This window comes from Solanum verrucosum, unplaced genomic scaffold (genome assembly GCF_900185275.1).
Source record: "Solanum verrucosum unplaced genomic scaffold, falcon-dt-bn FXZP01000244.1, whole genome shotgun sequence".
NCBI lineage: Eukaryota > Viridiplantae > Streptophyta > Magnoliopsida > Solanales > Solanaceae > Solanum > Solanum verrucosum.
In genome coordinates, this window is record NW_026019999.1 from 890,657 (window position 1) to 1,034,835 (window position 144,179).

General features: G+C 33.4%; 2 protein-coding genes and 1 pseudogene across 2 annotated transcripts; 1 reads left to right on the forward strand and 2 right to left on the reverse strand.

The window, feature by feature from the left end:
• Nucleotides 1-2,908: 2,908 nt before the first annotated feature.
• LOC125819394 (uncharacterized) lies at nt 2,909-28,492 on the reverse strand (annotated as a pseudogene).
• Nucleotides 28,493-63,659: 35,167 nt separating this feature from the next.
• Nucleotides 63,660-64,360, reverse strand: LOC125819400 (dirigent protein 22-like). Its single transcript, XM_049498832.1, has one exon. The coding sequence runs from the start codon at nt 64,325-64,327 to the stop codon at nt 63,752-63,754; it is 576 nt and encodes a 191-aa protein (XP_049354789.1). The 5' UTR covers nt 64,328-64,360; the 3' UTR covers nt 63,660-63,751.
• A 35,959-nt stretch (nt 64,361-100,319) lies between these two features.
• Nucleotides 100,320-100,871, forward strand: LOC125819395 (uncharacterized). Its single transcript, XM_049498829.1, has one exon. It carries the CDS (start codon nt 100,320-100,322, stop codon nt 100,869-100,871), a length of 552 nt encoding a protein of 183 aa, XP_049354786.1.
• The last annotated feature ends 43,308 nt before the right edge of the window (nt 100,872-144,179 follow it).

Sequence of the window (144,179 nt, forward strand, 5' to 3'; positions counted from 1 at the left end):
TTAACTGCCTATCTGTTAACCCGTCTAGATTCCATTCATAAATCTCACTTCCACTGTAAGAAGTGTTAGTTTGATTCCAATCTCTTTCTTCTATAAGAACATCTTGCGGTGTGGGCCTAGGGTAGTAGTAGGTTTGCATACTAGGTTTTCTAGCATAACCACTATTCTTTTTAGGATACCCACGAAGTTTATTAACTTCCATCTCCACTTGTCCTTTAAAATCGAAAGTGGTTTCCATTTCATCTGCAAAATCTTCAGCAATACTTATAGGTTTTGCACTTGCACCAAATTCTGAAAACTTCTTATCAAGAAGGCTTTCAAGATCATGAAGAGGTCTAAGAATGAAATCCTGTATCTCAGGATGCCTCTGAATAGGAACGTCATGCTGTTTTGACGTAGATGCTATATCAGCAACTGGTTTCTCAGCTTTCAATTTATCATCAATTTGAGTTATCAAAGTAATAAGTTTATCTAACTTATTATCAAGAGAACAAATATGTTCTCCAATGACTTTAAGATAAAGACCCAAATAATTATTTTGAGAAATAATTAGATTAATCTCATTGATACTTACTGCAGCAACCTCGTTTTCAATAAAGCTTTGAAATGCAGTAAAGGTTATACCTGTATTATTTGGTAAAATGAACGGAGCTTGAGGAGGATAAATAGATTTAAATTTGGACATATAGCTGCAAATTGTAAACTAGAAAAGCTTAAAGCTTTGGAGCTAGATGAAGATATTCCAGAAAAGGTTTATAGTTTCCTTTATACTTCTGTTTCCGAGTCAGACAACGAAGAGTCTGAAGCAAGTTATTCAACGAAAGATGATCAACCCGAGTCCTCTAACAAAGAACGACAGGACTCAAATGATTCTTGTAAATGTCATGGTGATATCTGTAATTGTGAACATGGCGAGTTTTATAAACTACAATCTCAGTTCGAAGATATGAACTTATTCACCATAACTGCTGACAATGTTATAGAACTTCTTAAAGAAGTTATTGATAACACTCTTCGTGAAAAGATCATTCAGTTAGCAGCTAGTAAAACTAGCTCTTCAGCATACAGCATTCTTGATGATAAAAAGGTTAAAGATGATTTTGTTTATTCTGCTCCCTATTCTTTGTCTGAAGTTCATAATAGACTTTCATCTAAACAAACTATGGTAGTTCGTGATTCTTCTTTTGATGACTTAAAAGGAGAAATTGAACATTTAAAAGAAGAAATTAAATTTCTTAAACAAAATCATATTATTTGTGATCACCATCTTACTCAAATTGAGTCTGCTAATAGCAAAGGAAAAACTAAGGTTGATGATGATCCAGCTGAAGAAAATACTCTTGCTAAACCAATAAATATTGACCCTAAACAAAATATGTTTTTGGAATGATGCAAGTTGTTACAACTCATAAATGGTATGTTAAATGTACTATTTTAATTGATAATTCTTTTTCTATATCTAATATTGCCATGATTGATAGTGGAGCTGATGTAAGTTGCATTCAGGAAGGACTAGTGCCTACTAAATATTTTGAGAAAAACTACTCCTATGGTAAAATCCGCATTTGGGCATGCTTTAGATATAAAGTATAAATTATCTAACACTCGTATTTGCCAAAATAAAGTTTGTATTTCTCACTTCTTTTTCTTGGTAAAAAATCGGTTATATCCTCCTATCATTTTAGGAACTCCTTTTATAAATGCTATTTATCCCTTAACCAATATAAATGCTAAAGGATTTTCAGCCACTTATAAAGATAGTAATATTAGTTATACTTTTATCACTGAACCTGTTTCTCGTGATATTAATGCTTTGATTGAAATCAAACAAAAGCATATTAATTATCTACAGCTTGAGATTTTTAGTATGAATATATTTGATACTTTGAAAGCTACTAAAGTACAGGAGAAGATTAAAATAATCTCTGAACAAATGTCCATTGATATTTGTGCCGATCATCCTAGTGCTTTTTGGAATCGAAAAAAGCACACTGTGACTCTTCCATATGAAGATGATTTCTCTGAGGAAGATATTCCTACGAAATCTCGTCTTTGCCAAATGAATTCCGAATTAGTTGAATTCTGCAAAAAGGATATTGAAAATTTGTTACAAAAAGGTTTGATAAAACCTTCCAAGTCACCTTGGTCTTGTACTGCCTTTTATGTTAATAATGCAGCAGAGAAAGAACGTGGTGTCCCCAAGTTAGTTATAAATTACAAACCTTTAAAAAAATATTTAAAATGGATTAGATATTCTATTCCGAATAAAAGAGATTTATTATCAAGATTATATGACGCCAATATATTTTCAAAATTTGATTTAAAATCAGGATATTGGCAGATTCAAATATTTAAAGAACATTCGTATTAAACTGCTTTTAATGTCCCGTTTGGGCAATACGAATGGAATGTAATGCCATTTGGTTTGAAAAACGCCCCTTCTGAATTTCAAAAGATCATGAATGATATTTTTAATCCCTATTTGGATTTTATTATAGTTTATATTGATGATATTTTAGTTTATTCAAAGACTCTTGAAATGCATATCAAGCATTTGGATATTTTTAAGAAAATAGTTATTCAAAATGGTTTGGTAATATCTAAACCTAAGATGAGTCTTTTACAAACTGAAGTAAGGTTCTTGGGTCATCTAATTTGCCAGGGAAAGATTACTCCCATTCAGCGATCTATTGAATTCACATCAAATTTTCCTGATATAATTACTGATAGGACGCAGTTACAGTGTTTTTTGGGAAGTTTAAATTATATTTCTCCCTTTTACAAGAACTTGTCTCGCGATCTAGCTCCGTTATACGACAGGCTGAAAAAAGAGCATAAAAAACCTTGGACTGATAGTCTTACAAATCTTGTTAAAGCAATCAAAGAAAGAGTTAAGTCTTTACCTTGCTTAACCCTTGCTAATCCTGCTTGGCCTAAGATAGTAGAGATTGATGCGTCCAATATGGGTTATGGTGGAATTCTAAAACAAATTAACCCACATGATAAGCATGAATACCTTATTCGATTTCATTCAGGAAAATGGAGCGATGCTCAACGAAAATATGCAACGGTAGCTCATGAAATGCTAACTATCGTAAAATGTGTTTTAAAATTTCAGGATGATCTATACAACCAGAAATTCATGATAAAAACAGATGCTCAATCAGTAAAGTATAGGTTTGACAAAGACTTTAAACATGATGCGTCAAAATTAATGTTTGCAAGGTGGCAAGCACAATTAACACCTTTTGATTTTGAGACTCTATATAAGAAAGGAAGTGATAACTCTCTCCCAGACTTCTTATCAAGAGAATACATTCAAAATGAGTGAATATAGTAGTTTTTCAGAAAGAGATAATGATATTCCTATCTCTATGTTTTTTACTGAAAAAAGATTGATTACTATTTTAAAGGTTCTTCCTCTTAATCGAGATGTAAAAGAAATCATTTGCTGGAAAATTATAGATGGAATGATGATAGACCTATTCCAATCAATAGAAGAAGCGAACACTTATTATGATGCGAATTGGGTTTAAAACTTATTGTTTCATTTGCAGAATGGAACACCCTTGGATGACTAAGGGTAGAGGCAGAGGCAGATGAAGATCATCCTCAGTCTCATCAAGATCGTCATATGGATCTTCGTCATCATCAAGCACTCCTATTATACAAAGAGGAGGAATGAGTTTAGTTAAACTAAATTCAATGATACAAGAGAAAACCTCTTCATCAATACATCTGGAAGATATTCCAGAAAATAATCTGTTATATGCTCAATTACAAGAATATATAACCCAAAAGCAAAGTAATACTTTTGCTTCAATAGCCAAAGAAGATACTATTGATGATATGAAAACCTATGAAAAGGTAGAAAAAAGAGAAATGATATTTCTCTTAGAAAATTCTAATATACAGAGGAGAGAAGAACTTTGGAAGATATTCTAAAGGTACTTACTTAATGGGCTATACTTCCTAGGAGAGTCATACAAAACTTGAAAGTATTATGAAACTTTGTTGATAAGCACTGGTGTTGAATTCCAACACTTCGCAGGATACAATACAGGTGAGAATGTTTATAACTTCTCTAAAATGATTATTAAACAGATTATCCACATTGAAGATTGGGGTATTTCCTCAATGACAGAAGATAAGTTAGTCTTAACAATGTGAAGATGAGTTTCACATATTGGGATTATATCCAGGTTTTAGATAAAGTCCTCTGTTACAACAATGAAAGACATAAACATACATGGTTTATAAAGGTATGTGCAAAGATATTTGCTATTCCTATACCTAATTGGTTTTTGAACTGGTGGTCATACCACGGGCCGACGATAAAAATATTGCCCGAACAATTTCTTAAGTTATACAAAGAATGGGTGAAGATTTCCCCAGATCTTAACAGATTATATCATCAAGAGCATATTTCTTATTTGCAACAAATTGAACAAATATGTTTCTTTATAGAATTTTCTATTCCATGGATCCACAAATGGGTTCCAGAGGTGGATTTTACTGAAGAACAAATCCCCTGTTTATATCGCACTTATTATAATAACTTTTGGGATAAACTAATGAAGAAAGATCCGCAAACAAAGTCAATATATGGACAAGAACTGTTGGATCAAATTACAACAACTATTAAAGAATATAAATCGATTCCTAATAAAGAAATTGTAACTGATGACTCAACTTCGATGAAGCATATGGCTCGAAGGATTTCTAATCATGAAGAAGAAGAGCAAAATCAAATGATCTTGGATTACCTAGAAGAGGTAAAAAATACTCTTTTTTTTGAATTTAAATCATTATGCAAAATCAGACTCCTCAATGCGTAGTGAGACTAGTGAAGATATGCACGAAGCTCAACAAATTGAAGAAGAAGAACCAACAGAGGCGCTGAAAAAGGTTGAAAAACTTTTGGCCAAGCTAAAAGATAAAGTTTAGTGGACAAAAGCACTATCTACAGTGAAGATAAGCACTACCAACAGTAGAAATACTGTTTACAGTGGATGTACTGTTTGGCCCCACATAAGGAACCCTTTTTACTATTCCTAGATGCCTTTATCTTTCTATAAATAAGGGCCTTTATTTTGTAAAGAGGCAGGTTTTAGAAACCAACTCTTCTCTCTATTCTCTCTCTCTCTCCTTTGTAAAGTTTGAAGTATTTGGGAGTTTGCCAGACTTTGGCCGGAGAATAAAAGTTGTGTGCTGTTTGTTCCTAAGGTAATCTCTCTTAATTATCTTTCTTATTTCTTTAATAAATCTCCTATTTAAGCCGTGACTATGTCCGGCTAAAGACTTATATCTATGCCGGATAACTAACTTCAATTCTATATTTACCATGAAAGATCTAGACTTTATCTAAATATGCATAAATTCATATATAATTCTTTGACTTGGTTCCGAGATGGTGGTACAGTCAGATTCAATACAACAAGTTAATGGCTTTGTCTTAGTGACTCCGTTTAGTCAGCCGTGGTCTAAGCCCGTAAAAAGAGTTAAAAAGGGCGTATCTTTCCCGGTAAGAACTGCTAGACACATGGGCTCATTGACAATACGTATTTGAATCTGGACAGACCCCTTACTTGCGTAAAAGGATTAGATCCTTCCATACAATCATCTAATTATATAAGAATTTGTATGTATTTCGATTTGGATTATTCTTCTTTAAATTCGGATGTTAACAAGCTAGATTGAAGATGACCGTGCAGACTACCGCCCGTCTTCTGAGATCCTGTTTCGTGGTATCAGAGCCTAGGACTTTCATGGTAAATATTTAAATAGATGTGAAGTATTTCGGCATAGATATATTTCTCTTTTGATCATGGATCTAGGAGACACTAGTACTAAAAGTACTCGTTTGGAAGAGGTAGATATACCTCAAAATCTCGATTTGTTAAACAAATGGACTATTCCGAAAGTTAATATTAGAACTATTTATGATTATGGTTGGTTTGATAAAATCTCAAATAAACAGTTAATTAAAACAACTGAGCAATCTTTTGCGTTAAACTCGTCTGAACAGACTATTCGTTTATTAAATAAACGTGATATTGATTTATATAGATCTCAATATAAATTTTTGCATATTGGCATGGTACAAATTTCTTTCAAACCATTAACCCTTAAAGGGTTACCCGAGACTTTCTTAGCAGCTTTACGAGATGCAAGAAATTTGAATTTTAGACAATCTTTAATGGGTTCGATAGAATCCACAGTGGCGTATGGTCCTGTTTATTTTAATGCTCAACCAAATCTGCAATTATCATTAACAGATTCTAATATATTAGATGCTTTGACTTTAAATGTTAAAACGCATGGTTATAATTATGCAGTTGGTTCTGAGTTAATTTGCTTATCTTATAGGATCTATTTTAAATTACTCGCTACTTTGAATCCTAGATGTAAATTATATGATACATCTGATCAAACTATTTTGGTAGAAACTAATTTCGCCAAATCTAAGGTCACTACTAGAAGACCTATAAAGTGGGAAGAAATTAACTTTCCTACTACTTGGGTTTTAGATTCCGTTATACCCCCCGAACAATTGGCAAAAGCCGTCACTAATTCTGAATATTCTCATATTAGTCAAAATTCAGATGGAAAAATCTGTATGCAGTTTGATGATAAAAGTATTCCTTATAATAGACATTATTTTGCTTCCGATAAACAATTGGCTATCCAACATATTTCTCCTATAGAACCTTGTTATGGTACAGCTAGAAATCGCGCTGCTTCTTTACATACTCTATCGACAGTTATATCTGTAGAAAAACAAAATATTAAAATTGATCCTCGTTTAAATATTGTTCAAACAAATGATAAATCAACTGATGTTTCTGATAAGGATATTCCTTCTGTTTCCGAAATGGAATTTAATCCTAATGATAGTTGATGATGACTGAACACCAAATTGATTTTAGTCCAGGTTCACTGGTAAGAAAATATATTCAAAACGAATTTTCAGATAAAAAATGGGACAGGTTTAAAACTTGGTTTTTCCACACTTATAGTGAAGATGATTTAAATAATATTTCTCAAGAGTTTTATGAAACTTGTGCTCTGCATAATCATATTATGTTTACCCTGGTTTATAACCACTTACTTACCTTTATTCATCAATGTTCTTGAACGATCGTAAAAAGATGAAACAGGTAATATTATTAAATCTATTTATCCTCCTCAAGCTCCGTTCATTTTACCAAATAATACATGTATAACCTTTACTACATTTCAAAGCTTTATTGAAAACGAGGTTGCTGCAGTAAGTATCAATGAGATTAATCGACTTATTTCTCAAAATAATTATTTGGGTCTTTATCTTAAAGTCATTGGCGAACATATTTGTTCTCTTGATAATAAGTTAGATAAACTTATTACTTTGATAACTCAAATTGATGATAAATTGAAAGCTGAGAAACCAGTTGCTGATATAGCATCTACGTCAAAACAGCATCACGTTCCTATTCAGAGGCATCCTGAGATACAGGATTTCATTCTTAGACCTCTTCATGATCTTGAAAGTCTTCTTGATAAGAAGTTTTCAGAATTTGGTGCAAGTGCAAAACCTATAAGTATTGCTAAAGATTTTGCAGATGAAATGGAAACCACTTTCGATTTTAAAGGACAAGTGGAGATGGAAGTTAATAAACTTCGTGGGTATCCTAAAAAGAATAGTAGTTATGCTAGAAAACCTAGTATGCAAACCTACTACTACCCTAGGCCCACACTGCAAGATGTTCTTATAGAAGAAAGAGATTGGAATCAAACTAACACTTCTTACAGTGGAAGTGAGATTTATGAATGGAATCTAGACGGGTTAACAGATAGGCAGTTAACAATTTTGGTTCACAAAATGCTCATGTATGATACTATATGCAAAAGTGTTAATAACACTAATAGGACTATTTGCAAGATGATTATTGCAGGTTTTACTGGTCAACTAAGAGACTGGTGGGACAACTATATGACTATGGAGGCAAAAGCAGCGGTTATAAATGCTAAAGCTGCCAATGAAGGAGTTGATAACCTAGGACTTTCCTTAGTAAAAAATAGAGAAGACGTTGTATATACCTTAGTCTTAACCATCCTAGAACATTTTAGTGGTAGATTTACCAATCAGTATGAAACCGTCAGATCTCTACTTAATGGCTTAAGATGTAGACATTTAAGTGAGTTTAGATGGTATAAAGATACTTATTTAAGTCGGGTAATGGAACTTCCCGAAAAATGGATTAGAATTTTGGAAAGCCAAATTCATAGATGGCTTACCACCTTTATTTGCTGAAAGAGTTAAGAAAACTCTGAGAGACTCTCAAGGGATTATTCCTTATAACAATTATACTTATGGAAAGCTTATTGGAGCTTGTACTCAAGAAGGCATAAATTTGTGCAATGAGTTGAAACTCTCTAGACATCTTAAAATGGACAAGCTGAGAGAAAAATCTCAATTGGGAGATTTTTGTACACAGTTTGGTTTATCAGATGCTTCTAAAGGTACCAAACATGAGACCTCTAAGTCTGAACACCATAGATCTCATCGAAGAAAAAGAAGATCTAGGAGAAGATCTAGAGAAGAAAGAGAAGAGCGTAACGCTCATCGTAAATCTAATAGATTTACTAAGAATAGGTCAAAAAGAGATCTTGATAAGATCAAGTGCTACAAGTGTGGAAAATTTGGACATATAGCTCCAAATTGTAAACTAGAAAAGCTTAAAGCTTTGGAGCTAGATGAAGATATTCAAGAAAAGGTTTATAGTTTCCTTTATACTTCTGGTTCCGAGTCAGACTACGAAGAGTCTGAAGCAAGTTATTCAACAGAAGATGATCAACCCGAGTCCTCTAACAAAGAACGACAGGACTCAAATGATTCTTGTAAATGTCATGGTGATATCTGTAATTGTGAACATGGGGAGTTTTATAAACTACAATCTCAGTTCGAAGATATGAACTTATTCACCATAACTGCTGACAATGTTATAGAACTTCTTAAGAAGTTACTGATAACACTCTTCGTGAAAAGATCATTCAGTTAGCAGCTAGTAAAACTAGCTCTTCAGCACACAGCATTCCTGATCATAAAAACGTTAAAGATGATTTTGTTTATTCTTCTCCCTATTCTTTGTCTGAAGTTCATAATAGACTTTCATCTAAATAAACTATGGTAGTTCGTGATTCTTCTTTTGACGACTTAAAAGGAGAAATTGAAGATTTAAAAGAAGAAATTAAATTTCTTAAATAAAATCATATTATTTGTGATCACTGTCTTACTCAAATTGAGTCTGCTAATAGCAAAGGAAAAACTAAGGTTGATGATGATCCAGCTGAAGAAAATACTCTTGCTAAACCAATAAATATTGACCCTAAACAAAATATGTTTTTAGGAATGATGCAAGTTGTTACATCTCATAAACGGTATGTTAAATGTACTACTTTAATTGATAATTCTTTTTCTATATCTAATATTGCCATGATTGATAGTGGAGCTGATGTAAGTTATATTCAGGAAGGACTAGTGCCTACTAAATATTTTGAGAAAACTACTCATATGGTAAAATCCGCATCTGGGCATGCTTTAGATATAAAGTATAAATTATCTAACACTCGTATTTGCCAAAATAAATTTTGTATTCCTCACTTCTTTTTCTTGGTAAAAAACCAGTTATATCCTCCTATCATTTTAGGAACTCCTTTTATAAATGCTATTTATCCCTTTACCAATATAAATGCTTAAGGATTTTCAGCCACTTATAAAGATCGTAATATTAGTTATACTTTTATCACTGAACCTGTTTCTCGTGATATTAATGCTTTGATTGAAATGAAACAAAAGCATATTAATTATCTACAGCTTGAGTTTTTTAGTAACAACAACAACAACAACAATTATTATTATTATTATTATCCATGAAAGATCTAGACTTTATCTAAATATGCATAAATTTATATATGGTTTCTTGACTTGGTTCCGAGATGGTGGTACAGTCAGATTCAATACAACAAGTTAGTGGCTATATCCACGAAGTTTATTAATTTCCATATCAACTTGATTTTTAGTATCAAAAGTGGTTTCCATCTCATCTGCAAATTCTTCAGATAAACTAATGGGTTTCACACCAAATTCTGAAAACTCTTTATTAAGAAGATTTTCAAGATGAAAAAAGGTTTTAACAATAAAATCCTGAATTTCAGGAGGTCTTTGAATATTAACCTCTGGCTGTTTTAATGTAGAAGTTTGTTTCGAAGATTGTTCAGAAGATTTTAAATCACTTTTAATCTGAATAATTAAAGTCTTCAAATCATCTAATTTTTTATTAAGAGAACTAATATGTTCACCTAAAACTTTCACATAAAGTCCTAAATAATCTTCAAATCATCTCCTAAATTCTTTTTTCTGTGAAAGCAAAGAGGTGGAAAGTTTTGTCAGAAATTATGCCTTATTCCATGAGATCTAGAAGCACTTCTGCAACTTTCTCTCTTCCCTAGCGCCCTTTTTTTATTACTTTTTTCAATGGACAAACGAAACCAGGATCTCAGAAGATGACCGGTAGTCCGCGCGTTCATCTTCAATCTAGCTTGTTAACATCCGAATTTAAGGAAGAAAATCGGAATCGAAATGTATACAAATTTTTATATAGTTTAATGACTATATGGAAAGATCTAATCCTTTTACCCAAGCAAAGGGTCTGCCGAGATTCAAATACGTATTGTTAGTGAGCCCATGTGTCTAGCACTTTTAAGCGGGTATAAGGCGCTCTTTTACTCCTTATCAGGCTGAGACCACGGCTGGCTAGACGGAGTCACTAAGACAAAACCACTAACTTGTTGTATTGAATCTGACTGTACCACCATCTCGGAACCAAGTCAAGAAACCATATATAAATTTATGCATATTTAGATAAAGTCTAGATCTTTCATGGTAAATATAAAAGTGAAGTTAGTTATCCGACATAGATATATTTTTTTAGCCGGACATAGTCTCGGCGTAGATCGGAGAAAGTAATAAAAGAAATAAGAGAAAAGAATAAGAAATACCTTGTCGTTACACAAACAACACTCTTTATTGATGACTCCGGCCAAAGTCCAGCAAGCAAACACAAACTTTTACAAAAGAAGAAACTTAGAGAGAGAAACTAAAAGAAAGAAGGTGGTTCTCAAAAACCTGCCTCTTACAAAATTAAACAAGCTTATTTATAGAAAATAAAAAGCATCCATCAAGGAATAGTAGTAGGGGGTCCCCTATGTGGGTCCTAGGAACAGTATATCTACTGTTGCAACATTGTTTCTACTGTTGATAATGCTTATCCGCTAAACTTATTTTTTAATCTTTGAAAGGAAATCTTCTGCTTTCTTTAGTGTGTCTTCTAAAACCGACCTTTCTGATTCATATGGCTGAGCCTCGTGAGTATCATCACTTGTTTCACTGTGCATAGATGAGTCTGATTTTGTGTAGTGTGTTATATTAAGAAGAAGATTTTTCTTGACTTCTTCCAAATAATTATTAATCATTTCATTTTGATCATCTTCTTCTTGGTTAGAAATTTTTCTAGCCATATGTCTAACTGAAGTGTCAGCAATTATTCCTTTATGAGGAATTGATTTATAATCCTGAATTGTCTTGGAAATTAAGTCCAATAGTTCTTGTCCATATAAGGACTTGGTTTGAGGGTCCCTTTTCATTAATTTGTCCAAAAAATAGTTGAAATAGGCTCGATATAATAATGGGATTTGTTCTTCAGTGAAATCCACTTCTGGAGACCATTTATGAATCCAGGGAACAGAAAATTCTATAAAGAAATCAGTTTGGAATAGAGTTAGCAAATATCTTTGTACATACTTTAATGAACCAAGTATGTTTGTGTCTCTCATTATTTTAATAGAGAACTTTATTAAAAACCTAAATATAGTCCCAATATGTAAATTTCATAGATACTTTGTTAAGGCTAAATTGTCTTTTTGTCATTGAGGAAATACCTCAATCTTCAATAGAAATGATCTGTTTTATAACCATTTTGGAGAAGTTATAAACATTCTCACTGGTTTTATATCCTGAAAAGTGTTGAAATTCAACACCTGTGCTTATCAGCAGAGTTTCATAATATGACCGAATTTTGTATGACTCACCCGAGAAATAAAGTCCATTGAGTAAATACCATTGAAATAACTTCCATGGTTCTTCTTTTCTTTGTATCTCAGAGTTTATTATTATTATTATTATTATTATTATTATTATTATTATTATTATTATTATTATTATTATTATTATTACTATTATTATTATTATTATTACTATTACTATTATTACTATTACTATTACTATTACTATTACTATTACTATTACTATTACTATTATTATTACTATTACTATTATTATTACTATTATTAATATTGTTATTATTATTATTATTATTATTTCGGCATAGATATACTCTCTTAATCATGGATTTAGGAGATACTAGTACTAAAAGTACTCGATTGGAAGAGGTAGATATACCTCAAAACCTTGATTTGTTAAACAAATGGACTATTTTGAAAGTTGATATAAAAACCATTTATGATTATGGTTGATTTGATAAGATCTCTAATAAACAGTTGATAAAAACTACTGAGCAATCCTTGGCGTTGAATGAAACATTTTTAACTGCTCTTTCTGATGCTCGAAATTTAAATTTTCAACAATCTTTGATGGGTTCGATTGAATCTACGGTAGCTTATGGCCCAGTATATTTCAGTACTCAACCTAACTTGCAATTATGTTTGACTGATTCTATTATTCTTGATGCTTTGACTTAAAATGTTAAAACACATGGTTATAAATATGCGCCTGGATCTGAATTGATTTGTTTATCTTATAGAATCTATTTTAAACTACTTGCTACGTAAAACCTAAGCTGTAAGTTATATGATACATCTAATCAAACAATAATAGTTGAAACTAATTTTGCTAAATCCAAGGTCACTACTAGAAGACCTATAAAATGGGAAGAGATTAATTTTCCTACTACTTGAACTTTAGACTTTGTTATACCTCTAGAACAGATGACTGATGTTGTCACTAATTCTGAATATTGTCATATTACTCAAAATGCTGATGGTAAGATTTGTATTTAGTTTGATGAAAAAAGTGTTCCTTATAACAGACATTCATTTTGTTCTGATTAAAGATTACTTGCCATCCAACACATCTCGCCAATTGACCCTGGTGATGGTCCAGCTCGAAATCGTGTTGCTTCTTTGCATACATTATCTTCTATCATATCTGCTGATAAAAATAAAATTAAAATTAATCCTCGATTAAATATTGTCCAAACATATGATAAATCATCTGATATTTCTCATAAGGATATTCCTTCTGCATCCAAAATGGATTTTAATATTAAAGATACTTAATGATGAATGGACATCAAATTGATTTTAGTCCGGGTTCACTGGCAAGAAAATATATTCAAAATGAATTCTCAGACCAACCCCTCAAGATGTTTTGATAGAGGAACGTAATTGGAACCAAACTAATACTTCTTATAGTGGAAGAGAGATATATGAATGGAATCTCGACGGTTTAACTGATAGGCAATTAACTATACTTGTTCATAGAATGCTTATGTATGCTACTATTTGTAAGAGTGTTAATAACACCAATAGAACTATTTGCGAGATGATAATTGCAGGTTTTATTGGTCAACTTAGAGTTGGTGGGATAATTATATGAGCCTTGAGGCAAAAGTCGTTGTACTTAATGTTAAGGTTGTTAATGAGGGTGTTGATAACTTAGGTTTTGCCTTAGTAAAAAATAGAGAAGACGCAGTTTATACCCTAGTCTTGACTATTCTCGAACATTTTAATGGTAGATTTACCAATCAATACGAAAATGTTCATTCTTTGTTAAATGGTCTTCGATGTAGACATTTAGGCAAATTCCGATGGTATAAAGATACCTATCTAAGTCGGGTTATGGAACTGCCGGAAAATGCTCTTGAGCATTGGAAAGCCAAGTTTATAGATGGCTTACCTCCATTATTTGTAGAAAGAGTTAAGAAAACTCTACAAAATTCGCAAGGTGCTATTCCTTATGGCGCTTATAATTTTGGTAATCTTATAGGAGCCTTCACTCAAGAAGGTATTAATTTGTGCAATGAATTAAAGCTCTCTACGCAGCTTAAGATTGATAAGCTTAGAGAAAGATCTCATCTAGGAGACTTTTGTACCCAGTTTGGATTACCTAATACTACCGCAAAAGGTACCAAACATAGAGATTCTAATAAATCTGATCCAGATAGATCTCATCGGAAAAAAAGATCTAGACGAAGGCCTAGGGAAGAACGAGAAGATCGAAAAGCTCATTGTAAATCTAATAGATTTACGAAGAATAGGTCTAGGCAAGATCTCGCAAAGATTAAGTGCTACAAGTGTGGAAAATTTGGGCATAAAGCACCAAATTGTAGGCTTGAAAAGCTTAAAACTCTAGAGTTAGAGGAAGATATGCACGATAAGATCTATAGTTTCTTGTACACCTCTGGTTCTGAGTCCTATTATGATGATGACGATTATTCTGAATTAGGTTCTGAAACTGATAAACCTGAAACATCTGGTAATACTCAGTCAGCAACTATAGATGCTTGTAAATGTAGAGGTGATATTTGCTCTTGTGAAAATGATGAATTTTATAAATTACAATCTCAATTTGAAGATATGAATATTAATAATATTACTTCCGATAATGTGATAGAGATTTTAACAGAAGTTACTGATAACACGTTGCGTGAAAAGATTATTCAGCTTGCTGCAATTAATAAGGCTAGCTCATCTAATGTTGTTGAAAAATCAAAAAATGAGTTTGAATATTCTGCTCCTTATTCTTTATCTGAATTCAATAATAGACTTTCTAAACAACATGTGGTTATTCGTGATACTTCTTTTGATGACCTAAAAGGAAAAATTGAACAGTTTAAACAAGAGATCAAATCTCTTAAACAAAATCAGATTATTTGTGATCACCGCCTTACTCAGATTGAGTCTGCTAATAACAAGGGTAAAAATATTGTTGAAGAAAATACTCTTATAAAATCTATTAATATTGATCCTAAACAAAATATGTTTTTAGGAATGATGCAGATTGTTACAGCTCATAAATGGTATGTTAAATGTACTATATTAATTGATAATACTTTTTCTATAACTGATATTGTTATGATAGATAGTGGAGCTGATGTTAGTTGTATTCAAGAAGGTCTTGTACCTACCAAATATTTTGAAAAAATTACTCATATGGTCAAATCTTCTTCTGGACATGCTTAAGCTATAAAGTATAAATTTCCTAATACGCGTAGTTGCCAAAATAAAGTCTGCATTCCGCATTTCTTCTTTTTGGTTAAAAATCAGTTATACCCTCCGATTATACTTGGAATTCCATTTATAAATGCTATTTATCCTTTCACTAGCATCACAACTAAGGGTTTTTCTGCTACTTATAAAGATAGAGATATTAGTTATACTTTTATCACTGATCCTATTTCTCGTGATATTAATGCTTTGATTAATATGAAACAAATGCATGTTGATTCTTTACAACTTGAAATATTTAGTATGAATATATTCGACACTTTAAAATCTACTAAAGTGAAGGAAAAAATTAAAATAATTTCCGAACAAATGGCCATTGATATTTGTGTTGATCATCCTAGTGCTTTCTGGAATCGAAAAAACATATTGTTACTCTTCCATATGAAGATAATTTCTCTGAGGATGATATTCCTACTAAATCACGACCTTGCGAGATGAACGCCGAATTGGTTGAATTCTGCAAGAAAGAAATTGATAATTTATTACAAAAGGGTTTGATAAAACCTTCTAAATCTCCTTGGTCTTGTACTGCATTTTATGTCAATAATGTAGCTGAAAAAGAACGCGGTGTTCCCAGGTTAGTTATAAATTATAAACTTTGAACAAATATTTGAAATGGATTAGGTATCCTATCCCAAATAAAAAGGGTTTATTGTCAAGATTATATGACGCCAATATATTTTCTAAATTTGATTTAAAATCAGGTTATTGGCAGATCCAAATATTTAAAGAGCACTCTTACAGAACAGCTTCTAATGTCCCATTTGGACAATATGAATGGAATGTTATGCCATTTGGTTTGAAAAATGCTCCTTCTGAATTCCAAAAAATTATGAATGATATTTTTAACCCATATTTGAATTTTATCATTGTTTATATTGATGATATTTTGGTGTATTCAACAACTCTTGAAATGCATATTAAACATTTATACATCTTCAAGAAAATAGTTATACAAAATGGTTTGGTAATTTCTAAACCAAAAATGAGTTTATTTCAAACTGAAGTCAGATTTTTACGACATCTTATTTGTCAAGGGAAGGTTACCCCTATTGAACGATTGATTGATTTTGCGTCAAAGTTTCCTAATGTTATTACAGATAGTACGAAATTACAAAGATTCTAGGGAAGTTTAAATTATAATACCCCCTTTTACAAAAATTTATCTCGTGATGTAGCCCGTTATACGAAATGCTAAAAAAGGATCATAAAACACCTTGGACTGATAGTCTCACCAATTTGGTAAAAAATATTAAACTTCGTGTTAAATCTTTACCTTGTTTCACACTAGCTAACCTAGCCTGGCAGAAGATTGTAGAGACAGATGCATCTAACATTGGCTATGGAGGAATATGAAAACAGATCAATCCTCATGATAAAACTGAATATCTAATTCAATTTCATTCTGGAAAATGGAGCGGTGCTCAGAAGAAATATGCTACGGTGGCATGAAATGTTAACCATTGTTAAATGTGTTTTAAAATTTCAAGATGATCTATATAATCAAAAGTTTTTAATAAAAACTTATGCTCAATCTGTAAAGTATATGTTTAATAAAGATTTTAAACATGATGCGTCAAAATTGATTTTTGCTAAATGGCAAGCACAGCTAGCACCTTTTAATTTTGAAATCCATTATAAAAAGAAAAGTGATAACTCTCTTCCAGATTTCTTACTAGAGAATATTTATCATCATAATGAGCTTCCTTTCTCCCTACAGAAAAAACCTTAATTACTATATTAAAGGTAATCCCTCTCAATAGAGATGTACAAGAATTGATTATTTGGAAAATCATAGAGAATATTTATCATCATAATGAGCTTCCTTTCTCCCTACAGAAAAAACCTTAATTACTATATTAAAGGTAATCCCTCTCAATAGAGATGTACAAGAATTGATTATTTGGAAAATCATAGATGGGATGTTAATAGACATCATCTCTGATATTCTTAGTTGCGAAGAGATCATCGAATTTGACGACGAAATTTATTATTACCATAATTATTACTATGATATATTCAAATAAAACTAAGTGTTTTGTTTGCAGAATGGACCCTCCTTGGTTAACCAAGGCTAGAGGAAAGGGAAGTTATACTCGCGAAAGGGGAAGATCATACTCAAAATTATTCGGATCGTCATACGGATCCTCGTCTAGCTCTCCAATTATACAAAGGGGAGGAATGAGCTTGGTGAAACTAACAAAAGAAGCTGCTTCTTGGATACAGCTGGACGATATTCCAGAAAATAATCAATTATACGCACAACTGCAAGAGTATTTATCCCAAAAGCAAAGTGATACTTTTGCATCGGTAGCTAAAGAAGAGGGTGATGATATCAAATCTTACGAAAAGGTATCAAAGAAAGAAATGATATTTCTTTTAGAAAATTCTGATATTCAGAGAAAAGAAGAGCCCTGGAAGAAATTCCAGAGATATCTGGTTAACAGATTATATTTTCTGGGAGATTCATACAAAACCCGATCTTATTATGAGACTATTTTAATGAGCACAAGTAGCGTTGAATTTCAGCACTTTCAGGCTACAACGGCAGTGAGAATGTTTATAACTTCTCCAAAATGATAATTAAACAAATTATATCGGTTGAAGATTGGGGTATCTCCACAATGAAAAAAAGACAGATAAGTCTAAATAAAGTCTCGATGAATTTCACATATTGGGACTATATTCATGCTTTTGATAAGGTCCTCATCTACAATAATGAGAGACACAAGCATACATGGTTCATAAAGGTTTGTGCAAAAATATTTGCATAACCAATTCCTTATTGGTTCCTAAATTGATGGTCGTACCACTGCCCAACAACTAAGATTTTACCAGATCCATTTCTTAAGTTATACAATGAATGGGTAAAAATCTCACCAAATTTGAATGAATTATGTCATACAGATCATATTTGTTATATTGAAAGGATCGAACAAATCTATTTCTTTATTGAATTTTCGATCCCATGGATTCACAAATGGACTCTGGAGGTGGGATTCACCGACGAACAAATTCCATGTCCATACAGGACATTTTATAATAATTTATGGGATAAATTAATGAAACGAGATACCAAGACAAAATTGTTATACGGACAAGAATTATTGGATCTTATTAAACGAAGAATTCAAGAATATTGTCCTGTTCCTCAAAAGGGAATTATACATGATAGCTCCGTCCGACATATTGCTTGAAAGATCTCTATTCAGGATGGAAATAAAGAAGAGATGATTAATAATTATCTCGACGAAGTAAGAAAAAGCATACTTCTCAATATTACTATTACTATTACTATTACTATTAGTATTACTATTAGTATTATTATTATTAGTAGTAGTACTATTATTAGTATTATTATTATTAGTGTTATTATTATTAGTGTTATTATTATTATTATTATTATTATTATTATTATTATTATTACTATTACTATTACTATTACTATTACTATTACTATTACTATTACTATTACTATTACTATTAGCATTAGTATTACTATTAGTACTCTTATTATTATTACTATTACTATTACTATTACTATTACTATTACTATTACAATTATTACTATTACTATTAGTATTAGTATTACTATTAGTATTATTAGTAATAATAATAATAATAATAATAATAATAATAATAATAATAATAGTAATAGTAATAGTAATAGTAATAGTAGTAATAGTAATAGTAATAGTAATAGTAGTAATAGTAATAGTAATAGTAATAATAATAATAATAATAATAATAACATTAATAATAATAATAATAATAAGGTGGTACAGTCAGATTCAATACAATAAGTTAGTGGCTTTGTCTTAGTGACTCCGTCTAGCTAGTTGTGGTCTCAGCCCGATAAGGAGTTAAAGGGGCACCTTATACTCGGTTAAAATTGCTACACACATGGGCTCACTAACAATACGTATTTGAATCTCGACAGAACCTTTGCTTGGGTAAAAGGATCAGATCCTTTCATACAGTCATTAAACTATATAAAATTTTGTATATATTTTTATTCAGATTTATTCCTTGAATTCGGATGTTAACAAGCTAGATTGAAGATGACCGTGCGGACTACTGCTCGTCTTCTAAGATCATGTATGTTGATATCTATGCTGAAATACTTCACATCAATCTCATATTTACCATGAAAGTTCTCAGGCTCTGATACCAACATACAGGATCTTAGAAGACGGACGGTAGTCCGCGCGATCATCTTCCATCTAGCTTGTTAACATCCGAATTCAAGGAATAAATCTGAATCAAAATATGAATAAATTTATATATGGTTTCTTGACTTGGTTTCGAGATGGTGGTACAATCAGATTCAATACAATAAGTTAGTGGCTTTGTCTTAGTAACTCCATCTAGCCAGCCGTGATCTCAGCCCGATAAGGAGTTAAAGGGGCGCCTTATACCCGGTTAGAACTGCTAGACACATTGGATGACTAACAATACGTATTTGAATCTCAACATACCCTTTACTTGGGTAAAATGATCAGATCCTTCCATACTGTCATTAAACTATATAAAAATTTGTATATATTTTTATTCGGATTTATTCCTTGAATTGGGATGTTAACAAGCTAGAATGAAGATGACCGCGCGGACCATCGCCCGTCTTCTAAGATCCATAATAATAATACTAATAATAATAATAATAATACTTATAATAATAATACTAATAATAATAACAATACTAATAGTAATACTAATACTAATAGTAATAGTAATAATAATAATAGTAATAGTAATAGTAATAGTAATAGTAATAGTAATAATAATAATAACAATAATACTAATAGTAATACTAATAGCAATAGTAATAGTAATAATAATAATAATACTAATAGTAATAGTAATAGTAATTGTAATAGTAATAATAAAACTAATAGTAATAATAATACTAATATTAATAGTAATACTTCACATCAATCTCATATTTACCACGAAAGTTCCCAGGCTCTGATACCAACATACAGGATCTTAGAAGACGAGCAGTAGTCCGCGCGGTCATCTTCAATCTAGCTTGTTAACATCCGAATTCAAGGAATAAATCTGAATCGAAATATATACAAATTTTTATATTGTTTAATGATTGTATGGAAGGATCTGATCCTCTTACCCAAACAAAGGGTCTGTTGAGATTCAAATACGTATTGCTAGTGAGCCCATGTGTCTAGAAGTTCTTACTGGGTATAAAGCGCCCCTTTAACTCCTTATTGGGCTGAGACCACGACTGGCTAGACGGAGTCACTAAGACAAATCTACTAACTTATTGTATTGAATATGACTGTACCACCTTATTATTATTATTATTATTATTATTATTATTATTATTATTATTATTATTATTATTATTATTACTATTACTATTACTATTGCTATTACTATTACTGTTACTGTTACTGTTACTGTTACTGTTACTGTTACTATTACTATTATTATTATTATTATTATTACTAATAATAATAATAGTAACAGTAATAGTAATAGTAACAGTAATAGTAATAGTAATAGTAATAGTAATAGTAATAATAATACTAATAGTAATAATAATAGTAATACTAATAGTAATAGTAATAGTAATAGTAATAGTAATAGTAATAGTAGTACTAATAGTAATACTGATACTAATAGTAATAGTAATAATAATATTAATAACAGTAATAGTAATAGTAATAATATTAGTAATAGTAATAATAATAATAATAGTAATAATAATAATAATAATACTAATAATAATACTAATAATAGTAATAATAATAATAATAATAATAATAATACTAATACTAATAGTAATAGTAATAGTAGTAATAGTAATAGTAATAATAATAATAATAGTAATAATAATAATAATAATAATAATAATAATAGTAATTATCCCAAGAAGAATAGTGGTAATACTAAATATGCTCATCAACCTAGTATGCAAACTTATTATTATCCCAGACCAAAGTTACATGATCTCTGACCTGGCGGTAGTCCGCCCAGTCATAGCTCAAGCAATTCAATATCCTTAGAGGTAGTCCAACTACATAGGAATCGAAATACACAAGAATTTTAACATAGTTTCTCAAACTGCATGGTTTAATTATTTTACCTAAGCAAAGGGCCTGTCAAGAAGCTAATACATACTTTTATTGAGCCCATGTGTCTGATAGTTCTAACCGGGTATGAGATGCCCTACTTATCAAACTCTTTTTTTTGGGCTAAAAATCACGGCTCATCAGACCGAGTCACAAAGACAGAGACAATAAAAGTAGTACTAGATCCGACTGTACCTAAATCTCAGAACCAAGTCGAGAAGCCATACTAAAATTCATACCAAAGTTACAGGATCTCTGACCTGACAATAGTCCGCCCAGTCATAGATCAAGCAATTCAATATCCTTAGAGGTAGTCCAACTACATAAGAATCGAAATACACAAGAATTTTAACATAGTTTCTCAAACTGCATGGTTTAATTATTTTACCCAAGGAAAGTGCCTGTCGAAGAAGCTAATACATACTTTTATTGAGCCCATGTGTCTGATAGTTCTAACCGGGTATGAGACGCCCTACTTATCAAACTCTTTTTTTTCAGGCTAAAAACCACGGCTCATCAGACGGAGTCACAAAGACAAAGCCAATAAAAGTAGTACTAGATCCGACTGTACCTCAATCTCAAAACCAAGTCGAGAAGCCATACTAAAAATCTTCTATATTTAAATAAAGCTTAGATCCGTTCATGGTCTATAAAAGAGAGAAGTTAGTTATCCGGCATAGATATAAGTCTTTAGCCGGACATAGTCACGGCTCAGATCGGAGAAGATAAGAAAGTAAGATAAAGGAAGAATTAAAGAAAGTACCTTGTGGCCAAAAACCTGGGCCTATGGAAATACTTTATATTATTCAAACTCCGTTACTTTGGCAAACTTACAACTTACAATATATTACAAGAAAGCAAGAGGGGGAGAACAAACAAAAGAGAGAGGGTTTCTCCAAAAACTGCTCTCTGAAAATGAAAAATCTACTTACTTATAGAAGGAAAATAAAACACAAAGCATTTATGTACAGTAGTTTTGGGTCCCAACTGTCCCCTAAACAGTGTATCTACTGTTGATCAACAATATATCTCCTGTAGATAATGCCTTCTTTATCTTTTATTCAGCCACCTACTCTGTCTTTTCCTTTAAGCCAAATAGGCAATCTTCTGTTTGTTGTAGTGTATCTCCACAAAGCTGAGTTGTATCTTCTTGCACATCATCACTAGTTTCACTTCGCATAGAACTGTCAGATTTCTCTTAGTGATTGATATTACTGAGAAGATTCTTCCTGACTTCATTTAAGTAAGCATTTATCATCTCCTCTTTGTTTCCATCTTGAATGGAAATTCTTCTAGCAATATGCTTGACGGAGCTATCAACAAGTCCATTTTTTTTAGGATTAGTACTATAGTCTTGAATTGTTTGGGTAATAGAATCCAATAATTCTTGGTTGTCTGACTTCATTTAAGTATCTATGTACAGTAGTCTTGGGTCACATTTGTCCCCTAAACAGTGTATCTACTGTTGATCAACAGTATATCTCCTGTTGATAACGCCTTCTTTTTCTTTTACTAAGCCACCTACTTTGTCTTTTCCTTTAAGCCAAATAGGCAATCTTCCATTTGCTGTAGTGTATCTCCACAAAGTTGAGTTGTATCTTCTTGCACATCATCACTAGTTTCAAACTGTCAGATTTCTCGTAGTGATTGATATTACTGAGAAGATTCTTCCTGACTTCATTTAAGTACGCATTTATCATCTCTTCTTTGTTTCCATCTTGAATGGAAATTCTTCTAGCAATATGCTTGACGGAGCTATCAACAAGTCCACTTTTCTGAGGATTAGTACTATAGTCTTGAATTGTTTGGACAATAGAATCCAATAATTCTTGGCCGTATAATGCCTTGGTCTTGGGATCCTTTTTCATTAATTTATCCTAGAAATTGTTATAATAGGTTCCATATAAACACGAAATTTCTTCTTTTGTAAAACCTACTTATGGGGTCCATTTATGGATCCATGGAATAGAGAATTCTATGAAAAAATATATTTGTTCTATTTGATCCATGTAGCAAATGTGATCAGTTTGGTATAATTTGTTAAGGTTGGGTGAATCCTTAACCCATTCTTTGTATAATTTTTGAAAAGGTTCTGGTAAAATCTTTGCAATTGGATCGTGGTATGACCACCAATTTAAAAACCAATTAGGGATAGTTTCAGCAAATATTTTTGTGCATACCTTAACGAACCATGTATGCTTATGCCTCTCGTTATTATAGTAGAGGACTTTGCTAAAAGCATTAATATAATCCCAATAGGTGAAGCTAGTGGGAATCTTGTTAAGGCTCATCTGCCTTTCTTTCATTGAAGATATACCCCAATCTTCTATAGAAATAACTTGCTTAATAATCATTTTGGAGAAGTTATAAATGTTCTCGCTTGTGTTGTACCCTGAGAAGTGCTGGAATTCAGCGCTACCAGTGCTTGTTAGAATAGTCTCGTAGTACGAGCGGGTTTTATATGATTCACCCGGGAAATATAATCCATTTATTAAATATCGCTGAAATATCTTCCATGGTTCATCTTTTCTCTGAATCTCAGAGTTTTCTAAAAGAAATATTATTTCTTTCTTTACTATCTTCTCATATGATTTGATATCATCAATATCGTCTCTAGCAATGGAGGCAAAGGTATCACCTTTCTCTTTTAGGGACAAATACACCTGCAATTCTGCATATAAAGGATTGTCTTCTAGAATATCTTCTAGATGTATTGACGACGAAGAAGAGGCTTCCTTTTGAGAAGTCTCCAGTTTAACTAAGCTCATTCCTCCTCTTTGTATAATTCGGAAGTTAGAAGAGGATCCATATGATGATCCAGATGCAGATGATCCCGGAGATGATCTTCCCCTTCTATGGGAGTTATTTCCCTTTCCTCGACCCTTGGTCACCCAATGAGGGTCCATCCTACAAACAAAATATTTTGTTTTAGTCATCAAGAAGGTTATAGCATTCATAATAATCATAGCTATCATAGAGTGCTTTTTCTATCATGTAATTTTTGACGATATCCATCATCATTCCATCTATAATTCTCCATAAAATTCGTTCATGTATATCTCTATTAAGAGGAACTGCCTTTAAAATAGTAACTAAAGTTTTATTGTTAAAGAAAGGAAGAAAGCTATTGATGAAAGATATTCTCTGGCTAAGAAATCAGGAAGAGAGTTATGACTCCCTTTTTTATAATGTATTTCGAAATCAAAGGAGGCAAGTTGTGCCTGCCACCTGGCGAATATCAACTTTGAAGCATCATGTTTAAAGTCTTTATCAAACATATAGTTAACAGATTGTGCATCTGTTTTTATCAAAAATCTTTGATTATACAAATCATCATGAAACTTTAATACGCATTTAACGATGGTCAACATTTCATGCGATACCGTAGCATATTTTTTCTGAGCATCGCTCCATTTTCCAGAATGAAATCGAATCAGATATTCAGTTTTATCATGAGGATTGATTTGGAAGCGGGAAATATAATTTAAACTTCCCAAGAATCGCTATAATTGCATCATGTCTGTAATAACATCAGGAAATTTCAAAGAAAAATCAATCAATCTTTGAATAGGGGTAACCTTCCCCTGACAAATAAGATGTCCTAAAAATTTGACTTCAGTTTGAAATAGACTCATTTTTGGTTTAGAAATCACCAAACCATTTTGTATAACTATTTTCTTGAAAATGTCTAAATGTTTAATATGCATTTCAAGAGTCTTTGAATAAACCAAAATATCATCAATATAAACAATGATGAAGTCCAAATATGGGTTGAAAATATCATTCATAATTTTCTGAAATTCAGAAGGAGCATTTTTCAAACCAAATGGCATAACATTCCATTCAAATTGTCCAAACAGGGCATTATAAGCAGTTCCATAAGAATGCTCTTTAAATATTTGAATCTGCCAATAACCTGATTTTAAATCAAATTTAGAAAATATATTGGCGTCATATAATCTTGACAATAAATCATTTTTATTTGGAATAAGATACCTAATCCATTTCAAATATTTGTTCAAAGGTTTATAATTTATAACTAACCTGGAAACACCGCATTCTTTTTCAGCTGCATTATTAACATAAAATGCAGTACAAGACCAAGGGCATTTAGAAGGTTTTATCAAACCCTTTTGTAACAAACTATCAATTTCCTTTTTGCAGAATTCAACCAATTCGGCATTCATCTGGCAAGGACGAGATTTTGTTGGGATATCATCCTCAGAGAAATGATCTTCATATGGAAGAGTCACAATATGCTTTTATCGATTCCAGAAAGCACTAGGGTGATCAACACAAATATCAATGGCCATTTGTTCAGAAATTAATTTAATTTTTTCCTGCACTTAAGTAGATTTTAAAGTTTTGAATATATTTATACTAAATATTTCAAGTTGTAAAGAATCAACATGTTTTCATTTCATATTAATCAAAGCATTAATATCACGAGAAATAGGATCAGTGATAAAAGTATAACTAATATCTTGATTTTTGTAAGTAGCAGAAAATCCTTTAGCAGTTATATTAGTAAAAGGATAAATCACATTTATAAAAGGAGTTACAAGTATAATAGGAGGGTATAATTGATTTTTTAACAAGAAAAAGAAATGAAGAATGCAAACTTTATTTTGGCATATACGAGTATTAGGTAGTTTATACTTTATATCTAAAGCATGTCCTGAAGCAGATCTGACCGTATTAGTTGTTTTCTCAAAATATTTGGTAGGCACAAGACCTTCCTGAATACAGCTTACCTCAACTCCACTATCTATCATAGCAACATCAGTTATAGAGAAAGTATTATCAATTAATATGGTACATTTAATATACCATTTATGCGTTGTAACAACCTGCATCATTCCTAAAACCATATTTTGTTTAGGATCAATATTAATAGGTTTTTCAAGAGTATTTTCTTCAGCAATATTTTTACCTTTATTGTTACCAGACTCAATCTGAGTAAGGCAGTGATCACAAATAATTTGATTTTGTTTAAGAGATTTAATCTCTTATTTCAATTGTTCAATTTCTCCTTTTAAGTCATCAAAAGAAGTATCACGAATAACAACATATTGATTAGAAAGTCTATTATTGACTTCAGACAGAGAATAAGGAGCAGAATATTCAAATTCATTATTTGATTTTTCACCAATATTAGACGAGCTAGCCTTATTATTAGCAGCAAGCTGAATAATCTTTTCACGTAACGTGTTATCAGTAACTTCTTTTAACAGCTCTATCACATTATCTGAGTAATAGTATTCATATTCAAATCTTCAAATTGAGATTGTAATTTATAAAATTCATCATGTTCACAAGAGCAAATATCACCTCTACATTAACAAGCATCTATAGTTGCTGACTGAGTATTACCAGAGGTTTCAGGTTTATCAATTTCAAAACCTGATTCAGAGTAATCGGCATCATAATCGGACTCAGAACCAGAGGTGTATAAGAAACTATAGACCTAATCGTGCAAATCTTCCTCTAACTCTAGAGTTTTAAGGTTTTCAAGCCTACAATTTGGTGCTATATGCTCGAATTTTCCACATTTGTAGCACTTAATCTTTGCGAGATCTCGCCTAGATATATTCTTGGTAAATCTATTAGATTTACGATGAGTCCTTCACTCTTCTCGTTCTTCCCTAGATCTTCGCCTAGATCTTCTTTTCCTATGAGGTTTATAAGGATTAGAGTCTCTAGAATCTCTAGGTTTGGTCTATTTTCCTGAATCTGGTAAACCAAACTGAACGCAAAAATCTCCTAACTAAGATCTTTCTCTAAGCTTATCTATATTAAGTTGTCTAGAGAGTTTCAATTCATTGCACAAATTAATACCTCCTTGGGTGCAATCTCCTATTAATTTTCCATAAGTAAAAGTGTCGTAAGGAATAGCTCATTGCGAATTCCTCAGAGTTTTTTTAACTGTCTCGGCAAATAACGGAGGTAAGCCATCTATGAACTTAGCTTTCCAGTGTTCAAAATGGTTTTCGGGTAGTTCCATTACCCGGCTTAGATAGGTGTCCTTATACCACCTGAATTCTCCTAAATGACTACATCGAAAACCATTTAGTAAAGAAGAACACTCTCATATTGATTGGTAAATCTACCATTGAAATTTTTGAGAATAGTTAAGACTAAGGTATAAACAGCGTCTTCTCTATTTTTTATCAAGGCGAATCCTAGTTTATCAATTCCTTCGTTAGCCGCCTTGGCATTAATTACGGCGGCTTTTGCCTCCGTGCTCATATAATTATCCCACCAGCCTCTAAGTTGGCCAGTAAAGCCTGCAATTATCATTTTGCAAATAGTTCTATCGGTGTTATTAACACTCTTGCAAATAGTAGCATACATAAGCATTCTATGAACAAGTATAGTCAGTTGCCTATCAGTCAAACCGTCAAGATTCCATTCATAAATTTCACTTCCACTATAAGAAGTATTCATTTGGTTCCAATCACGTTCCTCTATCAAAACATCTTGAGGGGTTGGTCTGGGATAATAATAAGTTTGCATACTAGGTTGATGAGCATATTTAGTATTACCACTATTCTTCTTGGGATAACCACGAAGTTAATTAATTTCTAAATCAACTTGATTCTTAAAATCAAAGTGGTTTCCATTTCATCTGCAAAATCTTCAGATAAACTAGTGAATTTTTCCCTAAATTGTGAAAACTTTTTATCAAGAAGATTTTCAAGATCAAAGAGTGGTTTAAAGACAAAATCCTGAATCTCAGGAGGTCTCTGAATAGGTACATCAGGTTGTTTTGACGAAGAAGCCTGTTCAGAAGGTTTTAAATCATTTTTAATTTGACCAATTAAAATTATCAGATCATCCAATTTATTATCAAGAGAACTAATATGTTCTCCTAAACCTTTCACATAAAGATCTAAATAGATATTTTGAGAAATGAGATTATTAATCTCGTTAATACTTATTGTAGCCACATCATTTTCAATGAATTTTTGGAAAGCAGTGAAAGTAATCCCTGTATTATTAGGAAGTATAAAAGGTGCCTAAGGCGGATAAATCCTTAATAATATTACCTGATTCATCTTTATAAGATCATTCAAGGACTTTGATGAATAAAGGTAAATAAGTGGTTATAAACCCAGGAACGAAGAACATAATATGATTATGCAAAGCACAAGTTTCATAAAATTCTTGTGAAATATTATGCAGATCTTCAGTGCTGTAAATGTCAAAAAACCAAGTTTTAAACTGGCTCCATTTCTCACTTGCAAATTCATTTTGAATATACTTTCTTGCCAGTGTACCTGGACTAAAATCGATTTGGTGTACATTCATCATTAAGTATCATTAAGATTGAAATCCATTTCAGATGCAGAAGGAATATCCTTATCAAAAATATCAGATGATTTATCATTTGCTTGAACAATATTTAATCGAGGATCAATTTTAATTTTATTTTTATTAGCAGATATGACTGAATATAAAGTATGCAAAGAAGCAGCACAATTTCAAGCTGGACCATAACTAGGGTCAATCGGCGAGATATGTTGGATGGCAAGTAATCTTCTATCAAAAGAGAAAGAATGTCTATTATAAGGAACACTTTTTTCATCAAACTGAATACAAATATTTTCATCAGCATTTTGAGTAATATGAGAATATTCAAAATTAGTGACAGCAACAGTCATTAGTTCTGGAGGTATAACAGAGTCTAAAGTCCAAGTAGTAGGAAAATTAATTTCTTCCCATTTTATAGGTCTTCTAGTAAAGACCTTAGACTTAGCGAAATTTGTTTCCACTAAAATAGTTTGATCAGATGTATCATACAATTTACATCTAGGATTCAAAGTAGCAAGCAATTTGAAATAGATTCTATAAGATAGACAAATTAATTCAGATCGAGGTGCATAATTATAACCATGCGTTTTAACATTCAAAGTTAAAGCATCTAAAATATTAGAATCAGTCAAAGATAACTACAAATTTGGCTGAGTATTAAAATAAACTAGACCATAGGCCACCGTGGATTTGATCAAACCCATCAAAGATTGTCTAAAATTCAAATTTCTCACATCGCGAAGAGCAGCTAAGAATGTATCAGTTAACCCTTTAAGAGTTAGGGGTTTAAAAACAATTTGAACCATGCCAATATGTAAGAACTTGTATTGATTTTTATAAACATCAATATCGCGTTTATTTCAGAAGTTTTAATTAGTTGTTTATTAGATATCTTATCAAACCAACCATAATCATAAATGGTTTTTATGTCAACTTTTGGAATAGTCCATTTGTTTAACAAATCAAGGTTTTGAGGTATATCTACCTCTTCCAAACGGGTACTTTTAGTACTAGTATCTCCTAAATCCATGATTAAGAGAATATATCTATACCGAAATACTTCAAATCAATCTCATATTTACCATGAAAGTTCCTAGGCTTTGATACCAATAGTAATAGTAATAGTAATAATAATAATAATAATAATGTCGTTATTGAGGTAAGACTCGATGCTATTCAAAGTCTCCAGGATTTGGGTAATGCCTCTGATTCCTCATCTTCTCTTGTATTATGATATTGCTACTTCAGAACCACAGGTGATAGAGGATCTGAGTCCATTTAAGAAGATCACAAGAAAACTTCAAATGAAGAAAGGTCTGATTTCGAAATCGGAAGCCATAGCTTTGTATATGGAAGAAGTGAAAAAAGATATAATGAGAAATCTTGATATTGAAATCAAGGATGACATCTCTATGGCATCAGCCAGCCATACAAATGATGATGATGATAACTACATAGTTGGAGAGGGACAAGATGTTGATGAAGAGATCGATATTGAGGCTCTTTTACAAAAATATCAATAGCAGATAGAAGAATCTTCTAGCACCAACACAACTGTCAAAAGGACAAATAAAGAATAAGAGCCCCACAGATAGCGTATTGGAATACTCTAATAGAGTTGTCGGCCACATGTAATAAGGCCAAAATACTTTTATAAAGTAATACTAGTGGAAGCTGAAAGAAATGTCGGCTAGTAAAATAATGCAAGGCCATATGGGTGTGTCGGCCTTATCGTTTTATTATGGCCATTGAAAAAGTGTGGGCCAGTACCATTTTTGTAATTTTTAACTTTTAAAGATTCCTCTCATATCTATATAAGGAGAGGAAATGTGTGTAGTTAGAGGCAGGTTTTAGAACGCCATCTCTCTCTGGTACTCTAAATAAAATTTCTTTGTAAAATTTTCTATGTTTTGAATAAAAGTTTGCAATTTGGTTGATCTGCTGGGAGTTCGTCTTAAGGTACTTTTCTTATTTTATTTATTTCTTTTTATGTATTAGACCCAAATGATGGGCTAAATTGTTTGTGTTGAGCTGTAGCATACTAAGTTACTATAATAACTGGTGTATGTTGCTATCATGAAGATAGTTTAAACAGTCAGATTAAGGTCATATATAGATTACCCAGGCATAGTTATGAAAGATCGCTGAATTGATCCGTTAGATTTACCCATGTGGAGGGCGAATCGGGGCGGACCCAAATAGTAAGGATTTTCATATACTTTTGCCAGGATTAATCTATGTTCGTAAAGGTTCCTTATAGTCTGATTGTGCTATCCGTTTTTACTTTGGTATCAAAGCCATGGACTTATAGTAATTATAGGTGTTATAGTTTAACACAATTTGTTTTTATGAATATCATAAAAAAGTAATGTATTGTTAAGAAGAGTATGATATACCTCATCACTTAGATCTACTTAATAAGTGGACTATTCCTAGAATATCACCTAGAATCATATATTAGATGGGTACTTTCGAGAAGCTTGGTCTCAAAGAGGTGGTTAAAACCACGGAAGAAACTATCACTATTGATAGTGATAATCAGACTTTTGAGATTATTATCTGAAAATGATTTAGACCCTTATAGGGATATTTACCGTTTTATGCATATTGGTTTAGTACAGGTGGCCTTTAAGCCCCTTACTTTATGTGGTCTTCCTGAAAGCTTTATAGCAGCTTTATGTGATGGTAGAAATTATAATTGGAAGAAATCTCTTATAGGAACTATACAAACTAGTCTTGCTTTTGGACCAATTTATTTTAATGTTTATCCTAATTTGCAGATTTCCTTGCAGGATGAGAACTCATTAAGTTCGCTCATGTTAAATGTTAAACTTCATGGTTATGATTATATACCTGGAACTGAAGTTGTTTGTATTTGTTATAGAATTTATTATAAACTTGTGCATACTTAAATCCTATATGCAAAATGATTGATTTCAAAAATGAGCCTATTTTGATAGAAACTAATTTTGATAAATCTAAAGTAGTCACTAGAAGACCTATCAAATGGGAAGAAATTGATTTTCCACAAGAATAGGTTATTGAAAGTTCTACTCAACCCAAAAATAATTTTAATTCTGAGATTTCTGAAATTGAACATTAGAATGATGGAACTGTTAAAATTAGATTTTTTGATCTTTCTGATGTGCATAATAGAATTGAGAATCGTAGCATATCTTCTAGAATGACTAGATCTAATTCCTCTTACATATCTCCTATTGATTATATTGTACAAGCTCCGTCTTGTGCTTCTACTTCTCAAATTAGAGAAAGTTAGAATATAAAAATTGATAAGGATAACATTGCTCAACCTATTCCCAGGGCTAGCTAAAATTTAGATATAACTGAATCTGAAATGAATTTTCCAGATGGATTGACTACATGAAATTTATTTTATGATGTCTGACAAACAAATTGATTTTAGTTCGGGTTCACCGGCAAGAGCAAGAATCGCTAAAGATTTTCAACGAAAGAGATGAAAACTTTTCAGAAAATGGTTCTTCAAAAATTTTAATAAAGAAGAACAATATGATTTTCAAGAAGAATTTTATAAAGATATTATGGACTCAGGAATAAATCGATTAGTTTCTTTTGTTCATTGGTTTATGTGCAAGCATGTTCATAACTATATTTCTATGTTAGAGAAAGTTTTTACTCTAAGCAATGGAGAAATTACTAAATCAATTTTTCTTCCGCAGCAGTCTTTTCATATTAATAGAAATGATAAGGTTGTTAACTTCAATGCCTTTTCAAAATTGTTTGAAAATGATACTGCTTTAGTTACTACTAGTCATGTCAATGCCATGATTAAGCAGAATAACTATGCAAACATTTATATGAGCATATTGGATGAACATATTGTTTCTTTGCATGATAAAGTTGATAAACTAATCTCTTTGTTACCTACCAAGATGAAAGGTAAGGAAAAGATGGCTCATAGTAGTCTTCAACCCCCACCTGATATTGATAATTTCAAGATTAAAGATTATTCAGATCTTGAGGATTTCTTGGCAAAGAAATTCAAAGGTGGTAGTCTCCAGCCTATTAATGCTAGAGACCTCTTTGAAGGAGAAACTAGTCATAAGAAGGAATTTTCTAATGGTATTAATAAGATCTCAGAAAACTATGCTAGGAAACCAGTCCAAAGGATGTACTACTATCCTAGACCTACTCCTCAAGATGTTTTGTTGGATGAACATAAACATATTATAACTAATAGTTATAATGGAAAGGAAATCTATGAATGGAACATAGACGGGTATACAGATAGGAAAATCTATACAACTGTTCATTGAATGTTGTTGTATAATACTATCTGTAAGACTAATAAAAATAGTGATAAGACTATTGCAGATATGATCACTGCAGGGTTTACAGGTCAATTGAAATGATGGTGGGATAACTATCTCAATCAGGATCAAAGGGACAAGATTCTCCAAGAAATTAAACAAAAAAGAGAACAGTATACTCAGAACGCAGTTTATACACTAGTCCTGAATATTATAGAACACTTCTGTGGAAGATGGTCAAATAATAGTGAGACTATTAGGACCATGTTACAAAACCTTAGGTGTAAGACCCTTACATCATTTAGGTACTACAAGGATGTTTTCTTATGTAGAGTAATGGAGCTACCTGAGTGTAATAGCACTCATTGGAAATCAAAATTTATAGATCGGTTACCTACTCTTTTTGCTGAAAGAGTAAGAAAGTCTTTAAGAGGAGACAATACAAGTATAAATTATGAGGATTATACTTATGGAAAACTTATAAATGCCTGCGTACAGGAAGGACTTTCCTTATGCAATGAGATAAAGTTAAACCAACAGACTAAGCAACATTGCTTAAATGAAATATAGCAATTAGGAGAATTTTGTGAACAATTCGCATTTGATATTCCTAAACAAAAGTCTAAGGACAAGGAATATACTCCGAAGAAAATAAAAATCTTCCAAAAAGGATTATGAAAAATGGAAGAAAAAGAGAATTGAAAAGAAGCTTAGAAGAGCTGAAGAAGTTAAAGGAGACTCTTCTAAGAGAAAGAAAAAGTATCGCCATAATTATAAGAAGTCGGATACTTGCCACAAATGTAGAAGATTTGGTCATTATGCAAAAGATTGCAGAGTCAAGGAAAAGATTAAAAGCCTTGATGTAAGTGACAACATGAAAGATTCTCTTTATAAGGTTATGCTTAATTCTGATTCAGGAAGATCAAAATCAAAAGATAGTAGCAGTGAGGAGTCCTCAACAAATGAAGATCTTAAGGCCCTTCAACAAGAAGATTATATAACTTCAGAAGATGAATGTTCACCTTGTCAACAAGGTTTACAATGTGAAAAGGATGAAGAAGAGGATGACCTTTACAAGATCTATGCTCAATTTAAGGAATCAAGTTTGAATGTCATTGATAATGACAAAGTACTAGAGCTTTTACAAAGCATTAATGATTCAGAGATAAGAGCTCTGATTATTGATAAAATTAGTAATAATACTCCAGTTAAGGATCATACCCCTAAGGAAATCCTAACCAAAGAAGGCTCTTATACCATGGCAGAGGTTAAAAAACTTCTACTAGAAAGGAGAAAGATTATAAGTTCTCCTACTACTATCAGTGATTTGAAGGATGAGATTAATAATCTCAAAGAAGACATTGTTCGTCTTAAAAAAAATAATGTCGTTATTGAGGTAAGACTCGATGCTATTCAAAGTCTCCAGGATTTGGGTAATGCCTCTAATTCGTCATCTTCTCTTGAAGGAGGAAACAATAGTCTTGATTTTATGAAAAACATTTATATTAAAAATAATAAAACAGATTTTTTGCATAGTCTTAAAGCTTTTACTTCTCAGAAGTTTTATACAAAAATCACTTTGCTTATAGACTATAATTATAAAAAAGAATTTATAGCTCTTATTGACAATGCTGCTGATTTAAACAGTATTCAAGAAGGACTTATACCTTCAAGATATTTTCATAAAACTACTCATAGTCGTCGTTCTGCTAATGGTAACAAAATGAATATTGAATTAAATTACCAAAAGCATTTATTTGTAAAGGAAAGAGTTGTGTTCCTCAAAGCTTTGTTTTAGTAAAAAATGACACAAACCAAATTATTTTGGGTGTCCCTTTTATAAATGATATTTTCCCTCTTACTCATTGGGATAATAATAAAATTATTGGAACTTGGAATAACAAACCTTTCATACTTGAGTTTGTTACAAAAGTAAAATGATAAATGATCTGACTGCAAAATTGATTTTAAAAAATAATCAAGTTAGTTATATGAAACAAGGGATCAATAGTATAGAAGTTGATCATATTTTACAAAATCCTAAATTATAGGAAAAAATTAATATTTTAAATAATCAATTCTCTCTTGATATTTGTGGAGATCATCCTAATGCTTTCTGGAACAGAAAGAAGCATGTAGTTAGTCTTCCATATGAAGATAACTTTGATGAGATTAATATTCCTACTAAGGCTAGGCCATGTCAAATGAACTCAGAATATTTAGAGTTGTGCAAAAAGGAAATCAGTTTGTTGCTTCAGAAAGGACTTATAAGGCAGTCCAAGTCATCATGGTCTTGTACGACATTCTATGTTAATAAACATGCTGAGCAAGAAAGAGGAGCGCCAAGATTGGTAATAAATTACAAACCGCTTAATAAAGCTTTACGATGGATCAGGTATCCAATTCCTAATAAGAAAGACTTATTGGATAGAGTTTATGATGCTATTATATTCTCTAAGTTTGATCTGAAATCAAGTTATTGGCAGATTCAGATAGGTTTAAAACTGCTTTCAATGTGCCAATGGAACAATTTGAATGGAACGTTATGCCTTTTGGTTTAAAAAATGCTCCATCAGAATTCCAAAAAATTATGAATGATATGTTTATACCTTATAGCAATTTTATAATTGTTTATATAGATAATATCTTAGTATTTTCCAAAAATGTGGAAACTCATTTTAAACATCTTGATTTATTTAAAAAGATTATTACTCAAAATGGTTTAGTTTATCTCAACCTAAGATTGCATTGTTTAAGCTTGATGAAGAAGCGAAAAAAGCCTATCTATTCTATTTCACAAATGTTAGATTCCTTGGTCATAATATTGAAAGAAGAAATATTAGTCCTATTAATAGAAGTATTGAATTTGCTTCTAAATTTCCTGATATTATTACTAACAAGACTCAATTACAGAGGTTTCTTGGAAGTCTTAATTATGTTGCTCCTTTTATAAAGGATTTAGCAAAGGACTCAGTTGTTCTTTATGACAAGTTGAAAAATAATCCTAAGGCTTGGTCAAATGACCATAGCGAAGCAGTTAAAAGGATTAAAGAGAAGGTTAAAAACCTTCCTTGTCTCACTTTGGCCAATCCAAATTGGGAAAAGACGGTAGAAATTGATGCTTCAGATATAGGATATAGTGGTATCCTAACACAATATTGTCCTGATAATAAACGGCATTATATTGTACAATTTTATTCTGGCAAATGAAACATGGCCCAGAAGAATTAGGCCACTATAGCTAAAGAAATACTGGCTATAGTGAAATATGTTCTTAAATTTCAAGGCGATCTTTATAGCCAAAAATTCTTAATAAAGACTAATTGCCAAGAAGCTAAGTTTATGTTTAACAAAGACTGTAAGCATGATGTTTCTAAACAAATGTTTGCTAGATGGCAAGCTTTGTTGGCTCCTTTTGATTTTGAAATACAGTATAAAAAAGGGGAAGATAGTCTTCTAGATTTTCTCACTCGAGAATATTTGGATTAATTTAAATTGTTTTTCTTTGACAAGATGAGCTTAAGACCATCATGGGCCCCTCCAGGGAGAAGAGGAGGAAGGGGAAGATGTAATTTAGGAAGAGGTCATATCCTCATCCAACATGGAAATAAGCAGTTGATAGCAGCTAATAGCAGCAGTTCAACAAGTGGTGTTGATATAAACCACCCAATGTACAAAGAATTCATGGATTTTATGAAATCCAACAAGGAATCGGATAATAATCCACTAACATATTCCACCATCCTCATGGATGATGAAAACATAGAAGTATTTGATTTGAATGACAAAAGATAAGTTATACTTCTACTTGAAAACAGTGACCTAAGATAGAAAAATGAACCATGGTAGGTAATGTCCAGATATCTGGATACAGTATGTTATACTACTACTGTGTATAAATATAGAATGCATTATGAGATAATACTCTCAGCCACAGGGTCATGTCAATTTTAACACTTCTACCCAGCAAACACAAAAAAGGTTTATAACTTTTCTAAGATGATTATTAAAAAGATCTTAGCACCTGAAGAATGGGGTATGAGCCCTTTGAAGGAAATGGATTATATCCATTCTGAACAAAAAGTCACAGTAAAATATAACTACTGGATTACATTGATGGCTTTAATAAATACATGTTATATGAAAATGCTAATAACAAGCATTCATGGTTTATCAAGATATGTGGTACTATATTTGGAATACATATTCCAAATTGGTTCTGCAAATGGTGGATATTATACGGCCCTTCAGTGAAAATATTACCCGAGTCATATAAAAAATTATATTCAGAATGGGTAGATATCTCCCTAAAAATTATAAGTTTATAGGATGATAATATATTCTTTGAAGGAATGTCAATAATGTATTTCTTTATTGAATTTTATATTCCATGGATCATGAAATGGTCGATGGAAGTTAATACCACTTCCGATGGATTCTCATGTTTACAAAGGACATTTTATACAAAGTTCTGGAGTAAACTATTACAGAATGACCAGGAAGGAAAGGTTCATGGTCAAGAAAATGAACATATTATAACTAATAGTTATAATGGAAAGGAAATCTATGAATGGAACATAGACGGGTATACAGATAGGCAAATCTATACAATTGTTCATCGAATGTTGATGTACAACACTATCTGTAAGACTAATAAAAACAGTGATAAGACTATTGCAGATATGATCACTGCAGGGTTTACAGGTCAATTGACAGGATGGTGGGATAACTATCTCAATCAGGATCAAAGGGACAGGATTCTCCAAGCAATTAAACAAGAAGGAGAACAGTATATTCAGGACTAGTATATAAACTAATAATAATAATAATAATAATAATAATAATAATAATAATAATAATAACAATAATATGAATAAGAATAAGAATAATAATAATAATAATAATAATAATAACAATAATAATAATAATAATAACAAGAATATTAATAAAAATAATAATAATAATAATAATCTTCTAGCACCAACACAGTTGTCAAAGGGAAAAATAAAGAATGAAGACCCCACAGATAGCGTAATGGAATACTTTAATAAAGTCTTCAAGATTTGGGTAATGCCTCTAAATCATCATCTTCTCTTGAAGGAGAAAATAATAGTCTTGATTTTATGAAAAATCTTAGATTACCCAGGCATAGTTATGAATGACCGTTGAATTCATCCGTTGGATTACCCGTGTGGAGGGCGGACCCAGATAGTAAGGATTTTCATATACTTTTTCCAGGATTAGTCTATCTTAGTAAAGGCTACTCATAGTCTAATTGTGCGATCCGTTTTCACTTTGTATCAGAGCTATGGACTTATAGTAGCAATAGGTGTTATAGTTCAACACAGTTTGTTTTTATGAATATCATAAAAAAGAAATGCACTGTTAAAAATAGTAGGAAAGAAGACTATGATATACCTCAGCATCTAGATCTACTAAATTAGTGGACTATTCCGAAAATATCACCTAGAATCATATATCAAATAGGTACTTTTGAGAAACTTGGTCTCAAACAGGTGGTTAAAACCACAGAAGAAACTATTACTATTGATAGCGATAATCAAACTTTTAGATTATTATATGAAAATGATTTTGCCCCTTATAGGGATATATATCGTTTTATGCATATTGGTTTAGTATAGGTGGCATTCAAGCCCCTTACTTTACATGGTCTACCCGAAAGCTTTATAGCAGCTTTACGTGATGGTAGAAATTATAACTGGAAGAAATCTTTAATATGAACTATTCAAACTAGTCTAGCTTATGGACCAGTTTATTTTAATGTGTATCCTAACTTACAGATTTCCTTGCAAGATGAGAACTCATTAAGTTCTCTAATGTTAAATGTTAAACTTCATGGTTATGATTATATACCTGGCACTGAAGTTGTGTGTATTTGCTATAGAATTTATTATAAGCTTTTGCATACTTTAAATCCTATGTGCAAAATTTTTTATTTTAAAAATGAAACTAATTTTGACAAATCAAAAGTAGTCATTAGAAGACCTATCAAGTGGGAAGAAATTGATTTTCCACAAGAATGGGTTATTGAGAGTGCTATCCAACCCAGAAATAACATTAATACTGAGATTTCTGAAAGTTGAACAGTTGAATGATGGAACTGTTAAAATTAGATTTTCTGATCCTATGAACATGCCTGATAGTATTGGTAATTGTAGCATATCATCTAGATTAACTAGATCTAATTCTTCTTATATATCTCCTATCGATTATATTGTGCAAGTTCCTTCTCATGCATCTACTTCTCAAATTAAAGAAACTTATAGATGTGACAATATAAAAATTGATAAGGATAATATTGCTCGACCTATCCCCAGGCCTAGCTCAGATTTAGACATAACTGAATCTGAAATGAATTTTCCAGATGGATTAACTACATGATATTTGTTTTATGATGTCTAAAAAACAAATTGATTTTAGTCCGTGTTCACCGGCAAGGGCCAAAATTGTAAAGATTTTCAGCGAAAGAAATGGAAACTTTTTAGAAGATGGTTCTTCAAGAATTTTAATAAAGAAGAACAGTTTGATTTTCAAGAAGAATTTTATAAAGATCTTATTGACTCAGGAATAAATCGTTTAGTTGCTTTTGTTCCTTGGTTTATGTGTAAACATGTTCATAAATATATCTCTATGCTAGAGAAAGATTTTACTTTAAGTAATGGACAAATTACTAAATCAGTTTTCCCCCCACAACAGTCTTTTCAAATTAAAAAAAAATGACACAATTGTTAACTTTAATGCTTTTTTAAAATTATTTGAAAATGATGCTGCTTTAGTTACTACTCTTCATGTCAATGCCATGATTAAGCAGAATAATTATGCAAATATTTATATGAGCATACTGGGTGAGCATATTGTCTCTCTGCATGATAAAGCTGATAAACTAATCTCTTTGTTGCCCACTAAGTTAAAAGGAAAAGAGAAAGTTGCTCATAGCTGCTTGCAGCCTCCGCCAGATATTGATAATTTCAAAATTAAGGATTATTCAGATCTTGATGATTTCTTGGCTAAGAAATCCAGAGGTGGTGGTCTTCAGCCTTTAAATGTTAGAAAATTCTCAGAAGGAGAACCTAGTCATAAGAATGAATTTTCTGATGGTATTAATAAGATCTCAGAAAATTATGCTACGAAACCAGTTCAAAGGATGTACTACCATCCTAGACCTACTCCTCAAGATGTCTTATTGGAGAAACATGAACATATTATAACTAATAGTTATAATGGAAAGGAAATCAATGAATGGAACATAGATGGATATACAGAGAGACAAATCTATGCAACTGTTCATCGAATGTTGATGTACAACACTATCTGCAAGACTGATAAAAATAGTGATAAGACTATTGCAGATATGATCACTGCAGGATTTACTAGCTAATTAAAAGGTTGGTGGGATAATTATCTCAATCAAAATCAAAGGGATAAGATTCTCCAAGCAATAAAACAAGAAGGAGAACAATATACCTAGAATGCAGCTTATACATTAGTTCTAATAATTATAGAACACTTCTTAGGAAGATGGTCAAATAATAGTGAGACCATCAGGACTTTGTTGCAGAACCTAAGATGTAAAACTCTTACATCATTTAGGTATTACAAGGATGTTTTCTTGTGCAGGGTCATGGAGTTACCAGAGTGTAATAGCACTCATTGGAAATCTGAATTCATAAATGGCTTACCTATGCTCTTTGCTGAAAGAGTAAGAAAGTCTTTAAGAGGAGACAATACAAGTATTAATTATGAGGAATATACTTATGAAAAACTTATAAGTGTCTGCGTATAGGAAGGACTTTCCTTATGCAACGAAATAAAGTTGAATCAACAGATTAAGCGACATCGCTTAAATGAAAGACAACAATTAGGGGAATTTTGTGAACAATTCGCATTCGATATTCCTAAACAAAAGTCTAAGGACAAGGAATACACTCCTAAGAAGAAGAAATCTTCCAAAAGAGATTATGATAAATGGAAGAAAAAGAGAATTGAAAAGAAGCTTAGAAGAGGTGAAGAAGGAAAAGGAGACTCTTCTAAAAGAAGGAAAAAGTATCGACATAATTATAAGAGGTCTAATACTTGTCACAAATGTGGAAGGTTTGGTCACTATGCAAAAGATTGTAGAGTCAAGGAAAAGATTAAAAGCCTTGATGTAGATGATATTATTAAAGATTCACTTTATAATATTATACTCAATTTTGATTCAAGAAGATCAGAATCAAATGATAATAGTAGTGAGGAGTCCTCTACAAGTGAAGATCTCAAAGCTCTCCAACAAGAAGATTATATGACTTCTGAAGATGAGTGTTCACCTTGTCAACAAGGATTGTAATGTGAAAAAGAAGAAGAAGATGATCTTTATAAGATCTATTCTCAATTTAAGGAATTAAGCCTTAATGTCATTAATAATGACGATGTTTTGGATCTGCTGAAATATAATAAGGATCCAGAAGTAAGAACTCAGATTATTGATAGAATCAGTAATCCAACTATTGAGAAAAAGAAGGATTATTTTCCTGAAGAAATTCCTACCAAAGATGGTTCATGTATCATGGCAGAGGTTAAAAATCTCTTACTTGAAAGGAGAAAAATAATAAGTTCTCCTACAACTATCAATGACTTGAAAGAAGAGATTAATAATCTCAAGGAAGATATTGTTTGCCTAAAAGAAAAGAATGTTGTGATATGGGTAAGACTCGATGCTATTCAAAGTCATCAAGATTTGGGTAATGCCTCTGAATCGTCATCTTCTCTTGAAGGAGAAAATAATAGTCTTGATTTTATGAAAAATCTTAATTTACAAAATAATAAAACGGATTTTTTATGTAGCCTTAAAGCTTTTACTTCACAAAAGTTTTATACTAAAATTACTCTTTTGATTGATTATAATTATAAAAAATAATTTATAGCTCTTATTGACAGCGTTGCTGATTTAAATTGTATCCAAGAAGGTCTAATAACTTCAAGGTATTTTCATAAAACTACTCATAGTCTTCGTTCTGCTAATGGTAGCAAAATGAATATTGAGTTTAAATTACCCAAAGCTTTTATTTGCAAAGGAAAGAGTGGTGTTCCTCAAAGTTTTGTGTTAGTAAAAAATATCACCAATCGAATTATTTTGGGTGTCCCTTTTATAAATGATATTTTTCCATTGACTCGTTGGGATAATGATAAAGTTGTTGGCACTTAGAATAACAAACCGTTTATACTTGAGTTTGTTACAAAACCATTTACTAGAATGATAAATGATTTGACTGCAAAATTGATTTCAAAAAATAATTAAGTTACTTTTATAAAACAAGAGATCAATAGTATAGAGGTTGATCATATTTTACAAAATCCTAAATTACAAGAAAAGATAGCAATTTTGTCTAACCGATTCTCCATTGATATTTGTGGAGATCATCCTAAAGCTTTTTGGAACAGGAAAAAGCATGTAGTTAGTCTTCCATATGAAGATAACTTTGATGAGATCAATATTACTACTAAGGCAAGACCATGCCAAATGAACTCAGAATATCTGGAGTTGTGCAAGAAGGAAATCAGTTCCTTGCTTCAGAAAGGACTCATAAGACAGTCCAAGTCACCATGGTCTTGTACAACGTTCTATGTTAATAAACATGCTGAACAAGAAAGAGGAGCGCCTAGATTGGTAATCAATTATAAACCGCTTAATAAAGCTTTAAGATGGATCAGGTATCCTATTCCTAATAAGAAGGATTTATTAGATAGAGTTTATGATGCTATTATATTCTCTAAGTTTGATCTAAAATCAGGTTATTGGCAGATTTAGATTGTTGAGTCAGACAGGTTTAGAACAGCCTTCAATGTGCCGATGGGACAATTTGAATGGAACGTTACGCCCTTTGGTTTAAAAAATGCTCCTTCATAATTTCAAAAAATTATGAATGACATTTTTATGCCATATAGCAATTTTATAATTGTTTATATAGATGATATCTTAGTATTTTCCAAAAATGTGGAAACTCATTTTAAACACTTAGAATTGTTTAAAAAGATTATTACTCAGAATGGGTTAGTTCTATCTCAACCTAAAATGGCTTTGTTTAAAACAAATATCAGGTTTCTTGGTCACAATAATGAAAGAGTAAATATTAGTCCTATCAATAGAAGTATTGAATTTGCTTCTAAATTTGCTGATATCATTACTAATAAGACTCAATTGCAGAGATTTCTGGGGAGTCTTAATTATGTTGCTCCTTTCATAAAGGATTTAGCAAAAGATATTGTTGTTTTATATGACAGATTAAAAAGTAATCATAAGGCTTGGTCTAATGATCATACTGAAGCAGTCAAGAGAATTAAAGAAAAGGTTAAAAACCTTCCTTGTCTCACTTTGGCTAATCCAAATTGGGATAAGACGGTGGAAACAGATGCTTCAGATATTGGATATGGTGGCGTCCTGACACAATATGTACTGATAATAAGGGTCATTATATTGTTCAATTTTATTTTGGTAAATGGAATACATCCCAGAAAAATTATGCCACTATAGCTAAAGAAATCCTGGCTATAGTGAAATGTGTGCTTAAATTTCAAGGCTATCTTTATAATCAAAAGTTTTTAATAAAGACTGATTGCCAGGCAGCTAAGTTTATGTTCAATAAAGATTGTAAGCATGATGTTTCTAAACAAATGTTTGCAAGATGGCAAGCACTTTTAGCGCCTTTTGATTTTGAAATACAGTATAAAAAGGGTAAAGATAATAGTCTTCCAGACTTTCTCACTAGAGAATACTTAGATTAATAATCTTATTTTGTTTTTCTTTTCAGGATTAGCTTAAGACCATCATGGCCCCCTCCTTCAAAAAGGGGAAGAGGATGAAGAACCAATTCAGGAAGAGGAGGTTATATCCTCGCTCAACACGGAAACAAGCAGTTGATAACAGCTAATAGCAGCAGTTCAACAAGTAGTACAAGTGGTATTAATATAGACCACCCAATGTACAAAGAATTTATGGATTTTATGAAATCCAAAAAGGAATCGGATAATAATCCACCAACATATTCTACTATCCTTATGGATGAAGAAAACATAGAAGTGTTTGCTCTAAATGACAAAAGAGAAGTTATACTTCTACTTGAATATAGTGACCTTAAATGGAAAAATGAACCATGATAGGTAATGTCCAGATATCTGGATACGGTATCTTATACCACCACGGTTTATAAATACAGGATGCATTATGAGAAAATACTCTCAGTCACAGGGTCATATGAGTTCCAACACTTTTACCCTGCTAATACAAAGAAAGTTTATAACTTTTCTAAGATGATTATAAAAAAGATATTAGCACCAGAACAGAAAGTTGCAGTAAAATACAATTATTGGGATTACATTGACGGCTTTAATAAAGCTGTGTTATATGAGAATGCTAATAAGAAGCATTTGTGGTTTATTAAAATATGTTCTAATGTATGGGGTATGAGCATGTTAAAGGAACTGGATTATATCCATCCTGAACAGAAAGTTGCAGTAAAATACAATTACTGGGATTACATTGACGACTTTAATAAAGCTCTGTTATATGAGAATGTTAATAAGAAGTATTTGTGGTTTATTAAAATATGTTCTAATGTATTTGAAAGGCATATACCAAATTGATTTTGCAGGTGGTGAACTTTATATGGTCCTTCGGTAAATTTTTTATCGAAAACATATAAAAAATTATATTCATAATGGGTAGATATCTCCCCAAAGATTATAAATTTGTAGGATAATAATATTTTCTTTGAAGGAATGTCAATAATGTACTTCTTCATTGAATTCTCTATCCCATGGATCATGAAATGGTCAGTGGAAGTTAATACTACTCCTGAGGGTTTTCCATGTTTGCAAATAACATTTTATACAATGTTCTGGAGCAAATTTTTACAAAAGGATCAGGAAGGAAAGGTTCATGGTCAAGAAATTCTTGACTCGATAAATGATAAAATTAGCAGATATTATGATATTGCTACATCAGAACCACAGGTGGTAGATGATCTGAGTCCATTCAAGAAGATCACAAGAAAGCTTCAAATGAAGAAAGGGCTGATTTCTAAATCAGAAGCCATAGCGTTGTATATAGAAGAAGTGAAGAAAGATTTAATGAGAAATCTTGATATTGAAATTAAAGATGATATTTCCATGCCTAGCCATACTAATGATGATGATAATAATGCTTGCATAGTTGGTGAAGGACAAGATGTTGATAGCAATGAAGAGATCGATATCGAGGCTCTTTTACGAAATTATCAACAATAGATAGAAGAATCTTTTAGCACCAACACAGCTGTCAAAGGGAAAAATAAAGAATGAAGACCCACAGATAGCGTATTGGAATACTTTAATAAAGTTGTCGGCCACATGTAATAAGGCCAAAATACATTTATAAAGAAATATCAGTAAAAGTCATGTCGGCTAGTAAAAATAATGCAAGGCCATGTGAATGTGTCGGCCTTATCATTTTATTAGTGGTCATTATAAAAGTGTGGGCCAATATAAATTTCCCCTTAGAGTTATAAAAGGGGACGAAGTGTGTTTAGTTAGAGGCAGGTTTTAGAACCCCCTCTCTCTTGTACTCTAAATATTTTCTTTGTAATATTTTCTAAGTTTTGGAATAAAAGTTTGCAATTTGGTTGATCTTCTGGGAGTTCGTCTTAAGGTACTTTTCTTACTTGTTTCTTTTTATGTATTAAAGCCCAAATGATGGGCTAAACTGTTTGTGTTGAACTGTAACATACTAAGTTACTATAATAATTGGTGCATGTTACTATCATGAAGATAGTTTGAACAACCAGATTAAAGTGAGACGTAGATTACCTAGGCATAGTTATGAAAGATCGTTGAATTCATCCGTTGGATTACCCGTGTGGAGGGTGGATCCGGATAGTAAGGATTTTCATATACTTTTGCCAGGATTAGTCTATGTTAGTAAAGGCTCTTCATAGTCTGATTGTGCGATCCGTTTTCACTAGTAATAATAATAATAATAATAATAATAATAATAATAATAATAATATCTATTTTATGAAATTTTTGTAGTAATACGAAAAAGGTTTTTAAGGATTGATTTGATTTTTCTAAGTAAAGATAATTTCTATTATTGTGATAAATATTTTTCGACATTTTTAAGTTAGGAAAGCTTGATTAATTAATAAGTTACTAATTTATATTAATTTTATTTTCAAAACAACTAATTTTATCAAATAAGCTAGTCTTGCAAAATAATTATTTTTAATTCAATAAATTATGGCTATTTAATAAACAAAATGTTATAATTTAAATGGACCTAATTTGAGTAAAAATTTGACAATTCAAGTCTTTTTAATTCAGCCAATCTGTGTGTGCCACACAGAAAACACATGGATTGTGTTTTTTAGCTTAAATCTTGACCATCCAATTTAATCCAACGACTTTAATTAATTCATATTTTTTATTAATATATATATAAAAAAATATATATATATTTTTTATTTTATTTTAATTTTATTTTTATTTTTAAAACCTTTTATTTTATTAACTGTCCGATCAAACGATCGGACGGCCGAGATCAAACCAAAGACTTTTCCTTCCCAAAATAAACTCTACGCTGCCCTATACTCTTCCTTTCCCAAGATATCATGTTCTTCTTCCCCATCACGCCGCCCACCTTCTTCCTCACACTACCTACGCTACTAGCTTTCTCCATAGACGCCTAGGCTCCTCTCTCATCACCTTTTCCTCAAACGTCTTCTCCACAGACGTCTATGGCCGCCCCAGTCTCCTCTCCCATCGCCGCTCATGGCCGCTCCCCACATGCTCCCCCACCCCTTTTGTCAGAAACGGCTCCAGGCCACCGGAAAATGGCCCATCAGTCAATCTAACCTCTCAAATCGACCTAAAAAGGTCGATATTTTAGAGATTTTTCTTCTCCTTCATGATTTATTTGCTTTTACCACTGGGATCTGCGTTTTCGAGAATTCAAAATTTGAATTCTTGGAGCCCAAATCGACTATAAAAGGAGGTCTTCGGTTCTCAACGAAATCATCCAAGAATTGACGATAACATCCGAGAATCAACTAAAAGATCCAGGAACGAGCAAGAAAATCCAATAATCATCTGAGAATCACAAAATAGCTCGGCTTAGTTTTCTTTTACTTCTCTATTTTTTGTTTGGCTTCGAGTTTAAGTTGAGGTTGGAATCTTAACAACAAGTTCTAGTTTACTGCCCTATACAAGGTCAGTAGTCGTCATTATCTTTTTATATATTTTTATTTTTGGTTTCTTAAACTTTGTGGCCGTTTGAATATCCTCACTTCATATAATCTTGTATTTCAAAATGTTTCCCAAAATGTGCCTCATGTAGCTTTGATTAAAAACATCCTGTAAGTAGTTTGTATAAAGTTATGTTGTTCGTATCTTGTTAGAATTGTGAATTCGAGAATTACTAATTGTCTGTCTTTCACTCCATTAACGATTAGTACACAAAGGAGTTAACATGAAACTATTCCCTTTTGAGAACACTATGTGATGCGTTAAATTGAAACCAAACAGACTTGGGTTTAGCTGTCCTAAAGTCAAGTGTTAATATCGTAATAAAATTTATCTTTAGATGATATTTGTAGGAAAATTAGTACGTCTTTATGCTTGTAAGGTATTGTTCCCGAGTTTGTTCCGAGCTAAGAACAGAGTGGGCATGAAAACTTATTTTATTAAAATGATTGTTCTTTGAATTTGAATGTGTCTAAATCACTGTAAGGTTGGTTTGGGGAACATAATCTTTTTGTTTTGCAGTCATCTCAACTTACTGTTTTGGCTTATGTATGACTTAAAATGTCGTTTATGGACTTCTCCAATTTGTGGTTGTTTTTTTACTTAATTACATTATAGGAATAGTCATTATGTTCTAAAGTCAGTGATGATAGTGTAGGAAGTGTTAGGTTAGTAATTGTTGCCCATCGTTTATTTTTGTAACTGAATGCTAAAACGGTCATTTTGAATATCTGCTTCTCTGGACATTTGTATGAGTTTTCCTGATTTCCACAAGTTAGTAACTTCTGTATGAATCATGTGTTTCTGAATCGTTTATTTGTTGTAAACATGCTTCAAGACTAAGTTGAGTTTAAGATAAAAGTTACTATCTGATGGGGCTAGTAAGACTTTATAAAAGGATCCATTCCAACTTATTTTCTCGTTGTTTGTTAAGCATATTGCATATATATCTTCAAACTAAGTTACTCTGGATTAGTTATTCACTAAAATAATCAGATTCAAGAGTCTTACATTGGTTTTCTAGTTCTTCTCTTTGATTTCCTGAAGACTTCCTCCATTTTTCTAAATAAAATTTGGGTTAGTTTCTCTCTTTGTTCTCCTATCTCGACTAATTAAGTGATTAGAAGAATTCTAGGATAGCTTCGTATATGAAAGATTAGGCTGTTGCATTCTTTTTCCTCTTTTCTCAGAAGTGTTGGCATATAATCTGCACATGTTCACGTAAAGCCAAGGACGCTAAATAAACATTCACTCATTAACTTGAGGCAGACCGAATTAACCAGAGTATAATAAAACATGGTCTATACATCTTCTCTGGTAATAATTTTCTTGTACTTTGCTTTATAATGTTGTTAATAAGGTCATTACTCACATTCTTTATCTTGTTTCGATTCATAAAACGAAGGTAAGAATGTTTGAATATCCATAACTCCTCTTAATTCTTGTTATATGTCTATTTTGGGATGATTAACTTGGTTGAAAATACACCTCATTCTTTTCATCATGATATGTGTGATTATCGAATTGTAGTGTGTAGAATGGTCGACACGAACCAGAATACATATTCATGTCAAGCAAATTTTGTGTGTGTGTATTTACATGACATATCCAGGTGGGAAAACATCTAAATTGTATAATACACATTTAATTGGATACTCCTCTTTATTTCTCTAGTTTGGCAGTGTGTATGCTAGTTTTCCTCTTTATTGTGTAGAACTTTTAAGTATCATCCATGAAGCTGCCCTCCTACGCTATTATTATTCCATTGGCTATTCTTTAAGCGTTTTACCAACCTGCTTTGATGAATGTGTTGTTACGAACAATGTGTTCCGCCTCTAGTTCATATTACTCCTTTTAAATTGATAAGTTTGAAATTCGTTGTAGTACCCCTCCCTTCTTGTGCAAAATTTTCTTTGCTACTACCTTGTTTAATCAAAAAATTGGTGTTTTGTAATAATTGGAAGCATTTATTTTTAGCATCAAGTTATAATGTATTATCTCTGTTTTCTTTCAAAAGTATGCTCAAAATCCCCCGCGACTCAATCTTGCATTCCCTTAACACCAGTTATACAGATTATTTCTTGAAGATTTTTAGTCCTATATAAATGAATCTATTTGGCTTTGGACTTGCTTGTTAAGATCTGGTAATGCTGAAATTTGTGTCAAGCTGAATATGTTCATTGTGTTGATAAACCGTGGTTCGTCTAAGTCTCCGTAACAGCATACATATTTTCGTTTGATAGTTGTTTCTTTTAAAATCCTAACCCATCTTGATTTTGTCTACATGGATAAATTTAGAAACTTTTAAATATTTTTCATCTTTCCGTTGTGACTAGAAGAGTTCTCTGTTAATGCATAATACTTTGAATCTGATGTAGTCGAATTTAGCTCCCTCTATTGATAGTCTAAGTTATTTGTCGCTTTGGCATCGTGCAACATTTAATGAACTTAGGCTCTTGTCCAGTGAATTTATCCTGATTGTGCTCTAAGTATTTGACCCCACCTTGTATTTTTACTTGGCTCTATTTAATTCTGTGTCGTCAACTTCATGCTCTGTTTCAGCTTTTATAAAAAAAAACTTTTCCCTTCAAATTTTGATCAGTATGCATACAATTTCTTGTGTTTCATGAATGGTTGTTCTGTGTGTTTAATGGATTGAAATATTCTCCTGTTACTAGCTAGTAGAGTACTGCCAATATGACACAACGGTAGTTGTTAATTTTCAATTTCATCTATCATTCCCACTATATGAAATTGTGTTTCTTGGATACCACGGAATTTTTTCCATAAATTAGAAGATCTATAATGGAATGAGAACCAATTAATATGTTAGTTACAGTCTTCTTTTGGACAAGTGTTTTTTTTTTTTAACTTTTGTTAGCAAACTAATTACTATCGTGGTGATAGGATTAAAGATCTAAAAATATTGACTATCCCTTTCTTACGAAACCATATGTGCTAATATTGTTTGCTAATTCTTTTTTTTATCTTATTCTTATGTACATGTACACTCGGGAGTGCATTTGGAGTTGTGATACGACTCCATTCATCTGTCCCGAATCAGATTTGTGTTCATCGATACATTATCAGCCTGTGTCTAGCAGCCTTTATCGCGTCAAGAGTGTCCAACGCTTCCTTCTTGCTTCAAAGCTTCATGTGCTTCATATACATATATGTGTTGCTATTTTTGACTAACATTTTCCATATTAATGTTTTTTTCTTATTTATATCTATGCTTGCTTTATTTTTGTTTGGGTTTATAGAAACCAATTGAGAACGATAGTAAGACGTAGTCATTCATCTCATATCCCTCTAGATATTGGGTTTTAGTATGACCATTTTGCTTAAGACGACGCTTTCTAACGAAGTGTTCATTTATTACTTAACATATTTTTTGGTCGTGAAAGCTTAACCTTTCAGAAAGAGTGAACTTGAGAATACCCCTTTTTAAAAAATAAAAATAAAAATTAGAATGTATTCATTTCGGAATTTTTAATAAGAGTTAAAAAAATAATTTTCTTTAGCAACATAATGAATGCAGATTTTTAAGGTTCAAAAGTAGATTTTTTACTTGAAAATTGTTGGTTTTGTAAGTTAAAACACTGCACCTCTTAACAGCCTTTATAGAGCAGATTTTTAGTGCAAAAAATGTGTGCATTTTGGAACAAGAAAAAACGGTTTGTTATGAGAGTTTTCATGAGGCAGTATTTTGGGTTCCAAATGATGCATTTTAGCTCTAAAATGGTGCGGATTTTTTAAATTAAAACATCACGCTTTAGGGGCATCAAAGTATAGCAAGTCATGTATTAAAAATCACTACCTTGAAGACAAGAATACATATTTTTTTTAGAACTTATAAAATAAGAATGTAAGTTGTTAGATAAGTCACAATAGTTAGGCCTACTTTATATTCTTTTGACATCACCCCTTTATGAAGAAATTATATTTACTATTATTACTATCTCTATTTAATAAATCACATATTGCTAAAATATTTTAATCTCTTAACATGCTATTTCCAAGATTTTAGATATGTCAACAGGTTCAAAATACAAGGTACATACATATATATGTCATTCACATAAAGGTATGAATTTTATAAAAAAAAATTACATAACCTATTATTTTTATCTACTATTCCTTTTACAAATGTTATTTATTTATTTTTTATAAATCCCTACACTTTAATATACACATTATTTTACTACATATTTGCACCTGACAACTATCTCATTTTATTTTATTGCACGTCTTAATTCTATATATAAATAAAACAATCAATTTTCATATCCTTTAAACTCAAAACATTTATTGTGGATACATTTATACAAGACACATCTATATATTTTTTAACATAAAATTGTCATACACTTTTAGCGCATTTATTTATTTATTTATTCTTACCGTATGATAAACATACTACTATAATTTTATCTAATAGACATATATATGTCGTACCTTGTATTTTACTCTTTTTCTTAAACTAATAAAATTTTGCTTACCATTGATTTTAAAGCAAATAAATAAATAAGTTTTCCTAATTATATTTTTCCTAAATTGAATTTAAGGACTATCTTCGGATAGGCTCTGAGGGATGCTTAATACCTTACCCTCGAGTAACCAAAACCCTTACTCATAATCTCACTGGTTTCACAAATCAAAACAAAGTTTACATTTACATATTTTTAAAAATGGTTTTCCTGATATATTTTCCTTAAAATTTAGGTGGCGACTCTAACACAAAAGCAATTTTTTTCGGGTAAGACCGAGTTTAAGGGTGTTATGCAGTGGTCACAAAAGTTACTCTTGTCTGTGCCCGGATGGCTATTATTTTATTTTATTCGGGTTCTACTTATTCGTATGTGTCAGTTCAATTGCCTTGGGATTTGATGTGGTTTATGATATACTTGATGCCCTTATCCATGTTTCTACCCCAGTTGAAGAGTTAGTCATAGTCACCCATGTATATCATGTTGTCCTGTTGTGTTTATGGATTTTCAGATTTGGGTTAATTTGGTTATGCTGGATATGACTGACTGATATAATCTTAGGCATGACTTGGTTGTCCCCCTATTATACCGAGCTTAATTATAATACTAAGTCGGTAACTCTAGAGATCCCCGGTAGGGAAAGATTAGAGTGGGAAGGGGTGTACAAGCCTAAGCTAGCTAAGATCATATCTTCCATTCGGGCTAGGAAATTGGTAGGGCAGAGTTGTTTGGCTTATTTGGCTCATGTTTGGGATGTTGAGGTTAAGTCTCCCTCTATTGAGTATGTTCCTGTGGTGTCTGAGTTTAAAGAAGTGTTTCCTATGGATTTGTCTGGTATGCCTCCAGATAGAGATATAGATTTCTGTATTGACTTGAAAACTGGCACTCGCTCCATTTCCATCCCTCTGTATCGTATGGCTCTAGCAGAATTAAGAGAGCTTCAGGCTCAAAACCAAGAGCTTCATGATAAAGGTTTCATCCGTCCTAGTGCTTCCCCGTGGGGTGCTCCTGTCTTGTTTGCTAAGAATAAAGAGGGTGGTATGAGGACTGGTGAATTTATCTTAAGCCATAAATGAGTGGACTGATACCGGAATGACCAGTTTATATGGATAAAGAAAGTCCCATTAAGTATACCTGGGTGAAGGAAATTGAAGTATTTAGCAAGAAGGTGCATATAAAATGGGGTTAGTCCTTTGAATTTGATGAGTTTACCTGAGTTTGAGGTGCCGTGTTAATGAAATGTTGGCTTCGTAGTGATAGTCAAGGTTGACTAAGCGTAATGGTAATAAGAGTTCGTGATGGATTGTGACGGGATACAACTATAAAATAAAATTGTTGGTTAAGCGAATTTTTGTATAGTAATTACGACTTGCGAGTATCTAAGGTTGTGGTTTTCTAATATTTGGTGAGTAACGTGGTTGTATGCAAAGTTTTAAGAGATGGAGAGACACCATTCGAATAGAAATTAAAGAGCTAGAGTCATAATGAAGAAAAATAGTGGGATGTAGTACAACCTTTAGAGAGAGGCGAGAGCAAGAATATTTTATTTGATTGCAAATGCTAAAGAGATATCTTCAGAGGGGTAGATAATTGGGTTCAGAGACTCGTGATTTCATTCGTTTTGTTGTGGCTACGATAATAGCGTAACAAGTCCGTCAGATTTAGTTAAAAACTATTGTAAATGGCTTGAGAAAGGAGTGTACAGACATTATCTTGAGTGTAATGATAAGTGTTTTGGTTTTATTTTTGAGTTTAGTAATGAGTACGATGGAATTTTAGCAAAGGATATTGTAAGATCGATGGAGATGCGATCAATGATAAGCAAAGATCCATGAATTCATAAAATCTTCAAGGTACAAGCTAATGTTGATAGATAAGAGGGTTGTGTTATACGGTTGAATTTACAATTCATGTTTTTCATTGTATGTCTACATTTGCGGTGAGATATGTTGTCAATGTATGAATTGGAAAGGTGAGAAATGATTAATAGTACCCGGTATTGAACATTTCAAAGGACTTACACCTGGGTTGAGTCGTAAAGTCTATTACTATGGATTGTTAAGTACCTAAGAAAGGTTTCATTTAAAAAGTGTTGGGTTATGATAAGGTAAATGGTTGGAGTGTTATGGTGGTTGTTAGTATTGTGAGTATGATTCACTAGCTATGCCCTCGTGTGTTTTCACTTTTGTGGGTGGATCCCTAGTGGTGGATCAAGGGTACCAAATCCTATAATGTTCTCTTGGTTGGGTGGGAAGATCGGGAAGATTTGGTTATTTCGAATGACATAATTAGTGTTGTCTTGGTGTTGTTAAAGTATTTTAGTGGTTCGACATGTACCACTTGCTTATGAGAGTTCATAGAAGAGCTACCATGTGTAATTATGGTTGTCCGATAATCTTAACATTCATCTAGTCGTCGAGGTCATGTATTGATTGTGTGTGGTTGAATGTAGGGATCATTGGGTCCAATTCTACTGTTATCTACAATTGCTAAATCCAGCATTCCATAGTGTGGTTAGAGGGCTTGTATGCTTGGACATATCCCTCGATGAGAATCTAATGTTTAAAGATCAAATGTTTATAACTTAAGCTCATGGGAAATTGGGTTGTGAGATAGAGATATTCATAAGAACTATGATTGGTTGGGTATTATGATTGTGTGTTGGTTGGTTCAGGTTCACCTCTAATTGTGGCGAGTTTTGATTTAGGATTTTGTCATGGTTATGTGAGAAATGATTCGTCCTGATATTTGTGTCAAAGTCCTTGATAACATGTTGTAGACATTTGTACGATCAGCTTTGGTGGTTATTGGGAATAGCTTTGTGGTTAGCTAAGTGTACATATAACAATAATTATCACTCGAGTATTGTGATGACTTCATTAAGGCATTGTATGGGAGGATGTATAGGTATTCAATTTGTTGGCTGAGAACGAGGATTGTATCATAAAGTGAGACTCAATATTGTTAAACAAGACCTTCAGTGTGAGGAAGAACCGGTTGAAATTCTTGATCACGATGTCCGGAAGTTAAGGACATGCGAGACAAGTATAACCATTAATTCGATGTTTCAGATACTACTCTACCCTTACTATAGCCAGTCTTCCCTAGTTGATCACTCGGGAACGAGTGATGGGTAAATTGGTATCTATTGTAGCGACCTGATTCCGTCGTTAGGGAAAAGCCAATGGAGAAAGAATTGAGATCAGAAAACTTTTGGTAGTAACTTGGAATTTCCTAACCTAGTCCAGATTTGGACGAAATCGGAGTCAGTAAAATCTAGGAAAATTAGGTAACAATTGGGTGATTTAATTATGGTTTTGATTACATGACTAGATAGCTAAGACGTTAAGGAACCCGTACGACTTTACGGAATTGAATTCAGGCGAATATAACTCCCGAAAATGATCTTAGCGTGAACGGGTGGTTTTTGAATGTCAAGGGTTGAAGCTGTGTTGTGAAATGGGGGCTTGGAAATCAAATTCTAGCATTCTGTCTCCATGCATGCCGTCGTAGTGGAATGGTTGCCGCTGTAGTGGGATGGGTCCCGCCGTAGCGGGACAAACGCGACTTAAGTCGGATATAAAAGGCCAAAAACATTTTATTATGCACTTTTTGACTTTGAGAGCTAAGGAACGACCCCATGGGTTTTCTTAATAGTTTTCCACCATTCTTGAGGCTAAAGGTAAGGTTTTCACTCCCCGGATCCATTTTTCGATCCGTTGAATGTAAATTTGTAGGTAATTATTGTGGGGGGAGGGTTTTGATATGAAACTAATGGTGAAAAAAGCCGTAAATTGGGTATTAGGATCTTTGGTATTTTCTAGGGTTATTGGGTTTGTTATAATCCGGATAATTAGACCTTTGATTGTTGATCGTTGCGTTAATTGTATATTTTTAGACCACGAACAAGTGAGAAGAATCCGGAAAGGAAGAGTCAAGTGCCTTAGGGGATTCAACCTTGGATTCGAGGTAGGTGATGGTTGTGATTTCGTGATTGTGTGATATATGTTTGTTCTTGCTTCATTATAATACGGGTATGTGGGCGAATGTTGCACTGATCACACTAGTTGTGGATGAGGATAGATGAATGATGAATGCCATGAATCATGAATTGATTGTATGATTTTTAGAATATACTTGTGATTGTGATTGTGGATTGTTGAATGGATCGGGTGTTACGTTCCGACACACTAACTCGGATTGATTGCCACGTTCCGGCATAAACATTAGATCGGTTGCCACGTTCCGGCATAAACATGGGATCGGTTGCCACGTTTCGACATAAACATTGGATCGGGTACCACGTTCCGGTACGCTAACAGTTTGGGTGTGGGTTCCATCAGAGGACCATTGATTTGACATAACTGTATATCTTGATAAATGTGAAATTGTTCGTTGTTCGTAAATGATATCAATATTGTGTATATTCGGTGTATGCATGTTATTATACTGTTGTAATGACTTATGTACGTTGCACTTAATGGGATGGTCACGTGATCCTACCAGTACATTGTGGTTGTGTACTGATACTGCACTTGTTCTTTCTTTATTGAGTACAGGGCATCTTCAGGTGTCTATTGACAGACCTCAGCTAGGTGAGCGTGACCGGATTCAAGGGTGAGCCAGTTCTTTCAGGCTGCCATGGATCTTTCTTGTTTAAGTCCACTCTTTTTGGACTCCGACTTTTGTTTTAAGGTGTTGTTTAGTTTCGGTGTTGTACCCCTTGTTCTTAGACTTGTCATTAGTAGAGTTTTGGTACAATGACTTTCAGGTTCTAGGGGTTGTTCTTCCGCATTAGTTTGGCTAGTTGTTTGTTAAAACTTTGGAGTTTATGGGGACTCCATTTTTATTGTCATTTAAACCTGCTTCCGTAACTTTAAATGCCTTAGTTTTCATGATTCTTCCATCGGAGGATTTGTCTGGGGTGCCAATCACAACGGTCTGGGTCGTGTCAATTTCATTGGCTGATTGTCTTGGCGTCTCACAAGGGTTGCAATCTACTCGAGTTTGAGCCTTAGCAAGCACAACATGTCTTGTGATTTTTGTGCTTTTTCGATTGGCTCTCATGCCCCGTGAAAAATTATGTTTTAAAGGAGTTTCAAACCTTCAATCTACAGTTAAATTTGAGCCTCAACAAACACAATATGTTTTGTGATTTTTGGGCTTTTTTGGTTAGCTCTTGTCCCACACTAAAAGTTAATATTGTTAGGGTGTTTGAATCTCCATTTCTAGTTAAATTAGGATAAAATAAATCAGTCTAACTTAGTTTACATTAACAATAAACATTCACATATACAAAAAGTTTTCAAAATCATACCATTTTCATGTCAACACAGAAATCACTATTAATACATAAGTATACCAAATTTGTACCAAATTCAACATTAAATTCATCTTCGACAAAAACATACTCTTTCTAAGTATAAGATAAACTTTTAAATTTTTTGGCATGATATAAGGTTTCTTTGTGAATAAAAAAAAATGAATTCGTGATAATGTTGATCAGAATATCGGTGATTTTTGTTTGAATGAAGACGAAGAACAATGGAGAAAGAGAAAGAGAAATGTTGAAAGAGAAACATGGGTATATGGGGGTGTGGGTGGGGGTGGCATGTTCTAAGAAATTGAAAGGTTCTTGAGAACAAGTTAAAAAATATTTTTTAAAAGTACATATTTGTTTAATAAAAAAATATAAAAATATCATTATGACCATTAAATTAATGAGATGGATATGATGTGACTTCTTGTTTTTACATGGATATGATGTGTCATCCATGTTAGACCGAGTGAGGAATACCGACTGACAAAAGAGTTTAAAAATTCTATTTTGTTTGAGTTTAAATGTCTAGTTGAAACATTGTGAAGTAAAAGAGTCCAATTTACAACTTGAGACAAGTATAATGGTCCACCAAATCATTTCGCCATTACGATAATCAAGTGATTTTCTTAATAACTTAAAAGAAAGTCCATTAACCGCCCCATTTGAGCTTACAATTTTCCATTTGAGTTTACAATTTCATCAAAACTGATATTAATATCGAAGAAAGCACTAAAACCCTACTATTCCTAATCCTAAACTTGACACCAAAAACATTAAAATTGAAAGAAGAAGCCGAACTTGAAAGAAGCAAAGATCAAGAAATAGTAAAATATTCAAAGTTGTATCTATAATTTAAAAAAGGAGATGAAAATTTGTTCTTTGTTTTTTAAAAGTTTTTCTTTTGAAAAAATAAAAAGAAATAATTAGTAGTAGCAATAATCCTTCTTCACATATACAAACCCATTTCGATCTAATCTTTCAATTTTGAGAAGTTTTTTTTTCTTTCGTTTCCAATTATTTTTGTTGTTGGGTTTTTGATGAATGTGCAGTTTTCATTTGAAAAATGAGGAAAAGTGAGGTTACAAGAAAAAATAATTAATAATGGAGAGGATAGTGATACAGCAGATGGGAGATCTGCTATTTTTCAGAAAGGGTGGGTGGGTTTTTTCATCCTTTTTTTTTTCTTTTGTCTTTTATATTGGTTGATTTTTTTTTACTTTTATTTAATTTTAGTAGCTTTTCAAATCAATTTACGCTCTTATTTCGCGTATGTAACACGCATTTTTCCAGTTTAGCTATATTAAAGCAACATAAGGCCGGACAATGGTCAAAGGGGCCTATGATTTCTATTTTGTTTGAATTTTAGTGTTTGGTTGAAACTTTGTGGGATAGAATGGTCTAGTTCATAATCTGAGTCAAGTATAAGGGTCTACCAGACCATTTCGCCTATTGTTATTGATAATTACCAACTACACACTTGATTCTCCGTCATTAATTGAAGATTGTTTCTCTCGCCTATTAATTATAATAATGTAGTACTTAATAAACTATAATTAATTAATTTATAAATTTATACTCCCGCTATCTAGCAATAGTTGTCCACTATTGACTTTACACACTTCTTACGAAACTATAAATAGAAGAGTAATTTTACTATATTACCCTTTGAATATAATAAATACAATGTCTTGGAAACTGTAATAGAGAAATAGTTATAATTAATTATAAGAGTTAATTAGGAACTAATTGTAAGATTATTCATTGATTTCATAAAGTGGACAAGTATTGTTGGACGTCCTAAAATAGTATAGTGGACAACTATTGTTGGACGGAGGGAATTCTAATCTGTTAATACCTGTAATTAAAATTTTATTAATAGTAATTTTTTTTTAAAAAGTAGATGTTAAGGTTGTAACATTAACTCGTAAATAGATGTGCGGGTGTTTTTCTCTAAAATTAATGCTTTTGAGGAGTTTCAAATCTTCAATTCCAGTTAAATTTGAGTCTTAGCATACGCAATATGTTGTGTGATTTTTGGACTTTTACAGTTATCTCTTGTCATACACTAAAAATTAATGTTGTTAGGGAGTTTGAACATCCATTGATAGTTAAATTAGGATAAAATAAATCAGTCTAACTATGATTTAATTTAGGTATTTTCTTTGTATCAATTTATGTGACTCATTTTTTTAATTAGTTCTAAAAATAATGACATATTTCTATGTTCAGTAATAATTTAACTTTTTAAATGTTCATTTTACTATTATTGAAATGATTTCTAACCACACAAATATGTGACTTAATTTAGAGGCATAATACATAAATATGCCCTTTAACTTGGCTTCAAATCACATTTATGCCCCTCAACTTTGGGTGTGCACAAGTAGGACTTATGTATAAAATTGAACAAATAGACACACATGTCCTACATGACATTCTACATGTCATTTTTTTTACTACGTGGTGTCCTACATGTATTGTGCCATGTAGGACTCATGTGTTTACTTGTTCAACTTTATACAAGTTTTACTGTCTACTTGTGTATATCCAAAGTTAGAGGACATAAACGTAAAATGAAGCCAAGTTATAGGGCAGATTTATGTATTATGCCTAATTTAGATCATAAATTTCAAAATATTTCTTTTTAAACTCTGTATTAAATCAAACTAAGTCATATAAATTGAAACAAGAGGAATATAACATTAGAAATCAAAATTACTTGTCCAAAGAGGAATTGACCACCACAATAAAGCAAAACCTAACTCATTAATGGAAGTTATATTAATTACTTGATTTATATTTTATTAATATACTTTAAATATTTTTTATTAGTATAATATTTGTATATCATTTATTTTTATTTATTTTTAAATATCAACACAACTTACAAAAATTCATGCATGTGATATTGTTGGTACCACCACTATTGAATTTACAACTCTGCTTACTTTGTAAGCAATACATACGCAGAAAGTGTCTCCAATCACATAAATATAACATTCTGAGATAGCAAATGTTTGCAACGTAAAGTTTGGTGCAACTATATACTTCCACCGTTCACTTTTATTTGTTATATTATGCTTTTCAAAAGTTAATTTGACTAATTTTTAAAATTAAATTAGATTATATTAGTTTGATATTTTAAATTAAAAAATTTAGATATTCAAAAACTATACGAAAAGTACTATAAATTGCAATTTTTCGCATATCTATGATGAAAAAAATACATCGTAAAATGTTAGTCAAAATTTTTATAGGTTAACTCTAAAAAGAGAAACTATGACAATTAAAAGTGGACGGACGTAGTATTTTTCATTTTAATTTGCGGGACATATTTCTTTAATTAATATTTATACATTCTTTTATTTGATAGTCTCATCCAAAAAGTTTGTACTCTTTTTTAATAATAGTGTTAGAAACATTACAAAGTCATTCAATTGTTTTGATTTAAATTATTCGAAAAACATAATGCTTGATATATATCAAAAGGATGAACAAAATATGATATTTCATAAATTTTGTATCCAATTAAACTATATCTTATAAAATTGACACGGCGAAAACATATAAAATTAGTAAAATCTCAATAATGATAAGCATTATCCTAAAAAATAGGTTCACTTTAGCACTTGGATATCCTTCATAAAATTTCTGGCAACGCCACTATATATATATATATATATATATATATATATATATATATATATATATATATTCAAATGTTTAAAGACAAACAATCTTAATCATTCAGATATGCAATCAGATTCAGACCTTAATCTTATGAAAACAAATGAGGCCTTAATCATTTAGTGTTCAGATCTAGAGACAACATCTTAATCATTCAGACGTGCATTCAGATTCAGACGTTTTAATCTTAATAAAAACAATTGAGGCATTAGCGGCTTAAAGGATTATGTGACACACTTTTTGTTACTTTATTTTTAAAAAATGATATCTTTATATTCAAAAAGAGTTTAACTTTTAATTTTCCTCTCACCTTCATTGATAATTTATAACCACATAAATATCTTGTTTGAACCACAAGATTCAATTATTATTATTATTATTTTATAAAAATCTACCTAAATAGCACTACATAAATTGAAACTAAATTGAAACGAAGAAGGCATTAAAAAACGAAACCGATGAAAATAAATTGATAACCACTTCATAGGTCATACGTGTAAACAATATTTTCTTATCTCATTTACTAATAAAATTACCTCACAAGAAAAAAAGGATTGGACATCACCTTACGAGGAAAGAAGGATTGAAACTTTAATATAATCTTAAAAGGCAAAATGGTCTGATGGATACCTATACTTGTACCCGTTTGTATTGTGAACCCTTCTACTTAATCATTTGTCATCTGAATCCTTACACTTAATAAAACACAATATATCAAACTCCTCTGACCATTGACCATGCTTACGTGGCATTAATATGGTTGAGTTGGCAAGAGAGTGAGACCACACGCCAATTAAGGCAAGTGAACATCATATTTAAATTTTAAAAAATATTTAAATTAAAAGAGTAAAATAATAAACATAAAAAAGAAAGTTGAAACCCTTCTTCTTCACCAAATGACCCACTTTTTTCAGCCATTTCCATTTTTTTTCCAACCCTCTTTTTTTCTTTCATTCATCTTCTTTAGGTGGTTTGGTACACCAAAGGTGGCGAGGAGTATGCTAGTACACCGGAGGCAGCGAGAAATTTTCTGGCCTTCTGGTACGCCAGAAAGGATGGAGAGCATAGGGGGTCCCTGGTTGTTCGCAGGAGTCGTTGATGGTACGGAAAAATGAAGACGGTGGAGAGGGGAACGAGGCTGGTGAGGGGCAATGAGTTGGTGCGGCGGCTTATGGTTTTTGGATTTGTGGAGGTTAGAGAAGGATGAGGTAAGAAAAATGGTGAAAGTGTGCGACGAAGACGGAGACAGATGAAGGAGAGAGTATTTGTGGTCTCGCCGGCAAGAGGAGTGGTGGCAGCGGCAAATTTCTCCGATGATTGGGCCTTTTCACGATGAAAATGGCTGATGTAGGGAGACCCAAAATTTTAATTTAGAAGAATAATTAATTTGTTTTTGTAAAGTTTGAATCAAAACTCTATGATTTTGGTCTAAAAACAAATTATTATAAAAAATAAAAAATGATGTGGCAAAATTTATCTTACATGGAATGTGATATCAGCGCGATTGAGAGTCACGATGTGTTGAAAGGGTTTTAACATGTTGAGTTTAAATGAGTTCGGGGGTTCAGATGACAAAGGGATAAGTAGAAGGGTTCACAATACAAACGGATTAAGTATAAGGGTCCACTAGACCATGTAGCCAATCTTAAAATGGAACTCTTAATAACTTTTAGCAAATAAAAAAATTGTAAATTAAAAAAATGTGTCAAAAATCAACATACGTGACAAATAATTCAGCATGAAGAAATGAATCTGGTCCCCCCAAAAAGGAAAAGAATCTCTCCATACTCCAATATAAGGAAAAAAAGTGTGGTCACACCAAAATTATTAATTAAAGGGAAAATTGTATGAAATAGCAACCTATTAATTCAAATTAAACTATAGCTATAGTTTATTTTATTTGTAATTCGCAGCAAACATCCCATTTTATTGCCATCTGATTCGGTATACAATTTGCGATTTTATACATTTCGATAAAAAATGTATAAATTGCGTTTGTGTTTGTATAAAGCAAGAGAAAAGTGTATATACAAATACATATATTTTTGTCATATACATTTATAATTATACAAATATAGATCTTATTATACAAATTACAATGTATAAATGAATTTATATAAAACTAAACAATATGTAGAAAATTGAATGTATCTAGCGAATTAAACAAATCAAAAGCTCCATAGCAAACATAAAATTTGTTATGGAACACAATTATGCAAACTATAGCTATAATATACAAATATGATTTTTATGTTTGCTATAGGTGAAAGTTGCTCTTAATTAAAAGCTAGCTAGCCTATAAAAGTGATATTTTTCGTTTTAATTTGCGTGATATATTTCTTTAATTAATATTGATACATTCTTTTATTTGATAGTCTCATCCAAAAAGTTTGTACTTTTTTATGGGAAAAAGGATAAATATACCCTTCGAACTATCATAAAATGGTACATAGGTACCCTCCGTCATACTTTTGGGGCATTGGTGCCCCTATTGTCCAAAAACTAGAGCATATATACCCTTTATACTAACGGATATACACGTGTCATAATCTTATCTACCGACCCGACATTTATTAATTATTGGATCGACGGATAAGATTGCGTCACGTGTCCTTATTTAGTCTTCCGTTAAAGTGAAGGGCATATATGTTTTAGTTTTTGGACGGCAGGGGCACTAATGTCCCAAAAATATGACGGAGGATATCTGCATACCATTTACGATAGTTCAGGGGTATATTTGTCTTTTTCCCTTCTTTTTTTTCTAATAATAGTGTTAGAAACATTACAAAGTCATTCAATTGCTTTGATTTAAATTATCCAAAGACACATAATACTTGATATATATAAAAAAAAATGAACAAAATGGGATATTTCATAAATTTAGTATCCAGTTAAACTAAATCTTATAAAATTGACACAACGAAAACATACAAAATTAGTAAAACCTCAATAATGCAAGACATAAGCATCATACTGAACCGTAGCATCTCCAGTTTTAAAATCCCATGAATGAGTACTAGCTTCAACATATCCTCTAGCAAATCGGAAAAGCCCACTCCCTCCTATCACCGCCATCTCTCTCACCTTCTCGAACACCAGATTCCGACCAAGTATAGTAAAAGTACTTCCATTATATTTCCCTTCAATAAAAGCAAAATTCATAACCATCATTAAACCAACATCATTAAGTGAAGCAGCACCATAAAACCCTTGCGCCCTTCCAACAATCTTGGAACTTAATTCTGGTCCTAAGGTTAAGGCATTATCTATCATATTCATTTGTCCAAAACCTGTTGTTGTGTTTTTAGGTGGTGGAATAATCATCATTGATGTTGGTTTTGAACCACTTACAATATCATGCCAATAAAATCGAAAATGACTGAATTTTTCCTTTTTCAACCTTGTGGATTTTTTGTTTATGGATTTTCCAAAAATATAAGTATCTTCTTCTCCGGTGGCCGGAAAGGCCACCAGAGAAAGGAAGATGGAAATGGTGAAGATTTGGAGTATTATTTTGGCCATGGAATGGAAGTAAATTCTTTGAGTCACTTGGTGGAGAATGGAATGATATGGTGTGTGGATACTTGATTTTATAAGCCAGTTAAAGGCCAAAATTTTCCATATTTTAACTACCCCACTTGGAAAATTATAAAATTTTTGACAATGACACTTCCTAGGCCTACCTAACACAGATGTCCCTGAAATAGGGAATTGGTTGATTGGAAAGCTCGAGTAGGATATTCCGTTATTTATTGTACATCATCAGGTTAGCATAATAGGAAAAATATACCTCTCAATTTTATGTTTTATACCACACAAAGTGGTGTAGATATTATATATGCCCTTTTCGTCTAACAAATGGTGAACTATATCTCCGTTGTTTGACAAATAGTATATTTACTCTTTTCGTTGACAAACTGAATTGAATATCTTAAATCTAAATTTTAAATTCTAATAATGTCATGTGGCTAAAAATATATTACCCCATCTAATTTTTTTACCCATCCAAACCAGACCAACTAAAAAATTCAATCCTCATGTATTCAGATTCGATCTCCAACCCCATTTAGTGACTGAGTGTAAGAGGAATTGAATTATTTTTTTTTCATTCGTGTCGGGTTTAGAGGTGTAAAAAAGGGGCGAAATAATTTTATAAAGTCATCTGACATTTTGTAAGTTAAAAATCCAATATTATAATTTTTTTCAATTAAGTAAATATATATATGTTAACAAAAAAATTAAATATGCATCATTTGTTAGACGGTATGAATATATATATACGCGCACTAACTTTTTAGAATAGGTTTAAATTATAAGTATTGATCATTATGTAAAAATCCATTTACACTATGGGCGGATCAAGCATAAAAATCAGACTCTCATTGTCATATGATCATTCCAAAGTCTACTTGACTTGTGAGTCAATCAACTATAACTATTTATTTTCTTCTTTGACTATGTTGCAAGGAAATGTCTTGATTAAGAAAATATAACAATATTATGATTTTTGATAATTTGTTCTATTACTATCAAAATAGGTGGCGCTAGAAGAAATTACCATTTTATGATAGACTTGAGCACAATTTTAAGGAGTCGCTTGATTTGAATACTATGATATAATAAGTAAGACGAGATATATTTTGCTGAAATTAGTTATAATGAAATACATTATGTTGAAATTAATTTTTTATGAGTGTTTGGCTGTTGCATTCAAAATAGTATGTATTGCATAAATTTTAAGAATAAATTATTTGTTTACAAAAACACCCTATATGAATGTATAAAGTGATGATAAAAAGGATTTAAGGAGATATATTTGTCATTTACCTATTTTACCTCGGGATTACTATATTACTCAAGTAGAGGAATAACTTATCCCCAAGGGCGGATCTATAAAGAGGTGTGGGGGTGCCACGCCACCCCCAAACTTCGACGGAAACTCTATATATACATAGGTATATATATATAATATTTATATAAATATAAAGCGTGCCACCCACAGAACAAAACTGGTTTGTGGTGCCACGGTAGGAGGGCAACTTTAGAAGGCTGATGTTGTGGGTTCGAATCCCATTTGTACCTATTTTTTTGAGAAATTTGTTGCAGACGTTTTTTAAGAAAAAACAAAAGGCTCCAAGCACCTTTTTTTAAGGAAAAACAGTTGGTACAATTTATTTTATTTTATTTTGTAATTTTTATTGACTTAAATTAAATTAATTACATTATTACTCCTTTGACTTTTCTTTTATTTGATTAAATACTCAATAAAAGTGTAATATCTTATTATTTATATTTTATTGATTGATTTATGATATATATCGAAAAGACGAATAATTTAATCAAATATAAAATTAATTTAATCGATAAGTCTATTTGGCACCCACGGACTCTAAATCCTGGATCCGCCACTACTTATCCCGATACTATTATTAATCCCGAGATAAGCTATCAATGACTTACCAATCAAACAATAAATTAAGTGGCACTATAATTTACTCAAAAAATATTTGGTGTTATCTTCACACCAAACGAAGAGTATGAGGGGTAGATTTGTACAAGCGATATATATATATATATATATATATATATTAAGAATGAGCGTAATTAAAACATTCTTTAATCATTTCCGTTCATATTTATTTATCTATGTAATTTGATTCGGCATATCATTTTTTTAAAACTAAAATAATAATAAATTTACTGCTCGAAGTCATTTAGTATAAATTCAACAGGTTGAAAAATAAATTGAAAATAATTCATACTTAATAATAAGAATAAACCAAATACAAAAAAAATAAAATAAAATAAAATTTTATTTTTAGTTTACTAAACTAAGTAAAAGTTAACGAAAAGAGAGGAGGAAAATTCAACCTAAAACGAAAAGAAATAGTCAAGCGTAGAATTTAAATGGTTGGAATTCAAAAAAATTCTTATTTCTAGAATCTCTGTGTTTACACTTAAATGTCAACAATATCTTCCAACTTTTTGTGATTATGTTACTTTGTTGTACTATTCTCCCTACAATAATAGTTGTCTACTATTGATTTGACACATCCCTTAAAAATTATAAATAAAAAGGTAATCTTACTATATCACCCTTTGAATATAATAAATACAAGATTTTGAAAAATATAATAGTGAAATGACTATAATTAATGATAAGGGTAAATCAGGAATTAAGTGTAAAATTACTCATAGATTTCATAAAGTGGACACATATTGTTGGACATCTATTTTTAGTATAGTGGACAAGTATTGTTAGACGGAGGGAGTATATGTTTTCTTTCCTAATTTACACTTATCATTAATTATAGTCATTTTTTATTATATTTTTTAAGATATTATATTTATTATATTCAAAGGGTTACATAGTAAACTTACTTTCTATTTATAGTTTCTTAAGAAGTCGGTAAATTTAATAGTAGACAAGTATTGTTGGGTAGAGGGAATAATTGTCATTTCACAAAAAAATGACATTATTTTTTTCATTTTATCGTTCAGAGTTATTAATCTTGAAAATATAAATTTAACCAACATAGAAAACTAAATAATTTATTCATTTTTATTGGTCAAATTAGTTAATCAAAATAAATTAACTCATGTTCATTTATTAAAAACTTAACTTAAAATACTAAATAAAGATACAATGATAAACCTACCTAATTTTGCAAGGAACATAAAATTTAAAATAATGACATGTAAGTAGAAATGCATTAACTAATATTGTTTTATCCTCCACTCGATGTTTTATGTTAGAAATCGGATTAAATTTGTATTTATGTAAAAGAAATTCACATTAAAGTCTTGATGAGGTGTGTAAAATTAAATAAAAAATTAATGTATTGTAACAAATTCCACCAACTCTTTAACATGCTTAACTTTTAACTCAAGGACAGGCTAAAATGATTAGGTTAGGATGCAATAAAGAATGGATGACTAAATATATCATACCTTTATGTACGCGGAATCGGTAAACCAACCAAACTTTCATTGATGTGGGCATGCTTTTCTTGAATTTGAATAACAAGTTTGAAACATTGTGAGTATGAAGCAAGTAGGAAAGTCATTGATGACTCAAGTCTTCTTTTTCTTTTTCGTTTTTCACTCGATATTTAATATTTGCAATGAAATTTCATTAAATTTAAATTCGTGTCAAGAAATTTTACTTTAAGGATAAAACGGTTTCTAAAAAGACAGCTCCATATCGAGGAAGATTCCAACCCGCAACCTTTTTTAAAGAATAAAAAAGTTACTTTATATTCTACCACAATTCTTATTGGTTACTCAAAAATCTTACTTCTTCTATTTAAAATTATATTATAAAATTTAATTAGGATTTAACTAAAAGAAAATTAAATTTAAAAATATGCCATAATATATATATGATTATAAGACTTATAGTATTTACATGAAAATAAATATTTTTTTAATAATATTAAAAAAAATTAAATTAAATAAATTCTCAACATGCATAACAATGCTAAATTTCTGTATAGCGCAACTAACAATAAAATTGTTATCATATCTGGAGTTTGTCTATTTTTACTTTTCAACTATACTTTTTCCGTTCATCCCACTATAGTAAAAATAGTTGTCCCATAATATTTGTCTAGTTTGAAAATTTAAGAGATAATTTACTCTTTTATATCTATTTTACCCTTGCTATTAAATACTCCCTCTGTCCCTAATTACTTGTCCACTTTTGAAGTGACACACCTATTAAGAAAACAATTATTGACACAGTGAGTTTATCATTTTACCCCTAGTAATTATGAAATAGATGAATTAAAAACTTAAGATTTTCAAGAAGTTCTACTTTTTTCAAAGTAATTAATTGAGGGTATAATAGGTAAAAATATTTTGTCCTTTCTTGATTTGTCAAAATGAACAAGTAATTAGGGACAACTAAAAAAGAAAAAGTGGACAAGTAATTAGGGACAGAGGGAGTACTATTTAACTAGACCCAATACATTTCTCAAAATATTAAATTTTAGTATATTCAAAGGGTAATGTATTAATATTACTCTTATTATTTATTGTTTCTTAAGGTCTGTACCCTGTCATTAATGGACAACTATTGATGGACAGAGGGAGTACTATTTGGATGTCCAACTTATAAAAGAATAATTTATCATTTTGGGTCTATTTGGAAAGCAATCTGATAATTGAAATTGGTGTAATTACTAGTGTAGTAATTACATAACCTAGTAATTACCCTGACATGTTTGTTTGGCACATTGTAATTACAGTATAATTACACATGTACTGTTTCGTTGCACAAGTGCAATCATAAAGTTATATTAAAATTTTAAAATAAAAGTGAATTATTTAAAATAAAAAAAATCTATATAAGGGCTTTTATAAATGATATTAAATTAAATATTTAAGATGTATATATATTGTCTGTTAAAAATATATTAATCAACAAACATATGTTCTTAACTAATATTATAAAAAAATAATTGCTTGATATCTTTCAAATTGGTATATTTTAATTAAATTAATAATAAAAACTAAAAAAACATGATTTTTATGAACATAATAAAATATATGTTTGACAAAAATATTAATATTATAAATATGTAACGACTGGGTTCTGTCGTTATAGAAAAGCCAACAGGGAAAAATTTTGGGCCTGAAATTTTTTTCGTAGTAACTTGGAATTTCCCAACCTAGTCCAAATTTAGACGAAATTGGAGTCATTAAAGTCTAGGGAAATCTGATAGCAATTAGGTGATCTAATTATGAATTTGATCACATGAGTACATAGTTAAGGCGCTAAGGAATCCGTACAACTTTACGGAATTGAATTCAGGTGAGTAGAACTCCCAAAACCAATTTTGGCGTGAACGGGTAAATTCTGAGTGTCGACGTCGTTGGTGGAAGGCGTGTTGTGAAATGGGGTCTTGGAATTATTAAAATAGCTTACTGTTTCATACAAGCCGCTTTGGCGGGGATTTCTGTCGCCAGGGCGGGGCCGCTGTAGCGGGGTGAGGACCATTGTGGCGGGCCCGATGCGACTTAAGTCAGAAATAAACCCCAAGACGTCTTTATTCTGCACTTTTCACTTTGACAGTAAGGAGACGAACCCCAAGCGATTCTTGACAGTTTTCCACCATCTTTCAGGCTAAAGGTAAGGTTTTATCTCCCTGAATTCATTTTTCGATCCGTAGAACGTAATCTAATGGGTAAATATCGATGGGGGAGAGTTTTGATATGAGAATTATGGTGGGAAAAGCCCTAATTTGGGTAGTGGGATCATGTGTATGATCTAGGGTTGATAGAATTGTTAGTAATCTGGGTAATTAGTGATTGTTTATTGATTCTCGTGTTATATTGATTGTTTGTAGACTATGAACAAGCGGAACGAATCCGGAAAGGGAAGAATCAAGTTTCTTAGGGTTTCAAGCTTGTTTCGAGGTAGGTGATGGTTGTGATTCTATGATTGTGTGATGTATGTTTGTTCTTGCTTCATTATGATACATGTTTTTATGTGAATGTTGCATTATTGATCACATTAATTGTAAATGAGGATATATAAATGATGAATGTCATAAATTATGACTTGATTGTATGATTATGAGAAAGTCCTTTGTGATTGTGATTGTGTTTTGTTGAATGGATCAGGTGTTGCGTTCTGACACACTAACTTGGATCGGTTGCCATGTTTCGGCATAATTATGGGATCGGTTGCCACGTTCCGTCATAATTATAGGATCGGGTACCACGTTACGGTATGCTAACAATTTGGGTTTGGGTTCCATGAGAGGACTAATGATTTGATATAATTGTGTATCTTGAGAAATGTGAAGTTGTTCGTTGTTCGTAAATGATGATGATATTGTATATGTTCGATATATGCATGTGATTATATTGTTGTAATGGCTTATGTATGTTGCACTTAGTAAGAAAGTCGTGTGATCCTACAAATACACTGTGGTTGTGTACTGATACTGCACTTACTTTTTCTTTGTTAAGTGTAGGGCATCTTCAGGCGGCTATTGACAGACCTAGCTTAGAAGATCAGTGATCGTTCGAATTTAAGGGTGAGCCAGTTCTTCTAGGCTGCCATGAGTTCTCCTTTCGTCTATGTCCACATTTCGGACTTAGACTTTTCTAGTTAGTTATTAGTTCATTAGTTGGGGTTGTAACCCTTCTTGTTAGACTTATGGATCTTGTTAGATATTTCGGTACATTGACTTTCAGGTTCTAGGTGTATTTTTCCGCATTGTTTAGTTGTTAGATCTTTTGGAAGTTTATGGGAACTTCAGCCTTTAGCTATTTAACTTGCTTCCGTAACTTAAATGCTTTAGTTTTTAGTTTAGTTGCTTGGTGTAACATTTCTCTACTAGAAAGAAATTTAAAATCTGGAATTTGTCATTTTTGAAAGGTACAAGGAAATCTGGAAAATTATAAGTAAGTTAAAGTGAGTTTTTTGTCAACTTTAAACGATCATAAATCCTAGCTCAGGAAGATTTAGGTGTAGTTTCATATATGGTTGGAAAGCTCTTGGAATAATCTTTCCAACGCCGCCAAGTTTGTGCGATTCCGTGTTCGGATGAGTGAGTTATGCCCTTTGGAAGCTGGGCTGTCGTTTAAGGAAAGTCCAAATCCGGATTTTTGAAGGGTAGTTTGGTCTTTCCCTTAACCTTTTATTTTAATTCTTTTTAGTGAATTAATTAAGGGTCTAAAGTGAACTTGGTCAGTTTTACGCTTTTGGAAAAGAGTTAGGGTTTTAGAAAAGAGGAAAGAAGAGGAGAAAAGAGAAGGAGAAGCAAGGAGATCGTCGAGTTTAGCTTGTGGATTTCGTCGGGGGTGATCCCTACAAGGTATGTGAGATCACAGAGCGTTGGGTTAGTTCAGCCACGGGCCAAGCTTGTTTAATTCAGCGTGTTTTCGTCCTAAAATGATTGAGAAACTGATGTTCTTGATAGTTGTTCTTGAATTGATTTCGTTCTTGAATATGAGTTGGAATTTAGGAGTTTCTTGATGATTGAGTGTTGTTTCCTTGAGTTGTTTGAGTTAGATTTTTGTGTATATGATATGGGTACATGAATCTAAAGTGAATTTGGGGAAAAAAATCGGATTAGAACGATTTAAGGTCAGAAAACGTGATCAAAAATTCGTCTGAATTTTGCCTGAAAGGAGGATGGCGCGACGTGCCCCCATTGATTGTTAAATAATAAAAGCAACTTAGTTCGTTAAAGAATTGCCATTAACAAACCCAAAGTTTCTAGGTATGGATTGGCTTTATGCTTGTTATGCCTCCATTGATTGTAGAACTCGAGTTGTTAAGTTTCATATTCCTAATTAGCCAATTATAGAGTGGAGTAGTAGATCAACAGTGCCTAAGGGTCGTTTCATTTCATACCTTAAGGCGAGACAATTCGTTTCGAAAGGTTGTATCTATCACTTAGGCCGAGTTAATGACTCTAGTGTTAAGGTACCTCCCATTCAGTCAGTACCTATAGTAAGAGAGTTTCCAGAAGTCTTCCCTGATGATATACCCGGAGTCCCTCCTTAGAGAGAAATAGACTATAGCATAGACATCATTCCAGATACTCGTCCTATTTCTATTCCACCATATAGAATGGCACCAGTAGAGTTAAAAGAGTTGAAAGAGCAGTTGAAAGATTTCCTAGATAAAGGTTTCATTCGACCAAGTGTCTCACCTTGGGGCGCTCCGGTCTTATTTGTGAGAAAGAAAGACGGTTCCCTTAGGATGTGTATAGACTACTGTCAATTGAACAAGGTTACCATCATGAACAAGTATCATCTTCCAAGAATTGATGATCTTTTCGATCAACTTCAGGGTGCTTCTTGTTTTTCTAAGATAGACCTCAGATCAGGTTACCATCAGTTGAAAGTAAGGGAGTGTGACATTCCAAAGACAACATTCATGACCTGTTATGGTCATTATGAGTTTCTGGTTATGTCGTTGGTTTAACTAATGCACCAACAGTGTTCATGGACCTTATGAATAGAGTATTTAAACCTTATTTAGATATGTTTGTTATTGTCTTCATTGATGGCATACTAATCTATTCAAGGAATGAAGAGGATCATGCTAGCCTTCTCAGAATAGTTCTTCAGACTTTGAAAGATAAGAAGTTGTATGCCAAGTTCTCTAAGTGTGAGTTTTGGCTTGAGTCTGTGGCATTCTTGGGTCACATAGTTTCCGGTGATGGAATTAGAGTGGATACTCAGAAAATTGAGGTAGTGCAGAATTGGCCTAGACCCACATCTCCAATTGATATTAGGAGTTTCTTGGGTTTAGCTGGCTATTATAGAAGGTTTGTAGAGGGGTTCTCGTCTATTTCATCTCCTTTGACGAAGTTGACTCAAAAAACAGTGAAGTTTCAACGGTCTGAAGCTTGTGAGAAAAGCTTTCAGGAATTGAAGAAGAGGTTGACTACTGCCCTATTGTTGACCTTACCAGAAGGTATTCAAGCTTTATGGTGTATCGTGATGCATCTAGAGTTGGCTTGGGTTGTGTCCTAATGCAGAATGACAAGTTGATAGCTTATGCCTCCAGACAGTTGAAGGTTCATGAGAAGAACTATCCAACCCATGACTTAGTGTTGGCTGCGGTTGTCATCGCTTTGAAGATTTGGCGTCACTACTTGTATGGTGTTCATGTTGATGTATTCACTGATCACAAGAGCTTACAATAAGTGTTCACTCAGAAAGAACTCAATCCCAGACAAATGAGGTGGTTAGAGTTGCTCAAGGATTATGACATGAGTATTCTCAACCACCCAGGTAAGGCCAATGTGGTTGTTGATGCTTTAAGCAGGTTATCTATGGGTAGTACCACCCATGTTAAGGAAGAGAAAAGGGAGTTAGCCAAAGATGTGCACAAACTTGCACGCCTATGAGTTAGACTTATGGATGCCACAAAAGGAGGAATAGTGGTGACGAACGGGGCTGAATTATCACTAGTGTCAGAGGTGAAAGAAAAGCAGGACAAAGACCCCATTTTTCTTGACTTGAAGGCAAATGTTCAAAAGCAAATGGTACTAGATTTCGAACAAAGGGGAGATGGTGTGCTAAAATACCAAGGTAGATTGTGTGTACCAATGGTAGATGAACTCCAAGAGAGGATCATGGAGGAAGCTCATAACTCCAGATATTCCATCTATCCGGGTTCCACGAAAATGTACTATGATTTGAGTGAGGTATATTGGTGTAATGGTATGAAGAAGGATATTGCAGAATTTGTTGCCAAATGTCCGAATTGCCAGCAAGTGAAAGTTGAACACCAAAGGCCTGGTGGTTTGGCGCAGAATATAGAACTTCCGAAATGGAAGTGGGAAATGATTAATATGGACTTCATCACAGGTTTGCCAAGGTCTCGCAGACAACATGATTCCATTTGGGTGATTGTAGACAGAATGACTAAATCAACCCATTTTCTACTCGTAAAGACTACCCATTCAACAGAAGATTATGCCAAGTTGTATATCCAAGAAGTGGTAAGACTTCATGGAGTCCCAGTCTCCATTATTTCAGATAGAGGTGCACAATTCACTGCACAGTTCTAGAAATCTTTTTAGAAAGGCTTGGGTTCAAATGTGAACTTAAGTACTGCCTTTCATCCTCAAACAGATGGGCAAGCAGAGCGCACTATTTAGACATTAGAAGATATGTTGAGGGCTTGTGTGATTGATTTCAAAGGAAATTGGGATGATCACCTACCTCTCATTGAGTTTGCTTACAACAACAGTTACAACTCTACCATTCAAATGGCTCCTTATGAAGATCTTTATGGGAGAAGATGCAGATCTCCTATTGGATGGTTTGAAGTTGGTGAAACAGGGTTGATAGGACTAGATTTAGTTCACCAAGCTATAGAGAAGGTGGAAATGATTCAAGAAAGGTTGAAAGCAGCACAAAATCGTCAAAAATCCTACACTGATGTTAGAAGAAGGGCGTTAGAGTTCAAAGTAGATGATTGGGTATATTTGAAGGTTTCACCCATGAAGGGTGTTATGAGGTTTGGTAAGTAGAGGAAGCTTAGTCCCTGGTATATTGGACCTTATCGCATAACCAAGAGGATTGACAATGTAGCTTATGAGTTGGAGCTACCGCATGAATTAGCAGCGGTCCATCCGGTATTTCACATATCCATGTTGAAGAAGTGCATGGGCGATCCTTCATTGATCATACCAACTGAAAATATTGGGATCAAGGATAGCTTATCCTATGAGGAGATCCCTATCCAGATTCTAGATTGTTAAGTTCGCAAATTGAGAACAAAAGAGGTAGCATCAGTCAAGGTCTTTTGGAGGAACCAATTTGTTGAAGAAGCTACTTGGGAAGCAGAAGAGGATAAGAAGAAGAGGTATCCACATCTCTTTGAATCTGAAGAAGGTGCAGATCAAGGTACTAATTTTCTTCTTAGTGCTCTCTAAATTATGAATGAGCATGTTGTTTGTTTGCATTTGCTTGTTGGGTGTTGAGTTTGATGTTGCACCCTAAATCTATTAAAAGTAACCTCATTCGAGGAAGAATGTTCCCAAGATGGAGATATTGTAACATTTCGTTACTAGAAAGAATTTTAAAATCTGGAATTTGTCATTTTTGAAAGGTACAAGGAAATCTGGAAAATTATAAGTTAAAGTGAGTTTTTTGGTCAACTTTAAACGACCATAACTCCTAGCTCATGATGGTTTAGTTGTAGTTCCAGATATGGTTGGAAATCTCTTGCAATGATCTTTCCAACGCCGCCAAGTTTGTGCGATTCTGAGTTCAGATGAGTGAGTTATACCCTTTGGAAGTTGGGCCGTTGGTTTAAGAAAAGTCCAAATCCGGATTTTTTAAGGGTAGTTTGGTCTTTTCCTTACCCTTTTATTTTAATTCGTTTTAGTGAATTAATTAAGGGTCTAAACTGAACTTGGTTGGTTTTACGCTTTTGGAAAAGATTTAGGGTTTTAGAAAAGAGGAAAGAAGAGGAGAAAAGAGAAGGAGAAGCAAGGAGATCGTCAAGTTTAGCTTGTGGATTTCGTCGGGGCTGATCCCTACAAGGTATGTGAGATCACAGAGCATTGGGCTAGTTCACCCACGTGCCAAGCATGTTTAATTCAGCGTGTTTTCATCCTAAAATGATTGAGAAACTGATGTTCTTGATAGTTGTTCTTGAATTGATTTCGTTCTTGAATATGAATTGGGATTTAGGAGTTTCTTGATGATTGAGTGTTGTTTCCTTGAGTTGTTTGAGCTAGATTTTTGTGTATATGATATGGATACATGAATCTAAAGTGAATTTGGGGGAAATAATTGGATTAGAACAATTTAGGGTCAGAAAACGCGATCAAAAGTTCGTCTGAATTTTGCCTGAAGAGAGGCTGGCGCAACGTGCCCCCATAGCGCCAGGAAGGCTGGGGCAACGCGCCAGCAGTGCGCCAGAAATGAGTCCCAGTAAAATTGGGCCTGGCGCACAGCGCCAGGGACGGGCCCTGATCGGCGTTTTTCACCAGTTTTCGTCGTTTGGCCCGTTTAAGTTATTCTAAAGTGTCCTAACACTTTCCATTGATTCTAACTACTCTAAATGACTTCTAAACATCTAGAAATCATTCATAAACATGAGATCATAAACCTTGAACCCATAATCCAATTCAAGGAAAGTTAAGATCAAAGTCAACGAAGTTAAGAGTCAGGTCTAGAAGTTAAGAACCAAGTCAAAGTAAAGTTTCTTAAAGTTTTCAAGAGTCTTTAACAATGTTTTGAATTCATTTTAAAGACTCAAGTTTTCAAGTTAAGCAAAGAATAAAGAGTTGAGTTCATTTCTCAAAAAGCTATTAGGGAACTAAGTATTCCCAAAGATGTTTATAAATGTTTTCACATTTGATCAAGGAAAGGGAACATCGATTCCAAGAGAAATTTTAAGCTAAGTTTTGAGTAATTATCTTAAATCAAAGAAAGAAGATTATTTTTTTAAAACATATGAGCTAAATATAATTTGGGAGTAGTATTGAGCACCGATATAGGGATGGGAATTTATATTAACTCAAGTCTCCATAAACCATGTAGCCATCATGGGTAGTAAAGGATCATATTTTTTAGATGACTCCTAAGATGCTTTTAGCATAGACTAGTGGATCTACTAAGTTAAGTGTTCTATATGACGACAAAGTATAGGACAGTTCTAACAGCGTGGGCAAGACGTTGTATCACCACTTAGGATCATAGTGGTGGTTGTCAGTTAGAGAATCTCCCACAGAAACTATATTACTTTATTATATGAGTAAAGTTGGGTTTGTTATTGCAATTCTTTAATGAACTAAGTTGCTTTTACTATTTTACAAAGCTTTTCATATATTGCAAGTGTTTCATTTCTTTATTTTGAGTGATCCATTCATGAGTTGTACAGAGCCAAGGTAAGTTTTCCTTCTTACTCTTTTCAAGCTTAAGTTGTTGTTTAGCATTCCAACTCGCATACTCGTACATTCAATGTACTAATGCAGTTGGCCTGCATCATCTTATGATGTAGACGCAGGTAACCAGGATCAGCATCCAGCGCCTCGTTGATCCAGTTGAACACTCAGAGTCAGTGGTGAACCTCCTTGCATTCCGGAGGACTCTTTTATTCACTTTCTAGTTTAGTTCATTTGGATGTTGTGGGGTTTGTCCCAACATCCATCTCTGTTGTTTAGAGGCTTCATAGACAGTTAGTGGTTCAATTGTCTTTACATTATCATTCAGATGTTGTTTAAAGACTGAGTTGCCATTTTGCCAGATGCCAGTGGTAATAGGACCTTAGGAAAGGTTAGGTGTGTCTCAGAGATTTTGGGCATAGGCTGGGAGGGTACTTATGCATTTTCCCTATAATAGTATAAAAACTAATGTAGATAATTATTGAAAAAAATAGCTTTAAGTTGATATTTAGGAAAAATAATAATAGTTTCTTAAAGAGGAAAACATTGAATAGGAGAATAAAGGGGGTTATTTTAAAATGTCTTTGCATTAGAAGAATGTTACTTTTAGAAATCATTTTTAGTTTGGGAAATAGTTTTCCACAAGTTCAAATATGTTGTTTTTTATTCAAACGAGATTTGTGAAATACTATTACAAGTTCGTTAAGACTTTTAAAAAAAAAGTAATTCCTTTTAAGTGAGAACAACTTATTTTTTATGATTAAAAGAATCTCATATCAACTATATGTATTTCTAAGTATCTAAAGTCAAGAATAAGTAAATCCCCAAACTTGAAATAAACCCCAAAACACATACATAGACAATTAGTCAGAAAGAGTTAAATAAGAGTAAATGACAAAGGGAAAATGATAATAATAAAGTAAGACATCATAGGCGTTCCCCAAGAGCAATTCTTTGCTTGTTTTTCTTGTTGTCGGACCCATTTAAAGGAGATGTAATTGGAAGATATTATGCGGGTGTGGAGAGTCTTGCATCAAGACTCCATATGTTGCTCCAAAGTGTTCATGCAAATAAAAAAGAATAAAAAGATTAGTAAGAAAAACATGTTGGTCTCTTAATAATAAACAACAACACAAAATAAAGTGACTCTAGGACTAACTATATAAATGTTTCACATATATACAGACTACTTCAGATTATACTTGAAAAAGGGGAAGATTTTTTTGTACTTTCGATTTGGACAATCTTGAAGCATGAAATGAGAAAGAGAAGATGGAGACACGTCTGACATTTTCCAAGTTTGCACGAAAATGAAAAATCTACCTTCAATAAAAAAAAAATGAAGAGGATACGTTCTGCATTTGATTCCTTTGATAGGGGGTTGGTTGAAGAAATTGTAGAAAGGGTGGTTTCATCATCATTCAAAGAATTAATAAATCTTCGACTAAGGTATCTAAAAAAATTTAAGTTAATTTATTACTTTATTTTTTACTTACCAATCGATTTTGTAGTTGCAAACTTCTTAATGATATAGGAAGTCAACAATCAGTCTATGGGAAGCTGTCACTGCAAGACGTTGACATTAGTCCAGTCATACACTTAAATGATGTGACGAACATATCATTCAACACTTTCATGGACAAATGCGTAGACTGTGGAAATAAAGAAGCCATGTATCGGAAAAGGGGACTCTACTTCCACCTTCACATTCAACACAGTTTATTGAAAAATACTAATAAAATGGTTTGCCTTATTTAATGTTATGGCATGTTGTGGTGTAATGACCTAATTCAGTCTTTAGGAAAAAGCCAATGGGGAAAGAAGTGGACCAGAAAAACTTTTGAGTAGTAACTTGAAATTTCCTAGCCTAGTCCAAATTTGGATGAAATCGGAGTCAGGTGAGTCTAGTGAAATCTGGTAATTAATGAGAAGTGTAATAATGAAAGTGATTGTGTGAGTGGATAGCTAAGACGTTAAGGAACCCGTATGACTTTACGAAATTGAATTCGGGTGACTAGAACTCACAGAATCGATCTTAGCGTGAACAGTATTTTTTGAGCGTCGTTGGTTAAAGGTGTGTTGTGAAATGGGGGTCTTGGAATTATTAAAATAGCTCACTAGTTTCGTGCAAGCCACTGGGGTGGGAATTCTGTCGCCAAGGTAGGGCCGCTGTAACGGGGTGAGGATCGCTGTTCGACGCAACTTAAGGTCGTAAATAAACCTCAAAACGTCTTTATTTTGCACTTTTCAACTTTGAGAGCTAAGGAACAACCCCAGATGAGTTCTTGACCATTTTTCACCATTCTTGAGGCTAAAGGTAAGGTTTTAACTCCCCGAATCTATTTTTTAATTCGTAGAACATAGTTTCTTGGGTAATTATCATTGGGGGAAAGGTTTTGATCTGAAGTTAATGATGGAAAAAGCCCTAATTTGGGTATTAGGATCTTGGGTTAGGCTAGGGTTGATAATGTTGATTATAATCCGGGTAATTAGGCCTTGTTTATTGATCCTTGTGTTAATTGTATGCTTTTAGACCACGAACAAGCGGGAGGAATCTGGAAAGGGAAGATTCAAATGCCGTAGGGGATTCAGATTCGATGTAGGTGATGGTTTTGATTTCATGTTGGTGTGATATATGTTTGTAATTGCTCATTATAATACATGTATGTATGCGAATGTTGCATTATTGATCACCCTAATCGTAAATGAGGATAATTGAATAATTGTATGCCATGAATCACCTCTTGCTGTATGATTGTGAGAATATACATTGTGATTGTGGTTTATTGAATGGATCGGTTGCCACGTTCCGGCATAAACATGGGATTGTTTGCCACATTTCGGCATAAATATGGGATCGGTTGCCATGTTCCGGTATGCTAACAGTTTGGGTGTGGGTTCCATGAGAGGACCATTGAATTAGGTTCCGTGAGAGGACAATTGAATTGTGTTGTGTATCTACTTTTGATGATGATGTTCATATCTAATGATGATTGATATTAGAAGACTGTATATTGCTCTAAATTGATAACCAATGTGTATTATTGAGAGCATGTGATGCTACATTAATCCTGAAAAGATGACTAATATTGTATATGTTCAATATATGCATGTTTCATAATATTGTGGTTACTCGCATGTGTTTCACTTATTGGATAGCTGCGTGATCCTATCAGTACACTGTGGTTGTGTACTGATACTGCACTTGCTTGTTCTTTGTTGAGTACAGGGCATCTTCAAGCGGCTATTGATAAACCTCAGCTAGGTGACTATTGAGCATGAACGAATTCAAGATGAGCCATTTCTTTCGGGCTGCCATAGATCTTTTTTGTTTAAGTCCACTCTTTTCGGACTCAGACTATTTGTTTAAGGTACCCCTTGTTTTTAAACTTGTCGTTAGTAGAGCTTTGGTACATTGACTTTCAGGTTCTAGGGGTTGTTCTTCCGCATTAGTCTGGCTAGTTTATTTAAACCTTGGAGTTTATGGGAACTCTATATAATTTCTGCATTTAAACCTGCTTCTGTATCTTTAAATGCCTTAGTTTTTGGTTGAGTTGTTTAGTTTGGGTTGTAGTAATGGTTCTCCCACCGGAGGGTTTGTGTGGGTGTCAATCACAATGGTCTGGGTCGTGACAGGTGGTCCCCGGTGAAGCAAGTTAGGTGGTAGGATTGATGGCCAGAGCAGAGGTGGACAGGGTCATTCTATGCAGCCCCAGCAAGGGCAGAAGATGAGTCATAAGACAATGTGATCATAAGTATGGTTCTATAATGCCATCAACGCACCTAGACTTTATTTGATTATGGTTGTACTTATTATTATGTGTCTGTGTATTATGCTTCTCGTATGTGTATGATTTTGAGCCTATGGCAAAATCGTTGCATACTTCTATGAACCAATAATTCTTTTGCAAGTCTAGTGTCTTATTCTATCACATTATACTCGCACAATCTTTGCTATTATCACGGTTTTGTGCTAAGACGCCATGAGCGTGTCCAGGTATTCATGAGTGCTCTAGAGATTTGTCACATCGAAGAAGTCTCCTTCAATTTGTAATGGCCTTCGGTGATAAGACTTGGCCTAAAGTCCTTGCAGTAGAGCATGCATTTCAACAATAGCTATGGATTCTTTTGGGATTGTTCCATCAAGTCGAGAATCCATGTAACACCTCGCTATTTGAAAGAACTAGAAAGAGTCATTTTTGGAAAGAATGAAAAATCTGGAAAATTGGCTAAGTTATGTTCAGTTTGAGTTTTGGGTCAACTTCAAATGATCATAAATCCTAAATCAGGATGAGTTAGGTATGCTACGAGATACCTAGTTAATATCTTTGAATTATCTTTCCAACGCCACTGAGTTTGCTCAATTCAGAGTTTGTATGAGGGAGATATGTCCATTTGAAGTTGGGCTGTCTAGATAAGGAAAGTCAAAACCGGATTTTAGAAGGGTATTTTGGTCTTTTCCATACCCAGCTAATTAATTTCGATTTTGGTAATTAAGTTGGCATCTAAACTGATTGGATTCAGTTTACGCTTTCGAAATTGAGTTAGGGTTTTGAGAGAAGAGAAAAGAAGAGGAGAAAGAGGAGAAGAAACAAAGAATCGTCAAATTCTCGAAGCTAAGATCGTGGATTTCATCAAGGGGTGATCCCTACGAGGTATGTGAGATCACATAGCCTTGGGTTAGTTCACCCACACACCAATCATGATTCAATTCAGCATAATTGTGTTCTTGAAAGAAAAGATTATAAGTTCTTGATGAAAATTGTTTCAGTTCTTGTGGGTTCTTGTTGTTGAAGTTGTTGAGAAGTTTCTTGAGTTTGATTCATGAGATTAGGTGTTGTTTTGAGTAGATTCTTATATATTTTGGTTATGTAGTCGAATCTAAGTGTTTGGGAAAAGAACCAATTCCATCTAGAGGGTTTAGAGTGGAAAAACAAGCATGAAAATTCGTCAAAAATCTGGGAAAAGGGGTGGGGCGCTGCCCCACTTAGAGCGCCCCACCAAGTTCTCTAAATTTGGCGTCTGGGATGCCGCGCCAGTCAGAGCACCACAATCCCATGTCTGAAGTTTCAAGGCTGGCGCCCCGCACCACTCAGTGCGCCATAGATGCCAGGCCTTCCACCTTTTCCCACTTATTTCCATTTGAGTTCCCTAGCAACATACCTAAGTTTTCTAGTTGATTTCTACACTCTAAGGTACGTCTAAACATCATTAAATCATGCATAAACATGAGATCATGAGCCTTGAATCCATAATTCAATTCAAGGAATGTTAAGAGTCAAGTCAAGAGGAGTTCATAGAGTTTTCAGAAAGTCTTTTACAAATGTTTTAACTTTTTTTTTAAGTTGAGTAAAGAGTAAGAGTAAAGTTCATTTCTTCAAAAGATTATACGGGAACTAAGTATTCCCAAGAGTTGAAATGTTTTCACATTTAAACAAGAAAGGAAACACCAAAGATAAAATTCAAAATTTCAACTTAATGAGTCAAAAATATTGAATGCCATTGAACTCTTAGATCAAAATCCCAAGGTTAATTATAATTTTGTTATAGATTGTTTCAATTTCCTACTGAGATAACCAAGCAGAAGAAGAACTAAATATATTTTACCAACAAAGACAAACTAAAATGAATAGCTTTGTACATCGATGCCTTATTAGAATTGTGATTCTAAAGATTCAATCTCTAACGATAAGAAGAACTAGAATTAAAATTTATCGCCCCTTCCTTTGTACCAAGTAGTACAAAGTAGCAAGTTCAAACATAAGGATAATAACAAGTGCAAAATCTTTAAAAATACACAATTTGTTGCAACTAGTTATAGTTAATTAGATATTCAGTTGTGTGCTGACGGGGTTAGGTTGATATATGTTACTCACACTAACGTTTTACTCCTAAAACGTTACTCACAATAACATTTTACTAAAAGCAGATAATCTTTTATTATTAGTGCAGTTGTATTAATTTTTAGTTGTGCGTCGATCTCCAATTATGTTAATTTACTTTCAGTTAGTTATTGTAATATAATTCAAATAATAATCAATCTTTTTTGGTATGAGGTAATTTTCTAAAGGCTAACCACTCCTCAAAATCAGATGTAACAGGTCCATTTTGTTGCCCTTCTCCACTTAACAATATGGGACTTGGTTCAATGGAAAGTAAGTGGACAACACTATAAAGCAAATAACTTTACTTCAATTCCCCCAGACCACCATAGAATCAGAGGTGGATCTAGGATTCGAAGGTTGTGGGTGTCATATTGTCTAAATAGGGTAAACGGAGAAGTCAAAGGGCGAGCAACGCCCCGAAATTAACAACTTTTCTATGGGTGCAAAAAAGTCATTGATATCCTTTAGAAGAAAAAGAAGCAATTCAAAAAACGAGCGACAACACCTCGTTCAAATATCCAACAAAGCATGAGTCGCAATGAACACAAAATGTTCAAAATGGGAACAAATGAAAGCACCACTCTCAACGTGTACAAGCATCTTCAATGGCATCAAATTACATTTTTCAGCATAAAGAACAGTTTGAAGAATATTCACAAATCCGATCGATACCGGACGCGGTAATGTGAACCACCCAGAGGGACATTCTCTTTATCACGCGGATAGTCATTCATGTTGTATTATCAAAGGAGTTAATACCATTACCAAGAGGGGCATTACATACTCAAACACCGAGAGGGCCATCATATTCAACCGCCAACAGGGCCATTGCATCTTCAAATGCCAAGAGGGCCATTGCATATTCAAACGTCGAGAGGGCCATCATATATGCAAATGCCAATTTTGGTGAATGAACCACTAAGGCTAAGTTCTGATTAAGTTACTATGCTTAAACTGACCAAAACTACGTAGTTTAGGGGTTAAACAATGTAGTTTGGATGTCCAATGCATAGGGGAAAAGACCAAATGACCCTTAATAAAAATCTGACGAGGCCAACGATGACCTGACCGATGATCTATTCTGGCAGGCGTCATTTGGCGTTAGAAGTTAGTCACTGCGGGCCACGATCCATGTACCTGGACCACGGGTTGTGGTCCCACCTACGTTCCATAGGTCCAGCCGTTGGTCGAGGGTTTCCAGGGGATTTCTAGGTGGCCAGCCACGACCCTTCCTATGGTACGTGGTTTAGACCATGGGCCGTGGGTGGGTTTTGTCGGTGGCACTTGCAAGTTTTTAAATTCTGCATTTTTTGTCCTTTTTGAGTCCAGGGTGTTACCTATCTCCCCCTTGGGAACATTCTTCCTCGAATGAATTCTAAACAACCTAAGTATGGAGGGAAGGAGCTGCAATCCCTACCACTAAGTGCTAAAAACTGGTTTTCGACTGAACTGAGTACTAAGAATATTCAAATATTCTGAAAATGCAAGAACAACTGAAAGAACATGAAACTGAGACTGAATTTACGCAATAGTAAGTTAAGAGAGGAACTATTACCTCAAGCTGAAACGGAATAAGAAGGAAAGAGATGAGGATACTTGCCCTTCATGGTTTCTTCTGCTTCCCAATTAGCACCCTCCACGAAACGACTCCTCCACAAAATCTTTACTGAAGCGACTTCCTTATTTCTCAATCTATGAACCTGACGGTCAAGAATCTCAACTGACAAATCCTCATAAGTGAGACTATCTTTCACGGCCATACTCCCTAATGATACTATTGATGTTGGATCACCCACACAGTTCTTCAATAAGGAAATGTGAAAGACCTTATGAACCACTGCTAGTTCTTTCGGAAATTCTAACTCATATGCCACATTACCAACCCTTTTTAGGATTCTGGAAGGACCTACATAGCTAGGACTAAGCTTCCCTTTCTTGCCAAATCTCATCAACCCCTTCATAGGTTACACTTTCAGGAAAACCCAATCTTTAATTTCAAACTCTAAGTCCCTTATCCTTACATCTGCATAGGACTTCTGACGACTCTGGTTCTCTTAAGTCTATTTCTGATGGGATGAACTTTTTCCATAGCTTCATGAACCGAATCTGGGCCAATCAATGTTGCTTCACCTACTTCAAACCAACCAATCAGAGATCTGTATCTGGTCATACATCCTGGTTTCTAATGTTCTACCTTAACCTGTTGGCAATTTGGACACCAAAACTAGAGCAAAAGGAGAAGAAATAGTCGACCAAGCCCTCTCCAAGAACTCAACAGATTTACTCCGATTTCAGCCCCAAATCGAAAGGTTTCTCTGTGAAATTTGTCACTAGGTATGTGAGATTTCACTAGTGGGTTCCTTTCATCCACTAGGTCCCTAGAATTCAGTTAGATTCTTGATTTTGCTATATTTTGCTTAGACCTAGGGTTTCAAGAACCATAGATATTGGTTGTGATTTAGCCGTTATAGTATTCTTAGTCAGATAATCATGTTTTCGTGAGGTTGTTGCTTAGTTCCTTGCATGAAACTTAGAACCCTAGTTGTGTAAATTCTCTTAGTTCATGAATTACACATGCTAGGTCAGTTAAATAGATATACATGCTCCAGTTACAAATGTTTCATTGCAGAATTTAAATGTTGCATTCTCATATTTTGCATGTCAGAACATTGAGCTATCCAGTATTTCAGTTATGTTGTTTATACACATTCCAGTTTGGAGTAGGTATAGACCGAGTTGGACTAGGGTTTAGCGTACCCTCATAGTCCTAAAACTACGTGCCCCCGTAGGTTTATAAGTACCATATGTTGGGCATTAGGTTTAGTGATCACGCCAGTCATGTCTTTATACCCCTGGCAAGGAATATTGGGTCCTCTCGATGGGGAGTTTACATCGGACTCTACATTTAGATCACATGGTTTTATGTCGGTTAATAGTAGCTCCTATAGTCAGACTTCATTTCATTTGACCAGGTTTTCAATTTTATTTTTGCAATCAGCCTCAGTATGTCATGTTCAAAATTAGTACTTGGTCATTGCATTTCGCTCAGTCTGTAGCATATTTCAACATTTACATTCAATTTTGATTATATTATTGTTCAGTATGCTTTGTTCAGTTTTATGTATTCTATTCAGTTATACTCTATATTGTGCATGCTCAAGTACTGAAACATACTCTATGCTACATCCTTTCATGATGTAGGTTCAAGTACTCAATATCCAGATCAAGCATAAATCGATTCTCGATCTCCAGTTCAGCAGCTTCAGTGGTGAGTCCTCATACTTCGAGGACAATAGACATGTTTTCATAATCAGCCTTTTCTTTAGTTTCAGTTTTGCTAGAGTTAGCTGGGGGCATGTCCCAACAACTTCAGTCGGTAGAAGCTTTTTTTGACATATTATTAGATTCAGCTTTAGACTCGAGTTTGATCCTTCAGTTGTCATTAAACTCATAGTATTTTATTTATTCATATTAGTTTTGGGTATTCCCCACTTTCAGTTATCACTGTTTTAAGCTTCTGCATAGTATATTTTTAATCAATTATCTTTTAGTACGCTTATGATATGTCAGCTTCAGGGTTTGCTTGGGGTTACTCATGATCCTAGGTCTCGTGTTTACGTCAAGGGGGTAGCCTCGAGGCGTGACAATTAAATCCCTTTAACAACAAGAAACTACCTTGTCCTAGATTACACTTTTGGGACAAACAACTATCTTGTCCCAGATTATTTTTTTGTGATGAGTACGTATCTTGCCATGGATCACTTTTTAGTGACTAGCTAGTAGCTACCTCATCCTAGAGTAACCCTTAGGGATGAGAAGTTGTCTCGTTCGAGATGAACCTTTAGGGACGAGCAATATTTTTTGCCTCTAATTGACCACCAATGTTTCTTGACCCTCATATCACAGAATTAAAAAAATTATCAATAAATATAAGATTGCTACAGAAAATTTCCAAATTAACATCCCATGGTGTTAGTTTCAATATTTTGGTAACGAGATAGCTTAGCTAATCAACATCCCGAGCTAGACTATGATATCAAGTTTTGCATAACTTCCATTGAAAAATAATTATGATCTTGTGCATCTTCTAAACTTGCATCTTGACTTGTAACTTCAATCGTAAAAATCTGTAAGTACAAACTTTTTGAAAATACCATAAGTATATATATATAAAGTGAACCTTAGGCCTGCCTATGTGGCACCACCACAAACCAAGATTCTCTTTTAATTTATTTATTTTAAAAACTAGTCTTCCCCTTTCATTAAAAGTATTGACTTTTATGAAAAGAGTTGTGACTTTTATGAAAGGTTGTGACCTTTTCGAAGGGTTGCAGCTTTTCCAAAGAGTCGTGGCCTTTCCGATAAGGCATTATAAGGTTTGTTTAGAATACCCTTTGTTGTCTATAAATAAAGGGATTTCCTCTTATTTTAAAACAATGAAAATTCTAAACTTCTTCTTCTTATACACAATTAAATATTTTTGTGCTTTTCTCCTATTGAGTGGCTCACTGACACCATTGTTTTTGTATCAATACACAGGTGATTAGAATCGTTCTATCCTGACATGATCTATTCCTTTAAACCTCGAGTACTAGAGGGCATAATTTCCTTAAGGGGACATTGTACATTCACTAGGCTCAATTTTTTCCTTTCTGTTTCATTTTATTGTTACATATCCTGGCATATTTTTTTTATAGTCTTTAATTTATGCTTATGATAGTAATTATTGTTTTTGTGTACATGTTTTGAACTTTGTAGTGTAGGTTTCTACAAAGTTATTGTTAAAAGTAACTGTTAGTACAAATTAAATAAAACACGTTAATTGAATATTCACACAAGTTTTCTCTACTTAAATTTGTTGAAGGAACAATAAAAAATTCTTTAAAGATCTATACTACCATCTTGAAGACAAAAATTCAAATTTGGTATGCCTTTGTAAGTACATAAAGACCTTACAAACTTTATCGCACCTTGATGTGCGAAGTGAACCTGGAAAAGAAGACAAGAATTAATAAACTTTAGACATGGGTTCAAAGATGTGTCGGATGACCTATATAGGAATATGACTAGACTGGAGCCTCTTTTAATCCCAAAGATATAGATAACTACACAATAAATTCATTGCGCATATTGAATATGAAGTATGAACAAATTTTCAAGTTTACTGTAAGTTGTAAATACTTTTCTTGAAGTAATAAATGTGTTTCTCGACACTGCGATTGGAATAGAAGTGTAGTTTCAAATTGAACTACATCATTCCGGTATGTTGATTTTAAAAAAAAAACACCCAAACCAACTGAATAGTTTTGTGTAATATTTTTCTCTTTCAAGTATATATATAATAAGAATTGTTGTCCAATATGACACATTCTCCCTTTAATTTTCATTTTAATAATTACTTATGATACCTTTAAATGGGGAACTTTAAAATGATATATGTAAAGCAAAAGGTAGGTTTAACTTTCTACACGTTAGAATTAGAATATTTGTTAACTTTTTTAGCCTTTTAAAATTTATTTATCTCTTAACCAATGATTATGTCGCACCCTGAGCCTACACCCTAGGCGGTACTGGCATTCGAGAATAGTTGTTGGCCCTAAGAGAACCCTTGGCCTGGCTTAATACTCAGTGGAAGACTTTAAGCATTAATAAGGGAAATCAAATGCAACTTTACTCAACTGTCTCAAAATAAACTTAGAATATTTTAGAAATAAACATTCAGCTAGCCAAAGTGGCAACTCCAGTCTTAACATAAACAATTGAAAATGGAAAGACTAATGAACTATAACTATCCATCTATTAAGCCTCTAAAACTATGAGGGATGTCGGGACAAGATTCCCGATCATCCTAACAAATGAAAATGCTAAAAACATGAAAAAGGGATCCTCCAGAATCCAAGGAGGCTCACCAAATGACTCGGAAGCTCAACTGATCAATGAAGTAGGCCAAATGGCGTCAGTACATTGAATGTACAAGCATGAATTGAAATCTGAAAGGAACACTTACCTTGACTTTACTCAACTCATGGATACTTAACTCAGTGCAGAAATAAACAACAGTAAAGATGCAGTTTATATAAAGCATTCAAAATAGTAGATAACATCTTGAAATATTGGAAAATACAATAATATCTCAGTTGTATATAAGAATACAAAAATAAACTTTGTTTGGGAGACTCTCTAACCAACAACCAGCACTATGAGTTATGTGATGATACAACGTCTCCCCCACGCTGTCATAATTGTCCTAAAACATGCCGGGATATAGAGAACCTCAACTAAGTGGATCCACTGGACTATGCTAAAAATCACTAAGGAGTCATCTAAAAAGTGTGACCCTTTCTACCCACGATGGCTACATGGTTTATAGAGACTTTAGTTATTATGAACTCGTCCACATATCGGTGCTCAATACTACTCCCAAAGTATACTCAACTCATATGTTTAAAAACATAACTCTTTCTCTATGGTTTGAGGTTATTACTGAAAAACTTATGTCTTAAAAGAGATGGAACTCAAAACTGCTCATGAAAACTCATTTGGAAATCGGTGTTTCCTTTATCTGAAATGTGAAAATATTTACCCTTTGGGAATACTTAGTTCCCATATATCATTTTAATGAAATGAACTTGGCTCTACTCTTTCTCAAACTCAATGCTTAGGTCATTTAAAACAAGTTTTAAATGATTGTAAAAGACTTTTGAAAGATTCTAAGAACTCTCTTGACTTGACTCCTAGCTCTACCTTGAATTTGAATTATAGATTCAAAGGTTATGCTCTCATGTTATAGATGATCTCTTGATGTTTAAACGTACGTTAGAGTTTAGAAAACAACTAGAAAACATAGGTACGATTCGAGGGAGCTCAAATGGAAGAAGTGGGAAATGGTAGAGGACCTTGCGACCCTGGCGTACTGAGTGGCGCAGGGCGCCAAACCTTGAAATGCTGGGTCTTTGTTGGGGCGCAATCAGTGGCACGGCACCCAAAGCCCAAACTACAATCTCTTTATGCTGGCGCACTGAGTGGTATAGTGCGCCAGCCCGTGCCCAGAAAACCTATGAATTTTCATGTTCATTTTTCGACCCTAAATCATCTAGATTTGATTCGTTTCTTCCCCAAATACTTAGATTTGAATACCCAACCCAATTATACAAGAATATACTCAAAAGAAACCTTAAATATCATCAAATCATCTCAAGAACTCCTCCAAAAATCCAACAATCAAGATTCAAACGAAACTTCAACAAAATTCATCAAGAACTCATATACTCAAATTTCAAGAATGTAAATATGCTGAATTTAATCATGATTGACGCGTGGGTGAACAAACTCAATGCTATGTGATCTCACATAACTCATAGGGATTAACCCTTGGTGAAATCCGCAAGCAAAATCTCAAGAACGCGACAAAACCTTGGCTTTTCTCCTTATATTTCCTCTTTTCTCCTCTTTTATCTTCACTCAAATGCTTAGCATAATTTTGTAATTGTGTAAACTGAACCAAATCAGATTAGACCCCATATAAATTACTAAAAATGAATTAAACTAATTGGGTAATGAAAAGACCAAAATACCCCTCTTAAATCCGGGTGACTTTCCTTAACTGGACATCCCAACTTCAAACAGGCTTATCTCCCTCATACGAGCTCAAAATTTAGCAAACTCCGTGTCATTGGAAAGATAATCCAAAGATATTTAATTTGATATCATATGGCACACCTAACTCATAATGTACTGAAAGTTGACACAAAACTCATCCTTAGCATAACTTGCCAAAATTTCCAAATTTAATCTTTCAAAAAATAGTTTCTTTCTAATTCTAGTTCTTCCAAATACCGAGGTGTTACCATATCTCCCCCTTGGGAACATTCGTCCTCGAATGAGATTACTCGAAGTAGACTAAGGGTGTAACATCTAAGATTCATCTCAAACACCCAATAAGCAAAATATAAATACAACAAGCAAGCTTAGAACAAATACCAAGAAAAGGATTAGTACCTTAATTTGGATCTTCTCCGAATTTGATGAGATGTGGGTATCTCTCCTTCATATCCTCCTCAGCTTCCAAAGTAGCTTCCTCCACAAACTGATTTCTCCACAGAACCATGACTGATGTTACTTCCTTGGTCTTCAACTTGCAAACTTGGAAATATAGAATCTGAACAAGAATCTTCTCATAAGATAAGTTATCATTAATACCAATATCTTCAGTAGGTATAATAAGTGAAGGATCACCCATATACTTCTTCAACCTAGAAACGTGAAATACCGGATGAACCGCTGCTAACTCTTGGGGTAGCTCTAACTTATAAACTACATTGCCAATCCTCTTGTATATCCTATAAGGACCAATATATCGGGGGCTAGGTTTCCCCTTCTTACTAAATCTCAAAACACCCTTCATGGGTGAAACTTTCAAGTAAACCCAATCATCTACTTCAAACTCTAAGTCTCTTCTCCTAACATATGTATAGTATTTCTGATGACTCAATGTTGTTTTCAATCTCTCTTGAATAACCTTCACTTTCTTCATAGCTTGATGAACTAGGGATGGTCCTATCAGCCCAGCTTCACCAACCTCAAACCATCCAATAAGAGATCTGCATCTTCTCCCGTAAAAAGCCTCATACAGAGCCATTTGGATGCTAGAGTGGTAATTATTATTATAAGCAAACTCTATGAGAGGTAGGTGATCATACCAATTACCCTTGAAATCAATCACACGAGCCCTCAACATATCTTTTAAAGTATGAATAGTGCACTCTACTTGACCATTAGTCTGATGATGAAAAACAGTACTCAAGTTCACATTTGAAACCAAACCTTTCTGGAATGACTTCCAAATTTGTGCAATAAATTATGCACCTCTATCCGAAATAAACGACACTAGAACTCCATAAAGTCTAACTACCTCTTGAATATATAAATTGGCATAATCCTCTGCTGAATGGGTAGTCTTTACCGGTAAAAAGTGGGCTGATTTAGTCATTCAATGTACAATCACCCAAATGGAATCATGCTTCTTGCGAGATTGCGACAAACCAATAATAAAGTCCATATTGATCATCTCCCATTTCCATTCTGGAATCTCAATATTATGAGCCATACCACCGGGCCTTTGGTGCTCTACCTTTACTTGTTGACAATTTGAGCACTTACCAAAAAACTCTGCAATACCTTTTTACATACTACTCCACCGATAGACTTTTCTCAAATCACGATACTTCTTTGTGGAACCCGGATGGATAGAATATCGGGAGCTATGAGCTTCCTCCATGATCCTCTCTTGGAGTTCATCCACCTTTGGCACACACAATCTACCTTGATACCTCAATACACCATCTCCCCCTTGTTCAAAAGCCATCACTTTTTGCTTATGAACATTTGCCTTCAATTCAAGCAAAATAGGATCTTGGTCTTATTTCTCTTTCACTTTAGACACTAATGATTATTCAGCCTCATTCATCACCATTACTCCTCCTTCGTCGGAATCAATTAGTCGAACTCCTAGTCGTGCAAGTCTATGCACCTCTTTTGCTAACTTTTTCTTGTCTTCCTTAAAAAGGGAGGTACTACCCATAGACAATCTACTCAAAGCATCAACAACAACATTAGCCTTACCTGGGTGATAGAGAATACTCATATCATAATCCTTGAGTAATTCCAACCACCTCCTCTGTCTGAAATTAAGCTCTTTCTCACTAAACACACATTGAAGGCTCTTATGACTGGTGAACACATCTACATGAACTCCATAAAGATAATCACGCCATATTTTCAAAGCAACTACTACGGCAACAAACTCTAGATCATGGGTTGGGTAGTTCTTCTCGTGAATCTGAAGCTGTCAGGCGGCATAATGTTACGTCATGTATTCTCCATATGCTACTTTTATTTATATGACACTTGACATAGACTTATGGTATAGGTGAGGGATCATATTTCTAAGATGAGTACTGTTGGTTTAAAATAATTGGAAGGTGTTGTTTGCCTTGCACGTTTCAACATGTTTACTCCAAGTCAACTCTGAGGAAAGCATTTAAACTAGAGATAGAAAGGTCATATTTGAGCTTAAAGTTTAAGGTGAAGTGTTAAGTTAAAGCAAAAGGAAGTAAGCTTTAGAAAATGAAACAAATAAGTTAGCTGCTTGTTTGACTTAACCATGCTAGCAAGTGAAAAGTAGGTGCATCACCTACTTTGACTTATTGACCAGCCCAAAGGACCAAGAAGGTGCATCACCTACTAAGACTTAACTAAGCTAGTAGGTGAGCAGTAGGTGTATCACCTACTTTAACTTATTGACCTGCCCAAAGGACCAAGAAGGTGCATCACCCACTAAGACTCTTTTGACCATGTTATTGAGCCAAGTACATTACCACCTACTTGCATTAATCTGGCCCAAGTTGAATAGAATAATAAGGGGAAAATGGACAACCAAGGTCCAATATTCTTAAGTCCAAAAAGGCCTTGGTGAAAATTCCAAGTGGGTGATAATTTATGGCCCAAAATGAGTGAGAAAGTCGGCCAAAGCAGGTCCCTTTAGAAGGGATTGATATCAAATTTTTCATACAATTTTTAACTTTGACAAAAGTAAGATTTCTAGCGCTTTCTCTCTTCTCTCGCTTAGCTTCATACATCAGCCATTAAATACCATTAGGGTTCTTGAATATTAAGTAGTTCAAGCTATTGGACGGTATAAGTTATGACAAGTTGAGGAGGAAAACCTTTACCTTGAATAATCCAAGTCTTAGCAAGTGGTAGTCCTTTCTAGCAAGGTAAGCTACTGTAATTTTCTCCCTCTTGTGCTTTGAGTTAATTAGGACATTTAGTATGTTTTAGTGAGTTGAAAATTGTTCCTTTTACATGGTGTAATATTGGGGAGGATGTTCTGGTGGTTAGTGCATGTTGGGACAGCCATGGAGGGGAGTCCTCTTTAAATTCAATTATGAGTTTGTTTGAGCATTTTAAAAGTAATGTTATCTCTTCAAGTGTTGGTGATCGGAAACCGTGATCCATATTGCTTCTGTTACATTACTATGTTTTAGGATTGTTTTATGTATGTTATGATAAGGGATGTGACTGGATGTGTGGAGAACTTATAGAGATGTCAAAGGAATGAACTATTGTAGGGAGTTTTTGGGAGAACTTAATACGAAGGTTGTATAACATATAGACGCGAGTAAAGGGAAAGGGAAGGAAAGAAAACATTGGCTAGATAAATTGCATGTTTATTGCTTGGTAACTATTTTTTTGAGATCAAGTAGCTCAAATTGGTTGATTAGCTATTAACTAGACATACAACTTATTTTATTGTAGATTAGTAATATGAAGAGAAGGAGCTTAAGTCATACTTTTTGAATTTTATAGCAAAGTATGTAAGGCTATTCGATTCCATATTCCTTGGCAAGAAATCTGATACTTGCGATTAATCTCAATGAAGTGAACTTCCTAAATTCTATTCCTAATAAAGCAAACATAGTGGCAGCGTATGATCTAAAATATGGATAAAAATATTTCCCCCAGTCCTTAGCGTGCCAAATTACTTCATTATATGCTCATTTCTCTATATTTGTGTAATTATCCTCCTCCTATATGCTAGTATAGAAATGGTATTTGCAAAAGCAAGCTTGGTGCATTCTCCTTTTAGTCAATTGAAGTCAATTGTGTCATTTAAGCTCATACGTAATGCATTGATGTTACATAGCTCCTTGTCATTGTTACTACCTTGAAGTTATTATTTTGATGTCTTCTACTACTGGTCCGTAGTTCCAAACCTAAAAAATGATTATGACCACAAAAACAACAATCTCAAAGATTAAAGAATCTAAGTGAAGCAATTTGTATAATTATGGGTGGCATCCTAAGGGCAAAAGCCTAGCATGGGTCGATTCCAATTGGTATAGAAGGGTGGCACCTCCTGGGTGAAAGCCTATCATGGACCGATCCCAATTGGTATAGAAGGGTGGCAGCTGAGGGGTAAAAACATAGCATGGACCGATCCCAATTTGTGTAATTATGAGGATAACATCGCATGGTTAAAATGCCTAGCATGGGTCATCTTCTTCTATTACTAATCAACTGGTCATTTGTATCAGATGCTCTACAAAGATTATAAAGTGCAGTAAATTAAAGAAAAGAATGTAACATACATGATCCCAGAAGAGTAAACAAAGGTAGTCTTCTGTTATGATATATTCACTGATATATTGATACTTGATTTCATTCAGTCCCTTGTTTTATATATGTTATTGCCTTACACATTCAGTAAATTTTTTGGTACAAACGTCCCTCGAGGGGATGCTGCATTTCATGCTGCAGGCACAGGTACCCCAGCTAGTAGACCTCATCAATAGGAGCACACGACACTTAGCTACTTTTGGTGAGCTCCAGGTTGATTCGGAGCTTTACTGAGCTCTTGGTAGATTTATTTTGGTATTGTATCATAGTTAAGGGTAAGGCGGGGTCTTTCCCGACCTACTCTAAGTTTGTCTATCTTATAAAGGCATTGTAGACTAATGCCTAACATGGATTTATGGTTGGTTCCTTAACAGTTGTCGCCTCAACGACCGAGTCATATGTATATATTTTGGGGCAGCCTATGTTTTTTCTTTTATCATTGTAGCTTATACGTATACTTGTTAGAGCTTCATGATTATCTTGGCTAAACATATGGTAGGTACAGGTTATATGCATGTTCTCTCGGGCCTTTACGGCATCGGGTGCCTATCCGTCTCAATGGGATTTGAGGTGTGACAAAAGTGATATCAGAGAAGGTCATCCTAGGGAGTCTACAAAGCCATGTCTATGTAGAGTCTTTCTTATGGATATGTTGTGCACCAGATCTATAAGCAGGAAGCTACGAGACATTTAAGAGTTGTCTCTTTCTTTCATCTCTTAGACCGTGCAATAGAACCAATGTTGCAGGGGAATCATATCTAAATTCTAATTTGCTTTATTATAGTAAAGATACTGGTTACGAGAAGGAGTATAAGTACAAGTAAGCAAATAGATGTGGATGTTGGAGAAGGGACCAGCCAATCACCATTTAGGCTTGTTGGAAAAAGTGAGGCTCACGATGAGTCTCTATCACAGACTTTCCTGACCCCTCTATCTACGAAAGATCTAAGGAGGGAAGCTGCACCTCAAGAACCCCCTATTAATGCTACGAGCAAGGTTTAAAGAATGCAGTCCAATTATTTACTCGTATAGTTGCTGGAGACAACCAAAGGCAAAAAGGTCCAGTTGCAGGTACTAGTGGCATAGATAGAGCAACTGGCATGCCGATACGTGATTTTTTAATTAGACCCTCCATCATTCACCGGGTCAAATCCTAATGAAGATCCACAAAACTTTATAGATTAGATCCAACGTACTTTAAATGTTATGCATGAAGTGGTTAAGCACTTGAACTAGCAGCATATAGATTAAAGGGTGTCGCTATATTGTGGTATGAACTTTGGAAGCAATCTAGGGGAACAAATGCAGCTTCAACTATGTGGAAAGAGTTCAAAAAGGCATTCCTTGACCATTATCTGCCATTGGAATTACGAGAGGCCCATGCGGATCAGTTCTTAAATCTCCATCAAGGAAGTATGAGCGTGAGAGAGTAAAGTTTCAAATTTAATTCCTTGGCCATGTATGCTCCTAATGTAGTAGCTACTAAACAGGATAGAGTTCATCGATATGTGGATCGATTAGATTCATATCTGGTTAGAGATAGTACCATTGCTTCATTGAATAAAGACATGAATATAGAAAGAATGCAAGATTTTGCACAATAGTTGGAGGATCAAAGACAAAGCAGAAGGATCCAAGATTTGGAAAGAGGGCAGTCCAAGAGAGCCAAATCCACCGGGCAGTTTATGCCATCCCAAGGTGAGTTTAGGCCTTGGTTCTTTAATAGACCACCTAGGACATCATCTTCCTACTCTACAAGTAGTGCCCACCTCCGTTTCAAGAGTCTAGGGGAAATTAGTTTGTGCAAAGAGGTGAAAGCCAAGGTTCACAAACAGCGGGGAACTAAGAGCAGGGAAGTATGAGTCAATAAAGACATCCTCGATAGTGTTGTAAACAATGTGGAAGAAATCACTTAGGTGCATGTCGGTTTGGGACAAATGCTTGTTTTTGGTGTGGTACACTGGGTCATATAGTGAGAAATTGCCCTCATAGGGGCATGAGTGGTGTTGTAGAGCTTACTAGATCATTTGCTGCATCGTCCTCATCAACACCTTCTTTAGGTAGGGGACTACAGATTCCTACAGGTGATGGTAAATGAGCTAGAGGAGCAGCTAGTTCTAGTGGAATTCAGAATCGCACATATGGTGTTGGGGGTCGACAAAATTTGGAAGCTTTGTCGGATGTGGTTTCAGGTACATTGTCCATCTTTTCACATATTGTATATGCACTAATTGATCCGGGGTCTACATTGTTTTATATTACTCCATTAATTGCTGGTAAGTTGAAAAGAACACCAGAATTACTTGTGAAGCCATTTGAAGTGTCTATACCGATTGGTGAGTCTATAATAGCTAGAAAGGTTTATCGTAATTGCATTGTAACTGTTTGTGATTGTGATATATTGGTTGACCTTGTTGAGCTAGAAATGGTAGATTTTGATGTTATAATGGGTATGGAGTGGTTAGCTTCTTTTTATGCCACGGTACATTGCTGAACTAAGATAGTGTGTTTCCATTTCCCAAAAGGGGCAGTCCTTGAATGGAAAGGTAATATTGGGGCACCAAGAGGTAAGTTTATTCTGTACCTTAATGCAAAGAAGATGATGTCCAAAGAATACATATGTCATCTAGTAAGGGTGAAAAATATAGTTGTGGAGTCTCCAACTCTTCAATCCATTCTAGTGGTAAATGAATTTCCTGATGTATTTCGTGATGATCTTCCGGGTTTGCCTCTAGAATGATATGTAGAGTTTTGTATTGATGTGATTCCAGATACTCAACCTATCTCTATCCCTCCATATAAAATGGCCCCGGAAGAATTACGGGAGTTGAAGGAGAAATGAAAAGACTTGTTAGAAAAGGAATTCATAAGGCCTAGTATGTCCCCACGGGGAGCACTAGTTTTATTTGTACATAAGAAATACGGCTCGTTAAGAATGTGTATTGACTACCGGCAGTTGAATAAGGTAACGATTAAGAACAAATATCCACTCCCTAGAATTGATGATTTGTTTGATCAGTTACAAGGTCCTCAGTGCTTCTCAAAGATCGTCTTGAGGTCGGTTTATCACCAAGTGAGGGTCAAAGATCAAGATATACCCAAGACAGCTTTACGAACACGGTATGGTCATTTTGAGTTTTTAGTCATGTCATTCGGGTAAACAAATGCACCAACGGCTTTTATGGATTTGATGAATAGGGTGTTCAAGCCATTTCTAGATGTGTTCGTGATGGTATTCATAGATGACATTTTGGTGTATTCAAGATTGGAAGAGGACCATGCTAATCACTTGCGGCATGTTTTACAAATTCTCTGTGATCGTAAGTTGTATGCAAAGTTCTCTAAATGTGAGTTTTGGTGTAAATCTGTGGCATTCTTAGGTCATATTGTATTTGATGAAGGAATAAAGGTTGATTCTCAAAAGATAGAATCCGTGAAAAACTGGCAAAGACCTACAACGCCTACGGAGATCAATAGTTTTCTTGGATTGGAAGGTTATTATAGAAGGTTTGTTGAAGGATTCTCTTCCAGTGTTGTACCCTTAACAAAGCTAACACACAAAGAAATCAATTTTCATTTGAGTGATGCATGTGAAAGAAGCTTCCAAGAGTTGAAGAATAAATTAACTTCTACACCTATATTTTTACTTCCAGATGGCATGGAAGGGTATGCAGTGTAATGTTATGCTTCAGGAGTGGGCTTAGGATCTGTATTGATGCAACATGGGAAAGTAATAACTTATGGCTCAAGGAAGCTATGGCCACAACAGAAAAATTATCCAACCCATGATCTAGAGCGAGCAAAAGTTGTATTTGCTTTGAAGATATGGTGTCACTAATTGTATGGAGTTCACGTTGACATATATACTGATCACAAGAGTTTTCAATATATCTTTAACCAAAAGGACCTGAATCTGAGGCAGCGAAGGTGGCATGAGTTATTAAAAGATTATGACATTGATATTTTGTATCATCCTGGGAAAGCAAATGTGGTAGCTGATGCTTTAAGTCGTAAGACAATTGCAAGCACGTATGGGAAGTTCATGGGAAGACAAGAGATAACTAAAGATCTATACCGACTAGCTAGCTTGGGGGTTCACTTTCTTGAATCTCCGGACGAAAGGGATTATTGTGCAAAATGCGGCAGAATCCTCATTAGTAGTGGAAGTGAAAGAGAAGCAGTACACTGATCCTATTCTATTACAGCTTAAGGAGAATGTACAACATGGTATGACAAAGGCGTTTGAGCTTATGCAAGAGGGAGTACATCGGTGTCAAAATAGATTTTGTGTACCTAATGTAGATGAATTAAGAAAGAGGATTATGATGAAGGCAAATCATTCAAGATATTATGTCCATCGGGGGTCAACTAAAATGTATCATGACTTGAATGAAATGTATTGGTGGAGTGACATGAAGAAGAACATTGCTTAATTTGTGTTTCAAAGTCCAAATTGTCAACAAGTAAAAGTAGAGCACCAAAAGACTGGAGGTTATATGCAGCGTATAGAACTTCCAATTTGAAGTGGAACATGATCAACATGGATTTTGTCACTGGTTTGCCTCTCTCATTTTGAAAGTTTGATTCCATATGGGTAATAGTTGACAGACTCACCAAATCAGCGCACTTCTTGCCAGTGAAGACTACTTATACAGCTAAAGAGTATGCAAGGTTGTACATTAAACAAATAGTTTGACTACATGGAGTGCCAATCTCTATAAAATATCTATAATATCTTATAAAGGAGCTCAATTCACCGCAAATTTTTGGAAGTCATTTTAGAAGAGTTTGGGAACATAAGTGAATTTAAGTACAACCTTTCACCCTCAAACGGATGGTCAAGCAGAACGTACAATTTAAACACTTGAGAATATGTTGCGATCTTGTATATTAGACTTCAAGGGTAGCTGGGATGATCATATACCACTTATTGAATTTGCTTATAACAATAACTATCATTCTAGTATCCAAATGGCACCTTATGAAGCTCTATATGGGAGAAGGTATAGATCCCCAATTGGCTAGTTCGAAATAGGTGAAACTGCCTTATTTGGGCAAGATCTTGTTCATCAAGCTATGGATAAAGTCAAAATGATACAACAGCGACTAGAAAAAGCTCAAAGTCGGCAAAAATCATATGTGGATGTTAGAAAGAGAGGACTAGAATACTCTATAGGGAATTGGGTGTTCTTGAAGGTGTCACCAATGAAAGGGGTAATGAGATTTGGTAAAAAGGGAAAGTTGAGTCCACACTATATAAGACCATATAAGATTATCCGAAGAATTGGCCAAGTTGCATATGATTTAAAGCTACCTCAAGAGCTTCCAACCATTCATCCGGTGTTTCATGTCTCAATGCTTCAAAAATATATAGGTGACCTATCTCATATTACTCCTATTGAAGATGTACAAGTTACGGGAGATCTCATCTACGAAGAAGTACCCATTGCTATTCTGGATCGACAAGTTAGGAAGTTGAGAAATAAAGAAATAGCATCTCACAAAGTGTTATGGAGAAACCAACAAGTAGAAGAGGTTACATGGGAAGCAGAACAAGCAATAAAGTCCAAGTATCCTCATTTATTTCAATCTAAAGGGAAAGGTCAAAGTGTTGAGTTGATTCATTGACGGGTAAGTATAAGTTTATATGAACTATGTGGCTAATAATATAATTTAACTTAGGCTTGAAGTGGTTTGGAGCTGGCTACTATGCTAACATTCGAGGAAGAATGTTCTTCAGGAGGGGAGGAAGGCGCCCTGTATTCTCCATATGCTACTTTTATTTATATGACACATGACATAGGCTTATGGTATTGGTGACAGACCATATTTCTTAGATGAGTAGTGTTGTTTAAAATAAATTGGAAGGTGTTTTTTGCCTTGCACGTTTCAGTGTGTATACTCCAAGTCAACTCCCACGAAAGCATTTAAACTCGAGATAGTAAGGTCGTATATGGTCTTAAATTTTAAGGTGAAGTGCTAAGTTAAAGAAAAACGAAGTAAGATTTAGAAAATGAAATAAAATAAGTGAGCTGCTTGCTGGACTTAACTAAGCTAAAAGGTGACAAGTAGGTGCATCACCTACTTTGACTTGTTGACCAGCCCAAAGGACCAAGTAGGTGCATCACCTACTAAGAGTTAACTAAGCTAGTAGATGACAAGTAGGTGCATCACCTACTTTGACTTATTGACCAGCCCAAAAGACCAAGTAAGTGTATCACCTACTAAGACACTTTTGACCATCTTATTGGGCAAAGTACACTACCACCTACTTGCATTAAACTGGCCCAAGTTGAATAGAAGAATAAGGGGAATATGGACAGCCAAGACCCAATATATTTAAGTCCAAAAAGGTCCAAGTGAACAGTCCAAGTAGAGGGATCACCTACTATATGATTTATGGCCCAAAATGAGTGAGAAGGTCGGCCAAAGCAGGTCCATTTAAAAGGGATTGATATCAGCTTTTTCCGACCATTTTTTACTTTGACAGATTTTTACATCTTTCTCTCTTCTCTCTCTTAGCTTCACACAACAAGCATTAAATATCATTAGGGTTCTTGAATATTAGGGAGTTCAAGCTATTGGAAGATATAAGTTAAGACAAGTTGAGGAGTGATGTGAGGCTAAAAATACATTTTTTTAATCATTATTTCCTCACATTTATTATTTATATTTGTCTTTTTTGAGTATAAATTTTATGTAATGTGCTAAATAGTACATTTTATTCGTAGGATTAAATTGGTGGGAAAACGAAGAAGTTTGGAGCTAAAACGAATTAAAAATGGGAGATTAAAGAAGGAAATCAAGCAGACAGCTTAATGGATTAAATTTATTAAAATAATATATTCCTATATATGGTGCAAAGTTGAATACCAATTCAATGCGAATTAGGCTTGCTGCTGCCACGTGTCAGCTGATCGGCGCCTCTCTGCCGCCAACAATTTGGAGAAATCACGCGTGCGTACAGTGCAAATCCAATTTAATTGTGTTTTGTTTTCCTAATTTGTTTTGAACTTAATTATTTTACTTAGGGTTTCTATGTCTATAAATAGGGCATGGAAAAGTATTCTTTAGGGAAGCCAAGAACCAAGATACAAGACACAAAATAAATTTTCTTCTAGCTTAGGAACTTTGGGAGAGCCGTCGTGGAGGCCGGAGAATTGTGGTTTATTCTTTCTTCTCCTTTATTATTTAATTGTATTCGTGATTAATAAAATATAATTTAGCTATTGTTCTTAACTTTTTATGATTAACACAAGCATACTTATTTTAATAAATTTTGGTTGTGTTTTTGAGATAATTAGTAGCTAACTTTCATAACTAAGGTTGTGGGAACCATAAGCGATTAATAAAGTATGAATAATAACTAAGTAAATCTTGAATAGTGTTGAAGCATGCATTGGTAATTCTTTCGTCTAGAAGTCTTTTTAATAGTGTACAACGTTAGAACTCGCCTTGTTGCTACTTGCCGGACCAAGGAGGTAATCAACAAGAAAAGAATTATCAACATAGATTTAGTGTGGTACTATCTAATAGTCTAGTGTCGATTGGTGCGAAGAAATAACTAAGTCAAACATCGATGTGATGTCTAATATGAGGTAAAGGTAAGGGTTAGTAAATTATACGCTCGTAGCCGGACCAAGGTGCGGGGTGAAATTCTCTAGTTGTCGGACCAAGGAATTAGAGATACCTAACTTATTACTCTGCATGTAATACACTAGAAAAGGATTACTATTATTAGGATTACCGCGTTATGAGCTTATGAGAAACACATTCCTAGTTACTTTTAATAATCTGAATATAAATAAATACTTAGTTCAAAGCTATCTTTTTATTGTTTTTATTTTATTTCAATTTAAATACCCCCATTTTTATATAACGACTATCGAGTTAAACATTTGCTATTGACAATATTATTCCATATTTTCTACGGGATCGACCCCGAGTCATAGTTGGCTAAATATATTGCATACGATCGTTTATATTTCTTTTCAAGAAGTATATTTGAACGTTATCAAGAATGGCGCCACTGCTAGGGAATATGGCATAGAAATTGTCTTTAGTATTTATTTTTACTTGTTGTCCTTTTTTTTCTCTTTTTTTTGTTTTGTTTTTGTTTTTTTTTATTATTTGTTTTAATTTACTTTTCTTTATTATATGTTTTACTCTTCTTGAGATGTCATCTGAAAAAGTATGTAGTGTTAAGTGTTCTTGCAATTTTTGTACTTCTGACATTATGGATTCTTATAAGCTAATTTTTTCATAACAAAATAAGTTGTGTGGGGACATGGTAGATTTATTGATAATGTGCTATAAATCAATATTTAAGTGCATGATTGATGAAGATACCTATGATTGGGATCTCTATAAATTAAATTTTTAGTTGAATGCAAATATTAAATCATATGACACCCAACAATTTAGTAATAATAAGTGTGAGGAAGAAAAAATACTTGTAAGACAACTTGAAGAACTAAAAGTTGAGGGCCAATTGCTTGATCATACTTTTATTGATGTTGTCATTGTTGAGAAGAGTACACTAGAGTTATGTAATGAAGTAGATAATATTATTTTTTAAAACTCTAGTATGTGTAATTACGAGGGTGTAAATAATAAAATAATTCATAAGTTAGGGCGCATTGGACCTCATTCCAATCATTTTTCCTCATTATGTTTAGATGATGAGAAATTAAATGAGCCATCTGAGCCTATAGAAGAGTGTATGGAGGAGGAAAATTGTGTCTATATTCTTGAATTTATTGTTCCAATATCGGAGAATTACATTCCTCACTTAGGATCCAAGAATTGCATAATGTGATATCTATTGCTTGGGACCTTTATTTTTGTAGCACCACCCCTTGAGCGTAATAGAAAAATTGATGTAAAATTATGGATGCAATTCATATCTTCAAAATGGAAGGAAAAATAGTTAAATTGATGGTGTCGTGCCGCGACGTTAAATTAAGCGCTTATTGGGAGGCAACCCAATTAGTAGTGTAACTTCTTATTTTATTTTATTAGTATCACTTTTTTTGTTCTTTCCTTGTTTTTGCAGATTAGGGGAAGTCTGATTACCGAAATTTTTTTTGAAGCAAAGGAGCATGTTTGAGCTTAAGTGTGGGGTGACGACCCTTGATGAAAATTAAGAGAACATGCTACTAGCTAGGCCTAAAGGCCTCAGGGAGTTTTCCTAACCCTTGTTTTAAATTTTATTTAATGCTTTGGGGACATAACATCTTTTTAACTGTGGGGTGGAGGAATGAATTCTTAGTTTGTACCATTTTATTGAGTTTTTTTTAGGATGGGTTCCTTGGCTTTTATTTTCGGTTCTTTTCCTAAGGATAATCCCTTTGAACCCAGTGTCTTTTATTTGTTTTAGGAATAAATTTTATATTTATTTTTAATTTTTTGGAGATAAAAGAAAAGACCCTTTTGAGTTATGTGATACTTACTATTTGGGCCTAAAATTGAGTAGTACTTTCTTGTGAATGCTTGATTGCTAGTGAAATTGCAAACCTTTTGACATCTAGGTTCATGGTTGTGACTTGGTATATAGCTTATTTTATTTGGTAGTTTGTTATGATCTTGTCTCTTTTAGAAGTGGAATTGATTCATCTTGATTGATACTTGTGTCATGTGTGGTGAGATTTTGTTTATTCCATGTTTTGCATCTTAGTCTAGAACATGCCCTGCATGTTATTGAACCGAAATAAAAAGTGTTGCTTTGTTTAGAAGATGATAATAGGCTTTCTTTGATTTGTCTGGTAAATTTTAGCCTTTTCAGATCTTTTATCACTAGATAGCCCTTTTGAGCCTGTAGCCTTTTGTTGGTAGCCATATTTTGCCCTAGACTATTTTGTTGAATCCTTAGTTTTTGCACCTTCCTTCCTTGAGCATTATAGCATAGACTTATTCTAATTATCAATTCTGAGAAAAAAGGATGGTTGAGTGAAAAGGTAATCAATGATAGCTACAAAGTGCTTAAAGCCCTCTTTGAAAGAATGTGACATGAAAAAAAAATTGTCACCTGAAAAAAAAAAAAAGTTACCATGATGATGGCCCTGGTCCTTCCAAGGACATTGTACACCTTAACGCATGTAAAATACGTAAGTTGAGGGTGGCTGTTATGAAGGAAAACTTAAAAAAAAAAAACATTGAAGCATTCTTGAGATGATGAGAATTGCTTGTGAAATAATTGTTGAAGAGAGGATTGAAAATAAAGAGAAGAAAATAATGGGTGATGAGGTCTAAAATTGCAAAGTGCTTAAGGAAGTGTAAGTCACTATTATATAGTTCTCCTACCCGTCCCCTAGCCTACATTACAACCCGTTAAAGTCCTATTTGATTCTATTCAATCATGCTTAATTAGTGGAGATGTATATAATGGGCAAGCCTATGGTTCTTTGCGCATACATGTGAATTTTCATTGTGAGTGTGAGAGTGTTCTTTGTTGCTAAGTCCTTAATTTATATTCAATCTTTTGATTTGAGTGTGTGCACTATTTCTTCTTGTGAGGGCACTTATTTCATGATAGATAGGTGATTTTATTAACTTTCTTTGATGAGAGTAGGTGAGCAAGCATAAATTTGATGAGTTCAAAGTCCTTCCTTGAGGTTAGGAGGTTAGAGGTTTGTTGGTTATTTGGATGTTTTGTATAATGATTGAGAAGTCTACTTTATGTTTTGAATTTGATATATGGCCTAATTGTTTGTATTAACTAAAGTGATGACATTGCTAGTATGACTTTTTGGGATGAGTTATAATGTTTGCTCAAGTACGAACAAAAATTTAAGTGTGGGGTGTTGATGTGAGGCTAAAAATACATAATTTTAATCATTATTTCCTCACATCTATTATTTATATTTGTATTTTTTGAGCATAAATTTTATGTATTGTGCTAAATAGTATATTTTATTTGTAGGATTAAATTGGTGGAAAAATGAAGAAATTTGGAGCTAAAATGAATTAAAAATGGGAGATTGAAGAAAGAAATCAAGCAGGTAGCTTAATTGATTAAATTTATTAAAATAATATATTTCTATAAATGGTGCAAAGTTGAACACCAATTCAATGCGAATTAGGCTTGCTGCTGCCACATGTCAGCTGACCGGCGCCTCTCTGCCGCCAACAATTTGGAAAAATCACGTGTGCGTACAGTGCAAATCCATTTTAATTGGGTTTTGTTTTCCTAATTTCTTTTGAACTTAATTATTTTACTTAGGGTTTCTATGTCTATAAAGAGGGCATGAAAAAGTATTCTTTAGGGAATCCAAGAACCGAGATACAAGACACAATATAATTTTTCTTCTACCTTAGGAACTTTGGGAGAGCCGCCATGGAGGCCGGAGAATTGTGGTTTATTCTTTCTTCTCCTTTATTATTTATTTGTATTCGTGATTAATAAAAGATAGTTTAGCTAATGTTCTTAACTTTTTATTATTAACACAAGCATATTTATTTTAATAAATTTTGATTGTGTTTTTGAGATAATGAGTAGCTAACTTTCATAACTAGAGTTGTGGGAACCATAAGCGATTAACAAAGTACGAATAATAACTACGTAAATCTTGAATAGTGTTGAAGCATGCATTGATAATTCTTTCGTCTAGAAGTCTTTTTAACGGTGCGCAACGTTAGAACTCGCCTTGTTGCTACTTGCCGGACCAAGGAGGTAATCAACAAGAAAAGAATTATCAACATAGATTTAGTGTGATACTATCTAATAGTCTAGTGTTGATTGGTGCGAAGTAATAACTAAGACAAACACCGATGTGATGTCTAATATGAGGTAAAGGTAAGGGTTAGTAAATTATACACACGTAGCCGGACCAAGGTGCAGGGTGAAATTCTCTAGTCGTCGGACCAAGGAATTAGAGATACCTAACTTATCACTTTACATGTAATACACTAGAAAAGTATTACTATTATTAGGTTTACCGCGTTATGAGCTTATGGGAAACACATTCCTAGTTACTTTTAATAATTTGAATATAAATAAATACTTAGTTCAAAGATATCTTTTTATTGTTTTTATTTTATTTCAATTTAAATCCCCCCATTTTTATATAACAATTATCGAGTTAAATATTTGCTATTGACAATATTCTTCCATATTCTCTGTGGGATCGACCCCGACTCATAGTTGGGTAAATATATTGCATACGATCGTTTGACAACTTTTACCTTGAAGAATCCAAGTCTTAGCAAGTGGTAGTTCTTTCCAGCAAGGTAAGCTAATGCAATTTTCTCCTTCTTGTGGTTGACTTAATTAGGACATTTAGTATGTTTTAGTGAGTTGGAAATTGTTTTTTGTACATGGTGTAATATTGGGGAGGATGTTCTGGTGGTTAGTGCATGTTGAGACAACCATGGAGGGGAGTCCCCTTTAAATTCAATCATGAGCTTGTTTAGGCATTTTAAAAGTAATGTTAGCTCTTCAAGGGCTTGTGATCAGAAACCGTGATTCATATTGTTTCTGTTACATTATTATGTTTAAGGACATTTTTATGTATGTTATGATAAGGAATGTGCCTGGATGTGCGGAGAACTTATGGAGACATCAAAGGAATTGAATATTGTAGGGAGTTTTGCGGAGGACCTAATACGGAGGTTGTATAGCGTATAGACGCGACTCAAGGGAAAGGGAAGGAACGAAAACATTGGCTAGATAAATTGCATGCTTATTGCTTGGTTACTATTTTGGTGAGATCAAGTTGCTCAAATTGGTTGATTAGCTATTAATACTAGTCTTACAACTTATTTTATTGTAGGATAGTAATTTGAAGACAAAGGGCTTAAGTCAGAAAGGTCTGTAAGGCTATTCAATTCCATATTACTTGGAATAACATCTGATACTTGCGATTAATATCAATGAAGTGAACTTCCTAAGTTCTATTCCTAATAAAGGAAACATAGAGGCAGCGTATGATCTACAATATGGATAACAATATTTCCCCCTCTCCTTAGTGTGTCAAACTACTTCATTATGTGCTCATTCCTTTACATTTGTGTAAGTATCCTTCTCCTATGTGCTAGTATAGAAATGGTATTTGCAAAAGTAAGCTTGGTAAATTCTCCTCTTAGTAAATTGATGTCAATTGTGCCATTTAAGCTCACATGTAATGCATTGATGTTTCATAGCTCCTTATGTCATTGTTACTGCTTTGAAGTTATTATTTTCATGTCTTCTACTACTGGTCCGTAGTTCCAACTATAAAAAATTATTATGACCACCAAAACAACAATATCAATGATTAAAGAATCTAAGTGAAGCAATCTGTATAATTATGGGTGGCAGCCTAGGGGAAAAGCCTAGAATGGGTTGATTCCAATTGGTATAGAAGACTGGCAGCTCAGGGGTGAAAGCCTAGCATGGGCTGATCCCAATTGGTATAGAAGGGTGGCAGCTCAGGGCCAAAAGCCTAGCAAGGGCCGATACCAATTTGTGTAATTATGAGGACAGAATCCCAGGGGTTAAAATGCCTAGCATGGGTCATACTCTTCTACCACTGATCAACTGGTCATTTGTATCACATGCCCTACAAAGATTATAAATTACATAAAAGTAAAGAAAAAAATGTAACATACATGATCCCACAAGAGTAATGTAACACCCCGTATCCTAGACATACTAGATAGCAAATTTCAGAAGCAACAGGTGCCACCGACGGGCACCACCTACGGACCGTAGGGTGACCTATGGTCTGTGCTGGTGGTCCATGGATGGTCACCTACAACCCTCCTTAGAAAAAAATCCTCTAAGTCCGGATCTACGCCAGGACTTACGGACCGTAAGTCAGACCATGGTCCGTGGTCCAGAACCGTAGGTAAGACGCCCAAATTTCAGTCGCCGATTGACGGTTGACCAGCACGGACCGTAGATCGATCCACAATCCGTCGGTCTTGTCCGTCGTTACCACAACAACTTTTAAGTCAGGGGTCGTTAGTCTTTTCCTTATGTGTTGGACCCCTAAACTACGTCATTTAACCCCTAAACTATGTAGTTTTTGTCAGTTTTAGCCTAGTAAACAACCTAGAACTTACCTAAGTCAGATCATTCACCAAAACTTAGAAAACTAGAACGTAAAGAGGAGAAAGAATTCATGAACCCTAGTTCAAGAACACAACAAGGTTCCATTAGCTCCAGCCTCAACATCGAAAGATTTCTCTGTGGAATTTGACACAGGTATGTGGGAGTTCACTAGTGGATTCCTTTCTCCCATTAGGTCCCTAGAATTCAGTGAGATTCTTGATTCCTTTAATATTATCTAGACCTAGGGGTTTCTTGAATGTTAGAAATTGTTGGGTTTTAGCTGTTAGTATGATCCAAATAAGATTATCACATTGTTGTTTAGTTCTTTTCATGAAATTCAGAACCCTTGCTATATAGATCTTTTAGTTCATGAATTGCACATGCAAGGTTAGTTAATTCAGATATATACATGCTTCAGCTTATGAATGTCATATTAACAATATAATTGTTGCATTCTCAGTTTGCATGTCCATTTTTTGAGCAATCCAGTATTAGAACATTTCAGTCATAATATTGATTATTTACATAATCAATTAGGAGTAGCTTAATACCGAGTGGACTAGGGTCAGTCACCTTCAAGTCTCAGAACTACGTGCCCCCATAGGTTGTAAGGCCCTTCTATGGGCATTATATTTGTGATCACGCCAGTCATGCCTCTATATCTTTGGCAGGGTATATTGGGTCCTCTCAATGGGACGTATGCATCGGACTTCACATTTAGCTCATATGGTTTTATGTCAGTCATTTGTAGCTCCCACAGTTCAGCCAGATTTTATTGCATTGACCATGTTATCAGTTCAATATTCAGTATCATCATGTTATAAACTTGGTCATTGTATCCAGTTAGTTCATGTTGAGTATTCTCAGTAAAGTATTATGCTTATATCATGTCATTGCTCTATTATATGCTCTATTTCAGTTATGACTATATTGGTCAGTTTTACTCTATCTTGCATGCTCAGTACCTTTCAAGTACTAACACATACTCTGCGCTACATCTGCTTGTGATATAGGTTTAGGTCCTCAGCAGTCAGATGATGCATACATCGGATCCTTACCTTCAATTCAGCAACATCAGTGGTGAGTCCTCATTCTTCGAGGACAGTTGACATGTTATCTTTCCATTTTAGTCTTTAGTTTTCAGTTTTTGCTAGATTTAACTAGGGCATGTCGCAGTACTTCTAGTCATTTTAGAGGCTTATTTCAGACATAGTTAGTTTTAGCTTTAGTGATAGAGTTTGACTTTTCATATGTATTCAAACTCTCAATTTTCTTTATTCAGATAGTATATGGGTATTCCCCATCATTTCATATTTCATATGATTTAGCTTCCGCATAATGTTTTATTGATTCAGTTTACTTTAGTATGCTTATGATATGCCAGCAAGGTTAGCTTGGGGTCACTCGTGATCCAAGGTCCCGTGTTTACGCCCTAGGGGTAGATTTGGGGCGTGACAAGTAAACAAATGTGGTCTTCTATTATGATCCATGCACTCATATATTGATACTTGATTTCATTCGAGCCTTGTTTTATATATGTTATTGCCTAATATATTCAGTATATTTTTTCGTACTAACGTCCCTCGTGAGGGATGTTGCATTTCATATTGTAGGCACAACTACTCTAGCTAGTAGACCTCTTCAATAAGAGCACATGACAATAAACTATTTTTGGTACGCTCCAGGTTGATTCAAAGCTTTATTGAGTCCTTCATATATTCATTTTGGTATTGTATCATAGTTAAGGTTAAGGCGGCATGATCTGAAAGATACGCGCAAGCACGAGTTAGAAATAAACTTTTATAGAGATAAACTCTATCGCAGAAAATGAGTATGAAAGAAGTGAGATAGTTCTTAATTGTTCGAGCCTCCTAATTATAGATGTGGCGCGCTTCACACCGATAACTAGGACTCTATAGACACGGCTTCATAGACTCCCTAGGAATCTTAAACTCTGTGCTCTGATACCAAGTTTGTTACTCCCCGAGCCTACACTCTGGGTGGGACTGGCACTCGAGAACCATTGATGGCCCCAAGCAAACCATTGGCCTGACTTAATACTCAACGGAAGACTTTAAATAGTAATAAAAGAAATCAAATGCAACTTTATTCAACTGTCTCAAAATAAACTTAGAATGTTTTAGAAGTAAACATTCAACTAGCCAAAGTGGCAACTCTACTCTTAACATAAACAATTGAAAATGGAAAGACTAACGAACTATAACTATCCATCTATGAAGCCTCTAAAACTATGAGGATGTCGGGACAAGAATCCCGATCATCCTAACAATTGAAAAATGCTAAAAACATGAAAAGTGATCCTCTAGAGAGCAAGGAGGCTTACTAGATGACTCAGAAGCTCAACTGGATCAACGAAGCGCTGAATGTTGATCCTGGTTACCTATATCTACATCATAAAATGATGTAGGCCAAATGGCGTTAGTACATTGAATATACGAGCATGCAAGGGGAAATCTAAACAATACTCAAGCTTGAACTGAAATCTGAAAGGAGCACTTACCTTGATTTTACTCAACTCGTGGATACTCAACTCAATGCAGAACTAAACAATAGTAAAGATGTAATTTCTATAAATCATTTAAAACAATATAATATCTCAAAGTATTGGAAAATACAATAATAACTCAGTTGTATATAAGAGTACAAAAAAACTATGTTTGGGAGATTCTCTAACCGACAGCCATCACTATGAGGTATGTGATAATACAACGTCTCTCCCACGCTGACAGAACTGTCCTATAACTTGCTGGGATATAAAATGCCTCAACTAAGTGGATCCACTAGTCTATGCTAAAAAGTATTAATGAATCATCTAAAAAGTATGACCCTTTCTACCCACGATGGCTACATGGCTTATGGAGACTTGAGTTATTATTAACTCATCCCCATATCATTGCTCAATACTACTCCCAAAGTATACTCAGCTCATATTTTAAAAACATAAATCTTTCTCTGTGGTTTGAGGTTATTACTCAAAAACTTATATCTTAAAAGAGATGGAACTCAAAATTGCTCATGAATACTCATTTGGAGATCAGTGTTTCCTCTTATCTTAAATGTGAAAACATTTACTCTTTGGGAATACTTAGTTCCCATATATTGTTTTAAAAAAATGAACTTGGGTCTACTCTTTCTCAAACTCAATGTGTTAGTCCTTTAAAACAAGTTTTAAACCTTTATAAAAGACTTTTTAAAGACTCTAAGAACTCTCTTGACTCTAAGTTCTACCTTCAATTTTAATTATGGATTCAAGGGTTATGATCTCATGTTATGGATGATCTCTCAATGGTTAAACATACCTTAGAGTGTAGATAACAACTAGAAAATATAAGTATGATTCGAGGGAACTCAAACGGAAAATGTGGGAAAGTGTAGAGGACCTGGCAACCCTGGAGTACTGATTGGCGTATGGTGCTAGACCTTGAACTGTGGAGTCTATGTTGGGGGGAAACTGAATGGCGTGGCACCCTGGAGCCCAAACTATAGACTCTTTATGCTGGTGCACTGAGTGGCGCGGTGCGCCAACCCCTGCCCAGAAAACCTAGGAATTTTCTTTTTCATTTTTCGACCCTAAATTGTCCAGATTCAATTGGTTTCTTCCCCAAGCACTTAGATTTGAATACCCAACCAAAGTATACAAGAATCTACTAAAACAACCTTTAATCTCATCAAATCATCTTAAGAACTCCTCCAAAACCCAACAATCAAGATTCAAACAAAACTTTAGCAAAATTCATCAAGAACTCATATACTCAAATTTCAAGAACGTAAATACGCTGAATTTAATCGTGATTGGCGCATGGGTAAACGAACCCTATGCTATGTGATCTCACATACTTCTTAGGGATTAACCCTTGGCGAAATCCACAAGAAAAATCTCAAGAGCGCGATGAAACCTTGTCTTTATTCCTCTTTTCTCTTCTCTCAAAGCCCTAGCGTAATTATGTAATTGTCTAAACTGAACCAAATCAGTTTAGACCCCAAATAAATTACTAAAAACTAATTAAACAAATTGGGTAATGAAAAGACCAAAATACCCCCTCTTAAATTCGGGTGACTTTCCTTAACTGGAGACAACCCGAAATCAAACGGGTATATCTCCCTCATACGAGCTCGAAATTAGCAAACTCGATAGCATTGAAAATATAATTCAAAAACCTTTCATTTGATATCTTATGGCACACCTAACTCATCCTGTACTGAATGTTATGGTCGTTTGAAGTTGACCCAAAACTCATCCTTAGCATAAATTGCCAAAATTTCCAAATTTAATCTTTCCAAAAATAGTTTATTTCTAATTCTAGTTCTTTCAAATACCTAAGTGTTACATATTATTTATTTATTAGAAAAATTTAATATCTTATGTTGATGTTCATTTGATTCCCAAAAATATATCAATTAGTAACACTTCTTGGAAGTAAAATGTTAAATTATAAAATCAAATTAAAGAGATTGGTTGAAGGATAAATGATAAGATGTTATAATTATCATTTTCCTTTACATTATTAATGTTCGTTACTACGTAATCTTATATGTAAGATAATATAGTGTTTTAATTTTAATGAATGATAGGTTTTAATTATTATTTATTAAATCCGTCATATTAAATTCCTGAGCCAGGCGTGGGTAATTTTACTACTTCGTATATATAATAATAAATGTAAATTTTGCACTAAAATTAGTTATACGGCTCATCGCAAAAGAACTCTAAAATTCATCAAGGGTTATCTAGAAACATCAACAAGTGGCAAGAATATAAGAAACTTAATTAGAAAAATATTGATATGCATTAACCAAGAATTGAAATTTATATCAATAACATAGAAACATAGGGACAAGAGATAATACAAATGGAGAAATTCTCCATCAAGAATGTGTTCTATGGATACTTTAGAGACTCAGCAACATTTCTTTGTACAGAGTGCAGAGGGATAGCTAAGGTCTGGGGAGCCATGGGTTGATGGTCTAGAATTCAAATACCACCCAAATGTAGAGGAGAGTATGTGTTGTATCAAGAAAAAAAAATAGAGGCAATTGTGAAAGGAACTAGCAGCAGCATGATAGAGGTCTGATGCTGAATAATCTTCCTAAAAGGGGATTCAGCTCACTAGATACTCTTAGATTTTAAGAATATTTGAAAAAGACTTTAATAGTTTACTATCGGAACGTCATGTCTAAAACGTCCTATCAGAACTTTAAGTCTTAAACTTCAAATCTGATCCAAGCTAAATTTGTTTATGATTGAAATTTGTTATGGTTGCCTCCTAGAATTCCTATCAGAACTTCAAGTGTATTGGTAGTGTATATCACAAGTCTAAATTGTCTATAATTTTCAAGTTTATATATCTAGATGTAGTAGGCTTAGACAAAACAGACTTCATTCGATAGTGTATTACAAGTCTAAAACATATAAACATTGCATTCACAGTTATTGCATTAAATCCTTCAGAGTGACTTTTCTATCCTAGAACTTCCATGTTCAAGAGAACCATTATGTACAACTAGGAGCTGAGTCAGTTCTGGTTAAATTATTCTATCTGGAAAGAAGCATGATAGATGAAACAGTTGTGGACTATCAGTTGAATGTTATGACCATCAATAATCAGATATCACACTTTAGGGAGTTGTTATTGACAATGAACTGTAAAATTTGGAAGCTGAAATGAGATACGCTGACAATGAGATATCACACTGTAGGGAGTTGTTATTGACAATGAACTGTAAAATGAGATATGCTGGCAATAATCATAGAAATGTAAGCACGATGCAGAAATTCTTCAACTCTATGACAATTTAAAGAAAAATGGACCTAGTATAGTACTTCTGAAACAACTGTATGTATAGAAAATAAAAAAAATAGAGGAAAAACACGTGGGTACAACTGTGCGTGAAGAAAATAATTTTTTGATTATACATGCATGTGGATAACACATGCTGATAAATAATCTCTCTAATAGGCTTGCTACCAATACAATGAAACATCTTCAACTGAGCTCGGTTTTCTGCATTTCTATTACTCGCCTATATTGTTAATTGATAGGAAAACAAAATTGATACTTGACCCCCACAAAATTATCCATTTTATTTGAAACAAAGCTACGAAACATAATCTAAAAGATAAAAGTTGAAGTGCAATTTGCACATCTAAAATATTACGACGAGCTGCGAAATGAAAGCTTTGACAAAATAGACAATAAAATCACTAGGCGTACCTAAAATCATTTGGAACAAAAAATTTCCTTAACTAACCAATTGGCTTCTTGTCTACTCCCTTTGGAATATACTTACGAGCCTATACAATTGGCTTACTCTTCACGACGATTATGTCAACACTCTCAAATTTATCCTACAATAATTAAAATATGTATTAAGTTAATGAACACAACATAAATGATGATGAATGTCACTTCTATAATAAAGAAGATGAAAAAAGAGAGTAAAATGTGCGTCAGCTATGCAGAAATTATGCAAAAAGCTATGCAGAAATTATGTAAAAAGTAAACCAAGAAGAAGAAGTATAACAATGGTTAATGTTGGAAAAAAAAAAAAAAAGAGTTGCAATTCAACAAGAAGTTAAACACTAGATGGCAGACGACAGTTAAGCCAAGCAACTATATGTATTCATGATTCAGCAACTTAAAACTAATTGCATACATGATGTATTCACAATTCAACAACATAAAACGAATTGCATATACTGTAACTAATCGCAACTCTGACTTCTCTCTATCCAGATGGCATACATTGCTTCAGTAAAGACTATTCTGAAAAGTCTTGCACTTGTGATCTTTCTCTTCTATTATGAGTTGCCCAATCTACGTATCGTTTCCATGTTTGGGCAGTGACCATTAACTTTTTGATCGACTTACATAGCCTTGCCCACATGTTGAGAGTATAGTTGCATGAATCGAAAAAATGGTCTCTGCTGCTTTGATTAGTAGTTCTACAAAGTCCACACTCTGATTCCATGTTGATCTTCCATTTGGTCAATCTGTCGGCTATTACTATCATCCCATGGAAGTATGATGTGAGGCTGAAATTATACATATTTAATTATTATTTGCCTCATATTTACTCTTTTAATTTTCCCTTTTTAGCATAAATTTTATGGATTATTTTTATGTTGTGTATTTTATTTGTAGGATTAAAATGGTGTGAAGATGAAGAAATTTGAAGTACAAATGGATTAAAAATAAAAAATCATAGAAGGAAATCAAGCAGTCAGCTTCATGAATTAAATTTAATATAATAATATATTTATATATAAAGTTGGTTAGATGTAAAGTTGCGGCAGAATTCAAAATCAGCCAATCCACTTATTGCCACGTGGCAATTTTTGAGGCAGCCAAGAGATCAAGGCGGTGCAGTTTCTTTTCTACGCGTACAACACGGGAAACCCAATTCAATTGGTTTTGGTTTCCTAATTTGTCTTGAACTTAATTATTTTGTTTAGGGTTTTATACTTATAAATAGGGCATGAAAAATTATTCTTGAGGCAGCCAAGAATCAAGACACAATACACAATATAAATTTTCCTATAGCTTAGGAACTTTGGAAAAGCCGCCGTGAAGGCCGGAGAATTGTGGTTTATTTTTTCTTCTCCTTTATTATTTATTTGTATTAGTGATTAGTAAAAGATAATTTAGCTATTATTCTTAAATTTTTATGATTAACTCAAACATATTTATTTTGATAAATTTTTACTGTGTTTTTGGAGTTAATGAGTAGCTAAATTTCATAACTAGGGTTGTGGGAACCATGTTGAATTATTAAAGTAAGTTTATATACAAAGTGATATGAGGGCTAATACCCTACTCAATTGACGCGAGGACTAATCTAGGGTTAAAGGTAAGGGTTAGTAAAGTACACATCCGTAGACTTGCATGCTAAATATTAAAATAGGTCACTAGTACAATATTCTTGCTATTTTATGAAATCATGGGGAACACATTCCTAGTTATTTCTAATAATCTGAATTTAAATAAATACTTAGTTCAAAGCTATTTTTATTCATTTTATTTTTGTTTCAATTTAAATACCCCTTTTTTTATAACGACTAACGAGTTAAATATTTGCTATTGACAATATTCTTTCATATTCTCTGTAGGATCGACCTCGACTCATAGTTGGGTAAATATATTGCTAACGACCCTTTATATTTCTTTTCAGGAAGTATATTTCGACGATATTAAGAATGTCGCCGCTGCCGAGGAATGTGGCTTAGAAATTGTCTTCAGTAATTATTTTGACCTGTAGTCCTTTTTCGTATTTTTTAGGGTTAGTTTTAATCTACTTTTATTTATTATTATTATCATATTTTTTACTCTTCTTAAGATGTCATCTAAAAAAGTATGTAGTGATAAGTGTTCTTGCAATTCTTGTTGTAATGATAGTATGGCTCAAACAATCTACATGCATAATTCACTAATTTAAAGAACACAAAAAGAGGTAATGCACCCCCTAAACAATGGATTTTACCTCAAACAAAGCCTCCCCTACATTCCCCGATTGATAACCCACGTAGCTCCAAAGATTTTGAACACACTAAGCTTTGAATCGCCTTAAATAGACTACTAATGAGAGCTAGGAGTTGCAACTAATGAAGTGTACTAATCAGAAATGAGAGCACAATTAAGAACTGTTGCTAAAGTTAAGACTATCAGTCATATCACACAAGACATAGTACTCCTATTCTTACTTCGTGCCTAAATATCCTTGCTTTATGTCAAATAACTTTAGATAGAGCATGACTATGTTCAAACTCATATCGTTCTCAACTTATGTGCTATAGAAAGTTCCAAAATCTTAGTATAAATCAGCTTTTCCTATGTTAGTAGGCAAGTTTAAAAGTCAGAAAGATAGTTAGAGTAACTCCTTTCCCTTCCATTGTCAGTTTAACCATCATTCAAGGATGAATGATCCCAAGGGGAAATATTGTAACACCCCAAAAATTTCTAAGCTAAGGCCCAAACCATTCTTTATTTACATGTAAATTCGTAACGGGTGCTTCTTACTATGCTAATATGTATAAGAGTCATTTATTTGGTGTTCAAATCGATTTGGATATGACCTAAGGTCCCAAGAACCCCCTAGCATAAAGTTAAGTTGAAAGCGTCATTGTAGATTAAGTTTTGACATAAGATTCTACTTAGGTTAACTTCAAATGATACTATCTCCCAGCACATAATGTGTTAGGTGGTCCATAACCTATAAAATTGAAGGTCTTTGAGTTCTCTTTCAAACGCCACCAAGTTTGACTTATTTCGAGTTCGGAGTAAAAAGTTGTGGCCACTTTACCAGAGACTGCTATATCAGAGTTTTCTATGTCTACAAAGGACGGATCCAACCTATGGGTCGTACATTGAACTACGAACTGTCCTGGAAAAAGTACTAAGAGTCAAATCTCATGACCTAATTCCTACGGATCGATTCTAGAGGCCGTAAAAACCGCTATGGGTCGTTGTTTCGACCCGTAAATGGACTTTTGAGTCTTAAAAATTCAATATAAATTTCACCGATGGGATCTACGATCCGTAGTTCAAACCATGTACCGTAAATAGTCCCGTTGACAGTTTTGTTAGCTTTTAAAGATGGGTAGTTTAATCTTTTCCCACCCCTTCTAGGCCTAAACCACGACCCTGTTTCACTAATTAAAGGTCTAAACAGTGTTAAAACATTATTTTATGTTCTTTAACACTAAAAAGACTTAAAGTAAGGATTCAAGAGGAGAAAAACTAGGGTTTTCTAACGTTCATCGAATTTCGTCGATTTGGCCAAGAACATTGTTCTTCCCTGATATGTAAGACAATCATAGTGATGGATTGAGTTCACCCTCACGTCCTACATCTACTTTCTATCAGTAAAAGTGTAAACAACAGTTTTATCCTTGGATTTGAGTATTCTTGAGATGATTTTGTTTTTGAATTCAGAGTTGTTATTCCTAATTTATGAGTTGTTAAATATTATGCATTGAGGTTCTTTAGTTGATTTTTCATTTCTATTTTTCATCATAAACCCTATTATTTGAGTATTCATGGAGTTATTGTTGAGAATCTTTTTAACCGAACAATTATCTTAAATTGATTTTCTGAGAAAGAAAAGAGGAGTTTTAAGGAAGTGTAATTAGACATTTTGAGTAAAGTTTAAGGGAACTATTGATTCCCAAATTTATCATTTTTACATTGAGAAAAGAGAAATTTTGATTTCTAAATGAGTACTAAGTTCAAAGTTATTTCAGAGCAATTACCTCTTTTAAGAGGATATTTTGACCAATTACCTCAAATTGAGAAAGAGTATGTTTTATATATTTGAGCATAAGTATATATTTATTGGGAGTGGTATTGAACACCGATATGGGGATGAGTTAAGACAACTCACATTCCTCATAAACTATATTTATGAGGAATTACCTCAAATTGAGAAAGAGTTTGTTTTATAAATTTGAGCATAAGTATATATTTATTAGGAGTAGTATTGAACACCGATATGGGGATGAGTTCAGACAACTCACATTCCTCATAAACTATGTAACAAACATGGTTAAAGGATCATACTTTTTAGATGACTCATTGTTTTCAAGCAAAGCTTATGTAGATCCACTTAGTTGAGGTGTTTTATACCCCGACAAGGTGCAGGACGGTTCTAGTAGTGCGGGCGAGACGATGTATCATCACATAGCTCATAGTTATTGTTTTCGGTTAGAGAATATCCCAAATAAGAGTAAAGAGTAGTTTATTGTATTCTAATATACATCCTTGAGTTATCATGTTTTATTTATGAATCTTTAAATATTTTCCTCTCTTATTATTGCTTTGTATTGAGTTGAGGTGAGTATTCTTCCAGATTTATCAATTTAGTTATTTATTCATTTAGCTTTATTTCATACGCGTACATTCAATGTACCGATGTCATTTGACATACATCTTTCTATGATGCAAATACAAGTGTTCATAATCATCAACATGCGCTTCGTTGAGATCACTCTGCACTTCAATTAGCTTTTGGTGAGCCTCCTTGCATTCTCGAGGACTACACTTTTACTTTTAGTTTAGTCATTTTAGGGTTTCATGAGTCTTGTCCCAGCACCCATGTTGAACTATAGAGGCTTCTTAGGTAGATAGAGTTTAGGATTTTCCTTGAGAAGTTTTGCAAACTATTATACCTACATGAATGAGTATTTTTACTGACAATTTGAGTTGATTAATTACTTTGAGTTTGAATGTTCTACATTCTATTTCTAAGTGTGTTATCGCTTGAGTAGGTCTTGTACTAAGTAATCAGCCATACCAAGGGTCCGCTTGGGAACCAGAAATGGTTCTTGAGTGCCGACCACATTCTGGGTATAGGCTCGGGCTGTGATAATATGAATCTCCTTTTGCAAATATATTTTTAGAATATTAAATTATTCATCAAACTCCCCCTCCCCCTACACACCACAATTAAATAGAATTGCAAAAAGGAAAAACTGAACATTAAAAGAGATAATGAACGCTTTATTAATCAGTTCTGGTTTACCGTAGATCTTATAAGGGGAAACTATCCTTACGGCCAACTGAATAATCAATAGGGTGCCCCATAACAATACTCAATATATTACATATGAATTGTGGAAAGGAAGAAAATCAAACTTGAAATATTTCAAAATGTGAAGGTGTTTAGCAACGGTACAAACTCTTTTACCCAAAAAGGTAAAAATTGAACCTAAGATTGTAGATTGTGTATTAATTGGATATGCTTCAAACAGCAAGGCTATCGGTTTTTGGTTCACAAATTCGACAATCCCAAAATTCATGTTAATATAGTAATTGAGTCAGATAATGGTGATTTCTTTGACACATCTACTTCCTTCATATTCAATTATGTAACATTTATTCTTGAAAATGAGCCTCATACATTCAAAGAAGTTATGTCTTTTGGGGACTCATCTTTTTTGAAAAAGGATATCAATAGTGAGATTGATTTAATTTTGAGGAACAATACTTGGAAGTTGGTTGATCTTCCTCCAGGAAATAAATCTTTGGGTTCAAAGTGGATCTTCAAAAGGAAAATGAAAGCTGATGAAACTATTATCAACACTTGTCGTCAAAGGCTTTAGACAAAAAGATGGCCTTGATTATTTTGGCACATTCTTGCTAGTAACTAGGATTACATCCATTCAAATGTTAATATCTAGTTGTGGTATGTGGCCTTCAAATTCATCAAATAAATGTGAAATCGGCTTTCTTAAATGGAGAATTGAAGGAAGAAATTTACATGGTCCAACCTGGGGGATTTGTTGTTCCTGGTAAGAAAGAAAAGTGTACAAACTTGTTAAATGTCACTCTATGGGCTCAAACAAGCACCCAAACAATGACATGCTAAATTTGACTAAACAATGTTGACAAACAGATTTAAGATCGAGTGTGATAAATTTTTCTACATTAAAAACACTCAAAATCATGAAGTCATTGTTTGTGTATATGTTGATGACATGTTAATAACGAGTAAAGATATTGACGATATAAATGCTACTAAGTGCATGCTGTCTAGAAAATTTGATATGAAGGACTTAGGAATTGTTGAGTTGATCTTAGGATCCAGTATTCACAAAACTACACAAGGTACTTGACAAGTTCAAGTATTTGGATTTTAATGTTTTCAAGACTCAAATTGATGTAAGCTTTACATTTAAGATGAATGAAGGTGAAAGTGATTCACAATTGACCATGCAAGAGTGTTGGGAAGTTTGTTGCATATTATTAATTGTATGCGACCATATATAAGATGTACTATTAGCAAACTGAGTCAGTTCACAAGTGATCCCAACCAAACTCACTGAATTGCAATGAAACAAGTTTTGGGGTATCTGAAACATACACAAAACTATGCCTTGCATTTTAATAAATATCCCATCATGATTGAGGGATATAGTGATACAAACTGGATCACTAGTCAAATTAACTGAAATCCATAAGTGGGTACGTATTTACCCTTATTGAAAGAGTAGTCTCTTGGAAATCATCCAAACAGACATTGTTTCGCTCGCTCCAGAATGGAATTTGAATTTATAGCTTTAGATAAGACTAGTGACAGAGCTGAATGGATCCGAAATTTTTTAGAAGACATTTCCTTCTAGCCCAAACCTGTGGGACTTATATGGATACACTATTAGAATCAAGCAACAATAGGTAGGGCGGGGAGCATTATGCACAACAAAAGTTATCGTCACATACGACAAAGGCATAATACAATGAGACAACTACTCTCTAGTGGAATATTACTATTGACTATGTAAATTCTAGAGATAATGTGTTAGATCCACTTACAAAAAGCCTAGCTAAAGATACATTTGAAAGATCATCTAAGGGAATGAGTTTAAGGCTTAGGACAAGTCATCATGAAGGTAACTCTACCTAGCCGACTGGAGATCCCAAGAGATAGGTTAAAAGAGATCAAACATAGTTATGACTGAAGTTTTGACATTGTCAAATAACTCAATCCATTATCATGATGAAGAAGACGTTTAGGAACAAGGATAAAACATTAAGGCTAGGTATCGAGTTAATAAAATATAAAGTTTTCTAATGATTTCTAATTTTGGCATATTTGACTAAATAGTATATATACACGATAACACAGTTAGAAATCACCTATATGAGTGTGAAGTGTAAGTCTCTTCAAAGAAAATGATTGTAAAATCTCATTCTCTATACACTCATGAAACTAGGAGGTGTTCATGGCTGAAAAAAATACAACCGTAAGAACCATAAATGGTAAAGGATGGATTGTGTGACATGGTTTTCTCGGTATACACTAATGCTCGACGACTCAAAGATATCAAATCTACCGATTGACCGAGTATATTCGACATATGTTCACTACTGAAATTTCAAGGGAAACCTACTTATCCAGATGCAATTGATCCTTGCTTGTAAAGTACACACTCATCCGAACATTTATTTATGTCTTGGCCATTCCTCGTTTATTTGGGGAATTGTTGTGTGATGAGTCCACGATTTGGACTTATTTAGGGCTTCATTTTAATAGATTTACTGTCCTCAAATGCATATTTTGTGCCAATAACTGATGTAAATCCTTGATTTTTAGGTATTTGGATTGAGGAACAAAGCATGGACACTAATGAGTAAAAAGGAACAAGGCAGCTGAAAGAACGAAGAAAAGAAGGCATGAGGATCGCCAACCATTGGACGAGTCGTCGAATGTCCATGGTCTTGCCTAATGTTCCAGTGTTCCAAGCCCTGAAGGAGAAAATCATGTCGGCGATAGAAATGAGCAGTCAGTGAGTCACCGAACGGTTCTGTGATGCAGTGCTATATCACCCAAAGTTACAGAACTTGAAGTTGCTGAAGGCCAAAGCAAAAAAGGCACGACTTATTGCGCCAAATGGTCTTTCGCAGTACAATTTTGTTAACTATAAATACATGTTTAAATTTTTAGTTTAGTATCAGATTTTTATCTATTCTTCATCATAGAATATTATTGTTCAGTTTTTGAGAAAAGAGCTTAGAACTGAGTTTGGCGAAAATATTTCCTTAGCTTTGAAGATTTGAAGATTTCCATTTCTGAGAAATTGGAAGTAGGTGTTGAAGATTCTTCATCTTAGACTTTTGTAAAGACGAAATTAATTGTACCCAGTTGATGGAAACACAATTTGGTAACGATTTCTATCTTTTTATGATGTCTAGCTAAAACCCCAATTCTTGGGGTGTGATTATGGGTGGATTGAGCTGCTGGGTATTGTTAATTGATAGTGTAAATGTTGTTTAAAAGTGATTTCCTTCAGTAATTGTGGCTTAATCTAAAGGGTTGTAGTTGCAAATGCAACTCTACCTTCGTGTTTTTGGCTTGCTCGAGAGAGAGGTTTGAAAACCAAGATTACTGATTTGGTGGTTTGTGGGTATTGGGTTGTCATGGGTTCAACTTGAGAGAGTGAGTCCTAAACCCTTTTCCACACATTGAGATCGAGAGAGTGAATGGACTAAAGTGTAGGGTTTTCTTAATTGCTACTTATTGGTGTTCAAGAGAAACCAATTTGATTCGGGGTAAATTGTTCGAGAGAAAGGTTATCCCCACTAAAGTCTAGCTTATTCACTGATTTATAGCTATTCACTATTGATTGCAATCACCCATTTGTCTACCTTAGCCCATAATCCAATCACATCCCAAGAACCCATCTCTATACTCTTTATTTTCGTGTTGTTTGCTGCTGTAGTTGATAATTGAAATCAAAACCCCCTGTTATTTGACACTTGTGTCACCCCAAACTTGGATCATGCTTTTATTCGTAAATGTTTTTACCTATGATTGACTTGAATGCATTTATGCTTTTCTATTGATTCTCTAATATGTACCACTCCATGTGGGATTCGACCCGAACTAACTTAGTTGGGTTATATTACTAACTAACGATCGTTGGCACTTAGTATTGGATGAAGTGTCCTGATACGTGAAATCATTGTGTTTAGTAAGTACTAGTATACGTACTAATCATCTATATAATAATGACTTATTTCAATATATATCATTTCTCATTTTTGTTATCAAAACTTCTTTTGTCATCTATTTCTTGAACGAAATACAATTAAATCTCCATAAAATTGAAGAAGAAATCATGTGATCATTTGATAACTTGTACAATATACTTTGCTTTTGTTTATTCCTACATTATTAACTACTTAATATCATGACATTATCGACTAAATTTTGTTTATACATACATTCCTCCTAAAATATTAACAACTAAATTTTCTTTAATTAAATTTGTTATTTAAAGAATAAAAAACAAAAAACTCCTGTAATTTTTTTAACTATCATGTTTAAAAATTAGCTTTTTGTTTTCTTTACATTACATTTACATCATCCTATTTTTAAAAATTATTATATACTTTTTAAAATAATGAAATAGATGTCAATCAATAAAAATAAGTATTCTAATTCTAATCATATTATATATATATATATAAAAGAGAACCCTAGGCCCGCCTACGTGGCGCCAGCACAAGCCAGGATTCTCTTTTAATTTAGTTTATTCCCAAAACTAGCCTTCCCCTTTCATGAAAAGTTATGACTTTTATGAAAAGTTGTTACTTTTATGTAAAGTTGTGAATTTTATGAAAACTTGTGACTTATATGAAGAGTTGCGACTTTTATGAAATCTTGTGACCTTTTCGAAGGGTTGTAACTTTTCCAAAGATTGTGACCTTTTCGATAAGTCACAATAATCATTTTTTCACACTACCCTTTGTTGTCTATAAATAGAGGACTACACTGTGCATTTAGTGGGATCATTTTTTTCCATTCTATTGTTGTATATCCTGGTATTTTTTTACAGTTATTAATTTATGTTTATATTATTAATTGTTGTTTTTTAGTATTTTCTTTAAACTTTGTTGTTTGTGTTTATGCAAAGTTATTGTTATAATTATTTGTTAGTACATATTAAATAACAAATGTTAATTGAGAATTCAACCAAGTTTTCCCTATTGAAATTGTTGAAGGTACAATAAAAAAAGCCCTTACAAATCTCTAATTTCTTCATCAACAATGTTATTCCTTCACATACAAGGATGCAATTTTGTGTTCTTTAGAAAATCCTCTGAGAGTTAATAACTTTGCATGACCATATTTTTTTATTTGTATGTTGTTGTTATTTATTTTTACTAAATTTTATCAGAGGATATTATGAGTACTTTAAGGATTGAAAGTTGATTGAAGTGGTAGTCAATTTTTGAGGTATCTTATTTCAAAACATAGGAACTTTTCTGGTTAGAATAATTTGTTATCATCATTGGATATCTCATAGTTTACTCCCTTTAATGTATGTTTTTTTCTCGCTGTTTTGTTGTCTCCTTAATATTGCATTGATTATTTTTCGGTTATTATGTATATGATCTCACTTGGACAAAGCTTTATGTCCTTTTAATGTTTTTCTTTTTTTCCTTCTCATTCGGCTCTTCTAAATTTTTTTGGTGTTAGTTATGACTATTTTCGACAAGCTTAATTTGAAGAATATGAAACAAAACCTACTCTAAATAAAAGTAATATCTTAAGCTACAAAAGATATGTCTATTAACATAGAGTTGTTGTCCTTCATGTCCCAAGTCATTGCTGAGCATTTGAGTTATCTAGCTTAGACTCCTTTTTAATTTTTTAATATTCGAAAATATTTCTTTAACATGATTCTAGAATCCAACATTTTGATCTATGTGTACTTTCATAATGCAAAAATTATACATACATATTTTTGAAAAAGTTGTAAAGTTGCATTGATGAAACATCTAGAAGGGCCTTCAACAATTTAATGAAGAATGAATTTCTATAAGGGTCAACAATATTATGTTGTTGTTGTTTCAAATTTATTTTTCTCCTTCTATAAAGTTTGTTAGAGTAACAAAGTAATAATAACGAAAAGTGGTGAACATTTGACTACAGACAAGTAGATTGTCTAAAAAAAAATTTATTTATGTTGTTGCGGTGTACATTTTTTAACGGTCTTAACTTATTTTCAAACTAATATTGATTATCGAAAACTTTCACACAATTTTTTTTTACACAGGGAGCTGTTCTAACCATAAAATTATGAGATTCTATATTTTTTATGTATAAAAAAGATAGAAAAAGTGATGTTTACTCGCTACATAAAAACATCACTCAATTTTAACAAGATAATTATATCATCAAATATATAATATGATAAATTATGTAAAAGATAAAAATGATTAGATATCAAGATATTTTTAATTATTAATTATATATTTATAAGTCTTGAGATATGTGATAATGTCAAATCATTTAATTTATGTGGAAATGTTCTAAAAACCTACTAAAATTTACTCTTTTTTTCTTTCTTATAACAGTCGATTATTGGAAAGATTGTTCAAAAGGTTAGAAATATTACTTACGAAGCTCGGGTAAATTACCTAGTTATGATAAAAATAAGAGTTCAAAATAACATAAACGTTAGACACATGTATAATCAGCTAGATCTTAAAAAATGAAAAAAGTTAAATTAAATGTGGTAAGTATATTTGAAAAGGTGGTGTTAAATAAAATACTTAATACTATTGTAAATCTTATTAAATTTTATAAAAATAACTATAAAGAGCCAAATCTAAAACCTATTGTATATTTTCGTGATTTTTCTAGTGGATTATATTAGGAATTTTTTGATTTTTTAAATCTTTTTAATTTGTTTATTTATTTTCCAACTTTATTTTTGTAAACTTCATACTCTAAACTGCAACAAACTTCAAGATTTAGTATCTTCACTCATATTTTGTATATTTTTTCTGATGTAATTTTTTGATACACAAAATACATTAAAAATAAGATATAAATAGAGATAAACAAATTAAGTAGATATTTAAATACTTATGAGACAAAAATAGATAATAAGATGTAACAAATAAACAATACATACCAAAGTACAAATTGAATTATATTTGAGAGAGAAAATAAGTAGTTTATTCCTAATTTAATTTTTAATATCACAACTTCAATATATTTGTGAATCTTTCCTCCATTGATGTATTTTATCATCTTCGTATGAAATTTAAAGGGAAAGTTAAAAGATGAAGAAGTAAAAAGAAGAAGAAGAAAACTTGTATTAGATATATTACCGTAAAACCATAATTGTTAAGTTACTTTTCGTTGTAAAATAATTCATCCTTGATTCTGAATTATACTATATCATGCAAATAATATTCGAAAAAGTTTAACCTTGAAGAACACAATTCATTATATTTTGAAAGTGATTGTGTTATGATAATGATGAAAATGATAAACTTTAAAACTGAAAAATTAGTCATAAGTTTGAAATTTTGTGCTTTATAATTATTGGGTAAATTTTTCTGCAGTCTAGTCCATTGTGATTCAAGCAAATCTCCATCCTCAGTATATCTTCAATATATATTGCATACAAAATAGCCTCAAATATTCATACAATATATCTAGAATCTAACAAAAAATTAACAAAATTTCTGATTATAACTGAATTGTCCTCAATTGAGACATCAACTAAATCGTACTTATCACAAGCAATCTCTTCACATGAGTAGAGCGACACATATATGCATGCCCAAAACACTACTTACTCTGCACAAGAATATTGATGACTTCTTTGTGTTGCCTTACCATTGCAATTTTGTAATTTAGTGTGAGTTTGATTAGTATGTAGAATGTAGATGCTTGTTTTTTTTAAACAACTTTTTAATTGGATTTATTTATTTATTTATGAATATGTAAAGATAAAGTGTACATGAGCAGTTGAGCAGTTTTAGGCAACCACTTTTAAATTCAAATAAAAAAGTAACCAATTTATCATGTTATAATTTTTTTCTATGTAGGTTAATTTATATTTCTGTGTTTTCCATTTTTTTTGTCCGTGTTTTCCATTATGTTTTTGTTATTTTATTTTAAATTTTTTCTATACTCACATTTTTTATAGTGTTCAAAAAGAGTTAAAGTGATATATATATATATATATATATATATCACTTTTACTCTTTCTGAACACATCAATATTTGATTCTCCACACTTGACTTGGTTTCTCATCTTATCATCTCCCCCTTAGGTCCGAAGTTGATACATTAAAGCTATGGATCTATTCCATCTTTCCTAAACAAGTCTATATTCAATTTACTATAATACTCAAGAAATTCTAATCCCATGGCTACTGAACTCTCCACATATAGGTACTGAGATTATATTCCTTCTAATATCTCTTACTCATAAGCTTCTCTTAACCTCTTCCCGGTCCTATTAATGTCTTTCTATAATCGTTACCCGCATTGACTATATATGATCCCATCAACAAAACTCTTAACGATAATAAATAATGCTTACATCAGCCTATCCCACATTGAAAATTTGATATGCTCAAATTACACTTCCCTAAAGAAGTATAAGCGATCATTATCAAGCAAAGAACCCAACTTGGAGGTTGGGGTCGATCCCACGAGGAATATGGTTTAGACTTAAACTTAACTCACTATTATATTTGTTTAGTCAACTTATATCCGAGACAAGTAAGTAAAGGGGGGGGGGGTTGTGAAAAAAAATAACTGAATGTTGTTAAGTAACAAGTGAGCAAGATTCGAACTTTGTTGTTATCAATGAGAGAGAGAAACTAGGGTGTATGTGTTCCCCATAAGCTCTTAACATGTTAATCCTAATAATAGTAATCCTTTCCTAGTGTATGACATGCAAAGTGGTAAGATATGTATCCCTAAGTGATTGGTCCTCCAAATAGGAAATTTCACTCCGCACCTTGGTCCGGCTACGTGTGTATAATTTACTAACCCTTACCTTTACCTCAGATTAGATATCACATCAATGTATGACTTAGTTATCACCCTCACACCAATTGACATTAGACTATTAGATAGTATCACACTAAATCTCTGTTGATAATTATTTTCTTAGTAACTACCTCCTTTCTCCGACAAGTAGCAACAAGGCGAGTTCTAATGCGTGCACTCGCTAAAAAGACTTCTAAGCGAATGAATTACCAATGCATGCATCAATACTATTCAAGAATTACTTAGTTATTATTCATACGTTGTTAATCGCTCATGGTTCCCACAACCCTAGTTGTGGATTTAGCTACTCATGCTTGAAAGAACACAATTCATATTTTTAGAAGAAGAATTCATGAACTTACGTATTGAGTAGAAGAAACCCGTAATCTCCAATTGAAATTCAAAGGAAAAATCTTATAAACCGAAATCCAGAAATTAAATTGGCAAAGTTTGCAAGTTAATTCCCAAGAAAATATCAAGAACGAAAAGTAAACAATAGTGTCTAACCTCCAAAAACGAAGTTTACATACCCTATTTATAGAAAACATGTCCTAAACAAAAAGGAACAAAATAAGGAAATAAAATTTTTGGACGCGGCTTTGATCGACACAGACCGTGGGTCGACCTACGGTCCGTAGGTCTCCTCCATTGGTCAACACTTAGACTTTTTCTTGCAGAGGCTGGAACCTTTACTCCCAAATACAATCAAAGGACGTGCAGAACGGACCGTACTACGGTCCGTGGGTCCTCTTCTATGGCTCGATACTTAGGAATTTCATCAGGTACTGGAAGTTCAACTTCTCTGAATCATTCAACGGATGTGCATAACGGCCCATGGGTCGACCTACGATCCGTCACTTGCATCCGTAGTTTCAGACTTGGTCAGACTTCCCTGACGCTCCATCTACGCCACCCTTCTACGGACCGTGACTGGACCTATGTCCGTAGGTCACCTCTGTGGGTGACTCCTTCTATAGATTTTCATCTGTCATCTCACACTTCCACATCCAAGCCTATTTCCTGCAAATATAACACAAAAACATTAATTCCTACTACAATGTGGCCCTAGACACACGCATCTGGTAAGTGAAATGTATCAAAAATACCGTAAACTCACGGTATATTAACACCCTCAACTTAAACTCGTTTTTTGTCCTCAAGAGACACACTAAACTCTAAACGACACTTGTGTAGAAGCAGATATACAAACTCAGCAGTAACATCGCTATTTCAACCCATTCCATCTTCTTAGTGCAAATCCTTTTTATTAGACTCAACAAACTAACTCATGCGGATCAAGATATGACAAAGATCGACCAATACACACCACAACATACACTATTTCACAATCACCAAGGTACCAACTTCTAGACAATGTAACTAGTGCCCTCACTTTAAACAAAATCCTTTTCACACAAAAGATATGAATTTTGAGTTTTGAGGATTCATGCAACACTCACGCTCAAAAGTGACTTGAAGTACAGTTAATGCTCAATACCATAGGCTTTCCCTTATTTTTACTGCTTAGACTCTTCAAACTAGTTGCTAGGATCACTATAGGACTTTCTTAGCTTGTAACGTAGGCTCAGGGTTAGGTGTGGTACATATGTGTACTTTTTAGTGACTTTTTGCCCTCCTTGACATTGCATTGACTTTTTACCTCTTTTATCAACCTATTTTTGACACCCTTTCATTTTACTTTCTTTTCCTTATTCTTTTCAACATGGATATGACTTTTGACTTTGTGGCTCTTATTTTTCACTTTGTTGTTTTTCTTTCACTTTATTTTTCTTTATTTTTTTCAGCACTTTTATCTATCATCTTTTTGTTTCTTTTGCACACAGTCACATCCTCTCCTATCTTTTCTTTTTCTCTTTTCAACACAAAACTCTTTTTATACGCCTTTTTTTTCTTCTTTCGGGTTCCTCTTTCATAGCCACCCTCAACTTATGGATTTCACATTAGTTGAGGTGCACAATATCTGATGTCGAACCAGGGCCAAGATCAAGGTAACTTTTTGACTTAGCCATCCTCAACTTAGGCTTTTGGCCTAAGTCAAGGTGCACATGTCCAAGGAGGGACCGGGGCCAAGATAATGATTTTAGGAAAGGTGAGTTAGGTGAATCAAAAGAAATGGTCTATTTAAGGCTCAAACATTTGGATCAAAGGGAAAATTGATTTCATTTGGTTGGATATTTTTAGGCTTAAGTGGACTACTTTGAACAAGGGCCTATGATCACTTCACAACTTCTACCCTAGATCATCTTAGCAGGACCAACGGGGCAAGTTCTAGATTGGCACAAACTGTCTGAACATTCAACTTTTCTCATACACTTTTGGCACATTATTTCATTATCAGATTACCCAGTTCAAGTTTTAGCTTAGGTCATGAGGTCAAATCGGTTCTTGTCATGTCACATTGAGATCCAACACATTCAACCCATTAATACTACATATTTAGCACAAATTAACATTTTTGGACAGGGATCATTTTTCTCATGCTTTCCATGGCATCACACTTTCATTTTTCTACTTACTCCTACACATACATTCCTAAACATGCTGGTTCACCAGAAATTAAAACAGTCTCTTGGGGAAAAAGAACATAGGCAAGAAAACCCCAAGAGAGGATTATGAGTTGGGTTTACTTAGACTTCACCTTATCACTCATAATCTATTTACCCCACCCCTAACAAAATAAACTGCTATTGTCCCCTATGCACAAAAAAAAAATACAAAGCAAAGGATAGGGTGAAGAAAACATGTGGCGCATATGCGCCGAAGACCACTCAATAAGCGGGTGGGTCCAGTTTCCTGGAGCCTATTGGATCAACACTCAGAACGGCATCATTAGCGCTCCCATGTACCTTCTCAGCATCCTCAGTAGTGTTATCGTAAACTTTCACTGTACCATCAGTAGTGCTTACGCTTCTAGATGGGCCAACACCTACCTCTCAGGCCCGCTGCTGTCTCATCTCCTCGTCAACTATAGAAGCCCTCTGAGCAACCTCAAACTGCTGGTTCTCCCTCTTCCTTGCTCTCTCAGCCTCAATGTCATCAGAAGTATGACCAGAGTGGGGGCCCTTCTCAACATTACGAGAAGAATCTGATGGTGGCATACCATCTCCGAAAAGGGCACTCAACACTATATCATCAACCGCTGCCGTGGGTGCGGACTCGGGCTCAATATCTGGGGGAGCAAGAACTTTAGTGATATCGGCACAGAGGCTTTCTATTTCCTTCTAGAGAGTGGTCACATCAATAGCCGGGGCCGGCCTCTCTAGGACTCTCAACTTAAAGGCATCCAGGCGCTTATGAACAGCCTGGACCTTCTGGTTCATCATGTTCTCCATCCGCTGCTCAATCCTAGCCTCAGACTCTACTATTGTATGCTGCATCCAAAGCCTCACATGCTCAAGCAGGGAAGCCATCTGAGCCTCCAGCATCTGGACACGGGCTAGAGGCATGGCAACAGACCCTGAGGAGAGAGTGACTCGAGAGGAGCTAGCACTACAAGAAAATATACTTATTGCTACAAAAATTAAGTTATGAATTTGAAAATCGTAGCTATTACCTAGTAGTAGACATAAAAATTCAAATTTCGTGGCTATCTAAAAATTCATCAAATTTCTTAGCCACAAATATTAAGTTGACAAAGCTAAATCCTCGTATTTGCTATAATTGCTAACAATCATAGCAATAATTTACTAAATAGCTATAATTTTATAGCTACATTAAAATTCTGTAGCTAATTATAAGTTGTTTGGTACCCAATAAAAATAATTGTAGCAAAAACAACTCTTTAGCCATAATAAGTTATTTGAAATAAAATATTGTGGCTAAATATATAATTTTGCTTCAAGTTATAAAATATGTGGCAATAGTTAAATGATATAGCTATATAGTTTTTGCTATAGTAAAATTTCGTAACTAATTACTATTTTGTGCCACGAATTTTAATTTACCGTAGTAATAATAACCTTTTTGCCACAATATCTTATTTGAAGAAATATTTGTAGCTAAATAAATAATTTAGCTTTAAGTTATAAAATATTGTGGCAATAATTAAACAAAATAGACATAGATTTTCTTGTATAATAAAAATTCATAGCTGATAATTATTTTTTGCCACAAGTTTGAATTTATCATAGTAATAATAACCTTTCAGCTACAATAACTTATTTGAAGAAAAATTGTAGCTAAATGTTTTTTTTTCAAGTTATAAAAGTCGTGGCATATTAAAAATATAATCATAGATTTTTTGCTATAGTACAATTTTATAATTAATTATTAAGTTTTTTTCACAATCATGTTGAAACTTGTTGAAGCAATAGTAATCTTTTATACATAGGAAGTAATTTAAAATAAAATATAATAACTTAATAAACATTATGTTTCGAGTAGAAAAAAAATTGTTGCAATAATTTACTTAATGGTTATAATTATTTGTCATGAAAAAATGATACAACCATGTGAGTACAATTGTGGTGATACATTCTTAAGCCTTGAAGTGCTTTATCTTATGTTGAGAATTCCTTTTATACGACTCAAACCTCTTCTATCGAACAATGCATTTATCGAGCTAGCTTAATTAGAGATGTCAATCTCTCTATCAATTCAATTTTACAAGATCTTAATTTGGAAGTTTTAAGTATAATTTAAATAAATAGAAGTTATGTCTAATTAATTTGATGTAATTGTACTTTTTTAATACAAAAAAGATATGTATAATCAATTTACATATCATTAAATAATGTCATATTTTATTCAAATATGCAATATGAATTATTCTTGAATATAGATGGATAAATCAATTGTTTATTGAACATAATTAATACACATAGGAAGTGATATTGATATTCAATTCTTTTTTAATTTTCTGTTATTGGCAAATTTTTTTTTTGAATTTCTTATTTTAATCTAAACTTCCTAATTCATATAATTTTTGTATTTTTAATTAAAACTTCAAAACTACAATCCAAAATTACATCTCTATTTAAATTCAAATAGAAATAACCAGACAATGTGGAAGTATAGTTTTACTAAAGTTGAACAATTTAACTTGAATTTCAATACAAATTGTTAATTGATACAAAAAAAAAAAATGAATTGAGTTTCTTATTTTCTTTTGAAAATTCTTCCTTAAAATAATTTTCAAACTTGAATTGTACGTAATTGACACTTGCCTTCACAATATTGTTTTGTTTCTCCAATTCTATATAAATAGATTAAATATATTTTCTGATATTGATAGTTATATTTTATTCTAAGATATTCTATTTTTAATTTGACATTTTAATGCATATATCAGTTTAAATTCATATAAAATAAAAATATATATAATAATGAATACTCGGTATAGTACTAAGTAATTCAGAAATAAAAAGGATAATTTTTACTACTAATTTACCCAATAGTATTTTTTAAGTGGAACTTCATAAACTTGGTTACACTTTTATAAAAGAATTAATTGTAAGGGAAATTAAAAAAATTGTAATTAATTTCTATCTTTATTTCATAAATTGACAACTAATTTGAGATAACTATTTGTTTTATTACTTTTAATATTATTAATTATTGTTATTTTCATGAGATAATTTTCTTTGTTATTATCTATAACAATTGTTAATTTTATACAACAATTGTTGTATTTGTTATATATATATATATATATATATATAAATGTTGTATTGTTTATTTTAAAAGAAGCAAAAATAATAACTATAAAAGCAAAGAATTAATCTTCACCAAAAATAACTCTCCAACCGTCTCACCCTCCCCCCCCCCCCCCCTTTCCCCATTTAGATCCAAAAACTCTTACCCCAAAATTTTAAAATTGCAAAAGATCAAAACTTCCCCCCAAAATTTTAAAACCCATGTAATAAAAACCTAAATATCCTTTCCCCTCTTCCCATATCCTTCTTGTCTGCCCCTCCCCTCACCCTTTTTATCCCAGGTTTTTGTTCATTTTTTTTGTTTCTAATGTTTTGTTATTTTTTTTTTGTAGGCTTTACGTAGCATTCTTCAAGCAGATGAGTAAGTTTTCACAATATGAGATTTTTGTTTTACTCGTCGTATCCTCTAAACTTTCTATTATGTGTAGGTTCAAGAAAGGATTGAACCACAAATAATTTATCATACACAATGATATTCTATATGTGTCAATGTGTACTACAGTGGATTGTATATGTTTATTAATGTAAAAGAAATTTTCTGATTAGGTATGAGTTTTATAATTGATACTAAAATTTGGGATTTATATCTATAGATTTTAAGAAGTTTAAAAGTTACAGGTTTGCTTACTCCTTTGTTTACTTTGTATTATTTTTTTTGCTAAATATTTTTGTAAAGAAATGATCATAGACAAATATATGTTTTCCTTGAAATTTTAAATTATTATGTTCTTGGTGCTAAAATATTTACCAATATTGATATATTTATGGAATAAGAGCATATAAATGACAAATTAGGACCGATGTTGAACAAACTAAGGTGCAATTGAAGATTGTGGAAGGAGAGATAGGGGAAGACTATGTTGCTTTGGACTCAAACAAGATGATGTCTTACAAGAATTGTATATTATGACTATTCTCAAAATTGTAGAATGCAATTATTTGTAAGTTGAGAATTATTTTTGAATCTCAAAAATGTATTCGTGGTTAAATTATGTAACTTTTTTTTTTTTTATCAAAGCTTGTGGAAAATCCTTTCAAATTTATAGTAATAAAATTGTTGAAATTTATTTCTTAGCTACATTATAAAAATTTTTGTGATCAATAATGTTTATGTCAGTATTCTTCAATTTGTAGCAATGAATTTTTGTAATTATGACTAAATCTATATGTAATTATAAAAAATAATTAGGCGATACATTTTCACTTTTCATAGCAAAATTAAAAATATTAGCTACAATTTATGTATGTCATGGCAAAAAGTTTGAAATCTTAGCTTTGTGAAAAAATATTTGTGGCAAATGCTTTAATTTTATAGCTATAATTTTTTTTAATTTGTAGCTAAATACAAGTATCATTGCCACAATATTAAAAATATAAAATAGACACCAATTTTAATTTTTCATAGCAAATAAATCAAGTAATTTGCTACAATAGAATATATTGTGTCTACAATATAAAAGTTGCTATAGATTTAATTTGTTGTGGCAAAAGAGTAAAAATATTTGCTACAAATATATATATATATATATATATATATATATATATATATATATATTTATTTATTTATTTATTTATTTTTAGAACGACCCTTGAGGGGGTCAGGGGCTGAGCAACACCCTCAGGCCTTATCATATATAAAATTCAAAAATACATGGAGGGGGGCAAGTACCTTACCTCCAATCCTATGGTGGGTAGAAGTAAACCTACCTACTAAGGTTAGTCTACTTCACCCAATACAATAAGATGTAAATTAAACTAAGCACCTAGAGAGGATTCCTCTCTTAAGACATAGTACTAATGATACATAAATGAGGGAGACTCTCCCCTTACAAGAAATGAAGATACACCTAAACAAACTAACATACCTAAATAAGACATATTAGATCCGAATAGAATATATCTCAAGAATTCATTGTAAGAATCAAGTGATGACTTAATCGATCTCATAAGAGATGGTAAGTCCTGTAATAAAATACCCTTGCCTATCATTGATATTGAAAAGGCTAGACTGTTGAACAAATTATTGTTAATCAAGGTGGTTGCTTTATCCTTTTCAGCTTCTTGCGTCTGAAATTGTGAACTCCCATTTTCTCCAAAAGATAACTTCCTTTAACTGCGTGAGGTAGTTGTTGTGGAGTGTAGTAATGTTGTTCAATATCATTTTGATGACTATGTTTGGCCAATAGACCTGCAGTACTATTGGCCTCCCTGTAGATATGCAAACACTCAAAACAAACAAGTTGGTTAGCAAGAGTTTTCAATTCCTGTATAAACCTGTACATTCTCCAAGGAATAGAAACTTGCAAAAGCCACTTAGTTAATAATTCAGAATCAACTTCTAGCAAGATATTGTTATAACCATGTTGTATACACCAATTTAATCCATAACATGCAGCCTGCACTTCAGCCTGATTATTAGTGCCTTCACCAAAAGGAAAAACAAAGGCATATATAATAACTCCTTGATCATCTCTAAGAATACCTCCTCCTCCAATTTTCCCGGGATTGTGTAGGGCACTACCATCCGTATTCAATTTATATTTATTAGTAGGAGGTGTCTTCCACATTACCAACGTAATTCTGATATCCTGATTGCAGTTTGCAATGCAGTCCACAACTTCTGGCCAGCTCCCAGGCAGCTGTAGGTAAGGAAAAGCAGAATGGAGAAGTAAAAGCATATCTTTAAAAATCAAATATTTAACTTTGAGGATATTAGATACCTTTCCTCCATATTTGGCTGAACATCTATTTTTCCATAAATTCCAGCATATAACTATAGGCAGAGTTTTGATAATGGTCGTGTGTGCTACATTCTTCCCTGTAATATCATTCCAGCTCAAAAGTTGATTAATTAGTGAAGTTTGCTGAATCTTGAATCCCATGCTACCTGCAAAAAACTTCCAAATATGACTTGCAAAATCTCCTTGAATGAATATGTGATCCACTTCATCCCATCCCTGTTTAAGACAGCAGAAGCATTTCACTAGTTCCACTCCGAAAGCTGCTAGTATTTCATTGGTGGGCAATTTATATCGTAATGCTCTCCATAGAAAAATAGACATCTTGAAAGGTATATATTTGTGCTAGATTTGAGCATTAAGGATTGTATGTTCCTTCTTAGTTCTGTACATTTCCCAGGCTGATGTGCAGCTGAATTTTTCAGCTTCAGTCTGCTTCCAAACTGCTGTATCTTTAATTCCCTGCACCAACTGGATTTTAGTATTTAAAATAGAAGGAATTAGAAGAGGTGGAACCTGTTGCCTCAGCTTTCTTTCATTCCATTTCCTATCTACGAGAAAATGTGCCACAATAGCATTATTTAAGCTGGATACAGAAGAAGTATAATTAGCAATGGCACCTCCTCCTAGCCAATCATCCCACCAAAAAGAGCAGCTACCCGAGTTGATTTGCCAACCTATATACTCTTCAACTTTAATCTTGTGTTTCATCATGTATTTCCACATCAAAGACTGTCAAGTATCCACCTTTTTAGCAACTAGATGAGCTCTTTGACAATATTTGAATTTAAGAAATTGACTCCATAAGGATACCTTAGACCTGAAACTCCACCATTGTTTGTATTGTAGAGAGGTACAAATATCAGTTAATCTTCTTATCCCTAACCCCCCTTCATTATAAGGTAAACACATAGTATCTAGGGAGGCCCAATGATATTTCCTTTTATCCAATTCTTTTCCCCAGAAAAATTCAGCAATAATGGCATTAATGTATTTAATAGTAGTGTTGGGAGGAGAAATTGCAGCCATAGTATGTAGAGGTATAGATTGCAAAGCATGCTTGATCAGTGTAATTTTGCCCCCCAAAACTAAGCATTCTAGCCTGCCACCCACAGACTTTTTTGGAGATTTTCTCAACTAAGTATGAGTAATAATTAATCCTTTGTCGACCAATGTAAAGGGGACAACCTAGATAAGTAAGAGGACTGGTTTTCTGTGAGAAAGTAGTTACTTCTTGAATGATCTTGATAATATCCTGATGAGTATTGTCAGGGATCATAAAATGGCTCTTCTCTCTGTTTATAAGCTGGCCAGAAGTATGTTCATACTCCCCTAAGCTGTCTATAATGAGCTTTAAAGACTGTCTGTCAGTAGCAGCAAAGATAATAACATCATCCGCAAAGCTTAGGTGATTAATTTGAGGTCCTTTAGGTTCCATATAGAAACCTTTATAGCTTGGAATCTGATGCAGGGAATTAAGTAACCTTGATAAGACCTCTGCTCCTAAAATAAATAGGGCAGGAGACAATGGGTCACCTTGTTTAAGTCCTCTAGTAGAGTGAAAGAAGCCATGTCTATGCCCATTGATAATAATAGAATACCAATTATTACTCATAATTCTCCATACTAAATCAATAAGTAACTCCCCAAAACCAAATCTCCTTAGTACTAAACATATGAAAGACCAAGACACTCTATCATATGCCTTGGCCATATCAAGTTTGAGAACAACATTATTTCCAATCTGAGGTTTTTTAATACCATGAGTGATCTCCTGAGCAAGCATTATGCTTTCTGTAATGCCTCTACCTCGAACAAAGCCGGACTGATTATCTGATACTAGTAAAGGCAAAAAAGTAGCCAGTCTTATGCTCAATAATTTGGAGATTATCTTATTAGTAAAATTACTAAGGCTGATAGGTCGAAGATCTTTGAATCTGATAGGCTGCTCATTTTTAGGAAGCAACACCAAACATGCATGAGTCATAAATTTAGGCATATTATTACCACAAAAGAAAGATTGTACTGCTGCCAGCAAGTCTTCTTTAATGATACTCCAACATGCTTGATAGAATTTACCCCCAAAACCATCAGGACCTGCTGCTGAATTTGGATTCATAGCAAATACAACTTGTTTGAGTTCCTCCATCGTAGGCATCGCTTGCATCATTTCATTCTATTCAACAGTGACAATTGTAGGGATATTCTGAATAATTCTTTCATCTATTCGATCATTCTATCCAGTGAATATTTGCTGATAATAATCACAGGCTGCCTTAGCAATTTGTTCCTCACCTTGCACCCATATCTCATTTTCAGTACAAATCTTATGTAGAAATAACCTCTTTCTTCTACCTCTTATTAAAGCATTAAAGTATTTGGTATTTGCATCACCCTCCTTAAACCATTGAAGTTGTGTCTTTTGTTTAAGGATGGATTCTTCAATTTTTAAGTACCTAATATAAGTGGCATTCCTCTGCTGCAGTGACTGTCTGAAAGCTTCACTGTTGTTAGTCATAAGTTCTTCCTCGGATTTCCTAATATTATCTTCAAACTCCCTAACCTTAGCAAAAATATCTCCATAATCTTGTTTAGACCAAATGCTAAGTGTGGCTGAAACTCTTTTTAATTTCTGATGAAATTTCCTCATTGGATTGCCAGACACTTCTTTTGTCCAACATTGTTGCACTGTTTTCATGAAGGTATCATTTTCAACCCAATAATGTAAGAATTTGAAGTATTTAATATGACTCTCATTAGCCCGAAACATTTCCATTAGTAAGGGAGTATGATCAGACCCAACAGATGATAAATTCTCAATAGTGGTCTGAGGCATAACCTCTAACCATTTATCATTTACCATAGCCCTGTCTAATCTTTTCCAAACTCTAGCTTCAACATCCCTTTGATTACACCATGTGAATGAGAGTCCTGTATACCCAATATCAGTCAATCCACATGCCTCTATTACTCCAATAAATTCAAGACTCTTATGTATATTGTAGGGTATGCCCCCAAATTTCTCCTTTATAGATGTGATAACATTGAAATCACCCATTGTGCACCATGGTATCTCAATGTTAGAATAGAATAGTAATTTGTCCCATAGAGGTTTCCTCATATAGTCCTTACATTTAGCATATATAAAAGTCATCATGAATTTATCTGGGATATCAGTATGCTGAAAGGTGACTGTGATATGCTGTTCTAGAATAGAACCAGCAACTTCATTAGACCAAAACAACCAAATTTTCCCATTAGGATTACTGGTTGCATGATCCATTTGGAGTTGAAGTTTAAACCTATCAATGTAAGAATTATCTGCAAAAGGTTCCAGTATAGCAATAATGGATAAATGATGAAGTTTCTTAAGTGTTTGTAATCTTTCCAGCGACCCTTTGGTGTTGATACTCCTAGCATTCCAACAAATGGCGCTAATCATTAAAAACCTTTTGATTTGGACCTAGTCATGGGCCTGCTAGAGGTGTCAGACATACTGGTGGTAGGTTGATTAGGATTGTGTCTAGTATTTTTCCTTCCCCTTGGGGATAAACCCTGTTGTTCTGTCATTCTTTGAACATCTGGGCATTTATCCTGCAAGGTAGAACCAAGCACTTGACATGTATGCTGCCTGGTATCCTCAATATCTTCATCAGACTCCTCTATAGATTGATTATCAGGGTCCATCTCATCATCAGAGTTAATTACCCCATAATCATCGACATGTTGACTGGGGTCTAAAAGATTCTGATCTTTATGAGAGACCTGTGCCTTAGATTGTTTACCAGTACCTGTACCATAGGAATCTATACCAACACTTTGTTGTAGTCTCTTCTTTATAACTTCTCTTTTCTTTTTACTCAATCTGTCCCTAGACTTGTTATTAAATCTACTCTGAGATTTCCCTGTATCAATAAATTGTGGAGTTCCAGATTTATACTGATCTGTGGTAGGGGTAGCAGGGGCTCTAGAGTCTCTATTATGGTCAACTTCCATTTCAACATTAGCCAATTCCCCCCCTCCCCTTTGGCAACCCCTTCCTGCAAATTAATTGGTGTCTCCTGACCCTTTCCATCCAAACCTCCTACAACTTCCACTTCAATAATATTCACAACATTATCAAGGGGTTGAGAGGAAGGGAGCATTGAGTCAATACCTGTGACTGCTGGGCCTTTAAAAATTTCTTTTCCTTTATTGTTACCTGTTGAAGATATAGGAATGTTATCCACCTGTACCTGTTTGTTAGTGTTATCCTTTTCCATATTTGGTGCTACAATTCTGATTTGGTCTCCTTGGTCTTGCTGCTTTTGTACTGAAGTCTGATTTATTCTAGCACTGCCGTTACCTTTGTGTTGATCCCTGACCTCTAATCCCTGTGGTGTCTCCTGCACATCAAGATTAATGTAGGTATTTTGTGTAGGAATAGCAATGTTACCTGTCTGTTTAGTGGTCTGATCTGCATGACTGGTGGTGCCTCTAAGAACCTGCATTTGATTAGTGTTCTTTCTCCTTTGAATTTTCCAATGTTCTTCTTGTTGAAGCTGTATCTGTTCCGGATCTCTTTGCTGTTTGTTTTGTTGATTATTAGTCTCCTGCTGCTCCTCTTCTGTGTGTCCCTTAGGTTGTTGAGAATATTTGCCTGCATCTCTATTATTCTTGTTTCACACATTTTCCATTTCCTTTTTCTTCTTATCCTCATCCCTTTGCCTTATGGTACAATCACTTTCCAAATACCCTTGGTGCTTACAATAAAAACAGTAATCCAGAATATTATCATACTCTATTTTCTGCCATCTACCATCCGTAATGTTCTCCCCTATATAACCCATCCAAATATAAGGAGGTCTCTTTTGGGTAAGTTCAACTTGTACCTTCACCCTAGCTTGACTACCCCTAGTCTTTTTAATAGATGCAGAATCTAAGTATAACACTTTGCTAATAGGAGACAGTAAACTAGAAACAAACTCCTTATTATAACAATGCCAAGGTAATTCAGGTAATGAGATCCAAATGGGGACTATAGGAGTTTCTTCCGCAGGTTTAAAATTAGGAGTCCACACTTGAATTCTCATGATCTGTCCAGTTATACTCATCCGTTGCTTAGTCCAAACCCTATTGTAGTCGAGCTCATTATCCAAGTCAATATACACATGTCTAGAATTAAAATGTGCTATCTTAACTCCACCAGATAATTGAGTCTGAAGAATGAAATTCTTCCTAATAAGATCCACTTTAGGCATGGTGTAACTGAATTTTCCAATGAGAGTGAATTTACAGGCAGCTGCTAAGTCGCAAATGATCTCGTCTTTAACATAGAGAACAACAGGTAAACCTTGTTTAGTGGTAATTTCAGGTGTTGTCAAGTGAATGTTAACTTCACATTTGGCCTGATTATGTCGAAGTCGATCAGCATAGGTCTGTACTACTGTGTAAGGCGCAGGCTCAGTTACCTGATCATTTTTTTGAGCATTGGGAGGTGTTCGTTCAGGTCTAGCAATATTCACATTAGATTTAGGAACCTGTCTATCGAAATTGCTAGAAATCCTAGGAAAGTTAGAATGATACACCTGTTGTTGATCCATTCGAGTATCATCCTTATTCTGCTTACCATGAATCTGTCTTAGATCTTTAGGATTGACCTGTTCCTTATTAACCCAAACTTTCGATTGATCAAGCTCATTTCTATGGAACTCCTTACCAGAATTCTCAGAAACATTATACACAGGAATCACATTTGTAAGAGATTTATCAGTTGAAAGCTTACCTGTGTCCTTGCCCTGTTTCTTGATGGAATCGTCCATATGAGAATAACTAGATTGACCCACATCTTGAACCTGTTGTGTTCCAGCCTTGTGTGGTTGTTGCATTTGTGCCAAGAACTGCAAATCCTCATCATGTGGCAATTTTCCAATATTTGTTGACGGAGTTGCAGGATTGTCTCCACCTGCAAATCCTCCATGGAAGGTGCCGTAACAAGAGTTTTGTACTACTATAGCTACAACACAATTTTTATAGTAGCTATAAGTATTAGTCCTTAGCCACAGACCATGTAAAGTCTGTAGCTAACTTTTAGCCACCCTACATCTTGGCACGAATGCTACAAAAAAATATTTTATGGCTAAAGCATTTAGCTACGAAAAATTTCATATTTAGCTACAATGTGTTTTGTAAC

What these genes read in the sequence shown, in the direction of transcription:
- LOC125819400 (XM_049498832.1), bottom strand. Translation starts at nt 64,327, where the DNA reads ATGGCCAAAATAATACTCCAAATCTTCACCATTTCCATCTTCCTTTCT.
- LOC125819395 (XM_049498829.1), top strand. Translation starts at nt 100,320, where the DNA reads ATGGATAAAGTCAAAATGATACAACAGCGACTAGAAAAAGCTCAAAGT.